Raw genomic sequence first — 144,179 nt, 5'->3', positions numbered from 1 at the left:
AATACATTGAATAGCAAAAGCTTGGACTGAATAGCATCCAATCAAATTAATTTAGAAAAATTTCCATCTTTCTCCAAAGTCACATTTTTCTCACAAAATTATACTCTTGAATATTTTTCCCAAAACTGAACTAGCAAAATATTTACATTGAACTCCTCTTGAAATTACAATTTTCTCGGAACAAAAAACTCTATTATTCACATTGACTTGAAACAATAGCAATTTTATTACACCTCTTTATCAGCATTCAAAAAGTTAATAAAATGCAATTTAGGCACTGTGTAGGGTGTCTTTTCCTGAACCTAAACTGAATATATTCACTTCGATATGGGGTTGTCTCTGAATTTATTTACAAAATCTTCACTTTCATATGGGAGTCGTCTCTTTTACTTAACACTTTCTTCACAAAACTTTAGGTCTCTGATAACTGTCTCTGATGAAGAAAAATGGCTTCTAATTTCTTCTGATCAACACTTACATATCAGTAGCATTATATTCTCGTCACTGGGGTACATAATCCATATCTCAGTCATAGATTGGGGTTCTCTCTCAGTATTGCATCAGGTTCTGTTCAGTTTTTTCATACCTGTAAAATACAGTACGCCCAAGTGTCCATGCTTAATATCTACATCCTAACCTAAGACACATATATACTTTAGTCAGCAATTGCCGCTTTCCATTCAAAAGCAAAGAACTCCATGAAAAATGTTTTCGAAAACTTTACTGTCCTCTACAATTACACAAAGCTTTTTTTTTCTCAGACAATTTCATTTTCCGATAAAATCCATCATCTGGTATACAGTAGTTAAATTTAATACTTATCCTATCAGTATAAAGTGAATTAACTGTCCCTCAAAAAATCAACAGTACCCAAAATTGGCACCATCACTGAATTCTTTTTCAAAAATCTGTTTTAATCATTAAGCAGGTTACTGTTACAGATTCTGCTGACTCAAAATATTACTCTTTCTTAACTTTCTTTCAGAAAACAAAATTTACTGTTGCCTTCACACAAATAAGCTGTTGAACACAAATAACAAAATAACATCATAGAATATCCTGCAAAGTCATCTCTGCCACCATCTGCGGCTCTGAAAACATCATTACACATTATGTAAAGAAATACAAAATTATTGAGCACTGAAAATCATTCAGCCCACCTCCTACAGTCAAACATCATGCAAAAAGAGAAAACAATTTTATCACGTTACTAAAATTTACTTATGTTAGTTTCAGAAGCTCTGAGGCACATCTTACATACTACTGTATACAAAGAATACATAGTCTATAGAAAGTCCTTATAAAATCTCTGAAAAATATCCTTGCCATCATCCATGGTTTGAGCAAAGTCCTCACATTTATCCTGTTCAAGAAAATTTTAAAAAAAATCCTTATAGAACAGTATTGAAGCTGCCAGCCAATTACTGTAGCTCTTCATCATCTCATGATCAAAATACAGTATATATTAGGTTTGGTCTCCATCTTAGTTCACTATTACAATTAATGTGTCAGTGCAAGTTTGTACTGTTTGGCTGAATAACCGCTCTGCTGATCACATATGCCAAAGGTAGGAGGGAGGAGCATTGTTGCCACAGTCTTCTCTTTTACTCTCAACAAGTCTGTAACTAGATGGTATCGTCATGGGTGCATACAAGGGCCTGCGCAAGAATGGGAAGACCATCTAATGACGCTGTCAATGGTTTAACCAAGAAACAGTGCTGGAAAGCGCTTCTGCTTCTTCCTCACGCCAGGGAGAAAAAATAAGAAGCATTGTTGCCGCAGTGTTCACATCACTCAATAGGCCCGTAACCTGTTGGTATTGCTGAGTGGCAATATAAGGTATTGCAATGGATAGATAGAAAAGTGTTTCTTTCCCACTCCCACAAGGTCGGAAGCAAAGACGCATAGATTAAAGAGACAGATAGGCGACCTATTTACGAAGACGAAGATTGAAGGAATAAACCGATCAGCTGGGCACTCTGCGGGTGCAAACCGCAACGTGCAAGACACAAGGCCTTAGAGGAAAAAGGGAGGGACAGAGAATAGTGTAATAATCCCGTGTAGTTACTATGGTTTTAGACTTCTTTCTGAATGTATCTCTTTAAATCAATAATCTTTCTTAATCCAAAATGTTTATGTGACTTCACATACTCCAGTCTATAGGCATTAGCATGCGGTTTCTCTATAACTCTAAAGGGTCCTACATACTCGTCTGTAAATTTCTTAGTTTCAGCCGTACGTTTCTTAGATTTTTTTCCTTAGTCTTTGCTAGCAGTAGATCACCAATCTGAAAGCTCGTTGGACTAGATCTCGCATCATGACACCTTTTTCTTTCCAACGCCTTTTTTCTGATATTGGCACGAGCAACCTTCTTCTTTTCTTCCACAGCCATTTATGTCAAAAATGGCTCTGAGCACTATGGGACTTAACATCTATGGTCATCAGTCCCCTAGAACTTAGAACTACTTAAACCTAACTAACCTAAGGACAGCACACAACACCCAGCCATCACGAGGCAGAGAAAATCCCTGATCCCGCCGGGAATCGAGCCCGGGAACCCGGGTGTGGCCATTTATGTCATTTTAGGGAATTCTACTAAATCAAATAGGATGTTATTAGGTCTAATCCCTCCCATTAATTCTACTGGAGCAAAACCTCTGGCTTCATGCTTTAAATTATTAAGTACTTCCTCAAAGTACCCAAAGTAATTAGCCCATGCTGAGTGCTTCTTATGAAGAGACGGTTGAGTTGTTTCATGATTCTTTCACACATGTTTCCCTGTGGAAAATAGGCCGAAATTTTGATGTGCTCTATGTTTTCCTTACTTACACTTTCTTCGAAATGCTTAGATATAAACTGTAGACCATTATCTGACAAAACAGCTTTTTGCACACCAGTGTTGACAAAATAGTCTGTCCCTAGTTTACTTACAATTACCTTAGAGTTAGCCTTCTTAAGCGGATAAAATTTCACAGATTTAGTAAATCCATCTACCAGTACGAACACATACTCACAACCTCCTATTGAAACTGGTGGTGGGCTGAAAAGATCTATTGCTACTAAATCCAGTTTGTTTTGGGGTTCCACAGAGGACATCTGTCCCTGTATAATTCTGTTACTAGCTCCTACCTTTTGACCCCTGTCGCAGTATTCCAGCCTCTTCTACAATCTGTGCCACATGTTGTCAAATATCACAACTTCACTTAGCTTGGCAGTGCACTTACTTGCTCCATAATGCCCATATTCACTATGTACAAAATCAATTAACATATCCACATGTTGTTCAGGGAAACAAATACGCCAATTCCCGTTAGTGTTATTTCCCCTCTTAAAAAGAATATCTTTGTAAACTTGAAAATAGTCTGCTAGTTTTGAAAAATCTGGGTGACCTATTCTACTTTTCACAAGTTTAAAATTATCATCCTCATTCTGTTCTCGTCTAAGGTTCTTACATATGCATTTAATCGATCCCTCTTCCTGTAGTTGAAATACTGCGATCAACATCTCATCACAATCCCTGTTCGTTGCAGGATCCACCCCCTGCTCTTTATTCTTTACACTTATGGATAGCGCATCTGCCACTACGTTTTCAGCACCCTTTATATACTGCATCTCTTAGTTAAATTGTTGCAAATACATAGACCACCTCCTAAATCTACCATGTTTGAGCTGACAAGTATTTAAATAAGTTACAGCACTATGGCCCGTAAAAATCAACACTTTATGTCCTAACAGGTATTGCTCAAACTTCTGCAAACCGAAAATAAGCGCTAAAGCTTCCAGTTAGGAGATGCTATAATTTACTTCCCTGCTTGTTGTAACGATCGACTTGCAAATGCTATCGTCTTGTGGACCTGTCATTCTCCAACCATCTAAATCTGGAACAATTCTACCCCCAGACGGTATAACGGCTCTTCTTCTTGATGATTTGGTTCGATTTGTACTTGGCCTCGGCTAAAACTCAGTGACAGCCGGTAGAGTGTTGAGATCATTATCAAGCTACGAAGATGACGTTACACAAAATAACAGTGATGAACCGAAATGTCGACGTGCGTGAGATATTTACATCACCAAGAATCGTAATTAATCGTTCGTAATCGATGTTTAACTGATTAACGATGAAATATTAATGATAAAACCAATACAGTCACATCCACAACAAATTCCCTACAAGCTGGTCGTAATTTCAAGTATCTAAGAAATCGTAACAGTGGGCTTGTTATCTGAGTCAAAGATTCTACACAAGTGCCGAGTGCTACAGTCAAATATTATCGCCGTGCGTAATTATTACTCGGGAATTTCATGTCAATAATTTGATAGAATTTTAAATCACAAATGCACGACTTGGCACGAGAGGGTGTTTTATTGCACAATATCAGTCACTTCCTAACCGAACATTGAGAAGGAAACTTTCCCACGTGTTGGGGGGATTTACATTATATGCTTCGGACCTATCACTGAAGTTCCATAAACCACTGGCTATTATGAATGAAAATTGTCTATCAGTGTTCGTTGCCTAAATCACTGTATAAGTAATGTTCAGTTCAATTATCTAGTTAAAAGTTCACTTTATTCTAGTAGGCAAAAGTCCTCCGTTCGAATTCTAATGCCATGATATTTGAAGTCAGAAGATCCTATTACTGAATCATAATAGATCGCAATTATTCAATCTCAAAAACAATCTAAGCACGCCTACATGTACGAGCATTCAAATATATGACCTGCTTCGGCTAACTCTCGTAACATAGTGACAATGCATTGAATTATACTTAGTCATTACTCATGATTTTCAAAGAGTACTCACATGGAGTATTCTTTGGGATCGTTGGTTCTACTTTGCGAATGTTAATTTATGCTAATTTTGCGATTTATTATGATTTTGATTTTAATTTTACTGAAATTTAATCTTTCTTTCGTAGATTTCTAAATTGTCAACTCTTAGATTCCTGATTTAATTACTTGTTATTGTCCTAATAATAGTGATAAATGGAACTTTGTTCGCTTATTAACTTTTCTGGGAATTTGGGACTTGGGGGGAAATCTTTGGGATATTGCGAGCTAATTTTTGATTTTTATTTCTTGTCCGAGGAAGTGGCATTAAATCCGCCCCCCGGACGATCATCAGCCCTTTGGCATACAGAAGAGGGTGCCCTGATTATCAGACAAACAGTGGTATTAGTTGTCTCCTCATGGCCCAATACATTACATGTCATAACAGAATAATATTTTTACAATATTTTAAAATATGGGCCTAACAATACTGCCCTCTAAAAATTTCACCAATTCTAAACTAATAACTTAAATATATCGTTACTAGTACTACAAAGGCCTAAAGAACTCGCCTGACTAAAAATCTCACCCTTAAGTATTTCAAGCAAAAAGTAATTTAGAACTATTATCAGATTTGATCTTATTATATCGTATTTATTACAAAAAATTTAAGTTATTATCTTTTTTTTCTTTGTGGTGACACTTAGAGAGCGTGCAGACACGCCATATGGAACGATGGTCTGCAAGTGATGATCAGCTCCCCATCAGGACTTTTAGCATGCAAGAGAGTTGGACCAGACTGTGCGGGCAGGGATCACAGCCTGATCATCTGCTACCTCTGCTGCATTCCAGTTGTATCAGCAGCAGAAACCCAAGCGACGTATCATTTCAATATCTGCTACTTCTACTTTGTAAAGTAGCAGACTTAGATCTTTTTGTCTGCTGCCTCTTGATTGGCTAGCAACAGACATATATCTTCTAGTCGGCTGCCTCTTGAATGGCTAGCATTCAACACGGTTCTTCTAGTTGGCTGCCTCTTGAATGGCTAGCAGTCGACACAATTCTTCTTGTTGGTTGCCTCTTGAATGGCTAGCAACCAACCTCGCCCTCGTCTTATCCAGAAGACTAAGAATGTTTGAATGACCAGGTGAGCCTCCTCTGACCACAGTGTCTTCTCTCCAAAGAGCAAGGGTCGTTAGACAGCGGCTCCAAATCTCGGACACGCTCGAGAAGCAGCGAGCAGCAGCTAATTCTCTTCTCGAAGATTGTTAGCATAGTTGAGCGCCCCCCAGCAGTTTTACCTACATCACCGGCAGGGTTGACGCGACGTGAAGGCACCAGCGGTCTTTTGACGGCTGCTATTGTTCTTCCGTCTCATTCTGTACCCTTTCCATCTTTTGGTTATATTTAAGATCCCAATTCTTGTGCAAATCTAACAATTCTTGCCAGAACTTTCTATTCTCCTCGCTTTCTAATTCTCTCCGTTTTTTACCTTCCGCTCTCTCTAATTTTCACCGTTTTAGATTTTCTTCCATTTCTAAGTCTCTCTGTTTTAGATCTTCCTCCCTTTCTAATTCTCTCTGTTTATAAATTCTCTTAGTTTGAAATTTTCCTCCCTTACTAATTCTCTCCGTTTTAGATCTTCCTCTACCTTCGACATAAAATTGAATAATGTGTGTATATCGAAGTGTTGCGCTGGAGAAGCATCTGCCACCCCTGAAATTTCTCTTGATTCGTTTATTACTGTTACCTGAGCTTCCAAAACGTCCGGAACTTACTCGATTTCGTCATCAGATGTTGTGGGCATGTTCAATTCATCCATTCGTTCTATTAACTCAATTTCAGGGTGAACAGATGGAATGTTTTGCACGTTCTGATTTATCTCTTCCACTGGGTCTTCTCTAATATCGAACTCCTTGTCAGGTTCTAATCTACTTTTCTTAGTTCTTCTAGACATCTTGATTAATACTCGACAACTACCAGTTTACAAAATCTATATATCTAGTAATACTTATTCAGTTGTCTATGTAAGTGCCCACCAGCTCTTACAAATACTCGGTGGTATACAGATTCCAATGTTACACCACACACATAACAAGAGTTCATCTACAACTAACTAACCTGAGTTGTACAGTACTTTACTGTTTGTTGCTGGGTTGAGTCGAGACGATGGACGCGCAGTCACCTTTAGGCAGCCTCAGCGGCCCCCGATCTTCACGGCGTCGCACGTCGTCGCTCTCGTAGTCGGCGCGTCGATGTAGGTTGGTGCGGGCTGCGTCCTGCGACGTCGGCTCGAAGTTCTGCGTCGGTGAAGAACGTGACGCAAAATAAGCGCCTACGCCGATCTTGCGTTGTAGTATAATTCGTTTAGGACGTCATGTTTTTTATAACCGGACGCTTGAATATGTCTTCTTGTTCGAGCCCCTGGTTAAGGGCGGCGTTTTGTAACTTCTTTCTTGTCCGTTGTCTTGTTCGGTCCCCACGTTTAGGGCGACATTTTGTATAACGGCTCTTCTTCTTGATGATTTGGTTCGATTTGTACTTGGCCTTGGCTAAAACTCGGCGACAGTCGGTAGAGTGTTGAGATCGTTATCAAGTTACAAAGACGACACTACACAAAATAACAGTGCTGAGCCGAAATGTCGACGTGCGTGAGATATTTACATCACCAAGAATCGTAATTAATCGTTCGTAATCGATGTTTAACTGATTAACGATGAAATATTAATGATAAAACCAATACAGTCACATCCACAACAAATTCCCTACAAGCTGGTCGTAATTTCAAGTACCTAAGAAATCGTAACAATGGGCTTGTTACTTGAGTCAAAGACTCTACACAAGCGCCGAGCTCTACAGTCAAATATTATTGCTGCCGTTAATTATTACTCGGTAGTTTCATGTCAATAATTTGATAGAATTTTAAATCACAAATGCACGACTTGGCACGAGAGGGTGTTTTATTGCACAATATCAGTCACTTCCTAACCGAGCATTGAGAAGGAAACTTTCCCAGATGTTGGGGGGATTTACATAATATGCTTCGGACCTATCACTGAAGTTCCATAAACCACTGGCTATTATGAATGAAAATTGTCTATCAGTGTTCGTTGCCTAAATCACTGTCTAAGTAATGTTTAGTTCAATTATCTAGTTAAAAGTTCACTTTATTCTAGTAGGTAAAAGGCCTGCGTACGAATTCTAATGCCGTGATATTTGAAGTCAGAAGATCGTATTACTGCGTCATAACAGATCGCAATTATTCAATCTCAAAAACATTCTAAGCGCGCCTACATGTACGAGCATTCAAATATATGACCTGCTTCGGCTAACTCTTGTAACGTAGTGACAATGCATTGAACTTTACTTAGTCATTACTCACGATTCCCAAATAGTACTCACTCAGAGTATTCTTTGGGATCGTTGGTTCTACTTTGTGAATGTTAATTTATGCTAATTTTGCAATTTATTATGATTTTGATTTTAATTTCACTGAAATTTAATCTTTCTTTCGTTGATTGCTAAATTGTCAAGTCTTAGATTCCTGATTTAATTACTTGTTATTGTCCTAATAACCTAACCTAACCTAACCTAACCTAACCTAACCTAACCTAACACTAACACTAACACTAACACTAACACTAACACTAACACTAACCTAACCTAACCTAACCTAACCTAACCTAACCTAACACTAATCTAACACTAACCTAACCCTAACCTAACCTAACCTAACCTAACCCAACCTAACCTACCCTAACCTAACCTAACCTAACCTAACCTAACCTAACCTAACCTAACCTAACACTAACCTAACCTAACCTAACCTAACCTAAACTAACCTAACCTAACCTAACCTAACACTAACCTAACCTAACCTAACCTAACCTAACCTAACACTAACCTAACCTAACCTAACCTAACCTAACCTAACCTAACCTAACCTAACCTAACCTAACCTAACTTACCTAACCTAACCTATCCTAACCTATCCTAACCTAACCTAACCTAACCTAACCTAACCTAACACTAACCTAACCTAACCTAACCTAACCTAACCTAACACTAACCTAACCTAACCTAACCTAACCGAACCTAACCTAACCTAACCTAACCTAACCTAACCTAACCTAACCCAACCTACTATATGTCCCAGGAATTAAATCTCTTAAATCTCTTTTTTTTTAAATTCTGTCCTATGTAACTTCAATTTCATCCCTCTCACCCAGCATTTAACACATTGTCTAACAATAAACAGTGCTCTTCCCAGGTGGGAATCGAAATCAATACATCGTCCATGTAAACAGTAATTCACCTCAATAACTGATCACCTAAAACCCTAGACATTGCCCTCACAAATGCACAAAGGCTGATATTCAACCCAAAATGCACAACCTTATACTGGTAACATCGTCCTTCAAACAGGAACGCCGTATACTTTCTGGATTCCTCAGCCAGAGGTAGATTCCAGTATCCACACGTAACATCCATAGAAGTAAAAAATTTAACGCGTTTAAACTTCTGTAATAGTTCTTCAATGTTTTCTGGCCAGTCAGTCTCTGGTAAAACAATATTATTCAACGCCATAGCATCTAAAACCAGCCTAATTGAGCCGTCCTTCTTAGGCACTACAACGAATGGGTTATTGTATACACTAACAGCCTTTTCCGTTGTCCCCTAATCGAGCATATTCTGTATTAATTCTCGAACGGCTTCCTTATGCGCTTCTGGAACGGAAAACGATTTTTTGAAAAAATGTGTATCTCCTTTCACGGTTAAATAGCATTCATAATTGCGAACTATCCAGGCTGATCTGAAAATACTTCACAATGTTTATTCAAAATTTGTCTTAAATTGTCCTTGCGAATTTCAATTAATTCTGTAAGCTCCTGTAATTTCTCCTCGATCCTCATTCTGACTCTCTCTAGCTCAGAAGGCCCCACTTCTTTTTTTTCACCATATTCATTATAGCCTTTGATCAATGTAGCAGCCCTACAATATCGTATATGAATGTCACTTTGTTCTTATTTTACACTCTGTCTTCTTCTGATAAATGGAATAACTACAAGTTTTCCACTTATTCCAATAATTACATCATTGGACACAAAATTTAGCCATGCTTCATATTTTTGCAAGAAGTTTGCACCCACCAACATTTCCCCATTGAGTCCATTTATAACTAGAAACAGTTTTGAGATAGAGATCATGATATACACTTTCTATCTGTATGTTATCCCGATGAGGATGAAGATATAGTCCTTAAATTCACAAATCAATTAACTGATAATAATGTGGTTTATTTATACAATCTCGATGGAGGAGAAGGTTATATTGTTAATGAATACAAAAAAACAAATGTAAGTTACTTACTATGGTATTTCAAATTCACTTTGACGTTTGGGTTAGATTCTCTTATAATATTCTTTGACTTATCCCATATCTGAAACTTTACATTAATTTTGTATCCTTTAGATTTAAAGTTCTTCTAGAGTTTTCCTGACTATGTTCTAATCATCTGGTTATTCTTCATTAAGACCACAAATAATTGCAGTTTACTCATCTTTTAGTAAATCCTGCAACACAATTTTATAATTATTTTATTGTTTGCCTTAGTTGTCAGCTCTTGAGTTATGAGAACAAACTGAATATATTTTACTGGTGTTAGAATATTTATATAAAACTTACTTTTAATATCTTCACAATTTAGGTTGTGTCTGCTAAATAATGAATAATTTTGTTCTTCAGCAAAACTGCCTATTTAATATTTTGTAGCACCAAATTTTATATTATATATTTGTTTGCCTTCATCGATCTTGAAGCATGTGAAATCAGATTCAAACTTTTATTGAATTACTTTATAATGAGTACATTCTCTGAAATGTACATAACAATTTTTAGTTTGCTTGTTCACCAGTATTATATGCCAATAATCTTGATTTCGTTAATTTAATTGTTGTTCCTCCAACTTTAAAGAAGTGATAATTTTGTCAATCATCCATAATAGTAATATACATAGTATCATTCAGTTCCATTTTAGGTACTTTATAGTTTACCTGTCGCAATCTTTTAATATTAGATTTTCTTCTTCTAGTTCTTAGTAAGTTGGTGTTTTTGTTCTTCTTATATTTTAAATTTGTTTTCACGCTGATGAGATTTATTTTGATCTATAGTCCTAGTCTACTTCAGATAATCCAATAATATATTTTTAAGCATTCTGTAATACTCTTTAATTTCACTAGCAAAGTTTGCTCTTCAACTAATTACAAGTTTCTTAATGTTTTAACAGGTATTAAAATCCATTTTTTCTTACTAAAATTATTAGTTGTTATCATTCTAAATATATTCATATTATAAAACTGATGGATTATCATATTGTATTTCATTATATTCAAAAATTTATTTATTTATAAGAGTCAATAAAAAGTTATTTTATTCCCCAATAATTTCCAGTTTCCATCTTTTAAAAAACTTCCTAAATTTATTTGATAAGTGGTCTTCTGAATTAACTGAAAGATATTCATCACAGATTCAGACATAAGTCTAAAGCTGCCAATTAAAGATAATACTTGTTTTTAAATTTTTTATAAACCTGCTTTATTATGCTAAAGCAAGAGAACTTTCATATTTTATTTCAGAAAGTTTTCAAAGTTTCTAACTGTTGTAAATTTTCCAGGGAGAGTAACGTCGTTCCCTGGAATTCCATAATGAATGAAACACAAAATTTCATTAGTAATTGATATAACTATTCTTAATAACATCCATATTTTACAGTGCATGTATTCAGATGCTCTGTTCGAAAACAAAAAGAATAAACTATCATTATAATAGTGAAAATTAGGTTTTGGTAATTTTTCAATGGAACTAAAACTAAATTAGCAAAAAAGTATATGAAACTTGAAATGGACATGAATTTATTAAATTTCGTTCTTTATACACTCATATTCTAAAGCAAGTGGATCTTTATAAATTTTTTCAGGAATTATTTTAAGAGTATACTAAATTTCTTAACATTTTATTATTAATTTCAGCCACTATCATCACATTGGCAGAAACACCATAATGAATGTTATATGTAAATTAATCATGCAATAAACTAATAGGGTTTTCACTTTTGAGAAGTGTATATTATTACAAAATGTTTTTTTAAGAGAAGCCTTATAAACTCTTTTATGTCTAGAATAACCTGTATTATTAAAAGAATCGAAAAATTTAATAGCACGATATCTTCACAAATGAAGTAAAAAATATCTTTTGCAATTAAAATAAAGGACTCTAACAAAAGCTAAAGAAGTCCCTTTGTCCCAAGTTCAACTAAATTAACTCTAAAACAAGAAGTTTTTTGACTTAGTTCGAATTGAATATAGAAAATTAAAACAATAATCCTAATTTATTCGACAAAAAAGAAACAGAAATTAAATTAATCAATTCATTTTTATTATTACTTGATTTCATATAGATTATCATGTTTTATTTCTTTATATTCAACATTATTATAATTAGTCTACTTACATGGTGCATCTTCCCTGACTCTCAAAAATCCATAGTGAATTCAGTAACTATGTGAATAATTTTCATTTATTCAATAGAGCAGAAACGAACATGAAAGTAATTAACTCATTAAATGGACATTAAATTAATCAATTAAGCAATCATTTTATTATTTTACTTGATTTTCAAAGGACTATAATAACATAAATTTTATTAATCAGCATGAAATGAATAAGAATTATTAAATTTAGAATAAAGACAAAGTAATTGGCTCAGTACAGAAATAAATCAGTCAGCACATAAATGGGCATTAAATTAAATTTATCCTCTGAAATTAATAAACATACAAACAGAGATTACTTAACTAACTTATTTGTTCTTTTTTATTTGATATCCAAGTGGGTAATTTTTATACACCAAGAATAATAAATATTTTATTGATCAAGTTCCAAACCAATATTAAATTAATGAGATGTGAATTAAATTAAACAAACATTTAGTAAATAACAATGGTATTGAACGATCTAGAGGAAAAATTTATGAATTGATATTCTTTTTATTTTTCTGTTATAAGAATTTCTAATAAAGGGCGACTCTAAATAGTCTAACCATAAACGAATTAAAATCTAACGCAGAACAATTGGAAATAAAAAGTTATTCTAAACTGAAAAAGCAGGACCTTAATCATCTTAATAATAATAATAATAATAAATCCCACAGAGGCCCAGGAAAAGAATAGGCCTCCGGTATGTTCTGCCAGTCGTAAAAGGCGACGAAAAGAACAAACCACTAATAGGGCTAACACCCCTTTTAGTGTGATTAGTTGGTTCAGGACAGAACTAAAGAAGCCTCAGACAAGCGCCATCATGGTCGGGGACGACGCTTGAACCCTATGCTCGCCCACAATGGTAACAACTGCAAACTGATTTAAATCCAAATGGAGGTGTTTTGCAGGATACGCTTCCTGCAACCACCCTAGAATGAAAACAATGACAGAGGATGAGATGGTCAGATGAAGTTAATCGACACCTCAAGTTCTGTTATTACACAGCAACAAACCTAGGAACCAACACAACTGGATACAGATCACAAGTATACACAACATTTATTACCAGATACCCAGAATTAAAATTTTTAACAGAAAAACAACTAGCTGCTCAGATCCGTGTAATAATCAAAAATAACAGGATACCCCAGTCAGAATTAGTAAACATCAAACAACAAGTACAACAAATACTGGAACAAAAAATTGTGCAATCAGAAGAAGAAGAAAATACAGTAATGGACTCAAACATCCCAGAGCAAACAAACAAAGAACAACACACATCAATTAAAAAATCAGAGGAAAACGAAATCTTAAGACAGCCATCATAACAACTACAAATAGAACACGAAGTGACACACATGTTAGATATAGAAGAAAAATTTCAGCTGACATATATAGAATACAAAGACACAAATACAGATATTAGACCATTCTTGCATAGACCGCCGAATAACCCACAAGTCGAAACAACAATAAAAACTATCAACACAATCATACACAACAAAACAAATGAAAACACAACTATGGAAGAGTTACAACTACTGGTTTATATAGGAGCACTCACTACACTACATCTACACACTAGGCAGAGATCAGAACCAACCAACACACAGAAGAAACCCACAAAACCAGCATGGCAACACAGGCTACAGATCAGAATAGAAAAACTGCGAAAGGACATCAGACAGCTAACACAATTTATAAGAAATGAAATGTCAGAAAAAAACGAAAAACGTTAGGTAAAATCTCACAACAAGAAGCGATAGAGCAATTAGATGAAAGCAGCAGAAATTACAAGCATTGGCCAAACGACTTAGAAGATACAAAAAAAATGAAAATAGAAGGAAACAAAACCAAACATTCAACACAAACCAAAAGAAATTTTACCAGACAATAGATAACACACACATTAAAATATAAAATCCACCAAACATAACAGAAATGGAACATTTCTGGAGCAACATATGGCCAAACCCGGTACAACATAACAGGCATGCACGGTGGATAAAAGCAGAAACAGACACATACAAGATGATACCACAAATGCCTGAAGTGATAATTTTGCAACATGAAATCATCCAAGCAATTAATTCTACTCACAATTGGAAAGCCCCAGGAAATGATAAAATAGCAAATTTCTGGTTAAAGAAGTTCACCTCAACACATTCACATCTAACTAAATTATTTAACAGTTACATTGCAGACCCATACACATTCCCTGATACACTTACACATGGAATAACTTATCTGAAACGTAAAGATCAAGCAGACACAGCGAACCCAGCTAAATATCGCCCCATAACATGCCTACCAACAATATACAAAATATTAACTTCAGTCATTAAACAGAAATTAATGACACATACAACACAGAACAAAATTATAAATGAAGAACAAAAAGCCTGTTGCAAAGGAGCACAAAGATGTAAAGAGCAACTGATAATAGATGCAGAGGTGACATATCAAGCTAAAACTAAACAAAGGTCGTTACACTACGCATACATTGATTACCAAAAAGCTTTTGATAGTGCACCCCACTCATGGTTACTACAAATATTGGAAATATAGTAATGAAAAATTAGAAAACCGTACTTAATATCCAAATAAATTCAAATCTCATCACATCACAGCCAATACAGATTAAGCGTGGAATATACCAAGGAGACTCATTAAGTCCTTTCTGGTTCTGCCTTGCTCTGAACCCACTATCCAACATGCTAAATAATACAAATTATGGATACAATATTACTGGAACATACCCACACAAAATCACACATTTCCTATACATGGATGATCTAAAACTACTGGCAGCAACAAATCAACAACTCAACCAATTACTAAACATAACAGAAGTATTCAGCAATGATATAAATATGGATTTTGGAACAGACAAATGTAAGAAAAATAGCATAGTCAAGGGAAAACACACTAAACAAGAAGATTACATACTTGATAACCACAGCGACTGCATAGAAGCGATAGAAAAAACCGATGCCTATAAATATCTAGGATACAGACAAAAAATAGGAATAGATAATACAAATATTAAAGAAGAACTAAAGGAAAAATATAGACAAAGACTAACAAAAATACTGAAAACAGAATTGACAGCAAGAAACGAGACAAAAGCTATAAATACCTATGCTATACCAATATTCACCTACTCATTTGGAGTAGTGAAATGGAGTAACACAGACCTAGAAGCACTCGATACACTTACACGATCACAATGCCACAAATATAAAATACATCACATACATTAAGCAACAGAAAGATTCACATTAAGCAGAAAGGAAGGAGGAAGGGGATTTATCGACATAAAAAACCTACATTATGGACAGGTAGACAATTTAAGAAAATTTTTTCTAGGACGAGCAGAAACTAGCAAAATACACAAAGGAATCACCCATATAAATACATCGGCTACACCACTGCAATTTCATAACCACTTCTACAACCCTTTAGATCACATAACATCAACAGATACGAAGAATGTAAATTGGAAAAAGAAAACACTACATGGCAAGCACCCGTATCATCTAACACAGCCACACATCGATCAAGATGCATCCAACACATGGCTAAGAAAAGGCAATATATACAGTGAGACAGAAGGATTCATGATTGCAATACAGGATGAAACAATAAACACCAGATATTACAGTAAGCATATTATTAAAGAGCCCAATACCACAACAGATAAATGCAGACTTTGCAAACAACAAATAGAAACCGTAGATCACATCACAAGCGGATGTACAATACTAGCAAATACAGAATACCCCAGAAGACATGACAATGTAGCAAAAATAAAACATCAACAACTCGCCATACAACATAAACTAATAAAACAACATGTTCCCACATACAAGCATGCTCCACAAAATGTACTGGAGAATCGTGAATACAAATTATACAGGAACAGAACCATTATAACAGATAAAACAACACCACATAACAAACCTGACATCATACTCACCAATAAAAAGAAGATATTAACACAACTAATCGAAATATCCATACCCAATACAACAAATATACAAAAGAAAACAGGAGAAAAAATTGAAAAATACATCCAACTGGCTGAGAAAGTCAAGGACATGTGGCATCAGGATGAAGTTGACATCATACCTATTATACTATCAACTACAGGAGTCATACCACACAATATCCACCAGTACATCAATGCGATACAGCTATATCCAAATGTATATATAAAACTACAGAAATCTGTAATTTTTGATACATGTTCAATTACCCAAAAGTTCTTAAATGCAATGTAACATATACCGTACAGTTAAAAGGAAGCCACGCTTGATCAAGGTCCGTGTCGCTTTCCATTTTTAACCAGACATAACGTCTGAGACAGGAAAGAGAAATAATAATAACAGCAATATTACCAACGCAGTGATTTAACTAAAAGACAGATAACAAGAACTTATTCACATGATCCATCTCATGCATAAAAAATTATATTGTTGAGAATTATATGGAATACATTTAACAAATGAAATGTATCCAGATAGAATTGTTGATTATATTAAAAAGGAACATCCATTTACTACAGTTCATGTAATAAATCATCTGAAAAATTTATGAGACGCATCAATATAAAATTGTTGGGGAATACTTGTTACGTGATTGTGTGATATCTGTAAATTTCATAGTAGGATTAAGCTGGAATGAAATATCAAATCGATAGTCTTTACCTGAAAACTTTATAAGAGAACTTCAAGATAAAGTAAGCTGGAAGCATAAATGTTAGTACCAAATTATCTTAAGATTTTATTAGAGCATTTCATGATAAAAAATTTTAATACTATTTCAGGACATCCAAAATTATCTGATGATTTTATTGGAGAATTTCAAGATAAAGTAAGTTGGGATGATACAACATATGGTCAAGATTTATTTAAATATTTTATTAGAGGATTTCTGAATAAATTAAATTGGGTATACATTTTGGATGATTAAGATTTAACGGAAGATATTATTAGAGGCACTGAAGATAAAATACATTGGGATAAAATTATATGAAGATCTTATAAGATAATTTCAAGATATAATTATTGGGAAGATATAGCAAGTAAACAAATACCTAAGAAGATTTTATGCGAGAATTTCAAGATAAACTTTATTAGTAAAATTTTTGAAATAGCAAAATCTTTCAGTATCACTCTTCAAGAAGTAATAATACCTTATGAAATAATAGATTCTTCTGAATGTACTGAATGTTCTATATACTTAAGTAATCGAAACCATGAATTTCTGAAAAGAGACAGTAATCATATTTCTCATAAAGAATGGTTGATACATGGTTAAATGAGTAAGTTTCTTGTCCAGTGAGTAGAAACGTTATTAGTAGATTATAATTGTGTGAAGATTTCTTATAGTTAACTTTATCTCTCTTCATTTCAAATTTATGAATTGATCGTCATTCTCAGATTAAAACTAGTCCAAATATTGCGTTAAATGTGGTTGTATATGTAAGTTGATTAATTTATATATATTACAGATTTAAACGAATAGTCTTAAATTCTGATGTAATCGATGAATTTTCATTTTTAAATCGATTAATTAAGCAGATTTAAAACTGATCAAGTCATCTTCATTTCAAATTTAATTGTGATGAAATTTAATTAGTTTATCTGCTTTTCAACTTTTTCAAACAATCATCCTCAACAATTCATCTTTGTTTCAAATCAATAAGTTCATCTTCGTTTCATATTTTATTGAATAATCTACTTGAACAATTCATATTCATTTCAGATTTAATACGTTTGTTTTCATTTTAAATTTACTTGAATAATCTCCATCAACAATTCATGTTCATTTCAGATATACTAAATTGATCTCCATTTCTAATTTCATCGAATAATCTCCTTGAAAAATTCATCCTTGTTTCAGATTTAATCAATTCAACTTTGTTTCAAATTTAATCTATTAAACTCTTCAACAATTCATTTTCATTTCTGATTTAATCAGTTCAGCTTCATTTCAAATTTAATCGAATAATTGCATTGAACAATTCAGCTTTGTTTCAAGCTGATTCATTTTATGTTCATTCTAACTTGAGTAATTCAATTACAATGAGTAAATGCAATTTCATCATGAAAAATTACAAGTTGAATAATTATCTTTTGGTTTGTATGTTGGTTACTTTCAAAAGAAGTTCATTAATTTAGTTCTGATCTAAGTCGACTAATATTATCTCGAATGATCTTTTGTCCATTTCAAAGAAGAGTAGATTTAGTTGATTAATTAAATTCATTTCAGATTTAATCGAATAGTCTTCATTTTTCCATTAGGTTAAAAATTGTTTCAGTGAATCTACTTCGTTAATAAATATGGTTCCCTTTGTTTTATTCTAAAAGAAAGAACGAAATGTTTCCACCTTAGATTACATAATTAATTTCATTTTCTTTCACTGCTTAGTTAATTTATCTAGTTATCATATAAGAGTATTTTCTCGTTTATATATTGTGATTACCCTTTGACTTATGGTTCATTAATAGATATTGTATTTTTAAGGTGTTTCGAACTTCATCTATGAATCTTTATTTTTAAAATGATTAATTGACCACATTCAAAACCTAACAATTCAAATTTCATAGATTCTTTTCAGTTTAGTGTTAATAAACTGATATTTGATTCAAATTTAATTTTATTTTCGAATAATATTTTTTGAGAGGGGAAAGATGATTTAAATGAAAGTAATTCATCAGCATGTAAAATTTAATAGATTGATCTTCGATTTCAGTTTTAATCTAGTTTATTACTGCATCTAATAATGTTTGTTTAAAGATTTAACTGTTTTTTACACTTAAATTTTTAATCTTTGTTTCGAATTTGATCAAATAGTAATTGATTTCTGTTCTCAGATCGAATTCATTAATAATTAAGTTTTTAAGAGTGAGCACATCGGTCACCCTTTAAATTAGTTCATTTTCATTCCAAATTTATTAATTATTCTTCATTTTCAAATCGGAATTAGTAATTTGAAAGGTCCTAACATTACACTAAAACTGGTTGCATATTTAATAGACTAATCTTCGTTTCTTACTTAGTTAATTTATATTAATTTCTGATTCAATCGAATTGTCTTCATTTTTAAATTATTAGTTAATGGAGTTTAAAATGGCATGATTCAAATTTCATAACTTTATTTATTTTTTCGGTTGGTTAATTAATCGATTTATCTCCATTTTGAAGTCGGACCCCTGTAATTTGGCGGGGTTTAAACTTGAATTACCATACAAAGCCTCCAACATACATTGGAAAAATTAGCAATTTAAGAAAACTACTGATTTTTTTACCTTAATGGAAGCTCTCAAATTCTAATCCTGTAAATATTGTAGCACTGAGAAGTCAATTGATAATTTTACTTCACAGAGAACTGTCATAGTACGATGTGCACACAACATTTAAATGCATATCGTGTAAAAGCTTACAACATTTTAAAAATCACTTAGAACACATTATAAGTGATGAACATTCGAAAACATTGCTCTCGATGAAATATAGCAAAGAACAAATTGATCCATCCTCAAAAAAGTAATGTTTCTCACGAAATTAAATATTTAAATTGTTTTTTACAGAAATCCATCACATAAAGAAAACCATTTTTATAAATGTAAGAAATGTGTTTTCGAAGATATCAAAAGTTAAGTATCTAATGATCCAAATCATAAATCCCTGTTTATAAAAACCTATTAAATTTAATTTCTAATAAATGCATGATTAACACAGAGAAATTTATGGTTGTCCAAATTTTGATTATTGAAGAAGAAATAAATGGAGAAGGTGTAGTAAATTAAATAAAGTTGGTGCACTTACATTTATTAATAGACATACAGATTCGAAATTGCACACTGGAGGTGTGCTCAGTCCTTCATGACAACATTTGGAAGGAATCAACCTCCTTTGAAGATGAAATTTTCAAAACTGATGAAGATAAACCACTGAAACAGATATTTCCATTTTCTACCAATGTGCCTGGGAAACAAAAAAACAGAAAAGCACATAATCAATATCCACACGATAGAGCAGTTTGCAGATAGATTACAAACTGAAACATTTGGTAACAATCGAAACTTGCTTCACTCAAACTTCGTCTTGAATGCATTGAAGTCAAAAATTCTGATAATTATGAAAGATAATCTAGAAATACAGCGTACCTTGAATGTGACTTATAAACTTTTTTGTCAGTACAAAATACAGACAAGTGAAAATATTATATAATTTAATTCCAGACACATAACTATAGGATCACAAATGAATGAGAGCTGATTATAAAGTTTAAGTACTGTAAACGAGTTATTTTATAAAAAATTACTGATTTTCAAGAACAGGGATGTTGTTGGACTTTGAACAGAATTATTTGATTGCAATCAGGAATTAACAGACACGTTCCATTGAGTCAATCATCTTGCATCGAATTATCAGATAAAATAAAAACTAAAAAAGTGTTAATGAAAGCAATAATGATCAAAAATATTTTCTGCAGGATATAAAATCTGCTTTCTATCCTGCATATAAAAGGGCAGAAAGAGTAATAAAAATAAAAATGTTGGTGTTGATCAGAAACTCGATAATATTGCATTTCCTGTAGTGGTAGATAATATTCCAAAAATTGAGACTAGAATTAATGTAGCTATTAATGTGTATTTGTTAGATGAAAAATATCAAACATATCCATAAAAAGTTATGAAATGTAAGAGAGAGAAACATGTAAATCTCCTTTATGTCAAGAATGGAAGTAAATCACACTATTGTTGTATATAATATTTGTTTCAAATCATATTTCAAAACATAAAGGAGTAAAATATATTTGTGATATGTGTCTACTCCACTTCAGTAGTAATGGAAAATTTGATATTTCCACAGCAAACTGTTTAGATAAGTAGGACTAACAGAGAAAGACTCATATTTACATTTTAAAAATTATCAGCATACACAAATAGTTCCATTCGGTTTTTATGCTGATTTTAAAAGTTTGTTCATACAGTTGGATAATTCTCAACCAAATCTTGAATCATGTTCTACAGTGAAATATCAGAGCATGAACCAAGTGGTTTTTGTTACTGCATCAAGTGCATTATACAGACCCAATTGTATACAGAGGTCCAAATTGTCATAAAACAATTATTGAATGTATGAAACAAGAAGCAGAAGATATTAGGAGAATTTAGTCTCAAACTGAAGAAACGAGACTACCAACTCCTGAAGAAAAATCGAGAAATGCAAAATCAGAAATCTGTACATTGTGTAGATGTAATTACTCACAGAAAAATAAAGAGATTTATCTTCATGATTACTTAACTAGAAAATATATAAATCCATTAGATAATAATTGTAATCTAAAGTTACACATCTGAGTTTTGTACCAATTTATTTACATAATTTATCTTAATATGACTCACACCTCTTTTTAAAAGAGTTGGGTAAGATGAGAAAACAAACTGATTTGAAACCTAACAATGAAGACAGGTACATTGGTCTCAGCAAGATGACAGAAAATTTTAATATGAGATTGATGGACACATTCAAATTTATGGCTTCTTCACCTGACAAACTTTTATGAAATTTGAAGAAGAATAAAATGATGCACATTAGGAAATTTTTCTCAGAAGATTTTTTCAATCTAGTGATCAGAAAAAGTGTCTGTCCATATAATTACATGGAAGAAATTTGAAGAGACATAACTACAAGCAAAAGAAGAATTTTACAATAAACTGAATCACTGTGAAAAAAGTGATGAAAATTATAAACATGCAAAATGAGTATGGAAAAAATTCTCATAGTAAGTAACTTACATTTGTTTTTTAAGGTATTCATAAACAATACAACTTTCTTTTCCAATTAGATTGTTTAAATAAACCGCATTATTATCAGTTAATTGATTTATGAATTTAAAGACTATATCTTCATCCTCATGAGGATAACATACAGATAAAAAGTGATGTATTGTTATTGGCTGGTGTGGTTGAAAATATTAGAAAATATAATAAATAGAAGAAAAATAATGATGTCAAAAAGATATCAAATTATTTAGCATATTTAGATGCAAACAGTCTGTTTCATTATTTTATGAGCCAATATTTACCATATGGTGGATTTGAATGAGGTGCCTTTGTTTGAAAAAAATGTGAAATTTCCGATAAATCTGCTCAGGGATATATATTTCAAGTGGATCTAGAATATCCAAAAGAACTGCATGATTTGCATTAAGATCTACCACTTGCTCCAGAGAATAAGCCTGTACCTAACACTGAAGAAAGCAAATTGTTCATTACTCTGGCTGAGAAAATAATTATGAAGTTCACTACAGAATTCTAAAACAATACTAGACTCCAGGAATGGAGATAACAAAAATACATAGAGTCTTAAAATTTAACCAGTCTGAAATTCAAATACAGAAACGAGAACTAAAGCAAAAAAATAATTTGTGGAAGCATTTCTACAAGTTGATGAATGATTCTGCTTTTGGCAAGACCATGGAATATATAGGAAAAAGATAGACATAAAATTAGTGTCAGATAAAGAAAAGTATGATAAACTTGCAGCAAAGCCAAACTTTAAAGGAAGAACAATAATGATAAAAAACTTGTTGCTGTCCATATTAGTAAGACAAAAATGAAATTTAATGAGCACATCTATGTAGGCAAGAGTATACTTGATTTGTCTGAGGAACTGATGTATGATTTTTACAATAGAATTTAGAAACCCTTGCAGTTGTTGATACATGTTCTTCATGTTTATGATGAAATTATCGGATATCATACTATTTCTCCACGTGTTCTTACCAACTTCCAGTTCCCAACCATCCTCTTCTCCTCTCTTCCTTCTTTGCTTCTTCCAACAATGCCTGAAGGGCACATATTTCCCCTTCCTTGTCCTCAGTGAAAATGTACGTTCTACATACTCAGCAGTTTCGGGAGAGACACACTTCATCTTTCACAGTGATTACCCAATCCATAGCCACCCCCTTAGTGAAATTATTTGAAATTATTGCAAGTAACATTAGTTATTTTCAACCCAAAGTACTATAGAAATTCAAAGTAATTACGTGTTAACAAGAATAGACACTACATCAAATATGCAATGTAAATCGCTTTGTAGATGAAACACTGTTTATTTTGAAGTAACTACATTTAGTGCATGAAATATGCCTACATGTGTCATTTGGTTGCCATCTTATTGCTTTACAGATTGTACCTGTTGTTAAGAAGACTCTATGTCTTACTGCAGGCCTACTCTAGTGAGAACATAAATTCTATGTAAAGACTCCAAACAATTTTATAACACAGAAGTTAAAATGCAAGATGTTTCAAAACGGTTCATTCAATTCAACAACAGTATAACCTTTACATGAATGAAGATTGAGGCTTGTAGATCTTAACTTATGCCTAGAACTCCAAAGGTTTAATTTTCAGAAGCACCATCTAATATTACAAGGATAACCATTTTCCATGCATGCACATACTGCCTTTGGGTACTTTTTACAGTTGCATTTAGGATCAAAGTTTTCTCTCTTGTGGCGAAATTTTTATTGCGATCTCATATACATACTCCTGTAACTGAATTGTACCTGTTGATATGGAGAAGACAAACTGCCTTTTGTTGGTGTGGTATCACCATCCAAATTCAGCAACTAATGAGTACTGAATGAGCAAGTGAGTAAGTGACCTAGGTAGCTGCACCAGGAAACAAAATATCTGGCAACCTACAACTGGTGACAACATAAACTTTTAGTTGCTGTATGTGCCACCAAATTTTCCACAAGTTTCTATCTGAATTCTTACAGATAATATCACTTGAAAAATTGGCTGAATCTTTTTGCAACATCTAATGTTTTTATTTGGTTCAGTAGATTTTAGTGTAAGTTTAATAATTGCTATATTCTATTACTGCTTGAAGGAGATAATAAGATTTATGAGTGTTTATTTCTTCCTTCTGTCCTTTTTCTTCGTTTCTATACTACAATAACTATTCAAGTTGTATAAATATCATTAATATTTCTGACAGAGTATCATCCTTTTACACGTCTGTAATCTGGATATTGTACGTTTGTAGCTTTCTAATTCTGGTGCTTGAATGTCACTGATGTTGTTATAAGTAGAAGACTCAGAGTTTACCTAGACTAGAGACTGAGAACAACAGTAGAAGCACAAACATCAGCATCAAGACAACTGTCAGTAAGACAACCATTTGTAGGAGTAGCAACATCCAAGTTACAAGCATACAAGAAAATTCATTAATAAAATTACATCCAGAGGAGACCAAGCAGCAGAAGGGAATTAGTACAGTAAACTGTGTGCAAAAGATAGAATTTGTAAATTCCTCAAAATTCGCTGTACCAGAATTTACAAGGTTTAAGTAGAAATATGGATGAGTTAGAAGTGCTCCTAAGTAATCATGGTAAAGGAGTGTGAGTGCAGTGCATCAGTAAGTACTGCTCAAAATAACACAAACATACATCGCTAAGAAACAGATTATGAAGTGTTAAGCTACATTTGTGGACAAAGCATGGTAGTGATAAAATACATGTATTTGTTACAATGGGTGGTAAACCAAAAAACATAGGTATGAAATAAGTGAAATTCATTGAAAATGGTTAGGTGTACTATATGTGAACCAATGGAAAAGGGTACTATTATTGTGTGAATAAAGAGACCAGCAACAGCTAATTCTTCTTTGTTTTTAGAAAATTCGGAATCCTTTAAATGAACTTACTGTTCGTTTAAAATACACAGTATTAGTTGGTAACTTCAGTGTAAACATCAGAACTGCAATTTCTTACAATAGTCAGCTAAATATCATAAATAATTTATAATTTCTCACTGACAGTACATAAGAGCACCAGGTAAACGAGCAATTGACTAGGTATTAAATTACTAATTTTTTTCCTTGAAATAAGTTTTGTAGTAACTGCAGAACATATGAAAACTATATCACAAGAAGAGTCACCACAGAGCCACACAATAAGAGTTTTAACTGTGTTCTACAAAAATTGACTTAGAAAAAGCAATCCTCAGATAATGCTAACAACTCAGTCGACCAATTTTTCTGTGATTAGAAATATTGGTTTGATGTTGCTTACCCAGTAAAGAAAATAAAGTTTAGGTAAAGTCAAATATATCAATGTTGCAGCGTACCAGTAAGTTATCAAAAACATTAACAAAGTTTTAACAGAGAAGCAAAATAATGATTTATTGGAAACATAAGTAAAGAACTACAGAAAGGTACGCAGGAAAGTTGTAGCAGAATAAAATAAAATTACTCAGTTACAAAATAAGGAAGAAACGAAATTAAATCTGTCTGAAAAGCCGTTAATAATGATATTGCTACCAGTTGTGCTCCATGAAGTGTGGCTCAGTACATAGCATTGATCTATGATGTCACCAGTACAAACCCATCCACCCACAATTATTTGTCTGTTGTTATTTGTGGTAGATTTCCCTAACCAGTAAGAGGAGATGCTCCATAAACGTTAGTGATGTGATATAGGGTAACACTTCTTTATTAGCACAGAGCATCTTACAATATAAGTGCATTACATCAGGTTCTAAATGAACTGTCTTGCTCACACCACTGACAGGTACTCCACTCTGCAATGAAAACTCTCTGGTGATTGCTTTCACTACTGCTGATGTCCACACAGAGCCGTTATCTGCTCCCCTCTCAACCCATAGTGAAGAGCACTGGCAGTAATAAAATTGGTAAATGCTGTCAGTTATGAAGACCATGTGCAGATGAGTGTGACCAGTCATGTTGCGGCTGACTGCAGAGCAGGATATGACAGGCCTATTTCTCAATGTCTAGTGTCCGACAGTGGTGGTGTAGAGATGATATGACACAACAAGGGGGGAGCCACTGAGGATGACTGAAGAGGTGTACACTGGACACAGGCAGTGATTGTGGGCATGCTGGCTGGGGTGGTGCCTCAAGCAGTGTTGGAGGCAGAGTCAGTGGCATAGTATGAGGTGGCAGCTGGCTGGAAGACTGTGCTGATTCAGTAATGATGAACATGCCATCAACCAACAGATGAGAGGAAAAGTACACATCGTCAACATCTGGCAGTAATCAGTAAACATGGGTGAGGAGACAGTCAACAAGAGTGGTGGGTGTGTCTGGAGTTATGCAGTGTGTGTCTATTATGAGGTCGTCATCAACGAATTTGACACTGATATCTTCAAGATCAATGTACTGGAATGCTGGGCTGCATGGTGGCTGATGTTGCACTGATAGCGAAGTTCTTATCTTGATCATGTTGCGTCCTGTCAAGAATGGTAGGGTATGTGTCAATAGAGTAATGGAGACCCACGCTGGTTTGAGCCTTTCCAGAGAGATCGCCATTGTTTCCCCATACAGCAAGATATAGAAGGTATGTGGGTCATACTTGACAACTGGAAATGGTTCAGAGTATGGTCGCTGTAGAGCTGGCCAGGTCATGTCAGCATGTAAACTTATGTAGTAGGAGTCCATGAGAGCTTTGTGTACAAAGGCTTTCAGAGTGGTAAGTGGCAGTACCTGCGAATGTTGACTGTGACATATCACATGTTGTACTCACACCAGCATGTCTGCTGGCCCAGGGGTTGGTGTCAGTAGGACAAACTAATCTTGGAGTGTAAGTGAATGGCCATACTAGACTTTTGCAAGACAAGCCAATAGGTGGTCCGTAAACACCATACAAACTCCAAGCAACACCAATGGCAAGGCCTCCATCCACCATCCACCACTGCACATGTGTGTGATCTTTAGGGTGTGATGCCAACTTTTCATGGGCCCATCTCTCTGTGAGTGTTATGTGGTTCTGCGATTATGGGTAATGCTGGACAGGTGGCAGAGTGCACTGAACAGGTAAAGTTCGAATTGTCTCTCCTGATCTGTGGTAACTGTTTCAGGACAACCAATGTGGGATGTCCACTTGCCGAAGAAAACTCAAACAATCGATTCTTGATGTGATGTCTTTCGTAGCCCAGCCCAGTGTGAAACTCCATTAGTTAATGGCAGTAGGTATTTGTAGCAATCCGATTTCGGGAGGTGACGTGCTCATGTCGAAATCGAACACATAGCATATCGAAGCAGCGAAGACGAGACTGCACATGGCAACTGAGCGTCCTATGTTGGCATACTAAGTAAGCTATGTTGGCATGCTAAGTAAGCATGAGTCTGGGTGCAGCAATCTCGTTTGACATTTGGACTAATGAACCATTTGGTTATCAACTAGACCACTGGTCAGACATATAGGTGGGCCAGGTTGTGGGGATGATTTAAGATCCGGTGATGCATAGGTGTGGGGATGAGAGGTCATATTCTGTTCTGTGAGATGTTGGAGAGGATATGGGCGTCAGTGTCGGGAATCGTTCTTCGTTTGATGTGCAAATTCGAGTTGTCACTCTTAAGTAACTCTGTAGTGGATGGATCATGGTTTTGTTCATCTGCCAGGTTGGCGAAGTCAAGGTGAAGTGGAATAATACTGATGTGGGAGAGATATTCAGCGACTATGTTGTTGGCTGCATGTAAGTGACTGACCACCATTGTGTATGGAGCAATGAGGTTAAGGTGGCGAAAGCAGCGGAGGTTCACATCTTATGATGGGTGACATATTACATCGGCGAGTGGCTTGTTACCTGTATAGATTACAATATATCTGCCTTCGATATCTTCTCTCGAATGCTGAACTGCTTCATACACAGTGAGTAACTTGTGATCGAATGTGGACCATTTTGATTGAGAGGCTGTGAGCTTCCTAGAAAAGATGCTGAGTGTTTGCATTTCACAACTTGTTGTAAGACCACCCCAATGGAAGAATCGCTAGCATCCATTGTGACCATGAGTTGTGCATATGGTACTGGGTGTGATTGGGTGGCCACATTGAAGCCAGTTTCATTTGGTCAGTGCACATTCGTTGTGCACAGGAGGTGCCTGCAAGACGTCACTAAAGACGTCAATGTGCTCAGCCAGGCAGCAAATCAACGTCACAAACTTTCATTTGTCATCTAAAATTCCTAGTGATGCAAATGCGCGTTCTGATAATGCAAACCTCCGGACCAGTTGTTCACGAAATGGGGGTAGTTTGAGTTGGGAAGCAAATCCTTGAAGCAATGTACAGCCCACAAGTGGTGGTAGTACGAGAGTCGTGCAAAATGGTATGACAGAAGAGGTGTCCTGAAACATTTGTGGTGCAGTTATAGACCCCATAATGCCATCCATATAGTACAGGGTCTGGTACATTGTGTTCTGCAAGATGGTCATGTTGCTGAGCGGTGGTCATGATGCAGGTAGCTCTCGTGTCATGGCATTATGGAGTCGTTCGTAATGAATGTGAGCTGAGCAACAGAATCCAGGACCAGGGTAGATGGATCTGAATCTTACACCAAGTCTAAAATAGGTCATTTGTAGATGGCTATTGATGTGGTGTGTCCAGAAATATGATGCTCTATAAGGAACCATGCATTATAGTGCACGGTTCAGATTTTAACACCAGTTGCTGTTAAGGCACTGGTAACACTGGCAATGCACATCATGCAGTGGAATCCATGAGGCACAGTCGCATGTAGCAATTGGTGTAAAAGACATAGAGAAGATGACTGTATTGTTACTGCGTAGCAACTCAGAGAGGAACAAAAAGTTCTGTTGTCACGGTTGTCGCAGTAGTTGCAGGTCATCAGTGTAGTAGATTTCCCTAATTGGTATGACAATATGTATCATAAATGTAAGCAACACAATGTAGGGTAATACTTCTTTATTTACACAGTGCACTATACAATATAAAAACATTACATTAGTTTCTATAGCAAACTGCCTTGCTCACATCACTGCCAGATACTCCACACTGCCACGGAAACTCTCTGGTCAGAGGTGTCAGTAGCAGTGATGTCCCCACACCTTTATCAGGTATGGAAGGTTCCCGAAATTTATAATGTTTGTAGCTTTTCTATATTCTGGAATATACACCATTTGTATAAATATAAGCACTCTCCATGTAGGAGTTCCTTTCTCTTCCGACTGCATATTATTGTCTGTAATTAATGCACGTTCAGTGCTAAGTGTTATACTTCACTGACCACCCTGCTTTCAAATTTGGAACTGATTCTGGTTATGATATGACACTGTTTGGTGGAGACGCCAGGTAGTTCGAAACATCTACATCATTATGGTTCCAGTTAGACAAGCTAAAAGTCATTGCCTACATGGACAGAACCCAGAAAACAAGGAGTACATCTTTCTCACGATCTGTATATTCAGGGGACGGAAGGATTCAAGACATCTGTAAGTTGGCTGCACATCAGGGACCTATCAAAAATGGTTCAAATGGCTCTGAGCACAGTGGGACTTAACTTCTCAGGTCATCAGTCCCCCTAGAACTTAGAACTACTTAAACCTAACCAACCTAAGGACATCACACACATCCATGCCCGGGGCAGGATTCGAACCTGCGACCATAGCGGTCGCGCAGTTCCAGACTGTAGCGCCTGGAACCGCTTGGCCACTCTGGCCGGCAGGGACGTATCAGTGTTTTCTGGAGGTGCTGATCGGAATCTAACTAAATGGCAGAAAGGATTCTACCAAGTTGCCAGATACAATGGGGGGATGACATTATGTGTTATGTGCACTTCTACTCAGACAGCACAACCCAGGTCAGTACTTATGCACTGCACAGACACTCTCATAAAATTATCACTTAGGAGTCTTTCTAAATCATCCATATTTCTACTTAAACCTGGTAAATTCTGGAACAGCAGATTTCGAGGAACCTGCAAATTCTTTCTTTTGCACACTGTTCACTGAACTAATTTCTTCACGCTGTTTGGTCTCCTCTAGATGTTATTGTATTAATGCTCTTTTCTTGTATGCTTGTCACATGTGTGCTGCTACTCCTACAAGTGGTGTCTTCCTGACAGTTGTCTTGATGCTGATATTTGTGCTCCTGCCGTCATTCTCAGTCTCTGGCCTCTTCTACCTAGAACAAGAATGGTGACATTCAAGCACCAGAACTAGAAAGTAACAAATATAGTTTCCAGATTACAGAGGTGTAAAAGGATGATGTTCTCTCAGAAATATTAATGATACGTATAAAAAATTAATAGTTATTGTAGTATAGAAACTAATAACAAGGAAAGAAGGAAGAAAATGAACAATCATAAGTCATATTATCTACGTCAAACAGTAAAAGAGAATACCAATTATTGAATTTACATTAAAACGTACTGAACTAAATAAAAACACTAGCTGTTTCAAAATGATTCATCCAATTATGCAAGCCTATATTTTCTGCATGAATGCAGATAGAAACTTCTGGACAGTTTTGTGTCACACATCGAAACTAAAAGTTGAGAGCAATGAAGCGAAGCTCAGTAGCGAGGATAAATTCTACGTCGATTTCAAGAAAACGTCTGCTAACAATGAGCAACTCCACTTAGAGGAAGAACAATTGGAGAACAAGGCCCAGCGTCAAAGGGAAATGACACAACCCTACACACAAAATTTTTTAGCCCTATGCCAGTTTATGAATCTGAATATGACACAAGCTGATAAAATCTCACACCCGATGAAAGGAGTTTCAGAAGGGATGTCACAGTAACGGGAGAATTCATCAACGGGTGCCAATACACCGAGAAAATGGAGAATAAAAGCGTCAGATGAAAGAAAGATGACCAACTCCCAAATGTGGTCCCTATGGCAGTTCAGGAAAACGACAATGATTCTGTCAGGAAGACAAAACTTGTAGGAGTAGCAGCACCCAAGTTACAAGCATACAAAAAAGAGCTTTAATGGTTATCACGGTTAGCATTCAACCGCGATTCTTATACATATTTTAACAACGCGTTTCAAGAGACAATGCTCTCATCATCAGGTTGTAAAATCTATGTCATGAAATTAAACGGACTAAAAAGGCAAAATACCATCACCAATAGTTGGGAAGTCCATAGAGTAAAACAGAATTAAAAGTATATTGGACTGTGGGTCCTCGTCTTACATTGAAGTTGTTGACACAAGTCAATGGCCGTCCCATAGCTACCAAATATGCTGTCGACTGCGCCGGCTCGGGAGCTGTTGTGGACTGACGTGCCTAGGTGTTGTGGCGTGGTTACAGCCATGTGCTTGACGGTAACGCTATGCTATTGGGCGCCTCATTTCCTTATTGCATTGGTCTGCCATCGTTAGCCTCTCGCAACTCCGTCATTGACGTGCTATAAGTTTAAAGTCGCATGCCTGCCCTAAAATAATTCTAAAAACCCGCTAAAAAATCTCATTTCTTTAAAGTTACCTTGTACATTTAGGATATTGCTTTGTTTCTTTTCATGGACAGCTATCTCGAATTCTTCTAGTAAATCAAGTTTCCTCCCTTTCTTTTCTACATGCAATATTTCTACATTATCTTCTATGCTATTGAGGGGATGGCCTATTTCACATATATGGTTCGCAACAGCTGATTTGTCATAATTTCCTAACCTGAACGCATCTTTATGTTCTTTATACCGGATCGCGAATGATCTTCCTGTCTGCCCTATATATTTTGCATCACAAGTTCTGCACTGAATCTTATAAACTCCCGATCTTTCAAACTTATTTCTCTTCTCGCCAATATCGTGCTTAAGGCTATACCTCACTAGGTTATTAGTCTGAAAAGCTATTTTGACATCGTATAGCTTAAAAATATTTGCTATCTTTTGTGAGACTTTTCCATAGTATGGCATCGTGATAATTTTCACTTTCTCTCCATCAGGTTTATTCTTTTTGCGCTTATTACTTTTCCGTAACAGTTTTTTAACCATATCTATTCTGTAACCGTTATTCATCGCTATTCTCTTAACGGTATTAATTTCAGTCTCCCTCTCTTTTTCACTCATAGGTATATTGACTGCCCTATGCACAAGACTATGGAAAGCAGCTTCTTTATAAGCCTGCGGATGGCATGAATCATTCGGGATCACGGCATCAGTCATAGTTTGTTTTCTATAAACGGAGAACGCATGTTTGTTGCCCTGCTTTTGTATATTAAGGTCCAGGAACTGTAAACAATTGTCAGTTTCATACTCCACGGTAAATTTTATTTTATTATGTGCGTCTTTGAACTTTTTTACTATTTCCTCAATGTCCTCACGGGAACCATCGACAAGTAACAGACTGTCGTCTACATAACGTTTGTAATAAACAATTTTATCCATAATGTTATCGTCAGAATTTAGAACTTTATCCTCAAGGTCATTGATAAAAATGTACGCCATAGTTCCTGAAATACTGGACCCCATGGCTAACCCATCGTCCTGAATATAAAATTTGTTATTAAATGTAAAATAATTAAAACTTGTAATGAGCTGTAGGAGTTCAATAAATTCAATTGTCTCTTGCGTTGAAATTTTACCGTATTTCAGGAAATTTCTCTTAATGATTTCTATAGTTTCGTTAACCGGAACACTGGAGTATAAGTTCTTAACATCCAACGAAACCAAACTAGAAGTGTCAGTGACTGGCGTATCTTTAATTTCACCTATCATGGTCATACTACCACGCACCGAATAATTATTATTATACACCATGATAGGTGAAATTAAAGATACGCCAGTCACTGACACTTCCCGTTTGGTTTCGTTGGATGTTAGGAACTTATACTCCAGAGTTCCAGTTAACGAAACTATAGAAATCATTAAGAGAAATTTCCTGAAATACGGTAAAATTTCAACGCAAGAGACAATTGAATTTATTGAACTCCTACAGCTCATTACAAGTTTTAATTATTTTACATTTAATAACAAATTTTATATTCAGGACGATGGGTTAGCCATGGGGTCCAGTATTTCAGGAACTATGGCGTACATTTTTATCAATGACCTTGAAGATAAAGTTCTAAATTCTGACGATAACATTATGGATAAAATTGTTTATTACAAACGTTATGTAGACGACAGTCTGTTCTTTGTCGATGGTTCCCGTGAGGACATTGAGGAAATAGTAAAATAGTTCAACGACGCACATAATAAAATAAAATTTACCGTGGAGTATGAAACTGACAATTGTTTACAGTTCCTGGACCTTAATATACAAAAGCAGGGCAACAAACATGCGTTCTCCGTTTATAGAAAACAAACTATGACTGATGCCGTGATCCCGAATGATTCATGCCATCCGCAGGCTTATAAAGAAGCTGCTTTCCGTAGTCTCGTGCATAGGGCAGTCAATATACCTATGAGTGAAAAAGAGAGGGAGACTGAAATTAATACCGTTAAGAGAATAGCGATGAATAACGGTTACAGAATAGATATGGTTAAAAAACTGTTACGGAAAAGTAATAAGCACAAAAAGAATAAACCTGATGGAGAGAAAGCGAAAATTATCACGATGCCATACTACAGAAAAGTCTCACAAAAGATAGCAAATATTTTTAAACCATACGATGTCAAAATAGCTTTTCAGACTAATAACCTAGTGGGGTATAGCCTTAAGCACGATATTGGCGAGAAGAGAAATAAGTTTGAAAGATCGGGAGTTTATAAGATTCAGTGCAGAACTTGTGATGCAAAATATATAGGGCAGACAGGAAGATCATTCGCGATCCGGTATAAAGAACATAAAGATGCGTTCAGGTTAGGAAATTATGACAAATCAGCTGTTGCGAACCATATATATGAAACAGGCCATCTCCTCAATAGCATAGAAGACAACGTAGAAATAATGCATGTAGAAAAGAAAGGGAGGAAACTTGATTTACTAGAAGAATTCGAGATAGCTATCCATGAAAAGAAACAAAGCAATATCCTAAATGTACAAGGTAACTTTAAAGAAATGAGATTTTTTAGCGGGTTTTTAGAATTATTTTAGGGCAGGCATGCGACTTTAAACTTGTAGCACGTCAATGACGGAGTTGCGAGAGGCTAACGATGGCAGACCAATGCAATAAGGAAATGAGGCGCCCAATAGCATAGCGTTACCGTCAAGCACATGGCTGTAACCACGCCACAACACCTAGGCACGTCAGTCCACAACAGCTCCCGAGCCGGCGCAGTCGACAGCATATTTGGTAGCTATGGGACGGCCATTGACTTGTGTCAACAACTTCAATGTAAGACGAGGACCCACAGTCCAATATACTTTTAATTCTGTTTTACTCTATGGACTTCCCAACTATTGGTGATGGTATTTTGCCTTTTTAGTCCGTTTAATTTCATGACATAGATTTTACAACCTGATGATGAGAGCATTGTCTCTTGAAACGCGTTGTTAAAATATGTATAAGAATCGCGGTTGAATGCTAACAGTGATAACCAGTATAACGACAACTGCTACCTCGACTCCATAATGGATTATATCAAAAAGAGCTTTAATAAAATAACATATAGAGGAGACCAAACAGCATGTAGAAATTATTACAGCGAACAGCGTGCAAAAGATAGAATTTGTAGGTTCCTCAAAATCTGCTGTGCCAGAATTTACAAGGTTTCAGCAGAAATATGGATGAGTTAGTAAGACCCCTAAGTGATAATTTTATGATAGTGTCAGTGCAGTGCATCTCTGATACTACAGATTGTAAAAGAAGAGATACAGCATTTTTATCTCTGCCAGAATTGTCAGGCCTAATAAGCAATATATGACAGCCATCAAAATAGACCCCATACACCAGAAGGTAACAGAGGACGTTCAAGAAGAAATGTATTGATCTTTAGCACCAATCTCTGGCACCAGGAAGACTGGACTCGTCCAACTCGGAGTTACGCCATTTCTATCAAACAACAACCAAGCAGCTGACCTTACATAAATGCAATCAGCTCCTCTGCCAAGTGTAACGAACTGCAGAAGAAAAGACAAAGGACAACACACTGGTGTGTTTCCACTTTGGACGCTCCGGACATGTTGCATGTTATTGCAGAGAATGAAACGAGTTTTCGATGACTATAACGCCACCAGGTGTCAGTCATAACAACAGTTCTATTCACGTCAGTCAACTACATTAGAATCGACCCATGTGACGAAGCCCACTGCCATACCCAGGACAAAGTCACTCCCCAGCATGCCATAGCCATTCACGGTTGGCACACAGTGGTGACAGCCGCTCACCTCGTCTCCGAATTCACGAAAACTAAGGCACGGCACAGATAAAGTTCCTCCATTTACAAAAGCTACCAAGATGTCAGGAAATGTTATCCACGGCATCAGCGATGGCCAATTTCTCCGTGTGGTAATAGCCTCAGGGGCTTCCTTTTTTTGTCGAATGCTTGCCCTCGCAAGCTAGAGGCGACTGTGTTCTGTGACACGAAAGCGACTGTGCTGGGAAATTTCTTCATTCTCTTTGTCATGGTGGTCCTACAGCTGTCACCACATCGCGAATCTCTGTGGCCAAATACCAGAACAATACAACTGGTAAATAAGTCCACCTCACTGAAATACATATTGCAAGAATAACTATCAACAACAGAAATCAATCCTTCGGATTTATGTTGTTTTATCAGAATATAATTCATAATGTTATTCTCAGATGGGACTTCTACAGGCGTTACAAGCAGTCACAGATTGTGGAAGGTCAGATCTCCAGATTGACGAGTCTATTTCAAGAAGTACACATAACAAAACTTGCTCTAGACACTTGTTTGCCGTTGAAGATGTTATTATCCCACCGTCAGCAACGAGAAGACTTTCAGTCGTCAGTCTAGATGTTCAGTCAAATTGTGGAGCTCTTGCCAACTGCAAAATTTTGTATGAGCAGCACCAACTCATCCCTAAGGGTATGTGCATAGGGCCAGCTGAACTAGTCCAGGAAGGACTGCTGAATGCCATTGATGAATAATCGTGCACCGCTGCCACTAAAAGAAAATGTGGGCTTGGAAGCTGCTCTCTAACTGCCAGTAGAATCTTGCCTGACTGAGGAACAGTCATGGTGAGTGCTAGCTGTTCTGCGCCAACTTTCAGATGCTTTCAGATCCAGGTCAAAGAAAAGACAGACCAAACGGCCCAGTGTAAGCTAACTATCAACACTGGGGATCATCCAACAATTAGCCAGCGTTCATACAGGGTGTCGCCAGCTGAACGACTCATAATTCGGGAGGAAATGGAGCAGATGCTGCAAGATGATATTATTGAACCTTAAGAAAGTCCTTAGTTCTCTCCAGTGGTACTTGTGAAGAATAAGGACAGCACATGGCGTTCCTTCATCGGCTAGCGGCAACTGAACAAAAGTACGAAAAAATATATCCACCAGTTGTCGCACAATGATGACACCCTAGAATGCTCGAGAGGAGCAAAGTATGGACGCAGAAACAGGTTACTAGCAAATCGAGGTTGACAAGACTGACCAGGAAAAAACGGCTTTCATGACTCCCGATGACCTCTATGAGCTCAAAGTTATAACATTTAAATTGTAACACATTAACCACATTCGAGCATAGAGATGTTAAATTTTCCTGGAACAAGGTGCATGAAAAATATTTCCTTGTCCTTAAGGACAATGATGGGACTGTCCTCCAGTTCCATCACTGAATGATGAGACTGCTGAAACAGAACGTCATACCGATGCTAGCTGTTATGGGATAGATGAAGTTCTAGATCAAGTTCAGGAAGGTGCTGTAAAGGTGATAGCTCATGTTTCCAAAGTGCTCTCAAAGTAGGAGAGGAACTGCTCTACAATCAAGAACGGATGCCTTGCAGTTGCTTGGACCATCAAGAAGTTAGGGCTACAATGATTTGGCATTCCCTTCATTGCTGTTATGGTTCATCATTCTCTACGTTCGCTGACTATTCTGAAGGATTAGTTAGGCCATCTGGTGACATGGGCACTGAGGCTTCAAGAGTGCGACATCAGAGTGGTATACAAATGCGGATGCAAACACAACGACACTGGCTGCCTTTCAAGGAATCCTTTGGTGTAACACAGCAGCATGAATGAAACATCACTCATTGCTGTATTAAATGATGCTGCTTCTGAAGCAGCGGGTCTCTGTTTGTACAGGAGAGTGAGCAGTGCTGCAAGCTGTGCTGCTTGCAGTGTGACATAGTGGTTACTGCTGCTGGCTTGCTGTCGTGCTGCAGGTCGCCAGTTCAAACCTCATCTTCCATACTTAATTTCTGTTCAGTATTTATCAGTTTTGGAATGTTCTCGAAAACTTTGATGTTTATAATTGTTGTATTTTCGGGAATATTCTACGTTTGTATAAATATTATGATTTCAGTTCTGGCTGTAAGCTAGTGTTTGTAATGAACATGCTTTTGTTAGCGTGTTCTGTATTTCGTTGACAACGCTGCTTTCAGAGTTGGACTTGCTTCTAGTTACAATATGACAGCATTACCAGAATTCGTTCATAACAAAAAGTGGAAGATGAACTGTTGAAGATATCGTGTGTGTTGCTAACAAATTTAATGTATAATCTACCAATACAGTAAACAATTACATCAGTTATCTATACGACTGTAATAATTCTATGAGAGTATGCCTAAATGAATATATTATATTTATAATGGCCATAATAAAAGTAAGAAATGCAATCAGTAAACAAAGATCGTAAAACATTCGATGGTTCTAGTGACATATCAGAGTTGATCATTAAAAAAAGTTTGAGGAAAATAGACCCTCAGGTAACTTATACTCGTGTGTGTTATTTAGTACAGGAATACTTTCAACAAACCTAAAACTATCAGTAGTAAAGACACTTCATAAAAAGGATAAAACACTAGACTTACAAAACTGCAGATTCTACGTAGCTGAAAGACTGATGTATGGAAGTTAATTTAATTTTTGAATGAAAATAAAATATCGATTAATGTTAAATATTATTTCAAGAAGTAAATCTAATCAAACAACAGAGGAAGCACAAACACATGCTGTCTGTTCAAAGGTATCCAGATATCTGTTAGTGGACATTAATATGCGGTTTCTTCCACGCGTCGCCTTGATGGTGGCTTGGACTCTTCTGGAGATGCTTTCAATCAGTTATCTCAATGTCTGTAGAGGAATGGCAGCCCATTTTTACTCAGTAACCTAAATCTGAGGGGGCAATGATGTTGGACGCTGGGGTCTGGAGCAAAATCAACTTTCTAACTTATCTCAAAGGTGTTCCGCCGAGTTCAGGTAGGGATTCTGGACAGGCCAGTCAATTTCAGAAATGTTACTGTCCACAAGCCATTGCCTCACAGATGTTGCTTTCAGACAGAGTGCACTGTCATGCTGACAGAAACAATAATAATCTCCGATGTGTCCCTCTGTGGTATGCACCACATTACATTGTAAAATTTGTTCATATCCTTCATCATTTAGTGATTTCTTAAGTGCAATAAGGGGACCACACCCTAACCGCAAAAAACACCACCATACCCTAATCCCACCTCCTCTGTACTTCACTTTTGGCGTTACATATGATGGCAAGAAATGTTTTCCAGGTATTCGCCAAACCCAAACCTTTTCACGGTTTACCACAGGGTATAGCGTGGTTCGTCATCCCAAATCACTCGCTCCCAGACATCTACTCTCCAGTGTGGTCGCTCTTTATACCACCGCAAATGTCACTATGGCTTATGAGAAGCTGCTCATTTTTAACTTTCTATGCGCATAATTGTGCTGGTTGGACTGCTGGTAGCACTTTGAATCTCATGAAAGATTCCTTCTGTAGATTTCATGTGACGTTTTACGATCACCTTCCACAACATTCGACGATTACTGTCCATCAGTATATGAGATGTGTCCGGTTTTGGGTTTGCTGTAGTTGGTTGTTCCTTCAAATTTACATCTCACAATCACATCACTAACAGTGGATCTGAGCAGCTTTAAAAGGATTGAAATGTCCCTGATGCATTTGTTACTAATGTGACATACAATGACTAAGCTAAAAGCCACCACACTCTCGCCACTGACCCAGTCTGCTTATTATCGCGTCTCCACTGACAACACAATACGTCTAGCCTCCTTTTATACTGGTAGGTCTGCCACTGGTAATAAATAGCTGTCGAATCCGCATTACATAGGGGTGTTCGGTAACTTTCCATCAGATGCTGCAGTTTAGAGTAAATGAAATGAAAACGATATTGATGAGCTTAGAAGACATAAAAACCAAATTTGGAAGCAAAATAATGCTAGAATTTGGAGGCCACAGCATTGAAGCAACACCTTACACCAAGTCTGAAGAGCATGATTAGATTTATCTTTTAAGATCGGAAAAACATGTTGAACTCTTTAAGAAAATGTTGAATAAACACTGTTACATCTTAAACATGCTTGGGAACTAGTGTAACGCTGAATCGTAAATAGGTGTTTACTGTGGAAATATGCATGTCCTGTTACAGTATAACATGTTAGTCTGGGACATGCAAATTTAGCGAAACAGTAATTTTAAATTCCAAAATAAGCTATAAGGTTAATGAAAAGTGCTACCAATAAGGAATTGTGCAGGATCATCTTTAAAGACTTTAACATTATGTCTTTTCTATGAATAAATTTGAGTATGTGATTGTTATACAGAAGTACATAGCATGGCTCTGTATCAGAAAAATATGTATAAACCAAATTTCTATATATGTCCCTTGGTACAAACTGAATAATCTCCATCGCACTGCCTGGAGAGTTAAAGAGCATATAAACATAATGTTTATTTAGGAAAGAGGTAGAAAAGATGCTAATGTCAAATGGTTCAAATGGTTCTGAGCACTATGGGACTCAACTGCTGAGGTCATTAGTCCCCTAGAACTTAGAACTAGTTAAACCTAACTAACCTAAGGACATCACAAACATCCATGCCCGAGGCAGGATTCGAACCTGCAACCGTAGCGGTCTTGCGGTTCCAGACTGCAGCGCCGTTAACCGCACGGCCACTTCGGCCGGCTGCTAATGTCAAATAATTCCTATAGCGATCAACAAACCATATGTTATTCACGTTGACACTGGTCTGACACACTGTTCAAGAATGTGAATGATTTGCTTTCCATTTCTTTGATATAAAATCTGCTTCTACTGCTGTTTCTCTGTTTTGAGTGTTTCAGTGTAATCAGGTACCCAGAAAGATAATATGAAGGGCTTCTTTGAATAGTGGTACAAGTCCATTTTTGTTCATTCTGAGATACAGGGTCCTACAATTAAATGAGCGCTGAAAAATCTGCAATTGAGACACCAGAAATATTCAAGCATATGGCGTCTTGCTAGAGATGAAACTTTCTTTCTGTTTGTTTCGACCATTAATTTCAGAAGCATCATAGACAGAAAAGTGGAGGTAATGGACTATTGAAATAAGCCACTAATATATACTTCGTGTGGAAGAATTATATGTTCACTGCATTTGTAAACCAATTACTTCCTGTGTAATATTATATCCATTATGGACATCAACTTCATTTAATTGATTTCATTTATTTATTCATCCATTCATCTAGTGATCATCTCACAATGATACATCAATTAAATAATTTTGGGTTTGGAATTGGAAGGGTAGACGGAGAGAGAGGCGAGAGGCAGGGAGAGGAAAAAATGGTTCAAATGGCTCTGAGCACTATGGGACTTAACATCTTAGGTTATCAGTCCCCAAGAACTTAGAACTACTTAAACCTAACTAACCTAACGACATCACACACATCCATGCCCGAGGCAGGATTCGAACCTGTGACCGTAGCAGTCCCGCGGTTCCGAACTGCAGCACCAAGAGCAGGGAGAGGAATTGGGGGCGGGTGGCTAGTGGCTCAGAGGGTAGTATAAAGTTTGCCAGCTAGGAATGTGGGAGGGAGGGGTGACAGGTGCATGGGCTAGGCATGTGATGTACGGTTGCCAGCCCCAGTGGGGAGTGCCACACACTGAAGGTGATGTGTGAACTTGAAGAGGGTGACAGGAGAGAGGAAGAGAAAACTGTTGCGTGGAGGTTGTGGAAACAGTGCGTTAACAGCATCAGAAATGGAGGTCATTACGATTACAATAGTGAAGAATGTGTTGCAAGGATAACTCCCATATGCATTGTGGTGTCATCGCCAGACAGCACACTTGCTAGGTGGTAGCCTTTAAATCGGCCGCAGTCAGTTAGTATACGTCGGACCCGCGTGTCGCCACTATCAGAGATTGCAGACCGAGCGCCGCCACACAGCAGGTCTAGAGAGACTTCCTAGCACTCGCCCCAGTTGTACAACCGACTTTCCTAGCGATGGTTCACTGACAAAATACGCTCTCATTTGCCGAGACGATAGTTAGCATAGCCTTCAGCTAAGTCATTTGCTACGACCTAGCAAGGCGCCATGTTCGGTTACTATTGATATTGTAAATAATGTACAGACAAGAGCTACGTTCAACATTAATGGATTAAAGTTAAGTATTCCACCAGTTACCTCCTTTTTTCTGAAGTCTAAATTCCTTGTCCTGTTCCAGACATCACGCCAGCCTGCATGAGCTTAAACGCGTGCCTTTCGGCTTCCTCTAAAATTCGTGGGTTGGCTCTCCTGCCAATCCACAACATGCATAGTTTGGAGAAGCAGGTGGTGAATGGAACAATCCAGATGGTCCAGGTTTTGAAGCAGCCATCAAAATCGAGCACTTTATGATCAGGTGCATTTTGTGCTACCGGGTGATCAACCTTTGTTCTTGGCAACAGTTTGGTGGTGGGCGTTCGTCCTGGTGTACAAGTGGCTGGTAGTCATACAGACATAAAAAGCTGTGCCTTGTTTGCAGCAGAACTCGTATGTGAGTTAGCTGCTTTTATAGCTGGCCCAGCCTCTGTTGGTGTAGGATAAGCCTGTAACAGGACTGGGGTATGAAGTGTTGGGTGGGTGGACTGGGAGGGTCTCGCACCTTTGTCTAACTCATGGATGGACTAGATGGAATGTTGTGTAGGATGTAACACCACATTAACGAGGGAAGTACTTGAGTAGGATGTCCTTGATTTCAGGGAATGATGAAAGACAGTCAAAGACTTGAGAGAGAATACAATTCAGCTGTTCCAGTCCAGGGTGATATTGGGTGATGAGGGGCACTCCTTTGTAGCTGATTTGTGTTTGGGGGTATTTGAGGATATGGCTCAGGAAATCTGTTTACAGACTGGGTTTGAGGGATAGTACCTGGCTCTGAAGGCCTTCGTGAGACCATCAGCATATTGTACAAGGGAGGTCTCAGCACTCCATGTATGTTGTCCACAGGTGGCTGGGCTGTATGGGAGCGTTTTTTTTGGGTTTAAGTGATGGCAGCTAGCTAAATCCTAGGTACTGTGGGTGGTTAGTGGCTTTAGTGTAGGCAGTGGTGTGGATGGAGCCATCAGAAAGGCAGAAGTCAGTGTCCAAGAAGGTGGCTTGTCGTACTGAGGAGAACCAAGTGAAGCAGATGGAAGAGGTGTTGAAGTTGTGAAGGATAGGGTGTCTTTACCCTGTATCCAGATCATGAAGATACCAGTAATGAACCACAACCAGACTAGTAACTGGGAATTTTGGGAGGCTAGGAAGTTTCCTCTAGATGAGCCACAAAGAGGTTGACATAGGAGGCTGCCATGCAGGTGCCCATGGCTGTGCCACCGATTTGTTTGTATATCTTCTCTTCAAAAGAAAAGTAGTTGTGAGTCAGAATATAATTTGTAACGTACATAATAAATGAGGTAAGATGTTTGGAGTTTCAAGGACATTAGGAGAGGTAGTTTTCGATAGTGGCAGTGCCATGGACATAAATCTTGGTGTATGGAGAGGTGGCATCAACAGAGATGAGTAGGAATCCAGCAGGTAAAGAGGTGGGAATGGTGGAGAGTCGATGAACTAAGCTGTAATGGGGGAAGCAAGGTTTTGGGCAGTTGGTTGGAGGTGTTGACAAACAAGAGCAGAAATTCTCTCAGCGGAAGCACAATAGGCAGCTACCATGGGGTTCCAGGATTGTTGGGTTTGTGGATTTTGGGGAGCATGTATACAGTGGGTATGCAGGGTGTCACTAGGATGACGAGGGACATGGACTTGAGAGAGAGATTTCGGAAAGGGCCTATGGATTTCAGTAGGGATTTGAGGTTGTGTTGGACATCTGGCTATTTTTTTCATAATACAATGAAAGGAATAGCTCAAAATATGTTTACATAATGTTATATAAGTATTCTTCTATGAGTATAGTATAGGTTTTCAGCCATGGCCTTAATGAAGGAACCATACTGAAATTTGCCTGAAATTATTTATGAAAAGCACAAAAAATGTAAATCAGGATGGACATACAGTAAACTACATCCTCATGAATATGAGGGCTGTGTCCTGAGAATTACAGTGTATCTTTTGGTTGGACCCATCCTCTTTATTACGTATTAATCACTACTCTGAGTCTTGAAAGTCTCTTCGGGTTTGCTGCCGGATCCTAAAATCAACTTGACTCGATATTTCGGCGATCCAACTGGTCGCCATCTTCAGGAAAATGCTGCTTCTGCTGATTAATCCCGCTGAGAACTGACGCCAGGCTGCAAATCGACGCCCTATATAGACCACCGTTCACTACACGGCGCATGTGCCACCCATCTAGGTTGCTGCCTTCCAAGACAGGGAGGTGGCGCCGCCCTTAGTGGAACACTGCTGGCAACGATATATCGCACTCAGGGCCGCACCGAAGAACGTTCAATTTTGATGCGAGAAAATACAGAATTGCACGTCTTGCTAAGAGGAAACCCATTGCCTCTGTTGATTAAATTATACGCCAACCTAATTTCAATCGCCTCTTTATAGACACTGTTCCAAAAACCGGAAATGTTGGCGGCTACCACAGTTTATCAAACTTCATACTGTGTCCTTCATTTAAGCAGTGTTCTGCTGCTGCCGATTTTTCCGGCTGTTGTAGCCTTGTATGACGGCATTGTTCCACACACCTGTCATGCACTGCACGAATCGAACAGCCAATGTAAGCATTCCCACATTGATATGAAATTTTGTACACACCGGGTTTCTTAAGCCCCAAATCATCTTTCACAGAGCCGAGCAGTGCCCTAATCTTAGAAGGTGGACGGAACACACTCTTAATGTTAAAATTCCTTAAAATTCGTCTAATCTTAAACGATAAGCCTCCAGCTTAAGGAAGAAAGACCACCGATCTATGTTCCTCTTCATACAACTCTGGAGATGGTCCAAACTCCATAGCCCGACGAACCTGCTTCTCAGAGTATCCATTTTCCTTAAAAACAGCCATCAAATGCGCAAGTTCTTGGGTTAAGCTATCCGCCATGGAAATGGCATACGCTGTCCGTACCAAAGTCCTAAAAACACCACTGCATTGGTGTGGTGGATAACAGCTCTTAGGATGCAGATACCAATCTGTGTGCATTGGCTTTCGGTGAACACTGTGTCCCAAAGTACCATATGGTTTTTTATAAACAATAACGTCTAAAAATGGAAGCATCCCATCATTTTCAACCTCCATAGTAAATTTCATGCGGGGATGAAGACAGTTGAAGTGGTCCTAAAATCTATTAAGAGCGAGGAATGTTCTAACTCCCTTTATAAACACATGTATTTTAATAATTTTTTCATTTCCTTTCGGCATTTACTCTATAATTATATTCCCTAAAAATGCTGTTTTGTGTTTTTTTTGTTTTTCCTTGGTAAATATAAATTCAAACTGGCTTTTATTCCATGACTATGTGCATAACTATTAGTGGAATACTTAGCAACATTTTCCCTCATTTGCACAGCAAATTGGTAGTGTACTCACTTAGAACAGTAATGATACCCATTTTTTTTAAATAGTTCTTTACAATATGGCTGACTACTGATTCTAGTTATTATTCTGAGGGCCCTTTTCTGCAGTTTAAAACTGTTTCCACATTTTGTGCCTTCGATCCCTAGAAATAATGACGTAACTAAGAACTAAGTGTACACAGAAATACACTCCTGGAAATGGAAAAAAGAACACATTGACACCGGTGTGTCAGACCCACCATACTTGCTCTGGACACTGCGAGAGGGCTGTACAAGCAATGATCACACGCACGGCACAGCGGACACACCAGGAACCGCGGTGTTGGCCGTCGAATGGCGCTAGCTGCGCAGCATTTGTGCGCCGCCGCAGTCAGTGTCAGCCAGTTTGCCGTGGCATACGGAGCTCCATCGCAGTCTTTAACACTGGTAGCATGCCGCGACAGCGTTGACGTGAACCGTATGTGCAGTTGACGGACTTTGAGCGAGGGCGTATAGTGGGCATGCGGGAGGCCGGGTGGACGTACCGCCGAATTGCTCAACACGTGGGGCGTGAGGTCTCCACAGTACATCGATGTTGTCGCCAGTGGTCGGCGGAAGGTGCACGTGCCCGTCGACCTGGGACCGGACCGCAGCGACACACGGATGCACGCCAAGACCGTAGGATCCTACGCAGTGCCGTAGGGGACCGCACCGCCACTTCCCAGCAAATTAGGGACACTGTTGCTCCTGGGGTATCGGCGAGAACCATTCGCAACCGTCTCCATTAAGCTGGGCTACGGTCCCGCACATCGTTAGGCCGTCTTCCGCTCACGCCCCAACATCGTGCAGCCCGCCTCCAGTGGTGTCGCGACAGGCGTCAATGGAGGGACGAATGGAGACGTATCGTCTTCAGCGATGAGAGTCGCTTCTGCCTTGGTGCCAATGATGGTCGTATGCGTGTTTGGCGCCGTGCAGGTGAGCGCCACAATCAGGACTGCATACGACCGAGGCACACAGGGCCAACACCCGGCATCATGGTGTGGGGAGCGATCTCCTACACTGGCCGTACACCACTGGTGATCGTAGAGGGGACACTGAATAGTGCACGGTACATCCAAACCGTCATCGAACCCATCGTTCTACCATTCCTAGACCGGCAAGGGAACTTGCTGTTCCAACAGGACAATGCACGTCCGCATGTATCCCGTGCCACCCAACGTGCTCTAGAAGGTGTAAGTCAACTACCCTGGCCAGCAAGATCTCTGGATCTGTCCCCCATTGAGCATGTTTGGGACTGGATGAAGCGTCGTCTCACGCGGTCTGCACGTCCAGCACGAACGCTGGTCCAACTGAGGCGCCAGGTGGAAATGGCATGGCAAGCCGTTCCACAGGACTACATCCAGCATCTCTACGATCGTCTCCATGGGAGAATAGCAGCCTGCATTGCTGCGAAAGGTGGATATACACTGTACTAGTGCCGACATTGTGCATGCTCTGTTGCCTGTGTCTATGTGCCTGTGGTTCTGTCAGTGTGATCATGTGATGTATCTGACCCCACGAATGTGTCAATAAAGTTTCCCCTTCCTGGGACAATGAATTCACGGTGTTCTTATTTCAATTTCCAGGAGTGTAGTATGTCACCACAAACTGCTGATAGAGTCTCAAGAGCAAAACATGCTGGTGACATTCTTTTTGGCTGTATTTTTGTGTTGATTCCCAAGTTAACTGATGACCAATATCCATCCCTAAAAACTTTTTGTTTGTTACAGAATCTACAGATTTATCATCTATTCTTAATGCAAAATAGTTATTTTCCTTCTTTATGCTGAAGTGCATACTGTCTGATTTCTTTATATTTGATGTTACATACTACCCAATTGCAAACATCCTTGAGGGTTTCATTTGCTTTTTCTAATAGGAGTTCTAGTGCTATAGCAGTGACTATGATGTTGATGTCATCAGCAAAGAGACTTTTTTCCCATGTCTTACACTGTCTTGAAAATCATTTATATGCACTGCCTGACAAAAACGGTAAAGCACCCAGAAGACACGGTCAGATAATAATGTAACTTTGTACTTGTACTCACCATTAGAGTTGCAGTTCTCTCTGTGCCATGTAGAAGAGCCATCAATGTCCATTAACATTGTTCATGCTCAGTATTGTTATCAAGTCTAGTAGAGTATATGAAGTGTGTAAATGGAGCTAGGTGTCGAGACACCACTGCAAAGTACACAAAGACGCCATGTACTCATGTGAGACACTGCTGTAAGGTACTATCAGTGTTTGAAATTGGGTGCATTGTGGGTCTGTATTTGGGCAGCTAGTCCATTCACCCAGTATCCAGATTTGTGGGGCATTTGCATGTGACAATGTTGGACAGCTTGGGAACATAAGGGTGGACATAGTCTTCATCATCGTTCAGGTCGACTGCATCTGACCACCACAAGGGAGGATCTCCATAACGTGCAAAAAGTATGTTGTAGTAAACCCTTCACATGTGCAACTGGTAACTGAGAACAAGTAATGAATTTTGTTTCATCTCTCATAAGTTCGCCACAACCAGACTAATAAATTACTGTCTCATTCATAGGCTACTGTTAATATCACAACACAAATGACTGCATTTGGTTTGCAGTGTTCCCGTGACCAGTATACAGGAAATTAAGGACCAGTTACAGCAATTATTATCAGTTTGCCTCAGGATATGACTTTATGACACCATTCCCAACAGAATCAACGCTTGGATCGAGGCCAAAATAGGTATAAGCTCAGACTAATTATTGGGCTCTTTGTAAACCTGACTCAGTTTTGTAATCATTGAAATAACATATCATCTCAATCTGTTAAGTTTCATTTCGTGTACTCCTCTTCTTCTGGGAGCTTCACTGATTTTGCTAGGCAATGTACATATATCAAGAACAGAACCGAATCCAATACGCTATCTTGAGGATCACCTATGTTTATATGTTTCTTGGCTGCAATAGTTTTACTAAAAATTTATCATCGGCAGAAATGTGAACTACCTCTACCTGTTTTCCCTGTTACCTGACGAAGATTGAAACTACTCATTTGCTATTACTCTTAAAGTTAGTGCTTCTAACCTGTTTAGTAGCTTTTATGATCAACAGTATCAAGAGCCTTGGACAAGTCTGGGAACATGCCAATAACATAGTCATCCTTGTCAACACTTCCAAGTACTACTTTTGTGAAATATTTAATGGCCGATATTGTACTTTTTCTCACTTCAGAGACCAAACCACACTTCGTTAAAAAGCTTGGATGTATTCTTGTACAGCAATTCATTACTTTATCTTTCATGACTGATTCAGCTGGTTTTGGGAATGCAGACATGAATGAAACTGGCCTGTAGTGTTCATTTCTCTCTTTATTATCTTTCTTTTGCATTATTGAACTCGAACATGCTTTAGGTATTCTGGAAAAATATCTGAACTAAAGGACTCGTTTATTATGTTTGTTGATGGAGCTAGCATGCTGTCTGTCCACGCCTCCAGAACAGAGACTGGAACCGCTTCTATACCCACTGACTTTGTATTTTTAATTCCTGCATTGTCAGCCTGACTTCAAGCTCTGTCGTAGCAAAGAGCTTCATTGTGCTTACTGTTAAGTCATTATGGGTGTTACATGTGTTTTAGGAACATTTTCTTCCTACTCCTTTACAATACCCAAGATATAGTCATTTACAAAAGTGGCCAATTCCTGGGTATTTTTCTGTTATTCCACACTCATATCTGATTTGTATGTTATGATATTTGTGTCTGCTTTCCCCAGTTTAATGTCTTATAACATCCTGTACTACTCTGGTTTTATTTTCTGCATTACATGTAGCTGGAATTCCAAAGGCATTAATTTCTTACATCTGTATGCGTCCACCATCACTTGCATCAATCAACTTACGAAAACACCGTATTTGCACACTATCATGCTAACTTACAGGCAAGTTACGAAAGTTGAAAGGCGTTCTACTTTCTTACACGATGTCGCTTCCCCCACTTATGCCCACGAGCTTCAGCAACTGCTGATAGATGGATCTGCCTTCCAGACTCATTCTGCTCTGAATCGTTCGTCAGCAGGGATCTAGAACCGTTTGTTTATGTACGTGGAAAGTTAGTGTCATGCCAAAATAATGAGCATAGTCTTTAACCAAGTAAATAAATAGGACTATTTTCCAAATTGGCAAAATATTCTTAAAGAATGCGATAGGAATAATATTCTAGTAGTTAGCAACTTCTTTGTAACAGAGTAACACACCTTCGTTTGAAGTGGCGAAATGGGTTGAAAAGTATTAAAACAGAATGTAAACTTGCTGAGGTTCATATTACTGCAGGATAGTCAACACTGTAAAGGTATTTTTTATTTCAGTATAATGACAATATTTTTTTGCTTTAATCTTTGGGTGTAAATATTGCTGTGAAATTAAAATTTATTTGTGGCTTTAGAGATTGAAAACTACTCTTGACCCTCATTAATAACCTACATAAATATAAAAGTTTCGTATTGGCGTTAGCATTGAATAATGACTGTTCTGCAAAGTAGTTGAATGTTTGGTAACAAAATTAAGTACCATACCGATAAAACAAATTTATTTACAGCCCCTGTGACCTATGAGAACTTTGACTAATTCTCAAAATAATAACAAAGCTGAACTGTTGAAACAAAAACCTTACTTTCTGGTGTACTTTCACCGTATTTTAGATGACTTTAGATAACATAAAGATTTAGAAATAGATCTCTATGGAATGCAATAAGCCAGATTTCCACAAGTGTGAATTTCTTACACGTGCTTCCTCCAACCACTATGATTACATTCACGTTAGTGTTTCCACACATCGAAGTTAGAAATGCTACTTACTTATGCGACTTTCAAGACAGCGACAAATGAGGTTTCTCTTTCAGAAGTTTAGCAGCCTGTAGGCGAAGAGCTTACAGTGATGTTGATGAACAGAAATCCGAAACAAATATTGAGTATGGAAATGGACATCTCGCAGAAATCATCCAATCATCAGAAAGCATCCAATACGCTAATAAAGGAGTTATCTGCCAAGCACGACATTTCGGTCAAGAATCATTTCCGTATTAGTAAAATCAATTTTGAAGTTTTCTTAAGCCATATTTCTGACTCTGTAGAGAAGTCTAATAAATGTATGTAAGACGCCTTTCCAGCTCACAATAAAAAAAATTGGAAATTTGTGGTAAGTTTCTGTGGGACCAAACTGCTGAGGTCATCGGTCCCTTGGCTTACACACTACTTAACCTAACTTAAACTAATTTAATCTAAGGACAACACACACACCCATGCACAACAGAGGACTCGAAATTCCTACGGGCGGAGCTGCGCAAATCGTAGCAAGGTACCTCAGACCGCACAGCTACCCCACGTGACTAAATTACATGTAACATAGAAATATATGATAACTGGAGTCACTGCAATATCTATAATGTTGTGGAGGTAGCTACAAATAATACAGTCAATTAGAACAGGGTTAATAAGAGATACTTCATTAATTACAACAGAACTTATCTTTACTCACTATGTTTGGCTGTAGCTACGAAACTGCACATATGAACTTGCGGTTCAGAACACACTAAATGAGCCACGATTACAGAGTGGCGTGTTGATACAAGTTCAGAATGGGTGTACTGTGGCCTCACTACTGTCACTAGAAAACAAGTTCATAGACACTTGTTGCCACAGTTCTGATAGCATTGGTACAGTTCACCAGAGATGGAAGTCTCTTCACTCCCTGATGGTTGGCACAGGCTGTGTCACAGTGAGTAGGCAGGGCAACAGTGTTACTCCAACGGGAACTTCTAGGAAGTGGGCAGGATCCAACCTCGAACAGAACTATCCTCCTGGCCTCTGGCGACGCTATTTCAAGATAGAGGTGCGACGGTGATGCCTTGGAACTATGGGAGGCATGGCATCTTCCTAGCATCTCATTGGTTCCTCATGATATTGCATTGCTGTGTACTATCTGCCAGCTGCAGTGGTCTAGCGGTTCTGGCGCTACAGTCCGGAACCGCGGGACTGCTTTGGTCGCAGGTTCGAATCCTGCCTCGGGCATGGGTGTGTGTGATGTCCTTAGGTTAGTTAGGTTTAAGTAGTTCTAAGTTCTAGGGGACTTATGACCTAAGATGTTGAGTCCCATAGTGCTCAGAGCCATTTTTTTGTGTACTATCTCTGCAATGATAGATCCTTCTTTCGCGACTCTCATGGCTCAGTGACACCATTTTCCTCCCACCCAAACATCCACCTTGGCTTCAGGAATGGAACAGCGTGGGGAGAGGACGTAGCACTGATGCAATGGTGCAGGTAGGTACCAAAGCTTAAGTCAGCGCCAAGCACCCAATCACACCCAAGTATCCACCCTGCACACAGCTGGAAACACAGGCCAGGAAATCAGCGACAGAGTATGCATCAGTGGCCATAGATGCAGAGACAGGCGATGCTTCAGGTGGTTCACTGAAGAAAATTTCTGGGTCCTTGAGGTCGTCTGGCCAGGCGACTGGGTGAGACCCTGTTGCTGGCTGCGTCATAGGCTGCCAGCATGACTGCGACGCTGGTGGAGATGCCAGATCGATTTCCATGGGTGTCTCCCACTGTGGAGTGACCAGGCTACCAGACACGATGTCTGTGACTATGATGGTGGCCACTGCATGCCCTTGCTGCATGCAGGATCTTTGCACAAAAAGGAGGTAGCAGAATCTCTGAGAGGTTGGCTGAAGCTGGTTCTTAAGCTGTCTGTGCAACCCCATTGGGCCATGGATGATGTAGGTGGAATGGACAACACCTCAGACACCATACCCCATTCCCATCTGCGACCCCTGCCAAGCACAAGAAAGAAAACCAGTTGCTGATGACATCGAGCATGCAGGAGCTCCACTGGCGACCTTCTACTTTCCAACTTGGGCAGGGAGCGATACGACAGCATAAAAACTTTCAAAGCCTAGTCCCATTTGTGGCTGGCACACAACTAGTCCATCTGTGATTTGAAGGTCCGTACAAAGAGTTCGGCTTCACCATTCAACTGTGGATGAAAAGACTTGTTGAATACCACTGTCAGTGCAAGACTGTTCAAACTTCCAAGATGTGAACTGTAAGCCATTTTGTGACACTGTTACCTCGGGTAAGCCTTCAGTGCAGAAGATCAACATAAGAGCTGATACTGTCCTGACTGATGTTGTAGACTTCGTGCGAAAGTTGAAGGAAAACTTTGCTGTATGCCTCAACAACCACTAGCTGGCATATGCCCCACTATGGCGCAGCAAATCTTTGTACAGGCGTTGCTAAGGTCTGTCAAGATGAGACCACTCAAAGTACTGCTGTGAAGGAGCAAATTGGTACTCTACACACATGGCACACAGTGAAGTCATGGACTCTATTTGTGCATCCATTTCCAATTATGTACAATGGTTTCTTGCCAACTGCTTGGTGCATACAATACCCCGTGTCCTTGGTGCAACAACCGAAGAACTTCCCACTGACGGGACTGAGTGACCATGACTGATGCATCGTTACTTATGGTGTGCATCAGGAGGACGCCCATCTGTACAGAGATGGTACGCCAATGAGCAAAAGAGCGACGAAACGCCAGGTAGCAGATCCCCTTCAGATTCCATGGCCATTCACAACAAACAAACTCGAGCACCACTTAAAACGGCAGGTCCGATGCCGTATCCTGCGCCACACAGCAGAAGCTGACCTGAAAATCTTCCAAAAGCCAGATTTCTTCTGAATCAATGTGACAACAGGCATCTTCAGGGGAATCAGACACAGCATCAGAACCAATAGGGACCTTCAACAGGAGGTCGGCATTGGAGTGTTTGGTAGTGGGCCAATATGCCTATGGACAAGAGAAGAACCTACCATTGTAACTTCTGTGCTGTACATGCTGGGAGGATCCAAACAGCGCCATCAATGGTCTGTGGTCCATAACTAGAAAAAAGTGGCGATCGTACAGATATTGATAGAAGAGTGTGACCCCATAAATGATAGCTAACGCTTTCTTTTCAAGTTATTTGTAGTTGCATTGGGCCATGTATTTGATGCAGACACTATTGGCCTGTCATTGGAGCCCTCTCGATGTGAGAACACCATACCATCGCTATAAGATGAGGCACCTACTTAAAGAATGACAGGCTTTCTGGGATTGAAGTGGACTGAACACCCATCACTTAGTAGTGTGTCCTTCAGCCGCTGCAATGCTGTCTGACAACCAGCTGACCATACAAACGGGACGCCCTTGAGTGCAACCAATTTAGAGATACTGTGATCTGAGCAGCACTTGGCATAAAACGATTGTAATAGGTTAGCTTTCTCATTACAGTTTGCAGTTCTAATACATTGGTTGGCACAAGCAAGTCGTGAATGGTCAACAAGTGCGACTGTGATGGATGGATGCCACACACATTAATCACATGGCCAAGATGCTCAGTTTCAGTGAGAAAGAAGGAACACTTAGTGTGGGTGCACGTCAGTCCTACTTTGAACAACACTTGAAACAATGCCTCTAAGTTTTGTAAGTGTTCTGCTGTTGTACGACCAGAGACAACTGCATCATCTAAATAGTTAGAACAAGAAGGTACTTACAACATAAGTTGCTCAAGGTACTTTTGGAAAATAGCTACGGCGGTAGCGCTACCGAATAGTAACTGCTGAAACTGGAATAATCGCTTTTGTGTGTTGAACAGAAAAATCTCTGATGGTGATGGCGCATTGACACAGTTCACTGGATGCAGAAGTCTCTTCATTCCTCAATGGTTGCCACCGTCTGTGTTGTGGCGAGTAGGTAGCACAACAACGTTACTTTCAGGAACTTCCTGGAAGTGGGCAGCATCCAACCCCAAACAGAACCACCCTCCTGGCTTCTGGCAACACTATTTCAAGTCAGAGGCATGGCAGTGGCGCCTCGGAACTACGGGAGGCATGGCTTTTTCCTAGCATCTCATTGGAACCTCATGATACCACTTTGCTATGCAATATCTCTGCGGTGATCGATATTTCTTGCATCGCTCTCGATACTCGACGACACCACATACAATACATTGAAGGTATACTGGAAAGTGAGGTTTTTTCTCAACACTTCAGCTTTCTTTCTATTTTCAGGCTTAGTCAATGTTCTGATAAGTCACTGTTGCTGTAAATATGTGTTTATTTTGCCCGTGCAGTACTTAATTTTGAAACTAAACTTCGATCCACTGTGCAGAACAGTCATTACTCAGTGATAACGCCAAAACAAACACTACCATGTGTGTGTACTATTTTAATGAGGGTCAAGAGCAGATCTGAATCTCTAAAGCAACAAATAAATTTCCATTACACAGTAATATTCGCACTCAAGGACTAAAGCAAAAAATCATCATCATTATTCTGAAATAAAAAATACCTTCAGAGTATTGACTGTTCTACAGTAATATGAATCTCAGCAAGGCCATACTCTCAATTATAATATTTTTTAATCCATTTCGTCACTTCAAACGATGTTGTGTTATTCTGTTACAAATAAGTGATTAAAAAGAGTTGCTGAATGCTAGAAAGCTGTTCCTATTGTTGTGGATTGGCAGGAGACCAACCCACGAATTTTAGAGGAAGCCGAAAGGCACGCGTTTCGCTCACGCAGGCTGGTGTGAGGTCTGGAACAGGACAAGGAAATTAGAACTTACAAAAACGGACGCAGATGGTGGAATACTTAACTTTAATCCAGTAATGTTGAAAGTAGCTCTTGTCTGTACATTATTTACAATATCAATAGTAACTGAACATGGCGCCTTGCTAGGTCGTAGCAAATGACGTAGCTGAAGGCTATGCTAACTATCGTCTCGGCAAATGAGAGCGTATTTTGTCAGTGAACCATCGCTAGCAAAGTCGGCTGTACAACTGGGGCGAGTGCTAGGAAGTCTCTCTACACCTGCCGTGTGGCGGCGCTCGGTCTGCAATCTCTGATAGTGGCGACACGCGGGTCCGACGTATACTACCGGACCGCGGCCGATTTAAAGGCTACCACCTAGCAAGTGTGGTGTCTGGCGGTGACACCACACCTATCACAGTGTTTAAGAATAACTTGCCACTTTAGGACGTATTTATTTACTTAATTGATGGCGGGGAAAGCGACGTCGTGCAAGAAAGTAGAACGACCATTAACTTACGCGTAAACTGATGTGATAGTGTGCAAGTCGGGAGCTTTCACATGCAAGCTGACTTATGTGAGTGGTGGTGGGGGTACTCACATTTAAGAAATTCGTGCCTGTGTAGAACTGGCTATACGTATATTGCAGTGACTCCACTTGCCAGGTATTTCAATGTTACGTGTAATTTAATGCCAGGTGGCACAACATCTCGCATACTTGTATTAGTCTTTCGTACAGAGTCAGAAATATGGATCAAAATGATTTGAAAATAGATTTTACTCATTCAAAAATTATTTTCAACTAAACGTAATCCTCATTAGATAACTGCCTTATTAGTATATTTGATGTTCGCAAACGATTCCTACGTGATGGCCATTTCCATATCCAACATCTGTGAGCCCGTTTTGTCTTCATCGACGTTGCTATAAGATCTTCGGCTGAAAGTGGCGCAACTCCCGTACGAATAATTTCATTTGTGGTCGTCTTGAAAGTCGCGTAGTTAGTGTTTTCGACTCAGGCGTGTGGAAACGCTGATGTGCATGTAGGGTAGTGTTGAGGGGATGCGTATGTAGGAAATTCGTGTCTGTGGAAACCTGGTTTGGTGATATTGCAGCAAGCAGCACCCTTCTGTTTATATTTTGATACGTCTTTAGAAGAGACTTTTTATTATCATTGATCAAAATATGAATAAATATTATTCTTTTTCTTTCTTAAAATTCGTCGAAAGTTAATGTTCTCCAATTGCAATTATGTTCTGGGCAAAGGTCTCCCAAAATGGGAAGCACCATTCGACCACGGCCACCCTTCGACCATCGATGTAGAGTCGAATGGAACATCTCAAATTATAATATCTTCATCGATCTGTACGAAGATGTTTGTTTATCTGTCAGTTCCCGGTAGTCAGTGGGCGTCGGTCGATATTAGTTGAGGGCTGAACTGCAGTTGAGGGCTGAACTGTTCCAACTGTGTAAAATTGTGTATAGCATTAGCAGTGTAAGTATACAAAATATCTTACAGTAAATTGTTATGTGTTTTAAAACTTGTAATTGAATACCATTGTAAACAAATAGATTTGTGTGCTTGTGGATTTTAAATAAAATTACGGATGTAATTAGCCATATTTGCTACATAATACGTAGACCTACAAGGTGTCGGAAAATGTGTTGTTGAAACACATTGAAGCCCGAAAACGCCCTCTTACGTAGTTTTATAAACATTTCTCCCATTTATAATACTTCTTATACAGCGCTGAAGTATTGCGTTTTGTGCCGAGAGATAAAGTAAAACGGTAGCCTCCCTGTAGGTACAATTTTGGGATTGTTAACAACTACTTGTACCCACAAAGATGAAATTTGCTACAAATGAGCCAAATGTAACTTGTTGCGGAAACTAGAACTATTCCGAGTTATAAATGATAAGCGTAATTTCTATACATCTCTTTTTTTAAAAAAATCATTGTGATTAAGTGTGATCTGTGAGACACTATGTTTTAAAGATTGGGCAGTGTCTGCAGACCAGATACCAATTCTGGAATAAGACTCGTGTGGAGTAATGAAATGTTAGTAAACAGTGGATCTAGTATTTTGTTGTATATATTCAGTATTTTATCAGTCACAAATTGGGAGTGTTTTTCACTACTGGCTCCATACGTTAGTGTAATTTGTTGAACTGAACATCTAACAGATTTTTACCTTGTGTTAAAATGCTGCCATGGTTTCAATAAGGTAATGAGTATGGTTTGATGAGTACATAGGAGTGTAGCCTGAGTGAACCAAACAAAGCAGAGTATACTATATGGCGATCACTGCAGTTGTGCAAGGACTCGTGCAGTTTGCCTGCTTTTTACTCAGAAAAGGCTGAAAGTACTGAAAATATAACAGCTTACTGCTTAAGATGTCTTTTGATAACTGTGATTATAATATTCTCATTTGGAAAGTTATAATTTTGTATGTCATGGTAAGTTTGGTTTTGTGCCAGTTTGATAACTGCAAGGCTTTGCTTTCATTTCACATGTGTACCTGGAACTTTTTTTGAAAAAAATATTAAAACATAATTGGTGTTTCACCTGTAAGAAGCATTTGTGTTTTTGGGAGATGACCAGCTGCTTCATGAATTAATTCCATGCTCACCTGTAAGCCTCTCCATAACTGTTTGGTAAATGAACTAGTTGAGTTGTTGGAGGGAAAAAGAGAGCAAACCACAACTAGTGCAGTCACTTGTGTGGCATTTCTTGTTCAACAGATCTTTCTAGTGATTACGTATGTGTTTCACTTCTCATACAGTTTGTTTACAGCTAAGTACATCCTTTGGTTTTCACTTTGCTGTAATGGTGCTTTGAAGTGATCAATTGTAGAACGTTTTATTATGATTGTTTTTGGAAATGTACTAGTTGAAACAGAATGTAAATAATTAGTTGGACATTCTGACCTACTAGGTTACTAAATATCCATGTCGCTTATAAAGCAAATTTTTAATATATGAAGGAATATTATATTCTTAAGTTATGCTGTGATTATTTCTAGTGCTCATTTCTGTAAGTCGTTGGTTTTAGTTTAATTTTGAGAAGACATTTTATTTTGTCATATTATCAATATTAACATTTTCTGCAGTCTATGTGACTCTTGATGAGAAAGTGAATTAATCTCTGAGCACCTTTTAAATACTTCATGCTTGAAAACAAATGTAACCTGACTTTTACAATACTACTCAGGTTAACTCAAGTAATGAGATATTACTATTGTACTGTAAATTTTATTTTATTTTTTTATTTATTTATTTATTCTTTTTTTACGTAAAATATTGGGCTGTCAACAATGATTTCTTGATTTGTCAGTAAAGCATTATCTGTGCAGTCTGAGGCGCCTTGCCACAGTTCACGTGGCTCTCCCTGTCGGAGCTTCGAGTCCTCCCTCGGGCATGGGTGTGTGTATGGATGGTCATTACCATAAGTTAGATTAAGTAGTGTGTAAGCCTAGGGACTGATGACCTCAGCAGTTTGGTCCGATAGAAACTTACCACAAATTTCCAGTAAAGCATTTGAATGATTAATATTAAAGACAGTCTGATGTTTTGCTGAGATCAGGTGCAGTTTATTTGTGTGTAACAGGAGGGGGTCGGAAGATAAGTATCAGTTGTACTAATACTAAAATAATATAAGAGAGTGAGATACACATGGATCAGACCACACAATTTCTTGGAAAATTTGAAGATGAGAATATATGTCACTAAATTTGGTCCTTTGAGCATTTTGGTTGCCAAAAGAATTATTTGTCAACAATTTATACTGCAGCAGATAATACACAGTTGGTTATTACATGTTTGTTCTATTTCAATCCTTTCTTAAGTGTTGAATGCTATTTTAATTTAAATTAAGTTTTTCATTATTTTTCAGAATAAAATTCAGTCATCAGTTGCAAAACTATCTTTATTTTGGGATAAGAAGTTTATTACAAAAAGTTACTCAATATTGGCTTACCATGTGTCAGTAAATTTTGCAGAAGCACAGTGCAATGACATGTCCAAAAATGTGCATATTGTATTTCGTAATTATATAAACACACATTGATAATTCACATTCTCATTTAGGTACACATTCAAGTTGTTATTCTAGCAGCAAGGCACATACGTAAAAGCATATAAAAAAGTAAAGCAATATCCTATTTTAGTTCTGAATACCTGATATTTCTTGGTATGCGTTTGGTCTCAATTATAACAATTTATTTTTAATTTTTTACTAATAACTAATTTGTCATAGCAGCATGACAGCCATTAAAGTAGAAGTAGGCTCCTGTATCTGTGGGCTATTGATCCGTTCATATGTACTACAGGTCAGATCATAGGCGTCTTTATTGACGAGGGAAACATGTATACCTCTATCTAATGGGAACATTAATGTCTTTTGAGCCACTCGTGACAGCACATAAATCTGTATTTTCCTACATTGTTGATATTCCTACCTGGAGTTTCCAGTGATCGATTTTGTGCAAAAAGTTTGTTCTGTCTGTGGACTACGACAGAGGTCTCCCAGAAAACAGAAAAGCCTCCCTGTGTGGCTCAGCCACATGTACTTGCTAAGTGTCACATCACAGCGTCACGTTAGACTTGCACTCTAAACTGCAATGCTGTAATCATAAGCTCTGTATGTGGCCTTGCTTACCACACTGGAAACACTTTGAATTATGTCAAGGACAAGATTGTCCATTATGCCTAGAAAAACACTGAGGACAAGATTTCCTCACATTATTCTGAAGTACACCAGTTGCACTAAGAGACTGCGCCCCAGGGGGCTCGTGGTTCTTTCGTGAGTTCATGCGTGGTGCACATGGGGCTGCTCATTCTTCCTTCCCTGGCTGCATTTCTTTCACACTGCCGTTCCCTCCCTATCCTCGCTCCTACTCGTTGCCCCCTACTTCCCCTCTCTTGGTGTTCTGATTTATATTGACCTGGCTATCCACCTGGTTCTGTGTATTGCTTGCAATTTTGTTCCTTCTGCATGTTCTCTTTCATCCTTTTTGGCATTTATGTCCCTGCTTGGGGTTTGACCTCCACTTCTATATTTTATGTTTTTAGTCTGAGGTGTTTTGGGAAGAACTCCCTCCCTAGTGTCTACGGCAGGGATTCCTCTCCTCTCTTCCTTCCCTGCCGTATCCGTCCTCCGCCCTACTTGGTCACCAGCATGTGTAGCCAGTCCGTGTGGTGGAGTTGAGCCCTCTGACAACACGGGTATCATGTTACTGGTACCTGACTAGTTCCCTTCGCATGTATGCCAAGGAGTGGTTGATTGTCTTTCTGGAGAATAAGAATATCTGGCAACAGCTGCCGTGCCAGGCGGCTCTTGCTGTGGCTGGGTGGTGCCCACGGGGATAGCTGCTGATCAATCTGCTGCGCCTTAAACTAAACAATTTTGTTTAGAGACAGTTCCTGTGGGGGCTCAGATGTGGTTAAACACTGTGGTAGATACAATAGACAAAGGAGCAGATGAATGGCACTGTAACTAGCAGTTCATGTTGAGCCACAGAGAAGCATGGGAAGTGTGTTCACAGACCCTTCAGTATTGCCATTATGTGGCAGAAGAAAAACTGGAAAGGGCCATCTTAGTTGGCATTCAGATATATTCTAGCAAGTCTAGTTCAGCAGAAGGTCGAGCAGAGACTACAACACATGTACAGATTGTTAGCAATTTACTAAAGCTCGAATATGTTAAATACTTAACTTTGGAAACACATAGTGTTCACACTGGACTCGCCTTCAGGAGGACGATGGTTCAATCCTGCATCCGGCCATCCTGATTTAGGTTTTCCATGTTTCCCCTAAATCGCTCCAGGCAAATGCCGGGATGGTTCCTTTGAAAGGGAACGGTCTACTTCCTTCCCCATCCTTCCGTAATTCGATGAGACCGATGACCTCGGTGTTTGGTCTCTTCCCCCAAACAACCCAAACCAACTCTCACAGTTTACATGCAATTGGAAATTGATGCTGTTGCTGACACTCGTAACATTTAACATTTCATTACAGAATAATAGTTTCACATCAGGTTTCAATTCTTTAACTGATATAAAGTTCAGAATAACTGTTCTAGTCACATGCTGCAGGATCTGTACTATGGCGATACTGTCTTAAGCAGTGATTACAATTTGTAGCTGATTACATCAAGAATTGGCTGAATGGCACTACACTCTAACATAAATAATTTTCCTGCCGTGATGGCTTAAGGGAGAGACTGGGGGTGTGTACACCAATGTCTCCGATTCGTTGCTGCATTAGGCAATCACTGTCTTTACTTGTCATGCCATATTGAGGTACCAAATATTGCATGAGACCTGATTCTGTGGACAACACCCCACTCCTGACTTTCACATGAGTTCTCTGTTTTATTATTGTACTTTTTGTATGGTCATACAGCTTATGGTTTTTAATAGAAGAAAAGCTCATTTAATCATACAGTGAAGGATCTGGAAGCTGATTTAAGCATACAATGAAGGATTTTCCTCAACACAAATGGCCTCATTTCATTGGGTTAATGGAAATATCAAAACTTTCATTTTATACGAATATACGATACACTTAGGACCACGACAGTTGAGTACAAACAATAATTCAACAAATAATGCAAAGACAATTTTAACAAATACCATAAAATTTGTGGGTTTTTCCATTCCATGGACACCAGGTGACTGATGTTTGTTCTTTGCCATGTGGCAATAATTTTCTTTTAAATTTTGTCACAACAATTTTGGTCAATATGAGATGATGAATCTAATTTCATTATGTTTGCAACTAAACTGTTACTGTTCGAAGAGAACTTGTCAGTTGCAGTAGTTTTGAGCCAAGACATTTCTTTATAAAAATAAAACCATTCGACTAACAATCTACATCAACTGTAATCCAGCTATTGTTGTTACTAATCTCAATTGGGTTAAAGCTTCATGAAGCATTAGTGGGATGTGAGCCAAATTTTTCCCTAGAGTTTAAAAGTTGTTATTTGAACTTAAAGTCAGTTGAACATGGCCATGGAGCAGTCTCTGAAATTCTTTGATAACTTACTGATGTTGACACTCTTGTACATCTCAGCTGCACTGGTTGTTTGTCACGTAACTAATTTTTATTGTCAATTTTCTTTATTTTGCCCCTTATCATCATCATGTCCCCCACTAATGGAGAGGTAAAGAACATAAAAGAAAAATGATCAGCTGTAAAATAAAATCAAATCATTTGTAAAGTAAGTAGATAATTTCCTGTTTTGTTCATAAATGAAGTAATTTGAAGACCCTTCTTTACTTGATTATTTGCCATGTTTAATACCTTACATAATTATACCATGTTGTAGGATACCACACAGAAGTAATCTGACAAGCATGGAAAATAATATGGATGGAGCTGTTGGTGTAGAAGAGCAATATTCGTGGATGGTGATCAAGTTTGTTGATGTATTAGTTAAAAACAAGGACATCGGGGTAACTATATCTTCCTCCATATATTTTGATATGACTTGGCATTATAATCATGTTTTGAAATAATTGATGTGGGAACATCTACCTTTGAAGTTGTTACATGTGTTTGCTTTGTTTTGATAATGTATGCATTTACAAATTAACTGAATATTGAATCATAAAATTGAGTGAGAGGTCAAGTTAATCTTTTCACTTTTACATAACTGTTACATGGTAGATGCCATAGCAGGTGTCACAGTAACCTGATAAGTGTCTTCCATTAGCTCCTATCCTCACCTGTTCTTAAAGTACTTTCTCATTACACACTTAGTTTGTAACATTCTTCAGTATCACCACACTTCACTTCAGATACTTTCGCTATTTTGCTCCCCATATATCTAATAGTCCATATTTCACTTCCATATAATTCTGTGCTCCAGATGTAGACTTTCAGGATCTTCTTTCAGTTCCATACCAATACCTGATATCAGTAGAGCTCTTTTTGTCACAGAAAACTTTCTTCATCTCTTGCAATCTCCCAAAATCTTCCTTGTTTCAACTGTCCTGTGTAATCTTGATTCCTAGGTAGATTTGTTTTACTCCTGCCTCTACCACGTTGCTCCCGATTTTTGGTGTGCAATAAGTAAGATACTGTGACAGTACTTGAAAGAATATGCCCTGTCCTTTCGTTACCTCCATATTGTCTTCCCTCCTGCCATTAAAACCTCAGGTGTGTAAATCTCACCTGTTGGCTACTTTCCTAATCATTTTGTGGTCAGCCTCCCTTGTCCTTGTTGTCTGGATGGCTGTGTGATTAATCTTGTCTCCTTAAATCCATTACTTTTTTGATGGGTGTGTTTATGTGACTTTCTTTTTGTTGTCTACTGCAAGTTTAAAAAATGACTTTAGTCAGCATTTAATTGTAATTTTATTTGATATCAGAATATTTTTCCTTTCCCACAGTTCAAATGTTAATAATATTCTCTGTTACAATGTAACATCATGGCCTATTTGCTCCTTTGCAAAAAGTACAAAACAGTAATACTTCCATGAACCACGCAGTTTTCCTTCTGTAGCAGCGGGGAGGATGGACTTAACTACAAGAAACTGATTCTGATTCTGTAATTAAAAACACCTAGTTTTTTTCTGACATACTCTTTTTATATATATGTTAGTTTGTTTTTATTACTGTGCACTTGGTAGTTTTCAAGAGAAGACATTAACCATTGTTCACATTTGATATTTCAAAAACTTATTTTACTTTTTAAGTAACAAGGTTGTATATTAACATTTATTTGTAGATGAAGATAGATGAAACGCAGGAGAGAATTCTGGCACTGAAGAATGAACAGGCAAAAATGCTTTATCGTCATGAAAAAATATCAGAAGCCTCAAATCTCTTAGAGGTATTGTGTGTGTCCTTCCTGACAGCAAATAAGCAGTTGAGGGTAAGTACACTGCCTCCATTTAATTTGTTTCCATTTCCATGCTGTTCCACATCTTGGTGGGGGAGATCCACCATATTACATGTTGGCCTGTTCATTTTCTTATGTTCCACCATTGTGGTTTGTTGAGTTTCTGTTACTGCTCCATAAGCAGCTATTGATTGTTTTGTCAAAAAACTATAATTATTGATTCTTCCTGAAACAATGGGATATGAAAATGTAAAGCCAATTGAGTTTTGAAGAAAGGATTGGCAACAAGAGATAGTCTTTCAGTAGAAGTTGCTAAAACTGGAGGAAAAGTAATAAAAGTTTGGTTCAGTGGTGGATTCTGTACTCCACTGTGGGAGATGGTCGAGTGGATATTACAACTCATAAAATATTAGAGCACTTTATTATAACACAGAGAAGATTAATTACTTAACTTTGCTACAATCCATTTCCACATGAATGTCATGAGTAGTTATAACTGTCACTGAACTTCAGTGCATCACTTGATACTGACAAGGTACAAATCTCTTCACTTGAAGTATTACTGACAATCTTTTATGTAGAACTCTGAATAATTCAATGTTTGCAGTGCTGGCCTAGAAGAAAGATGATTGTGTCATCTTCATAGATAATCACGGACTGGGCTGAGCAGTACTCTGCTTGACCTTAAGTAAGAGAGCGAAAGCAGCAGCGTATGGAAACTCTTCTGGGCGTGTCTATGCCAATGTTGCTCATTCATTGATGCTTCTGGCAGCGACTATGCCCACTTGTGGTTGTGTTGCGAGGTACCAACCTTGCTTTGGCACCTTGCCTGTCAGACAGCACCACAAAAGTCAACTTTGAAAATTATTTATGGTAGGTCTTCAGAGGAAAGTAGTTTACAAAAACTGAAAAAATGCTGTGATTTTTCTATGTCAAAAGGAGGAAAACAGATCAGGGATATGAAACTATCCACCTATCGTCCTCCTCTACACAGCATTCACCATCAATACTAGAAACCACTTGAATACCGAAGTCCAGTCAAACAAAAGAAATCTTTTAGAAATGGATGGAGCACAATAAACTATTTGCAACTCTTCAAGAAAATTATAGACTTGGAGCAGTGTAAATTAACTTCAGTGTTGTCTAAAATTCAAAAATTTTGATTAATTGTCAACCAAATTGTGAAGTTTTGATTTAACTTACAGTAATGTACTTAAAACATAAACGCAAATGCCATAGCTTTCTTTGGACTTCAACAACATGCTGTAGACTTGTTGAAATCTACTGGTGACATACTCCCATTGTGCTATAGACACATTTACTTGTGCCGCATGATCTGCCCGAGTGCTATTTTATGTAAAGTCCTGAATTCTTTGATTTTTAACTTGGAACCAACAGTCTATCAATTACAAAACAGACAATAGCTGTTAGAAGTTTCAGCCTTTGTGAACAACCTGTCACCTATTGTGTATGCCAGCAGCCAACTTATGATAGAAAATGATTGTGGCAAACTTATTCAAATATTGCTTGTACATGGGTGCAACTCAAGATAATACACAGAAATCAATGCATTTGTACCATAAAAGAAGAGTGATAAGACACACATCTACTAAAATAAATTGGACAATAATTTGCAGGCATATTGTTAGAGTTTTAAAACTATCATAGGCTACCATAAGCAAGCGGAGACTACTGTAGTTTCCCCAGTAGCTTTGATCAGTTAGTCATACCCACATTGGGTGTATTGCATACTATTGGCCGTTACCTCATAACAGTTGCTTTCTTAATGTATGCAGTCTGTGTCTTATTGGATTCCCCTAAAAACTGGAAGAACCTATGAACTGTCTAGAAACTGAATGAGGATACATAACGGGCAGGATTACCTAAAAATAAAATTTGTTATACATAGTTATCCTCCTGTCTGTTACTTAAGAATAAACAGTATTTATAGCAAAACTGAAATTTACAATGTTTAATTCAAGTTCTATTTGAAAATGATTTGTAGCATGAAACAGAGAGACATAAACATGTTTTGCATTTATCAATAATAAGAGGAAAATCTTGCCTTTGTTATGGTGAACATCCTGTTGAGTACCAAATAACAAAAATAATTATAAATTTTTTATGTTCATGCATGTAAACTGTAATTGCATCAAAAGTAATTGCTTTGGTTATATAAAAGTGCAGAAGTTATGCGATTGACTGACTTCTGTTACTTACAAAATGCAGTTTATATTCTATAAGGATGAACAATACACATTGGACTAATATTTAATGATGTGCAGTTCTAATTATGTACAAAACAGTCGATCAAACAAACAAAAAAATGGAGAAGTCGTATTTTACGTCTATGCTGTCACTTGTTAGTAGCAGGAATCATCGTAAAATAAATGAGTCGGAGTCCATTGCTGTATGGTTTAGAGGTGATGGTGTTTGTAAAAATATTAAAGTTTCTGGTGATGTTAAGTTTTATTATCACAATTACAGTATTGTACCATTTCTTTCCTTATCTCCCGTGAAATTTATGTATTTATTTATTTTTAAGGAAAACAATACACATTGGTCATAGTACACACTGATCTTGCCAAAAGCCAAGAGGCAATTCTTGTTGGTGTTGTTATTCTCATGGACACTCAGGGATGCTCTCTGTGTGAGGCACCCCTGGGTATCTATGCAAGCTGCAGTGCATGACTTGCGCATGCACGGTACTGCACTGACGTCACTTTGGGTGTGGTGCTTGTGCGATTTTATTTGCGGCTGGAAGTTGATAAGGCCGAAGGCTGCCTCGATACTATATGTATAATGAATCTGGAACGATATTATCAGTCATCATACAGCACTGAGGCAAGATGGCCGCGAGTTTAGAAGTGTGTGATTCTAACTTGAGAAATAGTTATAGTTATGCTGTTAAAAAGGGAGTTTGTAAGAATTGTAACACTGAAATAACAACACTAAAAGAACAAATTGCTAGCTTACAATTCATAGTGAGTTCCTTAAGAAGCGATATTGACTCACTCAGGAAAGAAAATCGGGATCTACGATCGGATCCAACACTAAGTGAAGTGATGCAAGACAAAAGTAATACATCGTCCGAGTGGGTAAAAGTGTCGTACAAAAATAGTGTTCCAACTACAAAAAGAACAACAAAGTCTGCTTAAACTGTCACATTTTTGGAAAAAAACAAATATCACACTCACTTGTTTGCAAAACATGATAACGACTCTCCAAATGATAGTGAACTTGAAAAGGTCAGTGAACTGAAAATGAATAGAGCTTTTGCAAATAATCTCAACAACAAACACAGATCATCAGGGAAAAAGAGTAATGTACTATTACTAACAGACAGTCATGGCAGAAATCTATCCAGCATGCTGCGTGAGAAAAATTGCGACATAGCAGTGACTAGTGTAGTGAAATGTTGTAGACATTAACTCTCAGACGAAATTAATACAAGAGAATGACTTTATCGTCTGTATAATGGGTTCAAACGATGTGGCAAAAAATGAAGCAGAATTTTTTACAAGCTAACAAATGCAGAAACACAGTAGTTGCCACACTTGCTCTGATTTATAGTTCGTGTGTAAACAAAGAAATTCGGAAAACAAACATTAAAATAAGGAAACTGTGTTCTCAATACGCTAAGTGTGATGTACTGGATATAAGCAAGCTGCACCGAAATCATGCACACGAAGCATGAAATGCATTTGAACTATGAAGGGAAAAGGGTTTGTTTGTGATCGTGTTAGTGAAATAATTAAACAAAGACTTGTAAGGGATAGAACAATTTATCAGCTTCCTGAACATCCTTCCGACAACAGTGAGGAAAACAAGAAAGAAGAACGAAAATACAACACTGCTGACATTCCTAATTTAAACTAGAGGTATGTGATGCTGTAAATATGATTCCCAATTACCAAATCGTGAATACGCCCGAACTAAAAATTTATCACCATAATTTGCAGTCCCTGCACAATAATATCGATGAAATAAATGTACTATTAACACATGAACTTAATGATATCTCAGTATTATGCATTTCTGAGCACTGGCTTAACCCAGAATTAATCCAGAATACAAAAATAAAAAAATTTTTTTTGGCTGCTTACTACTGCAGGAAAAACAGCAAGCAGGGTGGGGTAGCAATTTACACAAAGGATAATGTAGATTTTATTACACTACCTGACTTAACTAGGGCAAATGTTGAAAAGGATTATGAAATTGCAGCTATAAAAATTACTCAGTTCAACCTGGTTATTGCTACAGTTTACCGATCACCATCCGGGAATTTTGAACTTTTCTTAAACAAAATCGAGTCATTGCTAAATAAAGTAAATAAAATGGATTGTGAATTGATAATCTGTGGAGACTTCAATATTGATTTCCTCACGAATAGTGGAAATAGGGAGACCATTTTGAACCTTGCAATGTCCTTCAATTTCAAGGCTGAAGTAAAAGCAGCTACCCGAGTAACAGAAACTTGCCAAACAGCTCTTGATCAGTTTCTAGTCAAGAAGAGTTTGCACAACACCTCACTAAAAATTTTCAATGCAGCTTTTAGTGAACATCTTGCTCAAATATTAAGCATAAAAGTACAAGGCAGTATTATTAACAACATGTCTTTCAGAACAGCATATCAAAGTTATAATCAGCATAATGTAAACTACTTCAACTACTTATTACAGAAAGAAAAATGGCTAGGAGTGTACAAAATGAATTATATAAATGAAAAATTCAACACTTTCATTGATACATTAACCCATTTCTTTGAACTTGCATTCCCACTGAAAACATTAACTATACAGGGGAACTCTAGAACAAACAGCTGGATCACAAAGGGAATAAGGGTTTTATGCCAGAAGAAAAGACTACTTCATGAAATATGTAACTCAAAAAGTTCCTCACCTGTAGTACGCACATAGTATAAAAAATACTCCAAAATATTAAGAAAAGTAATAAAAGCAGCAAAAATAATGCATAATGATGAATTATTTATAATTCAGCTAATAAATCAAAGGCTATGTAGAGTGTTATAAAAAAAGCATGTGGAGAATACAGACATTCATGCAAAAATATAACACTATCACATAAAAATAAAAAAGTAACAAACCCCTTAGAAGTAGCCAACACATTTAACAACTTTTTCACAGGTGTTGCTGGTAATATGTTACAATCAAACTTTAAGAGCACCCAGGCAAATGAATATAAAATAAGTGCATGTACAGGATCAATGTACATCAGTTCTGTTTCACAAGATGAAGTAGCTAAAGCAATAAAAGGACTAAAAAATTCCAAATCGGCTGTTATTGATGGTATACCTGCAACAATGTTAAAGAAGAGCGCATCATTCCTAATTGAAGTACTGCTCATTTCAGGCAGGCACTTTCCCCGATGTATTGAAAACATCAAAAGTTATTCCTGTATATAAAAAAGGGTATAAAGACAATGTAAATAACTACAGACCCATCACAATTTCCTCCTGCATCTCTAAAGTACTGGAAAAAGTTGTGTGTGAGAAACTTATGAAATTTATAAATAAAAACAGCATCCTATGTAATGAACAACATGGATTCAGAAATAAGAGGTCAAAGACAACTGCTATCTATGAGTGCATCAATTCCATCCTAAACCTGATGGACAAAAAACAGGAAACAATACGAGTCTTTATTGACTTGTCAAAAGCTTTTGACATGGTGGACCATAAAATTCTGTTATCAAAGCTAGAAATCACTTATCTGACTATAAACAAATTAAATGTGGTGTACCCCAAGGATCAGTATTGGGACACCTTCTGTTTCTTCTGTACATAAATGATCTAAGCTTAAATGTTGATGCACACAAAACAATCATATTTGCAGATGACACCACGATTCTACTAAAAGGAAATGATGATGAACAGTTACAGCAAACAGTAAACATGGTCACGAAACAACTTAGCATCTGGGCACAGAGTAATCAGCTTGTAATAAACAGTAAGAAAATAATTGCTCTAAAATTTCACAGTGTTCCTAACAAGGACATGTTTATCCCATCAGTCTCTCTCAATGACGAACCAGTTGGTAACAATACTGAAACCAAATTCTTAGGACTTTGGCTGCAGAGTAACATCAGATGGAATAAGCATATTTAATATCTCAATGCAGAACTGAGCAAAAAATGTTATCTTCTTTGTTCATTAAAATCATGCGGTAGCGAGAAAACAGTATTGAATGCATATCGTGCGTACTTTCATTCTCGTCTTAGATGTGGGCTCACCTTCTGGGGAAACTCCAAAACAGCTAATAGCACTTTTAAACTACAAAAAAGGGCCATTAGAATCTTGTTTGGGTGCAAGCCTAGAGACTCTTGTAAACCCCTCTTTAAGAAATCTGGTATTCCTCCATTACCATGTGTATACATTATGGAAACCCTCTTGTTCTATAAATTAAATGTAATAGGCAAGGACTGGAGACTGCAAAAAAACTGTGATGTACATGGTCAGTTTACCAGACAAAACAGAAACTTATATATGACTCAAATCAGCATAGCACTGTGCCAAAAAGGTACATTTCACATGGGAGTTAAGCTTTATAACAAACTTCCTGAAAACATAAAAGCTGTCACTGAGGTCAATACATTTGGAAAATCTCTAAAGTCATATTTACAGCATCACTGCTTTTACTCCATTGAATATTTAAATTTATGAAATGTGTTATATAAATACTTACATTTAAAGTGTAGTATTGTAACCTTAAATATGTATGACTTGAAATTACTTTCAGCCTGTATATTTATAACTTGACTTGTCCAATGTCTTATGCATAAGCTGCTTTGTAGACAACTAGACCAATAAAAAATACAATACAATACAATGCACGTGCAGCAGCATTGGACAGCGAACAGAGATGCCATGTTATGGGAGGAGGTGTAGGCATTGTTGGCCAACAGTGTATTTATTTATGCTTCTTTCCCTCTCAGTACTACCAGCAAGCCTACCATTTACCGTGTCATTTATGTAGTGCACTAAAACTACCAAACTATGAGCACACCTCTGCATATGGTCAACAGGTATTTCAATGTGTGCTTAGATGGACATTAGGCATTCTCAACCAACACAGAAGAAAGAACTGTTCTGTTATGAATAAAGTTATTGCTGTGGGACAAAGTGAGTTTAGTTAACTGCTAACACTCTAAATTACCTGTAGTTGTGGGCTATGGGTTAGGTGTTGAACACTCAGTGTAGAGTTTGCAAACACACTGCTCCAGAGCTTTCAGCACCACACATATAAAAGTTCTAACTATGCTGTACACCCTACAAATAGTGAAACTGGTGGCTGGTGGAGCAAATACAGAAGGTGCCCTCTTCACATTTTGTGCATGCTCTTGCTGTGCACATTGGTTGTCTTAAGTCAGAAGCCTGTAGCCCATAGGCCAGCTTGTTGTCTAGTGTCTGACACATGTTTGTACAATCCAAAAGGCACTCATTTGAAAATGACACAATAGCTGGAATAGCCAGGCAGCACATTGCAATAAAGATTTGATAGCCAGAAATGAACAGTGACTTCGTTTAAACAATTAAGTATGTCAGCAAAACCATACTCTTTAATGAAATATTTAGAAAACTCTGTAGTTAAAGAGCAGTCTCTCCATATTCGTAATGTATATTACAACAAAATAGACTGGCACTGCTTTTGTGTTAACTGAGCTTTGTCAGTTTTAATTACGCTAACATTTAAGCATTCTTTAGCTTTGCATGCTACTTTTAACCTTAGTGAAAAGCTGAAAACAGGTTTTCTGCTCCCCACATGTATCGTGATAAAACACAGCAGCACCTATAGCAGCTGTTGGCTCTCGTGTTGATAATTTTTTAGGTGGTGAGAGGAAAGGAAAGAGGACAGGAGCAGTTAAAGGGAACAGCTTTGGAGAGGGAAAGAACAAAAATATATCATTTAATGCACTTTATTGTTGTTTAATTGTCCTCTTCTCAAGTACTAAATTTTTCAGAATACTCTTTAATGGAGGAGTCATTTGAAGCAATGTCAGCACTTTCAAGAAAATTTATTCAAATGTCTTATCTTCAGAAAGCCATTTTCTTGCAAATAATTCAGCATCACATCCACAGTGACACCATCAGTGGTTCGTTGGTAAATTCTACACAGCTTTCATTCTGAATGTGCAGTACCTGGATGCAACCTTTTCTTTCACTGGGTCCAGTACATTTGCTATCCCTTTTTGACTGTGTATTACTGTAATTGTCTTCTGTGCTATCTATATTTCGGCTTTTGTACCATTATCGAATACACTGCGAAAAGTTCTTAGACCGTTAATACATCACATCTGTTAACACAGTCCAAAGCAGTGTTCTGTTGCAACCGTACAACCTTGTGGCTCATTTCTGCTGCTGTGCTGGCAAGTTCATATTCATTGTAAAGGTGCTCTACTTCCTCCAACATCTCCACTTCCGTATAGCATCTTGAAATTGAAATAGTTTTCTCTTGTATCCACTGTGCAAGCACTCAAATGCTTACCATTGTACTATCTGTTACCTTTTCTCTCTTACGTGTCACCCTCCATTATTGTCTATCTTTACCCTCACAACAGTTGGGTGTACCTGATTCTGTGGTGTGAGTGACCTGCCCTTCCTGGTTAACTTTCTCCAACATGTCCCTGACAAGGGAGCTAAAAGTTCTGAAAGCTGGGTAATGTGTCATTTTACTTTTATATTTCTCACATCAGTGCTATGCATTTTACCCTCTGAAGGTAAGTACTAATCACCTATTCTTTCTCATTATTAGGGAACTGAAAAATTGGCATTTCCAATAGATGCAAATATAGATGTGAATTCTGCTTAAAAAAATTACAAAGTGCAACATTAACTATTAAATGGTATTTCATGGTGAATTGTATCCGGATTAACTCTTCCATCAGGGGTGGTTTGATATACCTTTATTTTCTGTGTATAAATTTTGATAATGTAACCAATTTTCAGTTACTGGTATGCATATCATCTGGGGAAGCCCAATTTTAGAAGATAATGTGCATAAGAACATGTTTGCAAAATAAAAAGTGCACAGATGTGATAGACATACTGGTGCTCTTGATGCTCTGGTGCCATGCCGATTGGGGTGGTGGTTAAATGTCCTGTATAAGATATACACCACATAATGCAACATAGGACTCAACCATGCCACCTCGCATCTTAGAACAAAGAAATGTGTGTGTGTGTCTGTTAGCTGAAGTTGAAAAACTGGTATCACGTGGGCACTTTAATGTGGCAATTTTACATGGTTGGTGTTTTGAACTGTGACTGCATCAAATATCGGTAGAGGTCAGCCCCGGTCTACCTCATTTTGGATACTGCTAACCTCGGCATGCAATCTTGCATTAGCCAGCACCAAGTGCTTTTTGTTGTGCATTTCTCATGTTTTCTTTTCCTATTTTGAAATAAGTGAAACGACTAATGTCGGTGTGTCATGGAGTTTGATTATGACCCTCACAATACAGAAGGGATCAGTGATCCCTATGACTGCATGCAGAAACACAGAACAAATGTATGTTGGCTACTGTGCGAGAGGCAAACTAATCGTGTTTTCTTAAACCATTCCAAACTCTCTGGCAGTAATAATTCTAGTTTGTTTACACTCATGACCAACTGTCAGTTTATAGTATCCACACAGTCCAGTATAGCAACTGAAATACAAAACAAGTAAATGTATTTCAATCACACTGAAAGGAGGAATCACCTGATGGAATTTTGCACAGCTCACAATTTAATAATTACTACTTATTTTAAGAACCGTGAAAGAAGGCTGTATAAGTGGAAGATGTGTGGTGACATTGGAAAGTTTCTGGTGGGTCGCATAAAGGTAAGACAGGTTTTGATACCAGATTCTAAACAGCAAGCTTTTCTCCGGAGGATGTGAACATTGGCTATAAATTCCACATTAAAACTAAGAAACTGCAGAAAGGTAAGTAATTGGAGACAGAACCTGGATAAATAGAAATGAACAGAGGTTGTTAAAAGTTTCATTGGCAGCATTAGGCAGTAATTACAGAAACAGTGGAAATGAATGCAATAGAAGACAAATGGGCAGCTTCGAGAGACAAAATAGTGAAGCAGATGATCAAATAAGCAAAAAATAAATAAAATGAAGACCAGATCCAGTAGAAATCAATGCATATCAAAAGAGAGATTTAATTTAATTGAAGAGAGAAGATTGAAAATGCAGCAAGTGAAACATGCAAAAGGTGTAAAACATGAGATCAGCTGAAAATGCAAAGTCACAAAGTAGGGATGGGTAGACGAGAAATGTAGGCATGTAGAATAATAATACGTGTCTGTGTAAGAAATAGATACAGTGTATAGCAAAATTAAACAGGCCCTTGGAGAAAACAGGAATAGCTATATGAATATTAAGAGCTCTGAGTGCAAGCCTATACTAAACAGACAAAGGAAAACTGAAACATAATGAATAGAGGGTCTGTAAAAGGGAAACAAACTTGAAGACAGTATTATGAAAAGAGAAGAGAAACTGAATGAAGTCCAGATGGGAGATATGGCACTGCAAAATGAAATGAAGTGATCGTATGGCACTGTTGGCCAGGAGGCCCCATCCGTGGAATTTCGGCTGCCAGGTAGCAAGTCTTTTTTTTCAGGTTACACCACATTGGGCAACTTGCGCACTGGTGATGACAACACGACACCTTGTCCAAGAGTGGAGAAAATCTCCAACCCAGCCGAGAATAAAACCCGAGCCTACTGCATGGGAGGCAAACATGTTACCACTCAGGTAAGCAGGTAGACTACGACACTGCAAAAAGGATTTGACAGAGCACTAAAAGACCCAAGTCTAAACAAGAACCCAGGAGTACATGACATTCCCTCAGAATTACTGAGATCATCAGGAGAGCTACAACAATTCCATCTGCTGTGCAAGGTATGAGACGTGAAATTTATTAAGACATTAAAGAAAAATGTAATAATTCCTTTTCTAAAGAAGTCAACTGCTGACAAGTGTTAATTTTACTGAACCATCAGTTTAATAAACCACGGTTGCAAATAGTGACAAGAATTGTTTACAGAATATTGGTAGAAGTCAATCGTGGGGAACGTTGGTTTGAGTTCCAGAGAATGTAGAAACACTGAAGGCAGTGCTGACACTATGATTTACATTAGAAGGTAATGCCAAGCCTACATGTATAGGGTTTTTAGATTTAGAGGAATCTTTTGAGAATGTTAACTGAAGTGCATTCTTAAAAATTTTGAAGGTAGCAGGGAAGAAATACAGACAGCATAAAGCTATAGCCAGGACATGAAAGTGAAGCAGTAGCTGAGAAGAGAGTAGAAAGGGTTGTAGCCTCTCCCCAATGTAATTCAAGCTATACTTTGAACAAGTATTAAAGGAAACACAGGAGAAATTTTAAAAGGGGATTTAAGTTCAGAAAGAACAAATAAAAACATTGTAATTCAGTCTGAGAGAGGAAAAGACTTGTGAGAATAGTTGAATGGAATCGATAGTGTCTTGACAAGATGTTACAAGATGAACATCGACAAAAGGAAATCAAGGATAATAAAATGTAGCTGAATTAAATCAGAAGGAATTGATTAGGAAATGAGACACTAAGAATAGTAGATGAATGTTGCTATTTGGGCAGTACTATAACTGATGAGGGCCGAAGTGGAGAAAATATAAAATGCAATCTGGCAACAGCATGGAAAGCATTTCTGAGAAAGAGAAATCTGTTCTGTAGGCCCCAGTGGAAGTGAAACATGAATGATAAGCAGTTCAGAAAAGAAGAGAATAGAAGCTTTTGAAATGTGCTAAAGAAGAATGGTGTAGATTAGCTACTGGATCAAATAATTAAAAAAGGTACGGAATCAAATGAGGGGGAAAAGCTCGTGCAAGAACTTTATCAAAATTGATCTCTCAAGGCACTGGGATTACGAGTCGTGGAAAACACCAATGACGGTGCTGAAGCAGCGTGTGGTGAGCAGGGCCCGGGGAGTAGGGGTGGAAGAGATGAGGAGGCGGGTTGGCACACCGTCCCACTCGTGGGACGATGGCCTCACAGGAACCCCAGACAGTGATTTGCCAGGCAACGACCCCCTCTGCGACGCGAACCGGACTGTCTGAAACACAGGAACGGGCATGGCGGTGATCCCTCTGGAACAGGCCCTGCCATCTGCGGCTGCAGCTGGTCGAAGTGATGGGCTGTTGTAATGGGACATCATCTTCTGTAGCATACTTTTCCTCAACATGATACCAATATTATTTTTCGAATTTTGGACGGGTCAGTATTATCTCAGTTGCTGTTCTGAAAACTTTCATATAATTTTATACACAGTATTTTATATTTAAAGCTAAAATTATGAAAATGAATTACTTTATAAAATATTTTAGTTGCAATCTTATTATCGATAAGTACTAGTTCTGAATGTTCAGCTAAATAATTTTTGTAGAGACATTTGAAATTACAAGTTATTTGCACTTAAAACTTTTATTATTAATTATGCAATCCTGTACTGTTTACTATGTTTATATCTGGATACATTTATGAAATAATAATCAAAATCAATAATATAAAGAAAACTAGTAGGAATTCATTTGTTAAGAAAAATTGTAAACCCTTTGGAATACTGTTATTTCCACAGAGTGTGAGAGTCATAAGCTTGCCTTGGATTTGATTGGACCTATTTTTGTATAATAGGTGTGAATAATGTTATTTAGCTTTGTTAACGTGAAAAATCAAAATACTGTGTGATATACTAAAAATTGAGAAAATCAGTGAAAAATATATTTACGTAAAAAAATCTGCAACAACAATCTTCCAATTTATTTAGTTGAAACCAACTTTGAGGACCTGATTTTAGATTTTCAGCTTCAAGAATCAGACCTCTAAGAAGAACTAGAGCCATCTTAACTTGACGAGCTAAGTAAACTTAAAAGTTTATTGAAATCTCCTCTCCTCTCAAATCTTCATAAAAGACTTTGCTTATTAATTAATTGGACTGGGCATTGTTTAATGTGGACAATATCACAGGCACCAGCCCTGGCAATGCCTGATGACGGCAGGAACCCAGTTTGGCTGGCGGCTGAAACCACGAGCCAAACAGGCGCACCATGCTGGAATCGTCGCAGAGCCAGTGACGCCAGGGTATGCAGTATCGCATGCAGTGGGTGTAGTAGTGTCCGTGGTTGATGTCCGTGTAGCAGCTCCGCCGGGCTCTCATCCCCAACTGGAGTTAAACAGTATGAACTCCAAATTGGTCTAAAAAGCTTCAGGGGACCTGCCAGATACATACTTGTGCATTTGAGTTTTAAACATCCAAACCATGCATTCATTCTCACCATTAGATTGGGGATGAAATGGGGAGCTGTGAAATGGCGAACACCACTAACCTGAAAAGAAATGCAAATTCTCGAGAAACAAACTGGGGCTTTTCAGTAACCACAGTATGCAGAAGTATCTTAGACAGGGCTGAAATAGTGGCTGCTGTGGACATTGGTGGACAACATGCCATATAGGGAAACTTGGAATAGTTGTCCACTACAATGAGACAATACTGATTTACGAAGAGCCAGCAAAATCGTCATGCAGATGCTCACACAGGCACTGCAGTGTTGGCCAGGCGGAAGAAAAGATGACCACAGGGCCGCCTTTTACGGAACACAGTGAGTACAAGCATCAATATGCCATCTAATGTCCCCATCTATACCTGGCCAATACACATGCTGGCGAGCCAAAGCGCCCCCCCCCCCCCCCCCCCCCAATTGACCGACATGCAGAAGCCGTAGTACATTATGGCTTGAGGAAGTGGATATTGTAACCTGGGGAGCAGTGTCCTTCATAGGTAACAAAAGAACCCAGTCAAACACAGAAAGGCAATGCTGGAGGAAGAAATAATTACGCAAGGAATCGAAGTCACAGCCTGGGGTTTTTTCTGTCCAACTGTGCTGCACAAGTGAGAGGACTTGACAAAGTGTAGGGTCCGTGGTGACAGCCGATGCTATCTTGGCACTAGTGATAGGAAAACTATTGACCTCATTCTGGTTCTCAGTATGTAAATAGAAACAAAGCAACTTGTCCTTATCAAATGCCGGGTCCAACCCGATCGCAAGGCAAAATAAGGCAATGGCATTAGCGTGTTGCTCTGTCAGCCGGTAACAGATCTGATAATGACATCAGGAGAGTAACAGACCCCACTGCTGCAAACAATGCACTGCCTTGTCCGGCAAAGAAGTCCAAGGGTTAAAAAGAGCAACTAATGCCTAGTGATTCACGATTAAATGAAACTTAGAACAATAGAAGAAGACGTGAAGTTTCTTGAGGGCGAGAACAATCACAAAAGCCTCTTCAATCTGAGAACACGACTACTGAGCAGGAGTTAAAGTCTTAGAAGCATAAACAATGGATCATTCAGATCTATGCGCGTATTTGTGTGCCCACACGAGATTCTAACATGGCTGAAAAGTGGCTGAGCACGGGGCAGAGTGAAGCAAAGTGAAAGTTGGGTCACAAGCTTGGAACAAGAAAAAGCAACATTTTTACACAAAAGTGCAAGCAGTGGCTGAACATTGGATGTGTCAAGTAAAAACTTATGGTTGTATGCAACTTTACCTAGAAATGCCTGCAGCTTCGTAATGGAAGTTAGCTGCAGCAAAACTGCAGTTGTATTAACATGTTGATGCAATGGCTTGACCCCTGTGTGAGAAACTTCAAAACCTATGGACTCAATTGACAGCTAAAAAAATTGCGATTTGGCAAGGTTGCCCTTGAGCACTGCAGACTGCTAAACAGAAAACAACGATCAGAGATTGCCAAGGTGGTCTTCGGTGAAAGACTCGAAACAACGATATCATTGAGGTAAGTGGTGGAGCCGAGTACAAAGGCTGTCAGTTGATCTAAAAAAATGTTGAAAAATTGCAAGTTTACCCAGAAAGCCAAAAGGCAAGCATTTATATTGGTATATGCTGAATGGTGTATTGACAATGAGAAAACATATAGTGCCATCATCCAAGGGGAGCTGGAGGTATGCTTACAAAAAATCAATCATGGAAATGTAGTGGCCGCCTGACAATTCTGCGAGCAGTTTGCCAGGGTGGGGCAAAAGGTATGTATGTATCGTGGACTTGTATTAATCATGACACCAACGTCGCTGCAGAGACGAAGCTTACTGCCCTCAGCTTCTTAATGATAAGTGGTGTAGCCCATTCACTGAAAGAAATAGGTCGAAAGACATTGAGCAACGTCAATAGGTCTAATTTGGCCTCCGCAGAGTTGTGCAACGCGGCAGGCATCTTTCGCCTGAAAGAAAACGAGGGTGGGCAGAAACTTTCATGGTAATGTGGGCCTGAAATCCAGTACCACAGCCTTGCCCAGGGGAAAACAGCAATGAAAACTCAGGACCGAGGGACTCCAGTTGCTGATACATAACTTGATCTGACACTAAATTTACCTCGTCGGCAATCGAGAAAACTGAAGCGTTAAATGCACCTAACCCAAACAGGTCTGCGGTCTGGGAATGATCCACAGAAAGGAAGGTGAGAGAGCAAACAACAGATGTGTAAGATACAAGAGCGGAGAAATGACCTAGGCTTGGATTCTGCTGTTCATTGTAGCTAACCAACTTCCGTGAAACCAGTGTGAGGTTAGGGGAGCCCGAGTCCACATAAATTTGTGTGTTCTCTAAGGTCACTGCAGCCTCTTTGTCCACATGCAGTTTTAGCGGTTTATTAAGAACACTCAAGTCAATAAACAATTTTTTCAGGGAAATAGTCATTGTAGAGACACAATTTATGTCCATCGCTACTACTGTGTGTGCCACATTGGAAGAGGAGTTACATTCCGATGCAGTGTGGCCTTTCTTTCAACACATGGTGCAAACTGCCCAACACTTAGAGCACACAGCAGGGTTGTGTTGGACAAAGCAGTGCGAGCAAGGCAGAAGGGGGCAAGTGGCTGCTGGTGTGACGGGGCCTATTGCTGCTGCGGCTGTAACCGACGCTTCCCCATGCGACGACGAGTTGAACGTTGACAGTTGCAATGGCTTCCCTGTCATCCTGAACACTTGCAGTGTGCCTAATAGGGGTTGACTGAGTAGCTGCCTACACCTCCCGCACCCTCCCCCCCCCCCCCCCATACCCCCTCCCCATTCAGCAACCTGTTTGCATTCGGCCCATGACACTTCAAAGGACTGTACTTTTTTGAGAACATCTGTAGGCATTGGATTCTCACACTGAAGTGCTTTTTCATGGACATCCCTATCTGGGGCCAGATGAATAATATCATCTTGCACCATGTGATAATCGTAGGATTCGTGATGGGTACTAGTTATAAATTTACAAGGATGGCTCAAGTTGTGTCACAGTAATTGGTTGAGAGAAGCTTGACATTTCATTAAATGATAAGGTGGACAGTTCTTGCAAAGGTGCAAGTTGGCACAACAGCTGATATGTATGCAGCAAAAGCCAGGAAAGAAAGAAAGAAAGAAAGCCATACACAGGTTTGCATTGTCCATGCAAAAGACCTGGAAATGTTGGCTAAACTGTATCTCATAACAGTCCCAATCTTCAGCTGATTCATCATATGCCAGAAAGGGCGACAGTTGCAATGACTGGAGAGTAACCTGCCATGAATATGCAGACGTCACTTGTTTAAGACTGGTGACAAGAGCCTGCTGTTGATCTGCAAAAACTTGCTGCTGAGGAGCGAGACATTGTATTATTTCTTCTATCGAGATGTTTATCGGGTGACTTAGCACTGACACTAACTTGCAAAAAAAAAATGTAATCCTTACTCATCGCGAAGTTTGTTATAGCAAGAACAAACATAGTGCAGGAAGCATGGTACTTCATAGAGCAACACATAAGATGCAGGTTGTGCATCACATTGAACACATTGACTGGACAACAGTAGTACTGTGTGAAGAATAGGCTGAGCACTCGTTTCTGATTGCTTAAATAATGCTGTTTCTTTGGTGGCTCATCAGTGTGTGCCAGGGGCCGACGCAGGAGCCCTCTATAATCGGGCCTGTGAACTGTATGGACTTGCGCTCTGCGAAATCACGCATGTCATGAGTGAAGGTACATCAGCTTCATTATAGGTAACTGAATCAATGTCAGAATTTTCAATGTTACTATTAAAATATTGTCAACACGAACTCAAAGAGCCCCAGCACGCTTAAAGTAAAGGATTATTGATTACTGTAGCAAGGGCGATCACAGCATCTTGTGACAGACTCTTGATTGTAATCTGAGCTAACACTACATGTAGTCTGTTTTGTTATCCGTAAGATATATTTTTTTAACAATAAAACAGCATTGGTGATTTCTTGCTGATTCCGTAGATACCACATAATTATCTTGAAATTGTTTACTATGATACCTGTAATAAATCCATGTTTCAAATGTTGAAACCAGATAAATTAATTACCCCTATTTTGCTACCATGAATTCAGAATCTATAACAACTAATAACCACAATATGATGATACTTTTTGTGAGAGACCTACTCTTTTGGCTGTTTACAAAACCGTATCACATATTGAGAAAGGAATATGTTAAGCAATATGAAAATTCAGTTAAACGATGTTTTTAAAGGTATAGTTCTTTTCCACTGATGCTAAAGGACAAAAGATCTTGTTTTACACATACAACCGGAACTCAAATGCATTAGGTGAATATTATTAAAATTTTAATCACAACATTAAATTCACTGCAACTTTGGAAATAATGCGGACTTATGAAATCTAAGACCAATTTTGAAATTAGCACAACAGTTCCATTAAGATGAGTACTTTTACACATGATTTCAGTCATTCTAAAGTTCATAAAAACTTTGTGTGTTTTATTTTGCTAAGATGGCAGACTTAGTTGTAGAAAGGAATAACTGACTCGGATATTGTTGCTACCACATTTGTGGACATTCTGGTTGATTTAATGTACAGGGGATAACTTCTTTTATATTAAAAGTATTAGAAATTAAAATAGTACTTGCCACCAGGCAGCTTTATTGTACTGTGAAGTATATATTTATACTTGGTTTTTGTGACCTCACAACTCGTGAGAAGGGGCATGTCTATATGCCACGATTATTTCTAACTGTGTTGATGTTGAGGTAGGTTGTTAAGATCTCCAGTACTTTATTTTTGTGAATGCCTCCTGCAATTAAGTTGGTAACAGTGAAAAAACATCGCTGATGGTTCTGATTGGGAATCACATTTATTAATAAACCATGTACTTTGAATAAATGTATTGATTTGTGCAACACAGCACCTTTAGCATAAATGAACTGAGGGGATGTGTCTCGTGGAATGGACTGCAACCAGTTTAATTCATCTGTGGTATCGATGATTTGTGCTGGATTTGTGGTGTAATTTATGGAGGCTCAAAGTTTAATTGTTTTTAGATATTAAGTTATAGGTAATGACACTCTTAAAAAGCACTCATTCAAGCAATTCTCAAATTATTTTATGAGCCAAGGGCCATTAAGTCATGTTAACTGAGGAAAGAGAGGAAATCCAAATATCAGCTCCCATAATTACTAGATTTTAGTCTCTCTCTCTGTCTTGTGTGCCCCCCCCTCCCCCCCCCCCCTCCCCCACACACACACACACAAAGAGAGAGAGAGAGACACTAAAATAATCTAGTAATTATGGGAGCGCGCGCGGCTATCATGATTTCAATTTTGGCTTAAAATGTCTTAACCCATATTCCATCAGTTGTGACAATTTGATGCAAGATTACGTCACTTTTCATTTTAAAAAGGTTGAACATGACTGATGTCAGCCATTTCTGCTTTTGTTCAGCAGTAATTCATTGAGAGACCCATATCCCATAATTTTTTTTTCACATTTACATAATTCGTCAGAATTAATACTAATCTTAGTGGAACTGATGTAGACTCTGATAGTTATTTATGTGTCACATGAAGATTTTTATAAAGAGCATATGCCCCAATTCTTAGCTGGATTATCATTTATGTGTACGTGGCCAAAGCAAAAGCAATTAGATCAGTGAGAAAGTGTTCTATCATCTACTGTACACAGGCCAAAAACTTGACTTACAGCACTGCTTACTGTCAGGTGGTCATACAACAATCATTTCCCCAGAGAGTATCATCAGTTATCAAGACTAGTGAAGATTTTATATACTATGGAAAGGAAAGTAACTATTATTTTGTCTAATTAGCTTATATGCCCATATTATTATTGTGTGGTACTTTCTGAATTATTTTTATCTCTACAGAGTTAAGAAGTCAATGTCTGTATATTTTAATCCTCAGTCATTCTGTTAATGACAGCATTTGGATAGTAATCATTCCTAAAATTTGTGCATACAGTTGTGTTCCCCAAAAGATGTATTTCTCTTCTAAGAAAGAGAAACATTTATCATCATAGTGTATTCTTGTTAGCTTTTTCATGTTCAAAATATGATTGTCATTGATGACTATATATTTACTCCTTCGTGCAGGAAGGGAGCCTGGCAGAAATTAAAAAAGCATGGGAACAACGTAAAGCTGCATCAGGAAATCCAGATGGTGGTAGTCCAATGTCAGTGCTTGTTGACAGAATGAGAAATATCAGTATCGAAACTGATGCAAACAAAGAGCTTGCTGCACAGGGTGGGAGTTCGGGCCATCAGCAAGAAGATCGCAGAAACGAAGTAAGTGTTGGTGAATTGCTGTCTGTATTTATATAAGAGAAGTACTTAAGCCTTGTAATGCTCAACTGAGTTTTCGACTTTAAATGCCTATCCACTCTTACAATGTGTGTGCTTGGTGTACAGGTACTGTTAAGAGAATGTGTGTTTTGTGTAAAGTAAAAAGTAAAGTCGTGTGGCATACCCGGATGGCCATCCATGTAAGTAGTGGCCATGCCCGACAGTGCTTAACTTCACTGATCTGGTGAAAACTGGTGTATCCACCTCAGCAGGGCCATTGACTGTCTTTATTTTGATCGAGTCATGGAATAAACAGAAGAGGGCAAATAAAGTTATAGGAATGAAAGTGCTATTGAAATTATAACATTTGTGTGTGGTGTGTATAATAATGTGTATTTCTTATAATCTTTTAAAGACAATTAAAATCTTTAGCATCAAGGAAACTGTAATATGGGTATAGTATTGTCAATAGTATTTCTCATTTCAAAAGTTACCCACTAACAGTAGCAACAAAGTGAACTAATGAAAGAGAGGAAAGTAATGTAATCAGCAGAACTTTTAGCTCTATCCTATATCTTCAAAGCACATGCACAGCTGTTTCACTGAGATCTATAATTCGTTGCGCAAAATTCTGTGTGTATTTTTCCTGGCCTTCTTTCAAGAAATCAGTGAATACTCTTTAAACATTTTTTCCCCTTAAAAGAGGTTGGGACAGACTTCTTGTCATGCTCACATCGGAACATGTACCTGTCTTTCTTCATACTATTTGTTTTTTGATGTATCATTCTCCTTCTTCAAAAAACTTAAAATGTTTTGATGCACAGTTCACAATCAGTTTTAATTAAATTTGTACATTTGTTTGTCCAACAACTAAAGTAAACAGTTGCAAAATGCCTAAGAATAGATGTTAAAAGGTGAACCTAAATCTCTTTCTCAAGTGCTGACACAGTGTTTCTATAAAAATCTGCTGGCATATAGCTCTCATGGTAAGTGCCCTTATCTTGAAGAGTTTTCACTGCATTCATCAATAGGCAGCAGCAGCTAACATTTTATATTAAAATATCAGTCTTGTGTTTTATCTGTGACTTTGTGCAACTAACAGCACAAAAGCAGGTGCAAGTCTTGGCATTCAGAATGTGGATCAGGGACATGTGTTTCAGTTATTACCGAGATACTGTATCATCTCAAGCTCAGCTTCTGTATTTTTAAAATATGTTTTGCTTTCCCTACACATGTGTGAAAATTAGTGGCCTGACATTCAAGTGGGACAGGAAATCAAATAATGTCTTAAAAATTGCAATTTAACAATGAAATAAACAAAACAGTAACTAAAATAAATGCAGTGTGTTGAAAAGTGCTGATTTGTGAAATGAGAATCTGCTGCTAGATAACATTCATTATTGAGTCACTCCACCCCGTGCATTGTAACATGGCGTTCCGCCCACAAAGCTTGTCACCACATTGCTGCTGTAGCCTTTTCCACTCTTCGTTGGATGCCCTCCTGAGTTCATCTAGTGTGTGGGAAGATTTCCTGTGATAACACACGGCAAGTTTCAAGTGGTTCCAAACATACTGTAGAGTTTCTGTCGACAGATATTGTGTGCAATCCCCTTGGGTTGATTGCTGCCTCCCCGAGAAAGGTATTCACGGTGTGGGTATGGAGTGCCTCTGTGTTATCATCCTGGAAAAAGAACTTATTGCTGAAATGTTGTAAGTAGGGCTGGACAATAGACTGCAAGATCCTGTCACAATACTGGAAAACCCTCAAATTACCCTTGATAGTGATGTGAACCACCTGGCATCTGTACTGGATAGTTGGTCCAAACCTGAATGATGCACCTCCCATTTGAAACAGTGACACTGCATGCCTCGAGATGTGCATTGGCATCTGCCTGCATTCACACTCATTGACAACAATTGCCATACAAGTCCTGCTCTCATTGGTGAAGTGCACACAACGCCATTGCTCCAGGTTCCATTCTAGCTGTTGATTTTCGCACACACGCACACATGCTGTGGTTCTGTCGCCTTCTTCTTGGGGAGCCTAAAAGCCATAATTTGTGGGAACACATCATCAGGTAGTGCCATTTCCCATGGGTGACCACTAAGGCATATTTTCATCATGTTGTGTCTCAAAATAGCAGTTTCTGTGGTGTTTACCAGCTCAAAACAATACTTCCTTTGCTGACAAACCACCGTGTCATAAAGTGACAATGTACACTCAGTATAAACTTGAAATGACTCTTCAAGGCTTATTGAGAATGAACAGCGTACATAATCTGCAGTGTCTTGTTCATGTTCGAGAAACAGCATACATTTCTGTGCTGCGCTGAGAACATTTATGTTACACGTAGTGATTGCCTGTGGTCAAAAGAATGTATAAAAAGAAGTTCCTAATAATAGTAATTATAATAGTAATAATTATAATAATAATAATAATCACAAAATATGCTAGCCATGAGCGTGGAGCAAAATTGTTTTGATTGGTGTGTAATGGAATGTTATGGGTTTTACTGTGAATTTCTCACAAGCTAGTTTAAATTGTACAGATACCCTCAAGGCAAGTGTTTAATATACATTGTAAACCAGGTAAGTATGAGGAGTGATCAGAAATGAAGATTACAGGCCCATATTTTTGAAGCTGGCAGTTGGGCAGAGTTTGACACCCTCCACCTTCAGTGCAAACTGTAGGTAAGGTGACTCATTTGGAAAACTGGTCTCGTGAAAAAATCCACTCAGTTATTTGATTTCTGTGGGCAAAACATGTAACCATAGCTCAGAATTCAGTGGTATCTTGTAGAGATTGTGAAGAGACTGCAGTGTCTCATCAGCATGTTGTAGAATGGTGTCGAAAGTTTGCAACCAGTAGGGAAAATGTCAGTGAAAAGGGTCATCAACAGATTTGCACAGCTCACATGGAGGAGCTGATTCAGGACAACATGCAGATCATGTTACAGCATATCATGGTAGAACTGAGACTGTTGTTTGGAAGTGTTTCACATTGTTCACAGTATTCTTCAGTACCAGAAAGTTTGTTCCCAATGGGTTCCACAAAATGCGACCGATGTTGTCTTTAGGGCTGAACAAGGAAAAGTGTATGGGGACAAGTCTGCGACTTTTGGAATGGTTCTCCATGGAAGGGAACAGTTCTCTTGACTGCATTGTCATGGGTAATGAAACATGGATCCGTCACTACACCCTCAACAGTAATCAGTCATCACTGGAATGGAAACACCCTCTTCTCTCCAAAGGCAAAGAAGTTTAGGGTGACATATCTGCCACGAAAGTGGTGGCCACATTGTTTTGGAGCAGCACAGGTGTTGTACTCGAGGAATTTATGGAAAGAGAAAGACAGTGACCGCTGACCAATACTGCGAAACCTTGACAAAATTGTGTGAATCAGTCAGGAAGAAACAGCCATGACTTCTCCCCAAAGGCATCATCATCTTCCTTAAGGGGAGCCGGAGGTGCCTATGCTGCCCATGTTAAAATCACTAAGTTTGAGGAACATTTATGAATAAACTACCAAACAGAAAAATTTGAATTTTTTTTACATATAGAGTGGTTTGGTATTGCAGTTATGACAGAGGGATTTTGGAGTATCTTTTCTAGTTTCCTTCCAATTATTTTTTTTATTAATGACCCAAATTTTTTTACAAATAATTAAACTGAAATGAAACTTCTGAACATATTGCCAAATGGCTGTGTTACAATGTAAGTTTGACCACTAGGAGTGCTGTATAAAAATTTCATCTCTCTAGCTTGAGTGGATTTTGAGAAAATGTTCCTTATATTCGAAAAATTCTAATTTACGGGAAATGGCTATCAAAGTTTCTCAATACATACCTGCACTATAGGATGGATTATCAGGGTCTTCTTCTTCATCCTCCAAAAGCTTCCTCTTCTGTCTTCTTTTCTGGCATGTTGTTCCATCATACTTCATATGCCTTTCTCTTCTTTCTGCTCCTCTTACCCTTTCTCTGTCAGTATTTCTTAGTGCTCGTACAGTGTTCACCCCAGCTGTAAATCCTAATGCCTTCAGAACTTCACACTTCACACTGTTCCCTTGGTTGTAGGTTGCTATTGCATCATAAATGCCAAAGTGCAGTGTTTTTATGCTTACAAACACCCTTTTAGGAACCACTTTCCAAATCAAATTGTTTACGCTCTCATTAGGATTCTGTGTCTTTCCGTGTAGGCATTTGTGTAACAATTCTGGCTGTGCTAAGTCATGAAAAATTGGTTTTATTGTTCCCTCCTGATTCTTGTACATACTGCATATTACCCGCTTCACACAAGAAGTATAATACTACCAACAACAGGCGCAACACTGAACTAATTCGAAACGGTAAACAGCAAAGAGACGATGTTCTGCGCTCTTATTCATTGTAGTATCGCAACTTGGTATTAGTGTTAATTTTCTTTTCCCTACGTTCTTCCTCTTATTATATACACGGTTACTAAAACGTGGCATCGTAACCAGAACAAAAGTGTATGACAATATTAAATGGAGCAAGATGTTCGAAATTCTGAGGAAAATAGGAGTAAGCTGTAAGGAAATACGGGTAATATTTGTCACAGAAAACAATGTAGCCAACCCTTGCACACTCGCTGTATGCGTAACATAAGGCGCTGTATGCGTAACAGGCCGGGAAAATCCCAAGCAGTTCGCCAGGAAGTCACGAGAGGGTGTTAGATGCATTCAGCGGCCGCCCATTTCTTCTGCAGGCGTGGGGGAAAATGGTAATAACTCCACTTCTAGGGCGAGTAGAGCAATAATTCAAAGTTTACATTAAAGAGGAATGTTCCAATTAATTTTCGGTAGCAAAAAAAAAAAAAAAAAAAAAAAAAAAAAAATCGTAATTTTTTGGATTTGACCACCTCCGGCTCCCCTTAACGATAATGAGCAACCTGTTACAGCCAAGAAGACCACCACACTGTTGAAACAGTTTCGCTGGGATATCATTGATCACCTTCCATACAGCCAGAACTGCATTTCAAATGATTTCCACCATTTTCTTCACTTGAAGGAGCACCTAGGAGGCTGACTATTCACTTCAGATGAGGGGGTGAAACACTTCACAACAACGTGGCTGAACATGCAAGGTCAGGATTTTTACCAGGAGTATATATTCAAACTTGTCCATTGAAGCGACAAGTGCCTAAACTGATTTGGAGACTGTGTCAAAAAATAACCTAATGTATATACTATCAGTTGCTGTATTGATTGTATCAAATAAAATGCACATGTTCCACTGCAAAATTTGTAATCTTACTTTCTGATCATCCCTCATGTGTTTTATTTCATGACATAACATTTTTGCAACATGTGTTTTACTACATGTATGATGAGAATTCAATCCTTGACTGAAATAGAGCTACATAAATCCTTATTTCCATAGTTACATTGTAGCCATTGAGGCTTACGACTAATTGTTCAGTGGGTGTATGAAAGACACTCTTGTTCATTTAAACAATACATATTTGAATAGCAGCTGTGTTGCTCAAGTGTGAGCAAGTTCTCTTAACTCCAGTACAAGCTGCATGTGGATTGGTAATTAATGTGTAACAGGCATTCTGCTGACTTATTTCGTAATAGGTAGTATACGTCATGTTGTAATACAGATAATAAGTAAGATTTGACCTTTGCCTTGAAAATTATTGTGGTGATGTTGGCATTCCTTAAGGTTCACATCCTTACTTAGCTATTTGTGTGTCTGGTGGATACAGTTACAGTTGAGGGGTGTATACAATCAGTTGTCTTGTTTGAACTGCCATTGCCTAATGAAGTGCTGAGGAAATCTGTCAGTTGAGGGACTGTTCTCACATAGGCCTTCTAGTTGGGGCCTTGTTATGGATGTCCTTGCTGTTAATAAATAATAGCTACAATTCTGGCAGTGGAACAGTCAAATGTGAGTTTGTGTTCTTTCATCAATGTTCCCACAAACACTGGCTGGTGCTGGTTCATTTCTGATGGACTTAAGTAATATAGGTTCATAGCTGCTTTTTACATAAGTAGAAAATATCACTCAGTTTGGGTGAATTTTATGAAGATGAATTAGAAATCACATTTAGAAGTTATTACAACTATTCCACATAACTGAAAAATCAGAAGTGACAAAATTTGTTGTGTTGACATAAATTTTCTCAGTATTTGTTCTCACATTAGTTCTGTATAAATGCTCCCAAGGTACTATCTTAACCAGAGAAGATCCATGAAATATGTCATTTTATTATTTTTGGTTTGATTCCATTATGTGTAGCACATATACGAATGGTATATGTCTGGTACTTCCTCGACTACAGCTTATGTCATTGCCTTAATTAGAGTTTTTCTATTTTAGGGCCAGCAGCATAATATATTTCAGATAATGGCATGATTGTTAGAAGAATGCATGAGAATAACTGCTAATAAAAACTAATATTTATTCATGACAGACCGTTTCAGCCTTTATCGCCATTGTCAAGTACCTGTGAATACAATTATGGTGAGAACATGCATGAATGTGGATGTAATTTATATTAAAATGACTATATTTTACCTGAATTTAGATGGATAAATCAGAAGTAACATATACAGTAGCCAAAGATAATCATGACAAAATTTAGTTCATAAAATAATATTGCTATTTATCTGCATAGTCTTTGTATACATATATCGCTGTAAGAGTTGAACTGTCAAACCATAATTAACATTATTTCAATATATTTATGTCACTTACCATCTTATCAAAACAGTGATAGTTATAAGACAGTTCACTAATGACGTAATATGGATGTCACATCAGTTTAGACGTGAGTACAATATGGTTACTTTAAAGTAAACGACATCCACATTTATAAAAGTTCTCACCAAAATTGTATTTGTAGGTGCTTGACAATGGCAATAAATGCCGAAACAGTCTGTCATGAATGAAGATTAGTTATAAGCAGCTATGCTGGTTCATTTTTCTAATAACTAATAAATAATGTGAGATATTTGCAAAAAGTAAAAAGTACTTTTTTGTCCATCCTGTGTACAACTTTCACGGCACACAAATTTATAACTGCCATGTTATAGCAATTTGTAAAATAATACGAATGTGTGAAATTCCTATTAAATTTGAAACTGCACTTTAAAAAATTTACATACTGTTTTCATGACATAAATTGTCTGCCTTTGCAGGCAAAATGGTTGTTATCAGCAGAAATGGCTTTGGGCTTGCAATTTTTCCCTGTTTTGGCGGTTTTGGAGGAGGACCTTATAAACCAAAACAAGCTTCTGCGTTTGGTAAGTCTGTAACAGTTCCCTTATTATCCTTTATATAGCTATAATTTCTTGATATGGTTATATCATCTGCACTTTTTTGTGGACCAGAACAGTACTCATATAATTTAAAAAAGAATAAACATTATGGCTTGGGTGAACTGCGTGAGAGTCCAGCTTTACAACTTTTATTAATGCAGTATTAAAGCAGCTCTCCTGATCATGTCTCGCATATGACAGAGACATGAAACTAATGTTTCTTATTAGTAGCACAGTTATAAAGAAAAAGAATGAGATAGATAGGGTAGTGTTGCTCCCTTTTATGCTTGTAATGGTGTAGGGCTGTTCACAGGGCTCTGAAACCAGTCAGTAGGGTAAATGGCAGTGTGTCGGTATAACATAACAGAAATGGAAATGTGCGTATGGCATTGTTGGCCGGGAGGCCCCATGCGGGGGGGTTCGGCCGCCGTATTGCAAGTCCTTTTCAGTTGACACCACTTTGGCGACTTGGGGGTCAATGATGATGAAAATGGTGATGAAGGACACACAGCACCCAGTTCCCTGCCGGGAATCGAACCCGGGCCCCCTGCGTGATATGCGGAAACACTACCGCTACACTTCGGAGGTGGACACATTACAGAAAGTATACCTTCAGATAAGTTTATAAACTCAAAATGAAACTCTTAGAAACTTTGTCGCACATTGTTTAACTAACAAACTCCTGTGAATGTAAGAAACATCATATTAAAGGGACCAGCCATAGACAAATATCTAATATGCAGGTGTAAAATATTGCAACAGTGCATAATTGATGCTATTCAGGTGTAAAAAGGCTTCTAGTTTTTGCTGGCATACTGCTTTCAACTCAATGTATTGAGTAGGAACCATGGACACAATAATTTGGGTTGTGGGAGATAATGCATACACAAAACCAAAATTGATGTAAGGACTGTGCCTAAACAAGAGGTTTTCTGTGACCACCTTACTCAGCTCTCCCACCCCTTCATGCTATGTGGTGATTTTAATGCACACAATGTTCTTTGGGGCTGTGCAACCACCTGTCACAGGGGTAGAGGAATTTGAGAGCCTTCTCATGTCCTTAGGTGCATGTTGAACATGTGGTGGAGCACCCACTTCACCACTGCAACAGAGTGATTCTGCTGTCAGTCTCTCGGTACACAAATTGTTCAGTGAAAAGTAATCAATAATTTGCACTCAAGTGATCACTTCTCAGTTTGGTGCCCAAAAGAAAGCTGTCATGATGGGAGCTCAGTAGGGCAGACTGGACACTTTATAGGCAACTTGCTGTGTTTGAACACTGGAATTGGTGGATCATATTACCCAAATGATCCTTTGCACTATTGAAGCATCCATTCCACAGTCTTCAGACCAGCTGACTTGGCAGTCTTTCCCTCACTGGTGTGATGAATGTCATACTGCAGTCAGGATCAGGTGGGCAAGCTACACTGGTTAAAGTGCTGGTCAGCTGCAGAGAATCTCGTAGCCTTTTGGGTAGCAAAAGCTAAATGTCACTGATTTATTAGAGAGAACAAGAAGAGATCTGTCAGTTCTTGACCACCATAAACCATTCCACTAAGAGTACAGTCATATGGGACACCATCAGGATGATTCCTGGGAGATATGGGAGGTACCCGATGGCTACTGTAGTGGGGAATGGCAGTCTCCAGATGAACCCACAACACATTACCCAGATTATGGTGGCCTATTTTGCCGCAGTTACTGCCACTGCTAGTCATGATTCAGTTTTCAGGCACCACAATTGATTGCTGAAAGGGGTAGTTGAGACTTCAGTTATACCACTGATGAAGCATAGAACTACCCCTTGTGCACGTGGAAGCCAGATTCATCTGCAGCTTGTGACATATTACCCGGTTACAATAGCATGTTCTGGCACCTCGCAGGGTGGAGGAAAGAAATCTTCCTCACCCTTTTTAACCTCATTTTGGCATCAGGTCACTTTCCTAACTTGTGATGAGAGGTCATTTTAATTCCGCTTTTAAAACCCAGGAAGGACCACACATACTCGAGTAGTTATCATAGTGTTTCCCTCACTAGCTGCGTGTGAAAGCCCTTGGAGAAGATTGTCAGCTGCCACCTTGTCTGGCTCTTGGACTCCAGATAGCACCTTAGTCACGTTCTGTGTGGGTTCAGGAGGTATTGCTTCATCTTTGATAACCTGGCCATCCTGGAAGCAGCTATATGGCAGTCCTCCTTGTATTGGCATCACCTCCTGGGTATATTTTTTTATATCAACAAGGCCTACAATACTACTTGGAGGCGCCTTATCCTCGGGCAGTTCCACAAATGGGGTTTTCAAGGATGTTTTCTCATCTGTATACAGTCCTTCCTCACACCACTCTATTTTAGATAGTGATGTCCTGTCTGATCACTTTGAGCAGGAAAACAGTGTCCTTCAAGTTAGCATTTTAAATGTGAATGTATTTGTCACTGCTATTGATAGTATCACATCAGTAGTAAATATCCTGTCCAGTGTTCTTTGTGTGACAGTGACCTTTGTGTCTTTTGTTCCTCAGTTGGATGCATAGTTGGAGAAGAGGGAGGGGTTTTAAATTATCAACTAAAAAGTCTATGTGTATTCTTTTTAACTGTTCAATTTCTGTTTTAAACATTTCTGAGTTGAGGATGAAGGACACTGTTCTTAATTTTAAAGACACGATGAGGTTTCTGGGTCTCACATTTGACTCTAAACTTACATGATTGCCACACCTCAGGGACCTGAAAAGACAGTTCCTCATCGCACTAAGTATTTTAAAATGGCTTAATCGTAATTCATGGAGAGCAGACTGAACGTGTCTGCTCCAGTTTTACAAGGCCTTGTGCAATATCAACTTCAATGTGGAAGTGTGGTGCACGTAACTGCATGACACTCTTATTTGTGAACATTGGATGTGGAGCACGCTATAAAGACATTTGGCTGGCCACAGGGGCCTCTAGAAACAGCCCCATACCGAGCCTTTGGACTGAGGCTGATGACCCATAGCTCCACATGAGGCAACAACTACACATGCTGCAACAGGTCTGTGAAACACTGTCCATGCCATACAAACCTGCATACCATACTGCCACTCAGCCACCATTGGAAAGGCTGTGTTCTGACCTGGGGAGCTGGGGTTGCAGTGTATGCAGGAGGCTGGGCACTGAGAGAGTGGAGTCCGGTACACATCCAGAGGTGTTAGTGTCACAGCAGTATCTGTAATAACTTTTATTTCCTAGGCTGAGTTTACAGAGTTACAAACACGTAGTGCGCTGGCAGCAGTGTGGGATTGGGAATGTGTTGCCTGCCCAGATGTTCTGTGGTACAGTGTGGCTCACACTGCAGCACTCTCATAGACAGCTCGTCATGCACTCAATTGAGAACAGCTGACTGTGTGGTCCAGGATGTCTGTTGTTGTGAATACTAGGCTCTGTTCATCCAACATAGTCGACCAAGACTGTGGCACATATTCGTGAGTCGGACAGGGGGCTGAGCACCTGGTTGTGGAAGAGATGACAGCTCGCTGCTGGCAGGTCATCCACGATTAACCCTCGGTGGAGGGGTAATGGTTGCACACCAGTATTCTCCACATCCACCGTGTCCCAGTAGGCAGTAACGGCAGACCGTGGCTTTAGTTTGCATCAGGTTGGTCGTGTTTTGGTGTTGAAGTCAACAGGCAGACCATTGTTAGTCGGCTTGTGGTTTCACTGAAACTTAGTACTATCATTCTCTCTTGTTCTAGCGAGATGGACAGAATGGGAGCAGGGTTGGATGTGTTTTCGAGCTCCAGAAACATCATTATTTAAAGAGCTGAGCCTGCACCTATGACATGGTGGCTCTGGGTGTGTGATCGCTTTTGCCCCTTTGTTGGTCTCAGCAGTGCTCCGTGGCTCACTGAGGTAATTCAATAATTACTGTAGGTCACTGAGCTCAGGTCTTTCTGCAACATTTGACTATTGCAATGGCGCTCCGAGGCTGAAGTTATATAGTGTACTTCATACTACCTTGTTGTGTAGCACTGCAGTATATGCACTTCTGCTTGCCTTGCTTACTGGATGCCCTCTTGTCTGCTTCATGGGCAGTACGTATTTTTGACATTCTGATTGGCACATTGACCCCAGGTTAACCTTCTCGGCTCTGAGCTTGCTGGGTAGAACTTTTAAAAAAATTTAAACATGTAGAATGAAATTATTCTGTGACTTAACAGCTTTTTTTTACTCAACGCTAAGCAAGTAGGCTGTATGGGATTTGTTCTAAGGATTGCCTTTTAGAGATGGGCTTGGCCGGTTTTAATGTTTCACACCAAGGTTGTAGTAGGCCTATACTTTGGCTGTTACAAAGTCGCAGAATTAATTTAGACTTGATGAATTTGAAGAAAGATTGCACTCTGGATTTCAGGTTTCAGTCTCCATTTTTTAACATTTTTAGATAGGCATCACATTATTAAATTTGTGTACACTGATGGCTCCAAACAAGGTTCTTCCCTTGGCTGTGCAGGAGCATTTCCTAACCACGACATCAGGATTTACCGCACTGTATTTTTTGTGGAGATCCATGTGCTACTGCAGGCACTGCTGCAAATGAGATATATTCATGGCAAACAATTTGTCATTTGCAACGAGCCCCTTACTGCCTAACAATCATTGCAAAATATGCTCTTAGCAGAGAAAATGGTCCAGGTGATACATGACCAACTGTACATCCTAAGTAGTGCTGGAAGGCAAACAGAGCTTCCGAGGAAGCCCTTAAGGAGCATAATATTACACAGTGTTCCATTCCCCTGCAGGCTGTCATTTTGCTAGTGAGTCAAACATCCATACAATTGAAGAGTGGTGGCTGGCAGTGATTGGCAGTAAGCTGCAGTTGGTAAAGCCAGCTATCTGCCTGTGGTGTTTCTCATGCCAATCACTCTGGCAAATCACTGAACACCACATTTTAACTGAGTGTATTTTATATTTTGATAAGTTGGAAGAAGCAAATTTAGGAGGGAATGAGGGAGTATGCCCTTTAGTTCAGCTGATCGACGGGTTAAGTGTGTTAAAGCTTGTTTAGAAAATTTTGTGAAGTATCTGTATTCTGGCCAAAGATTTTGAGGGCTTCAATATGGTTTTCTTTACAGCTTATGTTTTACTAATTATGTGACCTTCTTCCACACTTATCTCTCAAAATTTTAGTATGAGCACTAAAGACCTTGATGTTTGTGCCCACACCACCATGTCAAATCAATCAAAAATGTGATAGTAATAAGAAAACCAGTGTTATAGACAGAACATTAATTTAGTTTTAACAGAACGAAGTACAGGTTAATGTGGAATTTGACCCACAGTGCAACTTCCCCTTTTTAAATACAAAAAGTTTTGATAGGTCTCAAAGTTACATGTGAGGTAGCAGAAAAATTCCTAAGATCAAGTGGGGAGCATACCATAAATGTTAGAATTTATAGTCTGCTGTGTTCCCACTAATCTAGCAGGAGAGGTGCCATAAGGAAACAGGAGAATATAATAATAGAGCAAAAAAACACACGAACTGAACAACTATTCAATTAATTTTAACACAAAAGCACTAAGAGAACTGGGCAGAGTATAATATGAAAGGTGTAAACATTCAAGCTAAAAAGTCATTTTTCTGATTTAATGAGGAATCATATGCTGAACAGAAGCTTTTTGTAGTAAAGAAATACTTGAAGTTGATGGATAGGAATAACTGTATAAATTTACAGTTCTCGTATGCAAGTTTTATGTAACTGAAACTTCTGGGGAGAATGACATTCAGAGTGAACTAAAAAATGCAATATTTTTTACAGTTAAAAATAACACTGTCTTCTAAAGAATAATGATGTTGCTAAATGTGCATATAGTGCTTGCATGTAAGGGCTCTGATTATAACTCTCACTGTACAACCAGGCCCTAGAAGAAATCTGCAGTGTATCCTTTCTGCTGTAACAGGCTGCATAAAAAATGAACACTTTTAGATTATAAAATGTATTGTCACAATTGGGATGTGAGCCATCTGTACAGGGATGTCTTGCAAAGTGTAAAACCAATCATGCACTTGGTGTTATATCCCAGAGAGCCCCTCATCTTAATGAGTCATTGCCAGCACCCGGTTTCTGGCCTTTCTGTGGGCTGAAGGGAAGGGAAGCCTCACATGCCCTTATAGTAATGTCCCCCTTTACACCAGTTTTCATTGTTCACAACTGTGCTGTGAACTCCATGTATATGCTGTGAAGTATGTGTCGGCCTAGTCTGGTAATCTGGGCATTGGGTACTATGCCAGGTAGTGATTGAGTTGGTGAGGAGAATCTTGGATCTGAATCATTAGCATGTAGGCCAAGTTTGCCCAATATATTTTGTGCTCTAGGAAAATGGTTAAACCATTGATCTTCATAAAACACACTGAAAACAAATTTGGTGCTGTGTGTTGGGACCCTTGCTGTTCGTGTTGTATATTAATGATCTTGCAGACAATATTGATAGCAACCTCAGACATTTTGCAGGTGATGCAGTTACGTATAATGAAGTTCTGTCGGAACTGTGCTGGCACCGGGGTAGTGTCTAGCACGGTCTGCACTTTGATTTGCTCCAATTTAGTGAATTGATCCCCTTTGTACCAGCCTGGAAGCAAGAGTGGTTAGAGTGCAAATGACTCTGGCAATCACTGTTCGCAATGTCTACTTCCCTCCAGATAGGCCACTTCCTTGTGTTGAACTGCCTACCTTAATATAGCAACTTACACCTGTGTTTCTCCTCCTAGGGGACTTCATGCCCACCACCCACAGTGGGGGAGTGCCATGCCAACAGGTAGGGGTCTCCTAATTGACCAACTTAATATAAACTTCTATTTGTCTCTCCTCAATGATGGTTCCCCTACCCACTTCAGTGCCACTCATGGTACCTTTCATGATCTCCTCCCCTGCTCTCATGGCTTCCCTACATTGGTCATCCCATGATGATCTTTGTGACAGTGACCACTTTCCAGTGATTCTGTTGTTCCCCTGCTGCCGCTGCCAAGCAGACAGGCCCCCACGTTGGGCATTCCATAGGGCCAGTTGGCCTTTATATATGTCTGCAGTGCACTTTGACACCTCCCTTTCAAATTGTGTTGGTGTGGTCATGCAAGATGTCTCTGCCACTATTCTTCATGCTGCTGGCACTGCTGTCCCACTATCCACGTGTCTCCCTCATTGTCGACTGGTACTGTGGTGGACCAAAGATGTAGCAGTCACTGTCCAGGACCACCGACAGGTGATGCAGCGATTCAAACGACACCCTTCAAAGACCAATCTCCTTGCTTTTAAGTGCCTCCATGCTAAGGTTCGTTACCTTACTAAGCATAATAGAAAGGAATGCTGGGAGTGCCATGTTTCCTCACTGGGGACGTATGCCTCTTGATCACAGGTTTGGTTCAAACTCCATAGGCTTCTGGGCCACCATCATCAGTCAACTGTCTAAGGTCTTAACCTCCAAGGTGCTCTGTGTCCTGATCCATTGGTCCTGGCAGAACATCTTGAAATACACTTTGCGACAGTATTGGCATCCTCTTCCTATCCTGTTACCTTTCTCTGGCAGAAACGCCGAATTGAGCTCCCCCCCCCCCCCCCCCCCCTCTGTTTCAACCCACACCATGGTGAACCCTATAATGAATCCTTCACTGAATGGGAATTCTTGCAGGCTCGTACCTCTTCAAGTGACGCAGCCCCAGGCCCAGATTCCATCCACAACCAGATGATCCAACACTTGGACGTTCCCCAGAGGCAATATCTCCTCAAGGTCTCCAACCATGTTTGGCTCATGGGTGCTTTCCCATTGCAATGGCAGGACAGTGCAGTTATCCCCGTCTTTAAGCCCAGGAAGAACCCAAAGTCTCTCGACAGCTACAGCCTGATTAGCCTGATGAGTGTACTATGTAAACTGCTCGAGAGGGTGGTTAGCTTGATAATATATTGGGTACTCTAATCTCGGGGCCTTTTGTCCCTGTATCGGTGTGGCTTCCGGGAAGGATGATCTCCAACTGACCATTTACTCAGATTGAAAACAGCAATCCAACAGGCCTTTACTAACTGCCAGCACCTTGTCACAGTCTTCTTTGACTTACATAAGGCATACGACATGGCTTGGCGCCATCACATTTTAGTTACCCTCCATGACCGGGCTTCCGTGGCCCCCTTCTGATTTATATTTGTGAGTTTTTCTCTCACTGGCTCGTCCGGGTTCGATTTGGCACTTCATTCAGTGCCCATCAGATTCAGAAGAATGGTATCCCACAGGGTTCTGTGTTAAGTGTCATACTCTTTCTCATAGCCATCAACGGGCTTGTAACCCCTGTTGGGCCTGTGGTTACCCCAGCATTGTATGTCAATGATTTTTTGCATCAGGTGCAGCTCCCACCCAGTAGCATCTGCTGAGGGCCGGCTCAAAGGTGCCATCCCATGGGCCTCTGCGTGGGTCATCTCCCATGGCTTCCAGTTTTCTCCCTCCAAAATGCGGGTTATGCATTTTTGTCATTGACCCACAGTACACCCTGATCCAGACCTTTATTTAAGCAACTAGCTCTTCGATGTTGTAGCACAGCCTCATGTCTTGGGCCTTATTTTTGATAAAAAGCAAACATGGCTGCCCCATATTCACCATCTAAAGACTACATGCATGTGGAAGCTTAATGCTCTCCACCTCCTGGCCTACACATCTTGGGGTGCAGACCGTACCAATCTTCTCCATCTTTACTGTGCTCCGGTCTTGTCCAGACTAGATTATGGTAGTCAGGCTTATGGCTCAGCCACTCCTTCCACTCTGAAAATACTTGACCCTGTTAATCATTGTGGGGTGTGTCTCACTATTTGTGCCTTTCACACTAGTCCCGTAAACAGTCTCCTCACAGAAGTGGGGATTCCCCCTCTACAAATATGACAGAGCCAACTCCTGGTTTCTTACGCAATCACCATTCATCAATTCCCTGACCACCCTATGTACCCTGTCGTCTTTGCAAATGAGTGATGTCTCCCTCCTGACAACTGCACATGGGGGGGATTGCCGATTGAGATGCGTCTCACTTCCCTCTGTCGGGATCTCCACCCAATGGAATGTGCCCCATGTATTTCCTCCCACGTACCCCCCTTGGATGGCGCCTAGACCACAGATTAGGACTGACCTATTCCATGGTCCTAAGGTCTCTTGTCACCCCTATGGTTTTCCAGTGTATTGTATGTGCCATCCTTGCAGAATTCCGTGGTGCTACCATCTTCTACACTGATGGTTCTAAGACAGTAGATAAGATGGGATACACTTTCAGATCTCCTACTGGTTTAGAACACCATTTATTCCTGGTATCATGTAGTGTGTTCACAGCAGAGCTCCTGGCCATTCACAGAGCCCTCCATTTTGTTTCTCAGGCCTCCCTCCATAGTGTTTTAATTTGTACCAACTCAATGAGCAGCCTGTGGGCTATCAACCATTGCTAATCTCAGCATCCTTTGGTCTCTGTTATCCATGACCTTCCCTCTGCCCTTGGCCATGCTGCCTGCTCAGTTGTCTTTCTCTGGGTCCCAACTCATGTGGGCACCCCAGAGAATGAACTGGCTGACCATTTGGCTAGAGAAGCAGATACTTATCCTCCATTCCCTTCTGTGATGCCAGCTGCAGAGATGCAAATCTCTGTCACATCTCTCTTTCCCCAAAAGTGGAATGACATCTGGTGTGCTACTGCTCACAGTAACAAACGCCGCAGAATCGAGAAGTCTACTGCAGTTTTGGAGCTCTTCCTTCTGCTGCTCTCAGAAGGTGTCCACTGTTTTATGACATCTATGCACTGGTTATACCAGGCTCACCAATTGTTTCCTCCTGCGTAATGAACCATCCCCTCAATGTGGTTGTAGAGCCAGACTGACGGTATCCCACATATTGGTGGAATGTCCCCTTCTTTTGCCCCTTCATGCTAAGTATAGTCTTCCAGATTCCTTCATTTTAATATTAGCAGACGATTCACAAATGGTTGAACTGGTCATCAGTTTCCTCTGTGAAAGTGGTTTTTATTTCCAGAATTAAGGTTTTGCTTTACTCATGGAGCAGGGACAGGGTGGTTGTGGTTCGTACCTCTCTTCATGTCTTCTCAGTCTGGCACCCCATGACCACTCTCTCATGGACAGGCCGCTCTCTTTTTTTTCAGTTTTTAAAGTTGGCTTCACCTTTTATGCCTTTTACTGTGTGTGTTTTAACTTCATTATTTTATAATTTAACTCCCCTGGCTGGATCCGTCCAATTTTAGTGGACCCTCTTTCTTCTGTGAGTAACTTCAGAATCGTGGGACTGATGACCTCGCCATTTGGTCCCATAAACCCTCTCAGTTAATTAATTAATCAGTCAATCAGTCAGCCAGTTGTGTTCACTGAGAAGTGGACTCTGTAGATAGTTGGCAGGATTTTAGATTTTAGCAACAGTAAACCTTGTTGAGACTGAGTAGAGGATGTTTGATTCCCCATTTGGTGGGATATACAAGTTACAGGATGAGACTGGTGCTGACCATTTAAGGTCATGTTTCATGGAAGGATGGTAAATATAGAAGACAAAGCCCATAAAAATTAAACACAAGAGCTTTATTCTGTGTTATGCTGACAGCTGTATACATACTAGCTTGACCAGATACTCTGTCACCAAGAGAGGTGGTGCAGTGGTGAGATACTTTGGAGGACAATAGTTCAAATTTTTATTTTGCCGACCAGATTTAGGTGTACTGTGATTTTGCTAAATCACACATGGCAAATGCTAGAATAGGTCCTTCGAAAGTTTACGGCCAAATTTGTTCCCCCAGTATGAGCTAGTGCTCGATCTCTAATAATCTTTTCAGGATGATAAACCCTAATCTTCCTTTTCTTTTCAAAGACACCCTTTAATAAACTGTAGAACATTGGCCAGCAGAAAGGTACCATACAGGTGACAAACCAGAATAACTCGAAAAATAAGCTTCACATGAAAAAATATGTAGAATCCAAAGTTGATTATTTTCGAGGGGGACATCTGCTGCTGCTGCTAAAATTTGCCTGCCAACCCAGCCCCCTGGGGGTGGGGCAGGAGGCAACTTTAAAATTTCAAATGGGAACCCCCATTTTTCATTGCTGAATCAGATTCTACATAGTAAACTAAGTACATTTTCTCTTAAACATTTTTTTTTTTTGATTCTTGACAGTTGGCACTGTATTTCAATAAAATCCATGTTTTCATTTTTCCATGGAAAATGGTTACGGATAAATAAAACTACTTATTTACTTCATAAATTTTGATTCACTAAAACTAAAACTCTCCCTCTCTTCCTGGAGGGTGGGGTTTGAGAGAGATAAATTAGAGTTTTACAAATGTTGACCCAAATATAAATTTTTTCCTCAGATTCGGATAAGTTTTGTTTGTTTCATGGTCATGAGGCCACACAACTTTTGATTATTAAACAATTCATCTGACTAGCTAACTAACTAACCAAACATTCTACTTACTAATGAGTGAACTCATTAACTAAAAAACTAACTGACTCACGAACCTAATTTTTTGTTAGATTCGGAGTAATCACTCTTGTTTCTTGAGAAGTCTCACGACTGGGGTGCTTGCTTAGTTTGAGTCTTTTAGTTTCAGGTGGAAAAATGTAGAAAATGACATTCATAAATTTATTGACTTAAATCATTGTTCACACCATTATTTTATTTCGGAATATCGCGTCTGTTACGTCGTTTACATTTTTAGAATTATGTACGCTAATCGATATCCCACTCAGCCCTGATCGATAATCAATGCTCTTATCCAACCCTTACTGATGAGTTGCATAATGTTTCGGAGTGCCACCTATAGGTAGCGCAGGCACGAGAAATTCGCCCTTTCTCATAATAAGACTAGCTTTAGAAATAATAAGTATTAATGTAATAAACGCACTTTATATTTTACCTGTCTGAGCATTCAGACAGCAATACATCGTTCATAATGATTGTCTTTTGGGCGACTTACGTTTGATTTCCTTGTGCGACTGCATTCGCAGCTTTTGCTCGCTACCAGTCACGTTTGGCGCAGAGTTAGTATTGCTAGGTGGAATTACGCAGAGCGGGCCACTCACTCATAGAAATTCTAACCCTGCCTTTCTCGACGCCCCTGATCTTTCCCGAATTATCTTTCTATGGAAGAAAAAATTGAGATGGTGTTCATTTATGGAGAAAGTGGGAGAAATTTTGATGATGCAGTCGCTCTTTATGCACAGAGTTTTCCTGGCCAAGTACAATCACAGTCCTCTTTTGTTCGAGTTATTAAACAATTTACTGCAGAAGGTAGTGTGAACCAGACAAAAAGAACCCGTGCAGCTACTGTTTGTGGAGAAAACAATCAAGTGGAAGTCCTAGCTGCTGTGGCTCACAACCCACATGCGAGCACAAGAGAAATATCAAGGCAATCAGAAATTTCATGCATGATTGTTTGGAAAATCCTGAAGCTCCACAAATTTCATCCAAACCATGTATCCATGCATAAGGAACTACATGGAAATGACTTTCAAAACCATCTAACATTTTGTCACTGGGCAGTTCAGCGGATGAAAACAAACCAAAACTTTTTTGCCAGAGTACTTTTCTCCAATGAGGCAACATTCACAAACCATGGCCAAGTTAATCGCCATAACATGCATTACTGGAGTGAACAGAACCCACACTGGATTCGAGAAGTCAACCGTCAGCGACCTTGGTGTGGTATAATTGGCGATAAACTGATCGGTCCATATTGTATCGATGGTAATTTGAATGGCAACAAATATCGGAACCTACTTGAAAATGAACTGCCAGATCTACTTGAAGACCTGAGCATCGAACTTAAACAAAACATGTGGTTTCAACGTGATGGTTGTCCAGCGCATTATTTATTAGTAGCGCGCAATGTTCTAGATCAACTTTACCATGGTCGTTGGATCAGCAGGGCAGGTCCTGTGAATTGGCCAGCCAGATCGCCTGACCTTACCTTGCCAGATTTTTTCTTATGGGGTTATCTAAAAGATATCGTTTATCAGGAAACGCGTACCACTTGCGAAAACATGAGGCAAAGAATAAGAGATTCTTGTGCTGCAATTACACCAGACATGTTATGAAGGTGTGTGCAGGGATTTGCAGCACGAGTCTTTAAATGCATCGAAGTTAGAGGTCATCACTTTGGACATTTGATTTCATAAAACGGTGAGATGCAAGGGATTTATGGGCAACAAGCAGGCCGAAAGTGAGAGGCGAGGGTACTTGCTGGAAACAAGCACCCCAAAATTCATTTACTTGCAAGTATTTTCAAATAATCAACAATAAAACGAAACCAGTCGTTCCTTTTCAGGACCACCAAATTTTAAATGGGAATAGGTTCATCTTTAGTTAGTGAGTGGGTTAATCTTTTCCTCATTTAGTCTGTTAACTCTGTGAGTTAATGAGTTCGCTCGTTAGTAAGTAGGATGTTTGGTTAGTTTGTTAGCTAGTCAGATGAATTGTTTGGTAAGTAGAAGTTGTGTGGCGTCATGACCATGAAACAATTGAAACTTATCCGAATCTGCAGAAAAAATTAATATTTCGGTCAACATTTGTAAAACTGTAATTCCTCTCTCTCAAATCCCACCCTACAAGGAGAGAGGGAGAGTTTTAGTTTTAGCAAATCAAAATTTACGAAGTAAATAAGTATTTTTTATTTATCAGTAACCATTTTCCACGCAAAAATGAGAACATGGATTCTCTTGAATTACAGTGACAACTACCAAGAATCAAAACAAATAAAAGACAAAATGTACATAGTTTTTTATGTAGAATCTGATTGTGCAATAAACAATGGGGGTTCCCATTTGAAATTTTAAAGTTGCCTCCCGCTCATCCCCAGGGGGCTGGGGTGGCAGGCAAATTTTAGGAGCAGCAGATGTCCCCCTCGAAAATAATCAACTTTGGATTCTACACATTTTTTTGTGTGAAGCTTATTTTTCAAGTTATTCTGGTTTGTCAACTTAAAATTTACACCCTGTATATGCACTTTTTCAAATGACAAGGTGTGCAGCATGGTGTTGTATGTGTAATTGTGTACCATATCCACCCATTTGTTGATGGAGAATCATTAATGGTAGACATGTGGATGTGACACATCCCCATTTTCTTCACCAGATCTGTGCATTGCAGAATATCCTGTGTGATTGTCTTCATTTGTGAATGACACATGCAAAGAGAAGTCAGAAATTGAATGAATGCAGTCTTTCGCCCTTTAAATCTCCAAGCTGACTATGAACTTCCAGCATGCTGGAGTAGCTTGGGTCAGCAACTTCTATTAATCAGTAGAACGAAAAGCTACTCCAGGTTGCAATTTTTTTTCTTTTTATTCATTTGATGATTAGTTTTGGGCTGAGACCCATTTTCAAATCGAATGTGGCATTTCTAGAGATGTCAGAAATGTGCATTGAACATTTACAGTGCATACAAATATTATGATTTGAAAAAGGATTCAGTGCGAAACTAGTCATCAAATGAATAAAAAGAAAAAAATTAGCAACTTGGACTTGCTTTTTGTTCTTACTGACACCTGTAATTGTTGACTGATGTTCCATGAAATTACCAAAAGAATACGCTTTTCATCCCAAGCAATGGTTGTAATCACTTTTTGTCTTCAGTAAGATACTCACTTATATATTTGTTTTGGCAAATTTAAATGAAACACTGCAGTGACTGTTCTTTGACTGCAGGTTTGTTTAAAATATTATCGACTCATCACCTGTAACAATGTGGGAAAACAAATCATCCGAACTTGTTGATTGTATTTCAGGAACACTCATTGTCTTGACGTTCATTGCTCTCTGTAAGCATTTCGTTACCCACCTTGAACACAATTTGCAGTATCTGAGCTTTTCTGTGACAATTTTGTAGAGAGTGATGTGTCCAACATCAGGAAATTAATGTATTGAAGGACTAATTGAGAATCAGATTGCAGTTTGTGATCTATTTGTTGCACTATTTCACCAGTCTGGTTATTGAGTGAGCCACTCCTGTCTTAGTCATGTACATTTGTACAGCTGCTTTAAAAGTCACCATAATCTTACGTTTCCTTCACTCATTACCATAGATCCATGCACTAGGCACAACCCCTGGTTAACCTGAGTAGCTTGAGATCCTTTTGCTCACACACAACTGATGCTGGCAACAATTTTTGAAGCCATTGTTGTTTGCTATCACCCACAGTCAAAGGACTATTGAATCAGATTGAGAACGTCTATGGATCTTTGTTTGTAATTGCCTGAATTGTAATATAAATAAACAGCCCTTATTTCTTAAAGATATCTTGCAGAATCTTGGAGAAAATAATCTTAAACCATTTATTTTTAACTTGATGTTACTGTGTAATTTTTGTATGCTAGCTGTTACACAATACTGTACCAAAATGTAAAACACTTATTAACTAAAGTTTCTGATTTTCCAGGAACGTGCTCAGTTGGAAGAAAAAGTGAAAAGAACACTTTCAACTTTTGCTCGCATTAAACTTGATCTGAGCGGATATGAAGATGAGTGTCGCAGACTGCAAAATATTTTACAGAAATGCACTAGTACACTTTGGGCACCTGTTAAAACTGAAATAAATAAGGTATTCTGAAGTATGCTGTTATTTCTTTGCTTTCTCTGTTAACAAAACTGAATTTCAGATTATGCTTGGTCAGTTATTGTTAATTCAGAAGATTATTTCAGTAATGTTTTGTCATGTTTATCATAAAATGATATCAATTTAGGAAAATCAGTATTGTTGAGAAGAGTTCCAAAGAAGGGAGTATAAACTGTTGTCTATGGAAAGCTGTTAGAAAACTTCTTGCCAAGGTCTGGAAAAAGGTAATCATACTTCGCTTCAATCAAAAAAGTTCAGTTGGTATACAGGTGCATCTTTTTACTTTATGTAGGATGACATGGGCAGCTAATGTATACAGTTTTGACAGATGGTGCCATGCGACATAGTTCACAAGGAATTAGCATGCTATATCTGTTATATCTATGGGTGGGATGTAGCAATTGCAGAGTAAACTGCAGCTGTCATGAGGGCAGTAGGTAAACTGACAGGTCATTTCATGTGGGATTCCCGGATGAGTGGCCATTTCTAGGTTGTGTATGGCATGAAGAACACAGACTGTGGCTGTGAATTATTTCACTGCTGCCTCTAGAATAATACCAGTACTAATAAACTTATCTGATAGACAATAGCACTATATGAAGTAGAACAACAAGCTGAGGAAGCACGTCTGAAGACCCACTCTGTTGGTGGAATAATACAACTACATACAATGATAAATGTAGGAGCCACCCATTTCTTGAAAAATGCTTTCAGCAGCCATGACAAACCGTGTACACTAACAGAACTGGACCAGCACTATTGAAAGACTACCAGTTTTTATTAAATAAATACAGTTTGAATAATGGTCGGGAATTTTAACACATATGATTAAAAAAACTCATGCAGGCAAAAAATAATATGAAACACAGTATGTATAGTGACAGTGTGGGATAAGATACCAAAATAGCTATCTGTAGGTATATAATTGAGTTTAGTAGTTAGTTGAGAATAATATTGATTTTGCCTGATTAATTGTGATGATACACAAATAAATTACAAAGTCCCCCAACAAAAAACCAAGGACACGACCTAAAAGCTAGTGAATTTATAGACTAGTTTGATGTATAGTGCTTTTAGTAGGGATAAGCTTAATACACTTTTCATTCACTGAAAAAAATCTGCATATGCACATGAGAGACAATGTCCAATATCTGCCTATATATTTACTTTGAAACTGGCAAATGTCAAAGGTATCAGCATGTAAGCACAAGTTGTGGGACATGTTCACATCTGTAGTAATAGTAGTATCAGCATTATTACAGTGGGCCATAAATATCTGATAATATTGAAAATAATCTTTCTGTCAAAAACAAGAATGTACCCTGTGAAACTGTGGCTATGCAAGATGCAGATATGCTGCAATACTGCCCAACTTCTCTTGGCAGTTACAGAAACTCGCGATCCATATGAAGACCTCTCAAGCTGCATTGTATAGGGATACTTCTTTCCTTGTTCTCCTGTATTGTATTCATCACTAAAACAGAAAAAAATCCGGTCGAAGCTCGAACTAAAAGTTCTCTCTTACCACCGTGTTGTTAACTTCTGCTTACTCAAGTGTGTTGTAATGCCACATTCCATAAATCACCTCCATTGTGAATTCTGTTTCTTTCGAAATACACAAACTGCTGCATTTTGTATCACAGACCATGCTTGTATGTAGTGGTGGTGGTGGTGGTGGTGGTGGTGGTGGTGGTGGTGGTGGTTAGTGTTTAACGTCCCGTCGACAATGAGGTCATTAGAGACGGAGCGCAAGCTCGGGTTAGGGAAGGATTGGGAAGGAAATCGGCCATGCCCTTTTAAAGGAACCATCCCGGCATTCGCCTTAAACGATTTAGGGAAATCACGGAAAACCTAAATCAGGATGGCTGGAGACGGGATTGAACCGTCGTCCTCCCGAATGCGAGTCCAGTGTGCTAACCACTGCGCCACCTCGCTCGGTGCTTGTATGTAGCAGTGTCTTGCACAGTAGTAGTAAAAACTGGTGCAGCAGGTTGATTGACATTAAATATTTATTTTTGGTATGGAAACTTACCACACTAAGCTGAAGAGTATGGGGCAGTGCAGTTAAAAACAGAATTGGAGTGAAGTGCCAAAGTAAGCACAGTGCAGTTAAAAACAGAATTGGAGTGAAGTGCCAAAGTAAGCACATGGGATAAAAAATTTAGCTTCCCCATGAGACATTATGCGAATACCGTGTAACACCGCTCCTAGCCTCGATAATGCTCCAAATACCGCTTGGAAGAGTATCGACAGTTTTCTTCATATATGCTATCGGTAAAAGGTAAAGATAAAGTTCTGCGTTCTGGCCCTAGACGGGCCAAGTGTGACCCACTGACTGTCTCGTCATTCCCTGCCGATGGCGCCTTTGAATGCACTGTTGACGGGCATATGGTCAGCACGCTGCTTTTCCCGTTATTGTCTGGTTTCTTATTCTTGGAGATACTGCTAATCGTGCTTTCAGTCAACTACTGCGTAGCTTCTATACTGTTTGACCTGTTGAAAATATGCAGCTTTACATGTCTCTTCTGTTGCATACAGTTCTCTTATCAGTGTTCACTTGTAAACTGATCGGGTGGACCTGCACTCACATAGAGCAACAATTCCTGTTGGGTTTGAAACCGATTTTCTGTGGTAAGGTGTGACAGTTGTCTCGGGTTTTCATTGACTAGGATCTTTTTAAGACTACCATTCTTACGCCGAGATACTCATCTGTGAGTGGCATGCCACCTCTTGTATACGAGTTGAATAGTCCATGTCAATACACCAACAAATCGGACAGCTTCGTACGCAGTGTTGTCGTTGGCAGTTCCAAATGGGATAGCTCCTTTCTGCCATTCTGTAGCTTTGATCTAGCGTATTGTGCCGACGCCGACAACCGACTAGTACATATGCACCAATTCGCTGCGGAGACCTGCGTCAGCGATGGAGGGTTGTGTGACTGCCTGGTACCAGATCTAGACCATTTTATTGTCCTTGTATGTGCCCAACCTATCATTAGTTCCTGATGTGTTTTGCCAGCCAATCAGGGTCACCAATTATTTTTACAGTTGTCTTATATTCACAAGTAGTTGAATTAGTCATACTTATATGGAAATTTGTAAAATCGCCTTTCGCTCAGATGAGGGGTGAAACATTTCGTGGCATTGGTTCCAAAGGGCACTAGAAGTGTTGAGGAGCCATATTGACCCATGATCATTTAGCCTGTCTCCAGCTCAAGATTTGGCAAAGCTGGGTCCAAGGAGCATATAACAGTATATCAGATGTGCTCAACAGGATCAACGTTAGAATATTTGGAGTGCCAAGCATCCTCATATTTACAGTGTTTACTGTACTGAAAAAATTTGCGAGTAATGAACTGGGTAGCTAGGTGCATTGTACTGAAAGTACTGATTGGCCATGGGGTGCTGTAGTGACCCAGTTACCCTTGATGGAACAGTATGTTCCTGCACTATTTACCACTGTAAACCAATTGTATAAATATCCGGGTACCTCATTTCATGCCGTATAAATGTCTTCTACACAAGAAACCTCCATCACCGGTCGGTGTGATGCCCTATTGGCAAGTTGGGTGCATTGCATCGTATGGCTTACAATGAACCCTGCTCTGCAGAACTTAAGGGTGAGGTAGATAAAGTAACATAACATATTAAATACTTGGGGGAAATGAATGAAAGTGCAGGAGGAAGTTGCCGTAGGTCTCACAGTCATGTACAGAAAGTTTGGTGTCACATGGCATGTCAGCACAACTGTAAAGCTGAATGGGGTTGGTTGGCTCTGTAACAGGAGGCAGTTGAAGGAATGGGAAAAGACAGTGTGTGTCAATCAGTGAGCAGTTATGGTATACTGTGCTGGTGTTCTTCATTACAACATATACAGGAAACAATGTTTTTATCATTTCACATGGGGAAAAATCATCAGGGGAGAGGGAGAAGAATAAAGTATGACAAGAGTGGCCGAGGAGTTTGGTATTGCTCATAGCATTATTTTTGTTCGTGGGTAGCATTCCGAATCGTGGGCACTACTATCCAAAAGGAGAAGTAGTGGTCAGTCACGGTCTGCTACAGTAGCAGATGACTGCTGCAAGAAGGGACCCAGACCAGAGAGTGGGTGCAGTTGGAACTACATTTAACAGGACTGCAAGGCATACAATATCATGCTCCACAGTGACAAAGTAACTACATGGAGATGATCTCTTCGCCAGACAATCAGTACAATGTGATCCAATGAGACCCACGCACTGGTGACACTGTTTGCAGTGGTGCCATGAGCATAGGGAGTAGTCCAACAGGGAGTGGGGTTGCATGCTCCTCTCAGGTAAGAGTTGATTCAATCTGAATAGTGACTCTGGATGTACCCTCACATGGTGAGAGGTAGGAATGCGTAATGAAGCCAGGAACATTGTCGAAAATTATCATTTTGGTGGTCCAGGTTTTATGGTGAGGGAGGGGGGAGGGGGGGGGGTGCCCTTAATGCTGCGTGGGCGTACTGACATCCAGACCTTTGAACAGACTACACTGCCCAGTGAACCTTATTGTGGCACAGTACTCCTTCCCCGTGTCCATCTCTTTGGGGGTGCATTTGGCCCTGACTTCATTTTTACAGATAACTATGTGCATGTGGCAGCACATGTGGAGGAGCTCTTGGAACAAGAGGATATTTAGCAAATGAACTGGCCTGCCCATTCTCTCCACTTAAATCCCATTGAGCATATGTGGGATGCAGTGCAGATGTGTATTACAGCATGTCCACATGCACCAAAGACCATCCAGTAGTTGTAAAGTGTGTTGGTAGAGGAAGGGAATGTCCTACCACAAGAACTCCTTATTAACCTTGTGGCCAGCACGAGAGCATGCAATTATGCCTGTGGTGATCACACACCCTATTAAGAACCATTTCTCACCTTTTGTGTAATGTCCAGGGGACCATCATAAATTGTAGTGAATTCATTGCAATTTTTGTCTTTAATAAAAGTGCCATTTCTATTTGTCTCATTGTATATTTCTTTCAGTTACCTTCTGCGGTATACTGTAGGAAATTTTTCTATGTTTTGTCCAAATTTCATCGAACTGTGTTCTTGACAGTGACTCATCGTGTGAAAGTTAGTTTCGTCGTTCAATTTTGCACACCATTGTACTTCTAACACGGAATTTATGTATTATACCAACTGGTCTTGTGACTTATCAATCCGTGCAGTCTTTTTCCATAATTTAAACCTCCAGTATTGCTGGTAGGTGTCCATGCTAATTTCTGTGCTGTCTGATGTATGCTGGGATGGGTTTTGAACCAGGTAATGAGGTGGTGGTTGTGGATAATTTTGCTGATTACCAGTTGTCCTGCACTGAACTGGTAGGTGATTTGCTGAACTTGTGAAATATTATGACGTAATAACACAAAATTTTGATTATACATTCATAATTTAATATTGATTAGTCTTTGTATACTTTTACTATGAAACCAATGATTTAACTATTGATAATTGAGGAGCATTTTTTCAAAACTTGATATATGCAAAAAAATTCAAAATTGAGTTAGACATGGTAATGGCATATTGTTGGCCTTTTACATCAACCCCTGAACCAAGTTTTAGCAAAAGTTGACTACTGCTGCATGTATGAACACTCCATATCACAAGGTTTTAGTAAAACATGATATATGCATACCTACAGGTACAGCAAAAGTCAACAAATGCAATATAATTACTCCCTATTGTCTCCAGTCTCTTATTGCACCAAACAGTTAACTATAATGGAGTATAGTGGTTGCTGTAAGCATTGTTACTTGCCGCCGTAACAATGTTTACTGGTGGGAATAGGGTTGCAACCAGACCACAGTGTCAGTGTCACACCTGTAGTTTAGTTTTATACAAATATTCACTTGACACTCAGGTGTACGTCTACAAAGAAGTTTCGCAAGTGGAATTTACCAACTTCATCAACCCATGACACCATTAAATAAAATAGATCAAAATAAATTTCTGTTCAAATTTCTTACTATTTCTTCACCTCGGCGCAGAGTAATGGACACCCAGAATGCAACAGAGAAGAAAACAGTGACAGTTAAGTGCTATTAGAAAAAGAATGATGAAATAGTGCCTCTTTCTGCTGCCACTTTCCAATAAATAAGTGGTATGTCAAAGGCAAGCAGGTTCCATGAAGGAAGGTGGTTTCCAAAGGAAAAGAAAGGAGGCAACACAATAGGAAGGGTTCATAAGGAAGTAACGATTGCCATTAAGGATGATGTAAAAAAAATTGCATGGAGAGCCACCATGTGTCAGTAAGTGATACATACTCTGGAGATCCAGTACAAGTTGACATCCTGGGATGAAAGCAACCACACCATCCAACAGGACTCAGTGGCAGATTTAAAAATTTTGCACCCCCAGGCACACCATATTATATGCACGTCTAGCCCCCCCCCCCCCCCCCCCCCACAAAAAAAAAGTTTTAAATAATAACTATTACCTGATCACTCCACAATTACCGTTTTGGCTGGGAGTGCTGTGAGCTGTTTCCGTACTCTGCTATTCATTGTTCTGAAAGATGAGTCAGCAGGCTAGTCATGCTCAATCAAAATGTAATATGGTTCCTGAACTGTACTTAGTGTATGGCAGCAGATAAAACAAACTTAAATCTTTATTGTATTAACACATTCTTCTGTCGAAAGACAACAGAAATGAACACAAGTAAAATAACTTTTCTTTTATAGCCCAAAAATTCAGCAGAGCATGTAGGAGACAACGGATTTTTGTTACACATACACTTTTAATATGTTCTTTTACATGCAACCATTGAAAATGAAAATAAAAAGTTGTGTTACAATCTAAAAATTGAAATGAATGTGTCATAAATTAGAAATTAATACGTACTTTTACATAGATGTGTTCAAAAAAAAATTTAACTGTTGTTTTATGATCTAATAACTTGAATGTCTAGCAGATAAAAAAACACATTCGGTATTAATATGTGAATCTATAGGAAACCGTAAGAAATGAAAATGAAATAGAGATTTCGGTGCATGAACTAATAACTAAATACAGAGGAACAAACACAGAACTGGATTTGCTGTTACATAATTTTATCGACTAGTGTGGAAAAATTGAATTTGTTTTATAATCTAATAGTTAATATGTAAAGCATTAAGGTCTGTGAGATGCTGCATAATAAGTGTACGCAATACCTTTAATCCATGTAAGGGCTGAACAGTTTTGTACTGCAGCTACTGCACTCACCATAGCTCTTTCTAATGGTATTAGCAAAACTTTTACGTATTTATCGACAGAACTGAACTATGTTATTTTTAATTAACACTTTTTCATCTGAGCGTGCTCTCTGTTAACGTATATTACCGCGATAACTGTACATTTTAGCAAACGCCAAGAATATGCAGCTGTTGTAATATACTACAGTATCAGATGACTTGACTGTACAGCGCCGAGCGGCCTGGTTCATTCGGGTATTGTTTAGTATTGTCGGGCACCGTTGGTCACATCTGCACGTAAACAAGGTTTAGTTCCATGTTCTGCCACCGGCAATTGTAAAATAAACAGGTAATATGTAGTTTGTAAATCCAATGAATGTGCTCTAATTTATAATAAAAATCACATTATAATCTTAAATTTTTAAAACTAATATGAATAAGTAAACAAACTTGCCAGTCAGCAAAGATTGCGTCTGGCTTTGACAGCAAAAAACTCGTTGATCATATCTTCAGAGTTAAGTTGGTTATCAGTTAGGAGGTCAGCTTTGATGTGAAGAATGGACAAGATGTTCAATGTATCCTCATACAATGTAGAACGTAGGTATGATTTCAGTCTTTTAAGAGCCGAAAACAAGCATTCTGCTGAACAATTTGTAAGTGCCATACATAGATATATTCTAAGAACAATGTCAACATTCGTAAACACGGAATATAACCTCTCTTTTTGTAAAAATTTACTCATTTGGCAGGTATATCACTAATCTCAGAAGATTTCAAAAGTTCCGCCAAATGTTCACATTCACTAGGGAAGGAAAGCTCTAAATCTGTGTCGTATGACGCTTGTAGTTTTGCTGCACGTTCCGCAGTATTGTCGTGTGAACTGTTCTTAAGGTTACTGAAAAGTGTGGAGGAGTCCAACAGTGTTCTATAGCTTTCCTTCCTCCTCAGTAATTTGGTGTAAGAGTTTTTGAGTACTGGGAGAAATGTTTCAAATTTAAACTTTCCCCTTCCAGTCAGAAAAAGTCAGAGTCCGCTTCTTCGTCATCATGAAGTTTGTGTTTTCATGATCTTTTATAGGTGCATTCATAGCGTATATCAGTCACAATCTCCATGGATTTATTTTCATAATAGTCCAACAACAAACAGATGCGATAAATCCTACAAGTGATTCATATAATTCATGCTCTACTTCAGTATCAATATTTACACTTTGCAATTTCAGATTTACACTATTAAATCTCTGGAGTATGTCCTTCCAAACTGTCGCATGAATACTATTTCTAGTCTGCTGAGTTGATTCAATAAAGCTGAAGCCACATTTTGCATAAATGGTTTTTCAAACATATTATTGGCAATATGTGTGAGGGCATTGATAATGCCCTCCCAGTTTTCATATAGACTTACACACACTTCCTCTCCTGCTGATCAATATGTTTTTGATAAACTTTTTACCATTTTGCTTCCTGATTTCGTGAAAGAAAGAAGTTTATCCCAGCGCTGTGTAGAAGCAGAGGAAAAAGTTATAAAGGTTTTGCACTACATTGAAAAATGAACATGCTTCCCGACAACAGCTTGCTGCACTAGTGCTGACTGAATTCATAGAATGTGCTGGACAAGGAACATAATGTGCTTTCGAATTTCGTTCTCTAATGCGTGCCTGCAAACGTGTGTAAGTTCCTGACACATTGCTTGCGTTGTTATATGACTGGCCTCTACAGTCAGTAATATCAATGGAATTTGTAGACAGGACTTTTAGTACGGCCTCAGCTAAGTTTTCGGACTTGTGTCCCGGGTTTGGTAAAAACAGAAGGAAATGTTCAACAGGTTCACCATTCTCATTCACATATCTTAATACGAAAGATAATTGATCAATATGTGAAATGTCCGCAATAGAATCTACTATTATAGAGAAATATTTGGCCCATTTTATTCCACTTATAATTCTTTTTATTCATTCAGAAAGAAGCTCTATTATTTCATCACAGATTGTTGAAGAAAGATAACTTGTATGTCACTGCCCTGGATTTCAATATCGTTCAATGTGCTCTGCGAGAAAAGGATCAAACTCGGCTATAAGTTCAAGAGACATCATAAATTGACCATTATGTAATGAATGGAATCCTTCAACATGTCCATGTAGGGAAGTCCATGACTTTTTAGCATCTTCACTAGTGCAAACACCCTTTTCAACACACTGCGCCAGTACATTTTTTCTGTCTCAACATATGACTCTAAATGATTATCTGTTGTTCCAAGTGACTTTTTTTCTAGTTAACAGTGATAACTCAGAATTTTTGTGTTCAAGTGAATTCTCAGGATGAGATAAAATATTAGTAATATTTTTCCAATTTGTAATACCATTAGTAGCAATAGTGGCCTTACCTCCGAACAATTTACATAGTACACAGAAAACAGCACCGGTGCTACAGGAGTATTCTAGAAAATGACGCAAAGTTGATTCACCATTTAAAAGTTTATGGTAAAATACATTTTTGTTCAAATATCTGATTTGATCACCTATTGATCTTCTTGAATTAGAAAAATCACAGTTGCAATTTTGATTAATGCCACATTGTAAGAGAATTATTGTTGTTTCATTGACACACCATTCTGCAGGATCATCACTAATGAGGTTATTTCCTTTTGTAATGTCTGACTCGACACTTAGTTTTTCGTGAAACTTGAAATCGGGAACAATTTTTCTTCATTTTTAACTTTTGTTTCATCTGTATTTACCTTTTTTACAACAGCTGCAGTGACGGAAATATCCACACTACTTGAACTTGACGTGGAACCACCAACATTTTTTGTGAAAAGTGTAGCTACTCTGCCAAGCATTTTTAGAACATTATCTTCTCGTTCTCACCTTTCTTTTGATAATTTCTGAAATGCCGCCCCACTTAATTTAGCATGTTTGCTTTTTTCACTGTTATTCATGTTAAGGCACATAAAAAATTGTCAACAAACAGTCAAAACAAAAGAAAAAATTTGTAAAAGAAAAGAAAGAAAGAAAGAAAGGCTGTATCCAGTTCCAATCATACTAAACCGCACATTGAGCACAAAACTTTTTACTTTTAACACGGCACACAAGCACAAAGATTTTTCCTTTAAACATGGAGCGATGAACTGACCGACTCCGATTACTCGATGTAGCTGTGCTATGAAAGAACAATAATGCAAAATAATTTAATTTCATTGGCGCCTGTTTCTCTGTTATCAGTGAATAGTAGAAGCACACCTGCCAGCTGGAATTTGTCTCGTAAAGAAAACAGGACAGTCCCTGTTTTGGCTTCTGTTTCGTGCGTCGCCAGAATTTTTAGCTGGGACGCAAATATGTTATGAATATTCTTGACACTGTCTTTCTAATTTAAAAAGCAAATGTTTGCAATTTCTTGCAGTGAGGTGTGCTGGATCGACTCTTATCTCACTTATTCTTATAACATTTTATCGGTTTCTGTGGGCAGAGAAGACAGACTACAAAGTTTAAGTAGTCTTGTTGGCAGTTGATGTGGTGTGTTGTCATTTGTGTGAACACTGCTGTTATGTCTACATGCAAATGCACCTTCTGTTCCAACATAAAATAAAAATAACCTTTCCTTGAAGAAAAAAAGCTTAGTTAAAAAGTTTAATATAAAATTTGCAATGCCACGTGCTGTTAGATTGCACAGAGCGGAAACTTTGATATCGTGCAGGCTGCAGCACAATAAATGAGACAAACAAAAGTTGGTTTCTTCTTCTTTTTTCACCAAAAAAGTAACTAAGTAAGTAAATACATAAAATTTTTGAACTGTTGTGAAGTGTATCTCACACATTTTCAGATATTCTGCTTATGTTCTTTTTTATAAACATGCATTTTAAAATGTAAAACATTTCCAGTATCAACATGTTTTGTGAAATGGGTGGCATTAAATCAAAGCTCAGATATTGAAAACCACAGAGCTTTCACATTAATTACAGTAATGGAGGGTTGACCTGATACTTCCCCGTAATTTCTACAAGAAATTTAAGTAGAGTCGGGTTTTTCATACTGAGGCCCACACATGTAAGAAACTGCCGATTAATTATCACAGCTTTTCAGGGGTCCCGGTATTTCCACAGGGGAAATATGGTAGAGTTAAATAGAAGCTGACAACATTCTTGGAATAACATTTCAAACACTGTATTGCAGATTGCCGTCCTGACAGCTTACTTCAAAATATTTTGAACAATCATGAAGATGATGCCAGACAGAAACCCAATGTTAAATTTCCATTCAGTCACCAAGTAACGTGTAGAATTCCAAGCTCATATTGTTGAATTTCGTTCTTAAGGCTTATTTAAACTAGCAAGTTGCTTAACAATGTTAAAAATTTTTGTCTTTTGTAAGCACAGTTATTTTAAAACGTAAGAGGTTAAAATGGTTACAGAGCAAAATATGCCGCCCCCCTTAAGGTGCCGCCCCCTAGGCCTGTGCCACTGACAGTAGTACCATCTACACTTTTACCAAAATAGAATATGGTATGCAAAGAAAAGAAGATAAATGTGAGTCCCTTGTTAAAGTATTTTGATATTCCAGATGATACAAAGAAGTTTTACAAAGATGTTGTAAACGAATAATGTATACATTTAAAAGGAAAAACTGGACAACAACAGTGTGATTGAAACATGCAATACTTTTTGTAGTGTTCATTTCTTATTTCATGTAGTATTGATGATGATAATTTAAGCTACACATTTGTAACAGTTATCACTGCAATTATTGTATTGTGCCACTGTATTTCTATTATTATTGTTTGTATTCTCAATAAAGTCGAAGGCCATAAATTAAAAAAAAAATGCTTTGTAAGATACACAAAAATATGCATTTTACAACAATGCAGGCATTTAATAACCACTGCAGCACATAAAAAAATTAGCTGTGGGGAAAAAATAGACAGAATTAAAGAAGGCAGGATAACTGATACCAACAGTAATTGTAAGCATTTATTGACTTTTGAAAAAAAGCTGGAAAAATCACACCTTAATATACTGTTATAAAAGTTAAATTTTAATATATTTCAGTACAATGCTGTATTAATGTAAGTGAGATCTAGTAGTCATATGAAAATACAAATGCTCCAGCATATCTATCTAGCAGAAAACAGAGACTCATTTTATGAAAAACTGTATCTGTTGCGTTTATCGAGTTTTGAAAAAACGTTCCGCAATAGTGCAATATGTACCTAATAATTTGCTTTATTGAAACTAACTTTTACATCAAATTATTTTCATTATTTATGTTTGTAAATGACTGATCTCCTCCTGAGGGAACAATTCACCAATAAGTATATGAGCATGCTCTTCAACCACAAAAGTAGGCGATGTACTACGACTTATAGGTTGGCACATTTTTCTTGCCCTATCATGCAATGCATAAAGTGATTTGCAGTCACTAGTAGTAGGTTATAGCTAGACATTGGCACAGTGTAGTTTGTGGCTAGTATGCACAGTTAGCAGTTAAGTGCAGTAAAATATTGCACCAATGCATAAAGTGATTTGCAGTCACTAGCAGTTAGTCGTAGCTAGACATTGGTGCAGTCTAGCTGATGGCTAGTATGCACAGTAAGCAGTTAACTGCGGTAAAATGTTGCTCCACCAAGAATGGGGACGGAAAGAGTAGTCTGACATGTAACAGACAACAGACCTACAGGAAATAGAGGTACAGGAAGACCAAGGAAAAGGTGACTTTTATGAGGACGGAACAGACTATAAGTCTACTTCTTGAAGAAGAAGAAGAAGAAAATATTGTGCACTGGTGAATGGAGATGTCAGTTTGATATGTTTACTGTATTAATTCATCTCAGTTAGGTAATTGCCGCAGATGCAAGGTTGTTTTGAGGTTAAACCTATGTTGTAATTGCTTGCTCCACGACTCCATCAAGCATTGTGGCTAATGGTATGGTGAACTGAAGCTACATGTTTTATATGAGCTACAAAGATACCGTAATGTGTTAACTGCTCACTGCTTATGTGTATGTACTACAGTTAGAAAAGGCAAAGTTTTTCTTTTCTACTTAGATCAGTTAAGAAATGTTATGAAAAGTTGATGTTAATTAGTTCTGGACAATATATTGACATGATTTATAACAAAATTTGTCAGTATTACTTGAAAACTTTGTTTCCTTCCTTTCATGTCATTTTTCAATGTCACATTGTTAATCAAAGAGTGAATGTAGGCAGGAATAATGTTTGTGCAGCAATGTTAATGTGACTTAATTGAAGTATGAATGAAATGCCATCAGCAGACAGAAAAAGTGAATATTTAATTGCTTATTCCTAATTGAATTATTTTGATTACAAACAGTGGTATGCTATGGGCAAGGTGGTATGGCAAAAGCACACTGCTTGCATGTTCTCACAGATAGAGGGGTAGTTGAAACAATCTTGGCAACAGGTGGATCCACTACAGAAGTTCCACTGGGAAGTTCTTACATGTCCTCCATACAGCCTTGATCTCTCCACATGCTGTTTCCATTATTTTTGGATCCCAAAAAAAGACATTTTTGGCTGCCAATTTGTTTCGTAGGTAGGAAGAAGTGCATGCCAGGGTGCATTTGTGGTTCTGTAGACAACCACAAACAGTTTTTCCAGAATGTGTTGACCTTCTTGTGGGATAGATGTATTAATAGTTATGACAATTATCTTTGAAATAATAAACAGTTTATGTACTTTTACATCTGTCTAATTTTCATTTGACTACCTGTTATAACTGGAATAATCTGCTGTCATGGCACCTACCTCAAAATGAAGAAAATAATCAAAAATATTTTTTATGATTTTTCAGATGGCATTTGATCTTAAGGAAATTGAGATGAATAACACAGCCATGTTTCGTCAGTGGCAAGCACTTCACAATATCTTATGTGAAATTCTGGACGATGTAAGAATTTTTAACACACAAGCTATTAAAGGGGGTGAAAAGATATGCCAGCTATGCAAAATTTGCAAACAGCTGAATGCAGAAAGACTGGAATTGGTTAATCACTTCCTGGGGATAATTGATAAAGGTATGTTTAACAATGATAAGGATCTACGTGACAACAAAGCTGAGGAGTGTGTTCTTTTTGTTACTATGTACTACAGAGATTGAATTTATATTGTTATTTCCTCTTTTGTAATTTGCTATCCTCGCAATATATTTCTTTGCTGTTATTTGAAGAGTCATCATCTCATCTTCCTTTTTGTTGTGCAGCTCAAAATACATCTCTTGGAAAGAAAAAATGAGAGAGTTAATTGAAGTTTTTTCACTATTGTGGTGAACCAGCAAAATGGTCATCGGATGAACCACTGTCTTAAGTTATTAAAGCAAAATATAAATTTCATTTTCACTGCATGAATGGTAGTCATTTGTCTAATGAAATAGAAATAAGACTTAAAGTGGAATGATTTTAGTAAAAAATCTGTTGAATGTAAGTTACTTTCAGTACAAAAGATCCAGTGGACCTCTACAGTATTCTCTAATAACTATAACTTATTTATTTTTAATAATTTTATTGTTTTCATAATTTATCTCTTGTTAAATTTTGTTGTTTTTATGTTTTATATAGAATATTTTATGTTAATGTTAATTGTTTGATGATTTTTGTAATTGACTGTTTTGTAATTGACTGAAATAAGTGTTTGATTTGAGACAAGTAAAGCTGTTTTTATGCAATTTGTATTGTTTTATGTAAAAAGCGCAATTTATACCACATATTGTACTTTTTTTATATTTAATAAATGCTTCATTTATTTCAGTTCGTTGTGGCCTTTATTTCTACTTAGTTGTTAGATTACAGAGAATTTTGTATTACATGTGTCTGTAATGTTTCAACCATGACATATGCCAACTGCCTTACAGTGCTCACTGTATGTTTTAACCCCTTCAAATAATAGTTCAGGATGATGCTATTCCACAGAGTGCTTCAGTTTTCAAAAGTAAGCACTTTCATTTTTTTAATACCATCTTATGAATGTGAACTGCATTACACATTTCTGTGCCTAATAAGGTACGAGGGTTGCCCCAGAGAGTAATGGCCCACTTTTTTCCCCCAACTACAATTTGTGAGTGTGAAGCAATGAGTATGAATTCTTTGAAGTTTCCTGAATCTGCACGCAAAACTTATATTTCCTCCAACAAATAGCTTAGCTTCACCAGCGTTTCGAAATGAGATCTGTGAGTGATGCATTTTACAAGCAGCATATCATCATTGAATTTCTCACTATGGTAAAAGAAACTGTGGGGAATATTCACTAATGTTTGTGTGAAATCTATGAAACATCTACTGTCAACAGGAATATAGTTGACCATTGGTCATAGAGGGTGAGGCCATCAGAAGACAGTTTGGTGTAGCTCAATTATTTGCTTCGAGAGAGGAGACCATTTGTGGCTGTTACACCTTACATGTTGCAGCGTGCCGATGTTCTCATTTGTGAGGATGGATGCATTATGGCTCAGCAGTTGGTGCTGCTGTTGACAATCAGCAGAGGAACTGTTGTTGCAATTATCCACACTCTGGATAATCAAAAGTGTGTGCAAAATGGGTTCTATGCAATCTTATGGTGGAACACATATTTAACAGAAAAAACATTTTTCCCAGTTTTTGCAACATTTTGAAGCTGAGGAGGAGGTCATCTTGTCCCAGACTGTGACAAGTGATGAAACCTCGGTTCACCAACTTGAACGCTAAACAAAAACACAGTTGATGGAATGACTTCGCCCTCACTCTCCACAGAAGAAAAAATTCAAAGCAACGGCTTCCACCAGTAAGATCATGATAACTATGTTTTATTATGGTTAGGGTGTGATTCTCATCGATGTGCCAAGAGACAATAAGCATTAATTCTGAGGCTTATGCGAACGCATTAACTGCATTTAAGTGTTTACGGTGACTTTGGTGCTGTAAGAAACCAGGGGATATTTTTATAAAACATAATAACACTCAGCCCTACACAGGTCTTACGACTTATGAACATGTTGCAAAACAGTGTTGTACAGCATTATCTCATCCACCTATAGCCATGATGTAGCTCCCTCGGACTTCAACTTGTTTGGGCCATTAAAGGAAAGCAATTGTAGAAAAGTAGTAAAGAAATGGCTACATGACCAGAACACGGATTGGTGCCAAAAGGACATACCTTGTTGGATGAAGGCCATACAGCTGAATAAAGATTATGTGGAAAAATAAGATGTATAGATAAAACATTTTTTTGTATGTAATTTTCCTTGTGTGAAATAAATAATCATTGGAGAAAAAATGTGGGACATTACTTTCTGGTTGACTAGTCAGAAGATTCAGTGTTAAATCCAATCAGTTCTGGGATTTTTTTCTATCATTATCTTCTGTTTCAGTTCTTGAGTATATGAAAAAATGGTGAGTTCTGCCATGGTTCAGAGTCCTGGTTCAACTATAGCTGGTCTTATAACTGGCTGGGTAAGTCAGTGTGAACCATGTTTAGCGCAGCAAGGTTGTCACAGCTGTTTAAACTTCCCAGACAAAAGTGTTGAATAATAACAGAGGAATATAAATGCAGACAATTATTGTTATGAACTGCTTCTCCTTAGAAGAAAAGATTGTTATTAACAGTAAATCCTTTAATTGTTACTAAGACCTGTGTGTCAGAGACTGGGTGCTTTTACCAGGAACTGTTGGTCACTCTGCAGTGCAGACTGCTCATCTTTCATGATGTACCTGAACTGCCTGCTGCAACTCAAATTTGCTTTGGGAGGCCTTCTATGACAGAAATGCGGGATCACATCTTGACTGCCAACTTTACTGCTGTTAACTGTAATTTACAGACATTGTGAAACTTTGTAAATGAGTAAAATAATTGACCATACTGCATTGATAAATGGGACTGCAAAGTCTACATACAAACAATCCTAAGGTCAGTCGTTTGTGGCTATGAGGAGAAAACTTTGTGGAGCTGTTTGCTGTAGTGAACACTGTTGAGATGCCTTCATGTCCCTCTCAGGTGCAGGCCAGAAACAGGGCTTTGTTTCACTGCTTTGGTTCTGGGATATGCCAATGTCTACTGTGCAGTAGAAGAATACTTCCAGAGCATAGGCAGAATGTCCGTGCAATCTATGTCATTCTACATTGCCAGGAGAAGAACCCATTAATGCATCTAATATCTGCTGCTTAAGCAAAAAATAAATTTTGCATGTTAAATCTACAGTTTAATTTAGTTCAGTTGTTTGCATGTCCCATTAGTCATACTTGCAATCTTTTCCTATGCTGTGGAACGAATCAGTCTTAGTATTATAGTACTCTCTCTCAATGCAAACTTGTCAACATGCTGACCTTACATGTGATTTTGTTAAACATTTATTTTTTCCTAATCTTGTTGTGTTAGCCAATATATGGAAGTAGAGTGATACATCAGAATAAAAAAGAAATCATTACTGTCTTTTGGGTAAATGGTTAAATTATTGTTATATATTAGAAATCTGTGTCTTACGCATAGACACGTTCAGAGTACCAGGTAGAAGGACTGGTAGTGCACGTAAACATGTTCAGAGCACAGGGACAGGTACAAAGGTGCGCGCGTTAACATGTCCAGAGCAGTTAAAGGGTTAAGAGCAAAATAAAATTCGAGGACCTCCAAGACAATTATTTGTGGAACCTTAATTCATTTAGAGCTGAAGTGGCTCCTAGTTCAGGAACATTGTGAAAGACACAGATTTGGTGGTGGCAGAACTCCATTATCACTAGGAGCAATGTCCGATGGGCATACAAACTTTACATCTTCCCTGGTGATCTATATGCAACTTTTCGGAGGTGTATTTTATCCGTACTTCTTTTCGTTTTCGATGGTACGTTTCTGCACTGAGCTGCTCTGATGGACAAATTTCTCTTGAAGATGGACATCACAAGGACTGGCTTGCAAGGTATCCACAGTTGCATCCTATGCACCATATCGTGGATGCATCTGAGAGTTGAACTGTCAGCTGTCCCACGTGTCTCTTCCACTCACAGTCTTCTCAGGAATGGGATAGGATACCATTAGAGCTCTGCCTTTTAGACAGTGTGCCATATCACTGTCAAGTATGTGTGACACCTATTTGTAATAATTCCTTCTATTAATGGTTCTGTTTTAGAGAAAACATTTTCTGGTTATTGTTACTTGTTTTTCAAACGTATCTATATGGCTCAAGAGCTTCAGTGACAGCTTCTTTTGGTCATTATTGTACCCCAAATGCTCTGCAATAAAGCTTTACTTTGGTCTGTAAGCTCTCATACATCTTGTGCAGGAAATATGCCCCCATTTGCTTCTCATGTCGAACTTTTTGGTCCTAATGTATTACATAAATTTGCTTTGCATACATTTAATACTCTTGACAGAATATTCAACTGAGCCACAATAGAAATGATATGAGATTGTTCCTGATTAAGATGAATAAAGCCCAAGCACTATTTGCCAATAGGCTTGCATTTAGTAATCATTCTTCCACGAAGTTCAAAATTCGTAGCACTGTGCACAATAAACAGTCGCAACATTCGGAGTCCATAGGTGGATGTGAGTGACCGGCCAATAATATCAGTCGTGTTCCCACTGCAGGCATCCTCACCGGACATGGGCAACATTACACTTATTGAAGTATTGAACCTTCCATTCACACATCTGGTGGCGTTGCTAAAATGTCAGGTGCAAATAAAAACTTTTCTACATTTGTGCAGGCCGCTAATGTTGCCAGAGTGGTGCTATACGAAGGCTTTTCCTCTTGAACCTGTCATCTCAGACCGAGTCTTTGTTAGTGCTAGCAGCAGTACCCATCACTCCACCGAAGGAAATCACTGTAGAAAAAGACATACAGGCTGTACATCATACAATGGAAGAGAGACTACGTTTAATGACATGATGATGATGATGATGTCACAGATCAAATTGGTGTCTACTGGAGAAAATCAATAACTGCCTCAAAATGTACCATTTTTCTGCAGACTCCCCAGCTAGGTGCAAAGAGAGTGCCAGTACAAAAACTCGCAAATAATCAAACAATGGAAAATCCAGGATGGAATGTAACAATATTATGAAAAGGAAAGTTGCCACTCACCATATAGCTTAGATGTTGAATCACAGAACTGTCACACATAAAGCTTTCGGCCAGTAAGGCCTTTGTCAAAAATAGAGCTCACACACACACACACACACACACACACACACACACACACAAAAAGCAAGCACGCATGCTCACGCAAAAGCAACTCACACACACGATTGCAGTCTCAGGCAACTGAAGCCGCACTCAACATGCTGGCCAGTCAGTCGTAACCAGTGAGATCGTGTCAATTTAGCATCCTCTGGTGGTGTGTGTGAGTGGTGCTAACTGTCAGAAAACAGCAAGTGCCGGAGGAGCAAGCTCATCCAGTGGTGTGCTTGTGAGAAGCTTAAAAGTGCCCTCTCCCATGTAATTGTAAGCGGCACACCAGGTGTGGTTAACGAAAATGCCATCGATACCACAGGACTGAAGAGGAACATCATTCTGGAGTAATTTACCCCACGTGTGGTGGCGGTATTCTGCTGCATTGACTCACAGTCTAACACAGCCTATAACAGCACACTATTCACCTCACTTTGAAGCCAGTTGCTTTATCATGCACCATGTCTCACAAACATGTCATCTGTGACTGCATCATTCCTTCTGTGAATGAAGCAAACTTGATAATGTCAGAGGCTGGGGCATGGTATGACATTCCTAAGAGCATTGTGTAACAATGGATAAAAGATTGTGATACTGAATAATCTTATAGGTATGTGAGAACTGGATGTTGATGTACACCACCAGTCCAAGAGGATGGACTGAGAAACACAGCAGCAAAATCTTTTAAATATGGTGCAACTGAGACACAGTACTGTGTTTCACAGGTTGCTGGATGTGATGCAGTACCATCTTCAGGAGGCTGGACTACAAAGTAAACTGCGTGCCTGTTGAGGGGAAGTTTTGTGACAATCGGCTTTTACCAATTATGTTTATTGAGGAAGATATTTATTATCACTGACTGAATGTAATATTTTTTGATGAATCAGTATTTTCCACAACAAATAATAGTCCAGTGCAAGTATATAGGCCACAAGGTGTCCATTTTCACCCAAAATATACCCGAGAGACCTGTTGCAGAATGTGTGTGTGTTTTACTACACAGTACAATCATATCATGTGTAATGTTGACAACTATACTCCCAGCGGAATCGTTCTACAGTATGTGTCTGCTATGGTGCCTGCACAAGCTTTTTGCAGATCAGAATGAGTTTTGTTATCTGAGCTGGCCTCCTTTCGCACCAGACTTCAGCTCCATTGAAAATGTGTTAGCAGAGATGAAATAGACTACATGAGAAAACTAGCTTGCCACAAATCAAGAATCTGAAATGACCTTTGTAACATCTATCTGTGTGACAGTGCTAAGCTGGTTCAAGCCTCAATAGCATATCCAGTTTCTGTAAACACCCTGATAACTTCTTGGGGATTTAACAGTATTATACAGTAATTAAAGCAACACTGCTGTTATTTAGATTCACTTGATCATACATTTCTGAGCACATTTTGTTGTCAATGACACTACAAGGATTCAGTGTGGCATGGGCTACAAAAGTGTGTCCATGGAGTACAGCCTTGTTAACACACTTCATACTAACTACAAACCAAATATTTCCATAGACGTATTTTACACAGACAAGTTGTTTATGAGAGGAATGATGCAGACATGTGAATTGTTCCCGATATGGTACTAACAGACTTACCATTTTACTGCAGAACTCGATCTGAATGAACACCCATTTCATCAAAATGTTAGTTGAGTACTTTCTACGCAGTAACCTTACTACATGACTGACACATACTTTCACACATATATTAGTCATGTACTAGCTCACCCAGGGCGTGTTATGCGTAAGTCTTACTTCAGTAATTCCCAGATGCAGATTGAATATTTTTGGGTTGGAAGAGGTATGAATAGACTTGTGTGTGAATATTTTTGGATTTAGGAAAATACATATTTGGTTATAAAATTGTATGGTTGAAATTTACTAGAGTGTATGAGCTATACAATGGCTGCTCAGAAAGTGAGATGACTTTTTAAATTGCGTGGGCAACGTACATTCAATTATTGATATTTTTGTCTTTTGTTGTTATGTTGGTATACATGTCCCAAACATATGTTCGCAGTTTCTAGTGTACAGCATACTTAATTTGCTTTTGATAGATAGAAATGTTAGACATGTTTTAGTGTGCTCAGCAATTTTTGATTATTACAAAAAAATGGAGCAAAGAATTTGCATCAAATTTTGCATGAAAAATGGAATCACGTGCTCTAAAACACTTGAAATTTTCACAGTGGCATATGGTGAGTCTGCTCTAAAAAAAATTTTACAAGTGGTACAAGCTCTTCCAAGATGGCCAAGAAGATGCCAATGACGAAACTCGCTCTGGGTGTCCCAGCACGTAAAAAACAGATGATAATGTGAAAGCTGTGAAGAAAATTGTTTTGGAAAATCATCAAATTTGCTGAGGATGTTAGCATATCGGTTGGCTTGTGTTACACAGTTTTTAGGATGTTTTGGGCATGAGACATGTCAGCAAAGTTTGTTCCAACTTTCTCAATTCTGATCAGGAGATCCCTCAGTAGCTCCTGAATGATGTCAATGATAATCCTGATTTGCTCAAAAGGATCATAACTGGTAATGAAACATGGGTTTATGGTTACGACATCGAAACCAAAGCCCAGTTGTCCTGATGGAAGCATCCCAGAGTGCCAAGACCGAAAAAAGTACACCAAGTTTGATCAAATGTCAAAGGTTTGCTCACTGTTCCCCCCCCCCCCCCCCCCCTCTCCTCTCCAGTTACTGTGTCGTAGAGCACCGTAAATTTTTGTCTGAAGGTTGTTATGGTCAATAAGGAGTATTACCTTGATGTTATGTGCTGTTTGTGAGAAGCAATACACAAAAAAGTCCGGAATTGTGGAAGGACAATCCATGGCTTTTGCATCATGACAATGCACTTGCTCATTCATCGTCACTTGTGAGAGATTTTTTGGCCAAAAACAACATGACAATGATGCCTCAGCCACCATATTCACCGGATTTTGACCCATGTGACTTTTTCCTGTTCCCAGAAGTGAAGAGACCTATGAGAGGATGAAGATTTTCAACAACTGAGGAAATAAAAACTCCATCACTTGAAATACTCAAGGCTGTGCCAAAAACTGCTTATGAGAAGTGCTTTGAGGATTGGAAGAAATGTTGGCACAAGTCTGTTGTATCTGAGGGGGATTACTTTGAAGGGGACAACATGAATTTTGATGAATAAATAAATATTTTTTCATAAAAATATTAAGTCACCTTACTTTTTGAACACACTTCGTATATTCGGGCAATATTATGGTTTACATAATAAGAGGTTTGTAAGTAAATTACAAAAAGTTACAGAACTATTGTGTGTGTCTGCATTGGAAACTATGTGTTTATTACTACGGTTGCCATATTTGAAATAATGGTAGTTTTTGTAAATTCCTAATTAATGGCTTAATTGTATGAGAGTAGTTTGAAAAATTCATGGAACCACCACTATGTGTCAGCACTAGTGTAATGAGTTTCCTGCATAGTTAAAGGTAACCCTTTATGAGTAAACACATGACACATCTGTGCTCTGGGTAGAGATCTGCAGTGTGGATGTTGTTCATGTGCAGTAATTTGTGAAGCTTAGATGATGATCCACATAGTGGGCAGCCAAGATGTGCCACAACCCCAGAAATGATTGTGAATATGCGTAAAATGGTCATGGTGGACCCCCTACTGAAAGTACGAGAAATTGCTGAATCTGTAGAGATATCATCTGAGTGGGCATATCACATTTTAACAGTGGAACTGTAGCTGAGAAAATTATGTGCTAGATGGGTGTTGTCAGAATGGAAGTTTCTGAACAATGATTGACCTATATTTGGAGGAGCCATCAAGATTTTTTTGCACTGGTTTGTGACAGCCAATCAAACTTGGGTCTACTACTATTCTCCAGAGATAAATCAACAGTTAAAGTAGTGGAAACATGTTGATTCACTACCACCATAAAAAGCAAAGGCTGTACAGTCAGCCGGAAAGGCCATGGTACCAGTTTTCTGGAATGCAAAAGGGATTCTTCTGATAGATTATCTTACCAGTGGTCAGACAATTATGAGACAATACTACACCAAACACCTGCATCAACTGCAGCAAAAATAGTCAAAAAATGTGCAGGTTTGGCAAGGAAGAAAGTAATCTGTCATCAATGCAGTGCACGCCTACACACAAGAGTCATTGTTGTGGCAAAAATACACAAACGAAGATACACATTGTTGCTATTCCTGCCTTATTTGCATAATCTGGCTCCATCATACTTCCATCTCTTCCTCAAGCTGAAACTTTTCCTCAGTGGACTGCGATTCCCAGCAAATTAAGAACTGACAGCTGAAGTTTGTGGTTATTTTGCAGGCCTGGAGAGACTTATTTTCTAGATGGGCCAGGTGCACTAGTGCACAGAGAGCCTACACTGAAAAATAAAAATGTGTCACTGAGGAAATCATTTCCTTCAGTTCCATTCCAAGAACTTGCCAATGTATTCTCATTTCATAAAGGGTGTCATTCTGTCCAAAGAAATTAGGTCAACAGATAGTGCTAGTGCTTGTGCAGTGCCTACATCTACATTTACATCTACATGGTTACTCTGCAATTCACACTTAAGTGCCTGGCAGAGGGTTCATCGAACCATTTTCATACTACTTCTCTACTATTCCTCTCTCAAATGGCGCATGGGAAAAAGGAACACCTAAATCTTTCCGTTCGTGCTCTGATTTCTTTTATTTTATTATGATGATCATTTCTCCCTACGTAGGTGGGTGTCAAAAAAATATTTACACATTCGGAAGAGAAAGTTGGTAATTGAAATTTCATAAATATATCTCGCCTCAAAGAAAACTGCCTTTGTTTCAGTGACTGACACCCCAACTCACGTATCATATCAATGACACTCTCACCCCTGTTGCATGATAACACAAAACGAACTGCCCTTCTTTGCACTTTATTGATGTCCTCCTCCGTCAATCCTACGTGGTAAGCATCCCATACCACACAGCAATATTCCAACAGAGGACAGACAAGTGTAATGTAGGCTGTCTCTTTAGTGGGTTTGTCGCATCTTCTAAGTGTTCTCCGAACAGAGCGCAGTCTTTGTTTCGCCTTCCCCACAATATTGTCTATGTGGTCTTTCCAATTTAAGTTGCTCGTAATTGTAATTCCTAGGTATTTAGTCAAATTGACAGCCCTTAGATTTGTGCGATTTATTGTATACCCAAAATTTACCAGATTTCTTTTAGTACCCATGTGGATGACCTCGCACTTTTCTTTGTTTATTGCTAATTGCTACTTTTCACACCATACAGAAATTCTCTCTAGATCATTTTGTAATTGGAATTGACTGTCTGATGATTTTACTAGATGGTAAATTACAGTGTCATCTGCAAACAATCTAAGGGGGCTGCTCAGATTATCACCTAGATCATTTATATAAATCAGGAACAGCAGAGGGCCTATGACACTACCTTGCGGAAGGCCAGATATCACTTCTGTTCTACTCAATGATTTACCATCTATCGCTATGAACTGTGACCTCTCTGAGAGGAAATCATGAGTCCAGTCACACAACTGAGATGATACTCCATATGCACGCAATTTGATTAATTGTTGCTTGTGAGGAACGGTATCAAAAGCCTTCTGGAAGTCTAGGAATATGGAATCGATCTAGTATCCCTTGTCGACAGCACTCATTACTTCATGGGAATAAAGAGCTAGCTGTGTTGCACAAGAACAATATTTTCTGAATCTGTGTTGGTTATGTATCAATAAGTTACTTTCTTCAAGGTGATTCATAATGGTTGAGTACAGTATATGCTCCAAAATCCTACTGCAAATTGAGGTCAGTGATATGGGTCTGTAATTCAATGGGTTACTCCTGTTTCATTTCTTGAATATTGGTGTGACCTGTGCTACTTTCCAGTCTTTAGGAACAGACCTTTCATTAAGTGTGCAGTTGTATGTGATTGCTAAGAAAGGCGGTATTGTGTCTGCATACTCTGAAAGGAACCTGATTGGTATACAATCTGGACCGGAAGACTTGCCTTTCTGAAATATTTGAGTTGTTCCGCAACACCTAAGATATCTACTTTTATGTCACTCATGCTAACAGCTGTTCTGGTTTCGACTTCTGCAATATTTACTTCGTCTTCTTTTGTGAAAGAATTACGGAAAACTGTATTTAGTAACTCCGCTTTAGTGGCACCGTCATCCGTAACATTTCCATCACTATCACCCAGTGACGATATTGACTGTTTTTTGCTACTGGTGTACTTTACATACAATCAGAATCTCTTTGGGTATTCTACCATATTTCATTGTGGAAACTATTAAAAGCATCTCGCATTGATGTCCGTACTAAATTTTGAGCTTCCCTGAAACTTAGCCAGTCTTGGGGATTTTATGTTCTTCTGAATTTGGCATGCTTTTTTTTGTTGCTTCTGCAACAGTGTTCTGATGTGTTTTGTGTACCATGGTGGATCAGTCCCGTCTCTTATTAACTTATGCAGTACGAATCTATCTATTGCTGTCGATACTGTGTCTTTGAATTTGAGCCATATCTGGTCTACGCTTACATAATTAGCTTGGAAGGAATGGAGACTCCCTCTTATGAAGGCATCAAGCGAATTTTTATCTGCTGTTTTAAATGGATATATTTTGTTTTTATTTCTAGTGATTTTGGTTGATATGGTTTTGAGCCTCGCTACAATGACCTTGTGTTCACTAATCCCTGTATCCGTCATGATGCTCTCTATTAGATCAGGATTATTTGTGGCTTAGAGGTCAGGTGTGTTTTCGCAACCATGTACAATTCGTGTGGGCTCATGAACTAATTGTTCAAAGTAATTCTCAGAGAAAGCATTTAGTACAATTTTGGAAGATGTTTTCTGTCTACCACCAGCTTTGAACATGTATTTTCACCAACGAATCGAGGGTAGATTGAAGTCTCCACCAATTGTAACTGTATGAGAGGGGTACTTATTTGTAATGACATTCAAGTTTTCTTTGACGCGTTAAACTATTATATCATTTGAGTTGGGGGGTCAGTAGAAGGAGCCAATTATTATTTGGTACCGCTGTTGAGTATAACCTCTACCCGTAGTAATTCGCAAGAACTATCTATTTCAAATTCACTACAAGATAAACTACTACCAACAGACACAAACACACCACCACCTACTTCATTTAATCTATCCTTTCTGAACACAGTTTGCATCTCTGTAAAAATTTTGGCAGAATTTATCTCTGGCTTTAGCCAGCTTTCTGTTCCTATAGCGATTTCAGCTTCAGTGCTTTCTGTCAGTGCTTGAAACTTTGGTACTCTTCCAACACAGCTACGACAATTTACAACTACAATACTGACTGTTGCTTGGTCGATTCTCATCGTTTCTTTGCCCTGTACCCTTTGAGACAAGCCCTTTTTGATCTTTCCCAAGACTATCTAACCTAAAAAACCACCCAGTCCATGCCACACAGCCCCTGCTACCCATGTAGCCACCTCCTGTGTGTAGTAGACACCTGACCTATTTAGCGGAACCCTAAACCTCACCATCCTATGGCGCAAGTCGAGGAATCTGCAGCCTACACAGTCGCAGAACCGTCTGAGCCTCTGATTCAGACCCTCCACTCAGCTCTGTGACAAAGGTCCACAATTAGTCCTGTTGATGATGATGCAGATGGTGAGCTCTGCTTTTATCTCACTAGCAGGACTGGCAGTCTTCACCAACTCAGACAGCTGCCAGAAACCAGAGGGAATCTCTTCTGATCCATAGCGACACATGTCATTGGTGCTGACATGAGCCACCACCTGCAGTTGGCTGCACCCTGTATGCTTCATGGCATCCGGAAGGACCCTTTCCACATCTTGGATGACGCCCTCACCCCCCCACCCCCCTCCCCGGTATGCACAAGGAGTTCACACTGGCTTTCTTCCCATCCTTAGCTGCCATATCCATAAGGAGCTCCATCAACCACCTAACATGGGAGCTCCCAATGATAAGTAATCCCATGCTCTGCACTTGTCCAGACCTCTCAGGAAGACCAGCCACTGCCGCAACAGACAAGGCTAACATGGGAGCTCCCAATGACAAGCAATCCCACCCTCTGCACTTGTCCAGACCTCTCAGGAAGACTGGCCACTGCCGCAACAGATGAGGCTGCCCTTGCCGGCTCAGAAGTACTTTCAGCAGTGGGCAGCACTTTGGACCTGTTACGGAGGCATGAGGGTACACCCTTGCAGCCAGCACCAACTTTTGCCTTCGGCCCAGGGACTCACGACCCCGCCACGGTTTGCCAATCACCGTCAAGCAAGTGTCAACTGGCAGGGACGTCCGAATCTGAGGTCATAGTGGCATCAGAGATTCCAGGTGATGCTACAGGTTCCAGAGGTTCCAAAGCACTTGCCTCGGGTGTCCCAATGTCACCATGGCCCAGGGCAACACCCTGGAGCCTGTCGATCACAGCCAACACAGCTTTCAGCTGTTTACGGATGGTGGCCAATTCCCCCTGAATCCATACACAACAGGCGCAGTCCCTATCCATCCCTAACAATTTTTTTTCCTCTCTCTTATCTCACAAGCCGTTCAAAACAAACAGAAGACTGATAACTATGCAAATTTACACTATACAGGTACTAAAACGCGATGCTACAACTCTGAAATACTATAATACGCCCAAAATTTGTGAATTATTAAACTATGCAAGTACACAAAAACACGCAGCAAAATCAAGAGGTCTTGCCCACCCATCGCTAATACGGTGCCTACGGGATGCAGAATTCTTGGAATGCTATACAACAATTTCAAAGAAATAACATTATTAGTTTTATTTCCATCTTCGTTCTGGCATTTGTGGTTATGCCAGAACAAATCCCATGGTAAACAGTACAGAAAGTTTTGTGGTTTATATTACACAAGTACTGTACAAGATAACTGAAACCTCATGACCTACAGCAACCTTCTGAATTTGCACTTCAGTTTCTGGCATGGACTGATGGCCATGGCCGGGCAATATTATGTGGAGTGACAAGGCACATTTTATACTACAGGGAGCAGTGAATATGCAAAACTGCCAATTTGGGGTACATTTAAACTGCATGTTGTGCAGGAAGAGCCAAGGCACTCGACATATGTGACTGTGTGGTGTGGATTCACAAGTACCTTTATTCTCATTCTGTTGTTCTTTTCAAAGACTACACTCAGAGGGCCTGCCAGGTGTATGTGACATCTGCATGTTATTGAGACCACCTTGTATAGCATGGAAGAACACAACCATCTGGAAACCACTGTTTTCATGCAAGATGCGACAACACCTCATCAGTCATGGGCTCTCACCCGAGGCTTTCAGATTTCAGCCACCAAGACTCATGTCATGCTCTTCTGTCTAGTCCTAGACTATCAATTAATTCTTGTAGTTGAGAACTGCCACTATCTGGGACTAGTCTTCAATTCCCAGCTGACGTGGATTCCCCACCCTTGCCAACTTAAGCAAAAGTTTTGCCAATACCTCAATACACTTTGCTGCCTTAGTAACACTAGCTGGGGTGCAGATTGCTCTATTTGCGGCTATACAAAGCCCTGATTCTGTCCTGTTTCGATAACGGGAGTCTTGCATATGGTTCAGCATCACCCTCAGCATTGTGGATACTGGACCCCACTCATCATTGTGGGATCCAGCTTGCAACAGAAGCCTTCCCAACTAGCCGTGTGAACAGACTATAGTTGAGGCTGGAGTCCCTCCATTATCTACTGGGCACCAACGACAGCTGCTAAATTACGCAGTGCATGTTCGTGGCTTCCCTGAGCATCTCAACTACTATGTCCTTTTCCCAGGAAAGGAACTGCACCTCTCACAGTGGCTACCCGGAACTAGGTTTACAAGTGTTGAACACCTCCAGTGCCTCCATTCAGAACTGCAACTTCCTACACTGTCGCCTCTGGTCAGGGAGACATTGCATCTGCCCCCATGGCTTGTGCCCCAACCTTCAATTTGTCTCAAATTCTCCTTTTGTCCAAAAGATTCCACTATTCCCATGATTTTTGTCCACCTGTTCTTGGCTGCCCTGAGATGTATCTGTGTCTGGAAGTGGTATTCATTGATGGCTCAACAGTTGGCAAATGAACAGGCTTTGCATATACAGATGTGCAGTGTAGTGAACTCCACTCTTTGCCAAATGGCTGCAGTATCTTCACTGCTGAATTGATGGCCTTTAAATTAGCACTTAGCCATGTCTGTTCTTGCACTGGCAAGAGTATCCTATTCTATAGTGACTCCATTAGCAGCCTTCAGGCTATACACCAGTGCTACTCTCCTCACCCACTGGTTACAACTATCCAGGATCTTGTCTCAGACTTCTATCAAGCTGGGCAGCCAGTCATTTTGGTTTGGACCCCTGGTCATGTAGGGATTTCAGGAAATAAACTAGCTGACTGGTTGGCGAAGCTGACCACTAGGATGCCGATTCTGGAAATGGGGGTCCCAGAACCAGATCTTTATACACCATCGATTGCTGGAAGTCTGGAACTCAGAATGGTCTGCTCTGATCTCCCCAAACAAACTGATGACAATTAATGAGACCATGATCATGTGGCAGTCTTCCCTGCATGCTTCTCGCAGGGAAACCACCATCCTCTGCAGACTCTGCATTGGCCACCCTTGGTTGAGCCATGGCCACTTTATCTTACGTAAGCCCCCTCCCCTTACTGCTGATGTGGAGTTTGCCTGATGGTGGCCATAATTTGGCTGCTTTGAGGCAGCATCTTAATCTTCTTGACACATTCCCTCTGGTGCTAGCAGATGATGCCAACTTGACTGACCTGGTGTTAAGTTCTGCCCATGAAGGTGGTTTCTATCCATCCCTGTAAGGTAGGGCTTTTGACATCATTAACTGCCCTTGGTCTTGGTGGGGCACCCCTCTCTGGTTTGCCCCCTCCCCCCCCCCTCCCCCTTTCCCAGGGGTCCATTGGTGGACATTGCTGTGTGGCCCAGCCAGGCCTCTGCCCTTTCCACTTTTTAATTCTCTTTATTATTTTCGATTTCTTAGTTTTAATGTCATGTCTGGACTGATCTTTTAATGACTCATCTGTGCTGTCTTTTTTCTGGGCTTTATCTCTGTTTTTTATTGTGTTAGTTACACTTAGGCTATTCCAGATTTGCCTTTCGCCTCCTTCCTTTGACGACTACTCCTGATTTGCTACTTAGTGGATGAAGGGACTGATGACCTTGCAGTTTAGTCCCTTTCACTCCAAACCAACCAACCAACAGTTCATGTTGCTCACCCAATGAAAGATCTTCATAATGCAGCCCTCCATGAATGTGTTATCTCCAGAGGTTTTCCATATGTATGGCCTACAAAATCACCTGATCTGAATCTATGAGACTTTTCACTCTGGTGACATATATGTGTTTACCAGGAACTCATTCAGTCTCTACCTGATACAGTATACAGGAACATATTGCTCAAATTCCACCAGAACTGCTGTGAGCAACTGTTGATTATGTTATTTTATGGATGCAGTACCTCATTGACATCTCCGGTGCTCATATTGAACAAATTGTGTAAGACAAAGTTAATAATAAAATTGACATTATGCCTTTCACACTTGTTTGACCTTTTCTGCCCACTTCTTGTTCCTAATCTATTATACACTCCTGGAAATTGAAATAAGAACACCGTGAATTCATTGTCCCAGGAAGGGGAAACTTTATTGACACATTCCTGGGGTCAGATACATCACATGATCACACTGACAGAACCACAGGCACATAGACACAGGCAACAGAGCATGCACAATGTCGGCACTAGTACAGTGTATATCCACCTTTCGCAGCAATGTAGGCTGCTATTCTCCCATGGAGACGATCGTAGAGATGCTGGATGTAGTCCTGTGGAACGGCTTGCCATGGCATTTCCACCTGGCGCCTCAGTTGGACCAGCGTTCGTGCTGGACGTGCAGACCGCGTGAGACGACGCTTCATCCAGTCCCAAACATGCCCAATGGGGGACAGATCCGGAGATCTTGCTGGCCAGTGTAGTTGACTTACACCTTCTAGAGCACGTTGGGTGGCATGGGATACATGCGGACGTGCATTGTCCTGTTGGAACAGCAAGTTCCCTTGCCGGTCTAGGAATGGTAGAACGATGGGTTCGATGACGGTTTGGATGTACCGTGCACTATTCAGTGTCCCCTTGACGATCACCAGTGGTGTACGGCCAGTGTAGGAGATCGCTCCCCACACCATGATGCCGGGTGTTGGCCCTGTGTGCCTCGGTCGTATGCAGTCCTGATTGTGGCGCTCACCTGCACGGCGCCAAACACGCATACCACCATCATTGGCACCAAGGCAGAAGCGACTCTCATCGCTGAAGACGACACGTCTCCATTCGTCCCTCCATTCACGCCTGTCGCGACACCACTGGAGGCGGGCTGCACGATGTTGGGGCGTGAGCGGAAGACGGCCTAACGGTGTGCGGGACCGTAGCCCAGCTTCATGGAGACGGTTGCGAATGGTCCTCACCGATACCCCAGGAGCAACAGTGTCCCTAATTTGCTGGGAAGTGGCGGTGCGGTCCCCTACGGCACTGCGTAGGATCCTACGGTCCTGGCGTGCATCCGTGCGTCGCTGCGGTCCGGTCCCAGGTCGACGGGCACGTGCACCTTCCGCCGACCACTGGCGACAACATCGATGTACTGTGGAGACCTCACGCCCCACGTGTTGAGCAATTCGGCGGTACGTCCACCCGGCCTCCCGCATGCCCACTATACGCCCTCGCTCAAAGTCCGTCAACTGCACATACGGTTCACGTCCACGCTGTCGCAGCATGCTACCAGTGTTAAAGACTGCGATGGAGCTCCGTATGCCACGGCAAACTGGCTGACACTGACGGCGGCGGTGCACAAATGCTGCGCAGCTAGCGTCATTCGACGGCCAACACCGCGGTTCCTGGTGTGACCGCTGTGCCGTGCGTGTGATCATTGCTTGTACAGCCCTCTCGCAGTGTCCGGAGCAAGTATGGTGGGTCTGACACACCGGTGTCAATGTGTTCTTTTTTCCATTTCCAGGAGTGTATATGGAAACATTTCTATACATCTTCCTTGCATTCACATTTGCACCTGGTGGCCAAATATGGAACTATTTTTTTTCAGCATAAATCAGTTCCTCATTGAAGCATTAGCATATCTACCAAGTTTCACTGCCGTATTACAGCTCACACTGGACATCTGTAAGCAGCTGTGCTTTAATAATAACCACCTGGTACCTCATCGATTCATTACATTATCCTTGAATTTCAATAATCTCTTATTTGTCTTCTGTATTAACTTTCTTTACTTTAGACTAATGGTAATTGGATGACATGTTTTTGTGAAACTTGCACATTACTACTTTACTTTTACTAAACAAATTACTGGATTTGGCCTCAAACATTTGTGCAAATGAAACTGGGTTCATTGTGGCTCAGCACTTTTCAGCCACAGATGCTATATTGTTTATTGGATCCTCAATTTTACAAATCATTAAGCCAGAAAATGTTTTTTAATTTACACAAATTTCATCATTACTAATCCGAACATATATATAACATAAAATTTAGCAGATATAGCATAAGCTTCCATCCCCCTGTATACTTTCGGTACCCATTAACAATTAATATTTTTAATAATTGAAATAACATATTTTACTTTACATAATAATTGAATATAGTAGATAATTACTTTTTCCTTGCAGTTAAAGAACGGAATGATTCAAGAAAAGAAGACTGAAATCACTCAGCTGGGGAAGGCACCATTTGTCAAATTGTGTTCGCTTAAGTTCAGTAAACCATCTAGCTATTCATGGGTTCACAATGACTCTAACCTGTGCTTCTCCACCTAGTCTTGCAACATTGTAAGAGACCTTACATTTACTTTTCAAAACATTTACAATTACAATGCAACACACAACAAAATTTATTTATTTATTATTTATTTTTATTTATTTTATTTATCCATCCATTGACAATAAATATTGTATGGATGTTGTCAAGGGTACATGTAAGCCATTTCAAAGAAATGGAACACAAACAATATATACTTAAAAAAGTACAAAACAAGATAATACAATGAAGTTAATAATAATAAAATGAAATTAATATAGCCTATATACATCCCTGCTTGTTATTTTAAATGCATAGTCTGTTTTTCGTAAGGCTTTAGTTTTGTCCTCCCTAAACGGCAAGTCCTTATATACACAACACTGCTTAAGTATATATTTACATCACACAACAGCTGTCCTTTAAGTATGTAAATGTAATTAATGATTAGGTAATGAATGATTAGGTATAGATAGAGTATTTTCCATTTTGCCTTTATAAATATCACCAGAAAAAATTTATTGACCTACATAGTCATTTACAGAATAAAAACAATGTTCTACTAGAAATTTTTTAAATTCTGTTTTAAATTTGTTATCATCTTCTAACTGCCTGATGTTGACTGGCAGTGCACTGTACAGTTTTGCACTGATATGGCTCACATGCCTTTGTGTATTCGTTCTTTTTTTTCACTGAGTATGGAGTGCTGCGCTATTACGGGTATTGTAGTTATGAAAGTCGCCATTTGTCTGAAAATCTGCAATCTATGAACATACTACATTTTTCAAAGAATACTGCATTGAACAACATATTCACATTGGAAATTAGCTTCTGCTTATTTACACTGAAATCTTCTTTCTCCAGACAGGTTACTTCATGGTCCACTTTGAAAATTTTGAACATAGTTACTACTGGCAATTTAACAACAGACTTCTTTATTTTAGCAACCTTCACCTTCTTTACCAGCCCACATTTCACTTCAATATTATTTACATTCACCTTACTAATTGCTTTTCGTTTACCTTAGTACTAGCTTCAGATCTACATATACATACATACTCCACAAACCACTGTATGCATGGCAGATGGTAGCATATACAACTATCAGTCATTTCCTGTTCTTTTCTGCTCCCAAGTGGAGCAAGGGAAAAATGACTGTCTATGTGCCTCCATATGAGTCCTACTCTCTCTAATCTTATCTTCATGGTCCTTATGCTAAATTTATGTTGGCAGCAGTAGAATGGCTCTACAGCCAACCACAAATTCCAGTTCTCTAAATTTTCTCAATAGTGCTCCTCAAAAAGAATGTTGTATTCTCTCCAGTGATTTCCATTTGAGTTCCCGGAGCATCTCCATAATATTTACACGCTGTTTTAAACTACCGGTAACAAATCTAGCGACCGACCTCTGAGTTGCTTCGATGTCTTCCTTCAATGTGACATGGTGTGGATCTCAAACATTCAAACAGTACTCAACAATGGGTCACACTAGTGTCCTATATGTGGTCTCCTTTACAGATGAACTATACTTTCCTAAAATTCTTCCAATAAATCAATGTTGACCATTCAACTTCGCCACTACAGTCCTTACACACTCATTTCATTTCATACTTCCTTGTAACATTATTCCTAGATATTTAATCAATGTGACTACATCAAGTAGCTCATTAATAATACTGTATTCAAACATTTTGGGTTTGTTTCTCCTAATCATCTGTGAGAACTTGCATTTTTATACATTTAGAGCTAGCTGCCGTTCATCACACCAATTAGAAATTTTGTCTAAGTCATCTTGCATCCTTCTACAGTTACTCAGCAATGATATGTTCCCATACATCACAGCATCATCAACAAACAGCTGCAGACTGCTGCTTACCCTGTCTGTCAGATCATTTATGTATTTTGGCAGCATGACACCATGTCAAATGTTTCACAGAAATCTAGGAGTATGGAATCTACCTGCTGCCCTTCATCCACGGTTTGCAGGTTCTCATGTGAGAAAAGGGCAAGCTGAGTTTTGCATGAATGATGCTTTCTAAAACCTCACTGATTCGTAGACATAAAGTTTTCCATCTGAAGGAATTTTTTTCAATTCAGATTGAGAATATATTCAGATATTCTGCTGCAAATCAATGTTAAATACATAGGTATGTAATCTTGCAGGTACATTCGTTTTCTCTTCTTATATACAGGTGTCACCTGCATTTTTTTCCAGTTGCTTAGGGCTTCATGCTGGGTGAGCGATTCATGATAAATGCAAGCTAAGTAAGGGGCTAATGCTGCAGAGTATTCTTTATAAAACTGACCTTGGATTCCATCAGAGCCTGGTGACTTATTTGCTTTCAACTCTTTCAGTTGTTTCTCTACACCAGCAATGATTTACCTTCCTCAACTTTGTCAACATTTTTGTTTACTACCTATACACATTTCATCCCAGTCTAATTCAGTTTAGGTTCTGTTGCTTCTGTACAGGTGGAATGGCAGACTGTGAGACAAATAATTTAAAGCACATTCTTTATTTGTTGTTCAATGTAACTAATTTTTCCTTGTGAGCTGTGGCTGGATGTGGCGCCAGAGTTCAACATCAACCCACACTCTGTTCATGTGGTACTCAATAACCACCACTCTCACTGTCAGCACTGCTCATGAGGTCAAATAGTGTCAGTGGTGTTGGCCAATTAATCAGATGGTTGAAAAGGATCACACGAGGTCCATGGAGGGGAATGGGAAGGACAGTCAAGTAGAGCTCTTGCCCTCTCATGGCAGCCAGCTCTCATCCCTGTCAGATGCACCCTCCTGATCCTCTTGGGTGCCACATCCATTAAATCTGTCAGCGGCCTCACCAGACTCTAACATGTCCCTTATTTTTAACAATAAAGCTGATAAAAGGTCAGTTTTCTATTTGCAAATATGCCTTCATTATTTAAACCACCCTCTCCACTGGATGCCCAGTAAATCCTAGCCATTTCGCAGGCCATCCTGAACAATTGATGTCAGAACTTGGTGATAGTTTACACTGTTCGATCCAGCATCCACATTATTTATCCTTTGTGGATGGTTGACACATAGAAAATCCTCAGATGAGAGCTGTGGTCTGCACGCCATTTTCACCTGTAGCTACACGTGGCTGCTGTAGTCAGTGTGACGAGCTAGGTCTGACTTCACTGTGAGGTTGTTTCCTCTTCTCTGTCAGCATTAGATGCATCCATGTGCACAGCACTGTGTGATTATGCATGTGAGCTGAAACACCACCAGCAATGAGCTGCACTTGGCTGTGGCTGGCCCTTTCTGGCCATTCCAGCAGATTTTTTAAAGCCAGTCAGTAACTGTCAACATACTTCCTGGCTTGCACATAGCACTGCCACCTCACCACCCAATGGGGAGTAGCCCATGCTAATCACTGCCATTGCTGAAACCTGAGGGGCCTGACACTGTCTCCAGGAATTGATGCCACACTGTATAGCAGCCACTTCACTGAATGTGATGGAGATCATTCTTGCTGCCAAAACTTCACTGTTGTTGTTACTTCATCACACTGTCACCACAGCTGCCATTGGTGACAAGTGCAGCTAGCACTGTGCACTTGTCCTCTCTGTCACATTGTTTCTGATAGCACTTTTGAGCCCTATTGTGAATAGTAGCAGATTATAATTTCTGTTTGAATACTGTGTTTTCCTCTGTTTTCCTCTATTAAAGTCTCTTCTAGTTGATCATTAAGTAAATGTCTTTCTCTGATTTGTAAACATGCCTGAGTTACATCCTTAACAAGAATGACAAGACCCCACTGCCAAAAGTGGTAGTGCAGACCCCATTGCTGCTTTGAATGCAAAAGTGAGCAGGATCACTCTTATTGAACTTGAGTTAGAGGAACAGTGTGATCTGTTGCGACTGCGATCAACTGTGCAAAAAGCTAGGCAGATTTCTCCGAAGCCTCTAAGGAAACTGCAGTTAGTTCTGTGACCCACCTCCCTACTATTGCGAGTGGCTTTCTTCCTGTGACCTTCCTATTTTATCAGGGAAGCAAACAAGAATGTACTACAATTTTGCAAAGTGTCCACGATGTGGGACATGTTTGTTCCTGGCTGGATGGCATTTTGTTAAGTTTAGCAAGGTTGAAGCTGTCGGTGGATTCCTGCACTTATATTGAACCCGTTGACACCCTGAGAGAGTGTCGAAGTTCTGACACGAGAGTCACCAGAGTGCTGTTCAGATAAGAGGGTAGTCGAAACTTCCTGGCAGATTAAAACTGTGTGGCAGACGGAGAATCAAACTCGGGACCTTTGCCTTTTGCGGTCAAGTGCTCTACCGGCCATCACCAGTTGTCGCTTATCGAACTGTCCAGCGAGATCAATTTCAATTTGCCCTCAATGTCTCGTAAATAGGAACACTGCACCGCCAGCGACAACGATATCCACGTCCCGGAGACATTGCCGAGGCACGTTAACATCCGCGATAGAGCACTTACCCGCGAAAGGCAGAGGTCCCGAGTTCAAATCTATGTCCGGCACACAGTTTTAATTTGCCAGGAAGTTTCATATCGGCACACACTCCACTGCAGAGTGAAAATCTCATTCTGGAAGAGAGTAGTTAGCTATTATAGAGGCTGCCTGTCCACACTGCATCAAAAGCTGGGTGAGGACTTTGAGGCTTTTGCCGACAGAATTTTTACAGTGTCACGATGCAGATATGTGTCGGGATGAGATGCGACACGAAATGAAGTACTAATAGCGGAAGGTGAGGCTCACACGATCAATGTGCATATATGAGGTATAAACACATGATTAGGTGCTGAGGTGAAAGTGGCCTCACTGGCCTTGTCATATGAAGCTGTGGAATTAGCCCTGCTGCATGAGGAGGCACAGCACTGAGTAGCATTGTGTTTTCACAAGTGACACAAACTTCAGGTCATATAAAAGGCTTGGACCAGTGCTGGGCTCCATGTTGTCCCAATTGCCAGGAAGCAGTGCACACATGCAATAACTGATCCTGGACATAAGGACAATTTAATGAGCAGAGGAGTCCTCCTCGAAATTACAGACAGTATGACAGACCGTGGCAGGGAAATGGTAGGGGGTCGGCCCTGCCACTCGACCCCTTTCTCCTGTAAAAGTGATGGATCCTGTCTGCTATAAAGACTTGGATGAGGT

General features: G+C 39.0%; 1 protein-coding gene across 1 annotated transcript; it reads left to right on the top strand.

Moving 5' to 3' along the window:
* The first annotated feature begins 55,901 nt into the window (after positions 1–55,901).
* LOC126249522 (uncharacterized) lies at positions 55,902–120,751 on the top strand. Its single transcript, XM_049951180.1, has 8 exons — positions 55,902–56,021; positions 61,855–61,981; positions 63,259–63,405; positions 82,821–83,012; positions 90,175–90,279; positions 105,712–105,873; positions 119,888–120,110; positions 120,296–120,751. Exons 2-8 carry the CDS (start codon positions 61,883–61,885, stop codon positions 120,325–120,327), a joined length of 960 nt encoding a protein of 319 aa, XP_049807137.1. The 5' UTR covers positions 55,902–56,021; positions 61,855–61,882; the 3' UTR covers positions 120,328–120,751.
* Positions 120,752–144,179: the final 23,428 nt, after the last annotated feature.

The sequence above is a fragment of the Schistocerca nitens genome, chromosome 3 (genome assembly GCF_023898315.1).
Source record: "Schistocerca nitens isolate TAMUIC-IGC-003100 chromosome 3, iqSchNite1.1, whole genome shotgun sequence".
In the NCBI taxonomy this organism is placed as follows: domain Eukaryota; kingdom Metazoa; phylum Arthropoda; class Insecta; order Orthoptera; family Acrididae; genus Schistocerca; species Schistocerca nitens.
This window is presented reverse-complemented; position numbering and strand designations above follow the sequence as displayed.

Bases quoted from the DNA above. Each gene is read 5' to 3' on its own strand.
- LOC126249522 (XM_049951180.1), top strand. From the start codon at position 61,883: ATGGAAAATAATATGGATGGAGCTGTTGGTGTAGAAGAGCAATATTCG. The intron at 61,982-63,258 runs GTAACTATATCT...ATTTATTTGTAG, and splicing joins TTAAAAACAAGGACATCGGG to ATGAAGATAGATGAAACGCA. The intron at 63,406-82,820 runs GTAAGTACACTG...TCCTTCGTGCAG, and splicing joins CAGCAAATAAGCAGTTGAGG to GAAGGGAGCCTGGCAGAAAT.